Here is a 116,133-nt window from a genome sequence, read left to right on the forward strand (position 1 = left end):
ACAAGGCTTTTAAAGGTAATTTGTTTTTGGTTTCAAACTATGCTCCATAATTTTAAATGCTCTATGTACCTTTTTTCACTGTCTGGAGAGGACTCACTCAACTGATATCGTTCTACAAAATAAAGTGTTTTTTGTTTTTTTTTTAAATTAACTTTCCAAAATCTAAAAATGTAAATAAATTCTAGTTTAACTTCCGTAACTTTCAAAACTAAATGTTTGATTTAGTTCACATTTGTCAAATTTATTTCTGTGACATTTGAGCCCAAACCCAGCGCCGTTTTACATTGAGTTTTGCTCTTTGCTCTTTGTTGAGTTTGCATCGACTCTCTCCAGGTACTCCAGCTTCCCCTTGCTGTCAAAAAACATTAATATAAAGCACTTAGGTACTTATGCATGAACAGTGTCAGTCTGTCTGGGGTGTACATTATTTTATGTATAATTCATATTTTAAAGCTGAATACTCAATAAATACATTTTGGTATTAATATTTCATCATGGGATACTTTTTTTTTCTCCAGAGTGTATAAATGATCTCTGCTGCCCTTCTGATAATGTAATAAAACTGCATCGTTAAGAAACACATGCTGCTGTAAGTTCCCTTTAGTAAAAAAAAAAAAAAAAAGAAAAAGAAAGAAAAAACATATCTTTTTGCTCCTTAAAGGATGATGTGACGCCGGTCGTTTACCATTTAGATTCAAATGTCTCTAGGGACATCTACCGGAGGAGCCGGGTACTGCAGCTCTTTATGTCTAATGGTTTTAATGAAACAACTTTAGGACCTTTTCATGCATTTCGTTAAGTGTTGTAAAACTGGTCGGTCTGCAATTTAAGCAATGTATTTTTTTTTTACTTTGCATCTTATATTGGATAGAAAAATAACAAAAGGAACTGACGATTTTTAGCCTTAAGCGTGAAGCACTCAGAGGTGCTGTTTTGATTTGATACCTTTGGATACATATCATTCCAGATCAGGTTCTGTTCATTAAAAATAATAAAATAAAAATAGAACACAAACCAGAGAAGGCTATTACTTTTACGCATTTTGTACTGCACAAATATTTTTTTATTTCAGTTTATCAAACATATTTTAAACATTTTAATTTTAAAATCCCACAAAGAAAACCTGAGCAAATTATTTCATGAATCAAGAGAAAAGGAGTAAAGGAACATGCATCTCCGAGGATCTCTGAGGTTGACCAAGAGGCTGAGAACTGATGGATGACACCAAAGGAGAACACAAAACACACCAGTGAAACTACAGCTACGGAAAATGACTCACGGAGTAACAACTCCAAATAATATGTTCCACTGAAAGTGTTTAAGCAATAATAAACATTTTAAGTAATCAAATTAATTTGACTGTAATGCTTTACATGCGAGTGGACTTGGTTTAGTTTTGCTTAAAGGAACCTCTACTGTTTTCTGATGGCTACAATGTTTGTGTCTGTGTTGTATTTTAGTGATGTCTTGAACTGCTTTCATCTTGACCTAAACGCAATAAACAATAAAGGTGATTAACTAATCTTAGCCCTTCAGTTCATAGCAATCAGACGGAAACTGATTATTGATCCATTAGCCGCTATTACAAGTAATCACCTAAACTCTCTAAAAGAGCTCCTTAAAGTTGTGCTGAAACTTTTTCAGGCTTTCCAGCTGTGTCGAAAATATGTCTGACGTGCAGACATTTCAGGACCATGGTCAGCTTCAGTTCAGAACCAAGGCCAGTACCGGGACTACAATTAGTTCGTGATCAGAACCATATTTCGGAAAGAGTGCAGTCAGAACCACGAGGCTGGCAGAGGAGCGACGGTAGAGAAAGTTATTATAACTGCTGCTATTCAACGAGTTACCGTGAATGTCCCACAAAAAGAAAAAAAAACACACAGAAATAGATTAGTGCATAATATTACACACTTAAATATTTAACCTTACTACTGATTGTACAGTTCTAACAGTAAAGGCTAATTCTGATTACAAATGTTGAAAACTAAGAGGTTATCTAACCATACTGTGGCAAACATGTTTATATGTCTTCGTTCCAAAGCAATCATGTCATTTGAGCGTTTTTTAAGGCTCCATCATGCCGTTGATGTGTATTTCTACAGCAGGGGTCATTCATATGCATTTATTTCATATTGGTCCACTCTGCTGCTGCGCGCTCCCCCGCTTCACAGAGATGCTGCTGCTGCTCTGTGCCGCGCATCTCCGCACGGAGCTGCCGGAGGAAAACTAAAGAAAAGGAGGCATTCTGGTAGATTTCATCACAGCAGTGTGTGAAGACTTTTATTTCTCTGGAAGTGTTTTGGTTTTTCACTCCTGGACGAAAGCGCCAGCGAAACGCCGTTACAAGAGACTTATTTCGGAGTTTGTTGTTCGTGCGCTTTTGCGTTATCAGCTGTTTAATGGGTGCCGATTTAGAGAACTGGTGAAGGGGGGTTGCATGTTTTGAAAGAAACTTGCCGTTCACAAGCTGCTGAGTGCAAAGGAGCTTCGGCACTGCGGAACGGCGGCTGCTGCAGAAGTGGAGCGCGATTTTCTGACCGTTGCAGTTTTTTTCTTCTTGGATCTTATTGGGTTTTATTGTGGAGATTTTCCAACTCATCCGACGCAGCTTCCTATTGTTACCTTTTATCGCGGGGACCATGTTGTTGAAGGAGTACCGCATCTGCATGCCTCTGACAGTGGAGGAGGTAGGTGAAGTTTCCATTCATTCTCGCTGTTGTGCATCCTGCTCTTTCTGCTGGGTTTCACTGTTTCACTGCATATCTGTGCTTAAAAACCACGCAGCTGCAGACCTGTTCCCTGGTGGGCAGTTCTATCTGTTGTACTGTATGGTTGTAAAGTTGCCAGCTATGCGTTTTTTCCCGTATTTTGCAGCAGAGTAGTTACAATAGAGTTGCAGTCAGGTTGTAGTCGCGGGGTGGCGCTATTGCTGCTTTTCAGTTTATAATTCAGCATTTGAATAAGCTGTTATCTATCTATCTATCTATCTATCTATCTATCTATCTATCTAATCACACCTGTGTGAAACAACAAACAATACCTCGCTCAGGTCTCAGGAAGTCATCTGTATTAATCTGCTGCTATTACTAAACTGAGGTGTTGCCCTGTGTCATCAGCTCTCTCACTCTGATATAACGCAACCCTCAACGTGCCTCTCCAGGTTGTTTGACCTCCATTTGCACCTTGATTCACGTGACTTGAGCAGCGAGTGTGATGCTGAGTGGCGTCAGGTTAGAAATGGCTGAGTGACCATTTCTAGTCTCACGTCGCTAATGGCCTCCTTTAAGACTCGGTACCTGACCCGGCCTTGTTACAGCCGTTAATGTTTCAATGTAATTTAATGTGATTTTATACGATAAACCAACGAAAAGTAGGAAAAACAGTTAAAGTTTTTACAAAAGTCAAAATTGTGAAGACAGCGAGGCTGGACCACTCTCTTGTAGAGCTGGATGTAATTATATTGTCCAACCACATTTTTAGTGTTTTGAAGATTGCCCTGCATTTGTCCCATCTATCCCCCCATCAGCTTTGACCATCTTCCCTGTACATCTTGAACAAAAGCATCCCCACATCATGACGGTGCCACCATCTTATTTTTTACAAAAAAGATGGTGAATCGAGTGGGGGGGGGGTTTCTATCAGAAATGTACATTTTCGTTTCATTTGATGGGAGTTCCTTTTCCCACATTTGGTGTGTGCTTTTAGGTGCCTTGTAAACTAAAAATTCTGATTTGTGGGATGCAAGACTAATAGTTGCCCTGCAGACATGTCATTGACAGCTGTGGCTCCACTGATTGTTTCTCTAATTATGAGCTCCTCTCATGGCTATTTCTAAGTATGCTTGAAGTTTTGACATGTTGTTTATATTTTCAGATAATGAACTGGACAGTGCTCTGTGAGATATTGGAATATTGTTTTATGGCCCAACTCTTTTCTTGTTATTGTTTGCTTTTGTCTTCATCTGTCTGCTGTTTTTCTTGGTTTTTACCAAAATTCGAGTGCCTTCATAGACCAGCTGTGTTTATACTGACAATAAGTTACACAGAGATGTGGTCTGTATTAGGTACTGCTGGCAATTGGTAAGACTGGGTTTTATTTAGGGGTTTCAGAGTCAAAAGGGAATACTGCTAATGTGTGTCATACTTTTCATATTTCATAAGCAAAAAAGAAAAAATCCCTTCCTAAGATTTGTCTTGTTTTAGACAATAAAATTTGATAAAAACGCAACAAGGTTCACGGTTGTAAGAGCCGAAGTGTTTTTAGAGCTTAAATTTATGGCCACTGTGTTTCTTCCGTCGGGATGCAAGCAGGCTTTATGTATGAAATCAATGATTTAGAAAGTAAAATTAAAGCATACACCTGGTCATATTAGGATAATCTATAGTGAGTATTTCCTTCCACATCTCCTGTTATACTTTCTAATGATTTATAATTATAATAATAAAGTACTTTGGAATATTTTGGGAGTTTTTTGATAAGATTGACTGCAGATGGTTAAGTCCAACTTAACAGATGGCAAAATTAAGGAGCGTTAATGAAAATTTGATGCAAAGGTTTGCAAAGTTTAGCATGTCATCCATCACCCTGACAGAGCAGGTAAAACAAGGGAAGATAAAACTAGATTGATCCCTAGATGCTTTTAACTAGACAGTTTACCAGCTTCCTCTAAAACTCTATTGATCCCTGGTCCCTTTTTTTGTGTTTTCTAGGAGCTTCATGTTTCTAATTACCAGCATGCTCCTTCATCACCTCTTGTCTTGAGGCAGATTGTGTCCCGTCTTCGCTCCACTAGTGATGAAACACACAGCAACACTCCACAGCCTGACGAAAACAGTTACATCTGTTGTTGTAATGACCATAATGCTGGTCAAATGAATCTATTAATCTGTCAGTGACTTGGCAAATGAACATTTATGATCTATTAACAGCAGACACGCCGCTGCTTGCAGAAACAGACGAGCGAACAGTCGTTGTCCCGTCACACAAACACACTCACGCTCGCGGAGTGTGCACCTTTGGGGATTTGTATCAACTCTTAACACACAAGGAAACTGCTAAGCTATAAAGAGACTTCTGTGTGTTTTTCTAAGTCGCTTTAAATGTATACCTTGAGGGCAAATAGATTAATGTATAGGTCCTTCGCAATTTAATCAGAAGAAATGGTTTATCATTGTAGAGTCACCTTGATTGGTTCAAATTACATAAAGCACAGCTTGGTGCTGATGCAGAAATTGAATAGACGACAAAACACATCACCACAATCGCCAGAGGCTGTATTTTTTTTTCCAATTCCTGATAAGTTCATTTAAGGTTTCGGTGTTTTTCTAATGCTGCTTTCCTTGCTTACACAATGCATTCTTAAGATTCACCAACCAGATTCTCCTCCAGAGGCCCCTTTTTCAAAAACCTCTAACAAAAACATGACAAGACAGCAAAAGAGCTTCACCTGCTGCAGATATCAATAGTCTTCATCATTAAACTGCCAGAGGCGGTGAAAGTGAAGTGCTGCAGAGAAAAACGAAAGGAAAAAAAACACAGCAGAAAACTCCTGTCGTGACACCCAGAGCTGAATTCTGTAGCCCAGATGTTTCCTTTTGATTGTGCCAATGGTTTGGAAATTTATGAGGCCACTTCATGGGGTTATACATTACCTCACTCTGTCAGCAGAAAATGAATTATGAGTGTTTTATGTTGAACGGTCACAAAGTACACCGTAAGCTCTTCCTTGGCTAGCTCTCCGTTTGATACTGGTAATAGCAGATGTTACCTCATTAAAACTGCTGATACTGATCGTGATCACTAGTTGACACCGAGTCACTCTTTTGATTTTGAATTCTTCCCATGCTGTCCTTATATGATTTTGTTTTACTTTTTCAATTGTTTTTAATTTGTAGTTTGTAATTCTTTCAATCTGAGTTCCAGTTGCCAGAGCTACAGCATGTGACTATAGCGCCGCTAAAGACGATCCTTGTTACTCCACAAAAAAGATTGTGTCCAGTTTTCAAAATGAAATTATATAGTCTCTTCAGACTCAGGCTTCCTACACAATCTAGAATAGACTTTGATTAGTTTTAATCATTTCCTAATATGAATAAGTATGGAGAAAGCAATTAAGAGTATGGAAAAAGGTTTGTATTTTCAGCCTAAACTCTCTATTCAACTCTAAATGTTGATCTTTTACTCTGTCCCTCCTTTCTTTCTTCCCTGCATACTTTCCTGTGACCTCCCACATCCCTGTATTGTCCTTTCAGCCTTTTTCCTAATTTTCTTCTTAATTCACTTTTGTTTCATTTGTGTCCCCTTTCTTATTTCCCTGCTCCAGTCTTTACTTCCCCTCTTCTCTTCTTCATTTCGGGTGATATGCTTCCCTTTTTATGGTCTTCCTTGATACCTCCAAGCATTTGTTGTGGCCTAAACTTATGTCTTTTGAAGAAGAGAAGAAAAGTAGATAGCTCTGTCCTTTAGCACTCATAACCCTGAGAAACAGAAACATTACACATTAAAATCTATCAACACAGACACATCTAAGAAAATAAAAATGTTTTTATTTATGTTTGTTTTTAAAATCATTGTGTTACAAAAAAACCTATTTGTTAAAAATTGATATTTTACTCTACTGATTAAATGTGAGAAATTAGTGACAAATTAAAGGTTGGATTTTTTTTTTTTTACTTTTCATTTCAATGGAAGATAAAGCTATGGGGACAAATACAGTAAATGTTGAGGGTGCTGCATTGGATAATGTCACAACATCAATGCTGAATATAGCATTGCACCAAAATGTAACTTATAATAGGTTTCTCATCATGGTGCATCAGCTTTATGAAACAGCAGTGGGTCTTATAATAACAGCAACAAGAAAAAAACGTATACATGAATGGAGAGAAAATGCAAACACAAAGTTAAACAGCCTAATGTTGTACTATAGAAGATGTTTATTTAAAGGTCAAGCAAGACGTTTGAGTAAATTTATATTTTTATCAACAATAAAACATGAGATTGACATATTTGACCAAAAAAAAGAAAGCAATGTGATAAGATAACAAAGTTTAGCAGCTAAAGACAAGACAAGAAGACACTCTCTGAGAGGAAGCAGTATTGGTGTTATATATTCAGCAAGAATAGGAGGGGGGTGGAGTAGTAAAACAGTCCCATGCAGAGTTCAAATTGTTACCTTCTAGAGACTCTCTTAAATTGTCTAGCTTGAGGTCATTACATGCACACAGTACAGAGAAACGTTATAAATAGTCGTTTGGTCTAACCTTCTTACAGATTTTGGCATTGCTTCAGAGTTTCTAGTTAAACTAAACCAGCTTAAATTTAGTTCTGATAAAACGTTCCAATTTTCATAAAGTGCTTTACACAAATTTCTCTGTAGGCACTGAGGCTTATTAAATGCTTATATAATGTGTTCTTAATCGTCTTGAAAAAGGTGGATTGTTTGATGTTTCTTGCTCTCGCTTGCTCAGATTTTTGCGTTGAAGCAGCAGCCAGTTTCTGGCCCCGTGAGACAGACTGAGGGAGTCCCCGGTGTGAGGATAATTGAAATGCTGGTGTTGTCCTCAAATTGTGCTTCAACACTTCGCCTCAGTTTATGGTGACTCTATTGAAGGTAATTTTCTGCACATTTCCTGAGAAGATATCTTGCTGAGAAGATTTCTTTCACAGTTCTCTCTCATATAAAACCTGATTTCGGTCCTTCCTTGTATAAAATTGCCAAAACTGTGTTTGGTCACTGCTGGCCTCACTAATCTCTATGGTAAGAGCTGCCATTTAGAGCGTCTTCTCTGAAATGACACTAATGTTGCACTTTGTCTCTGGTCCAATGGATGCTGCACATAGGCTCCTGCCCCCTACATCCATCCAAGGATCAGGTACAGACAACAAATGGAAGACATTAACATTGATCAAATACACACATATATATTAATGGTTAATATCTACATTTGTAAGGTATGCAAATATATTTTGTTTTATCACCGCTACTCTCCTGTTAAACATTTCTAATGGATAGATTATTTTTTAAAAATCATCAGTGAAAAGATGTTCCATATTTTATTGCCATCTGCAGTATGGCCTTGTCGGCAAATGGAATAAAAAGGCTATAAAAGGCTTTAATGTGTTATAGTGAATTAGAAGATATCTCATAAGAGGGTTAGTGATGACAAGCATTAATAGTTATTGGTTATTTTTTTATATTTCCTTTTCAGTGCTTTTTGCTTCCCATAAATTTTTCAGCAGTTTGCATTTTGACAATCTGTTGACCTCCATGCAGGATTCATTTTTAATAAAATGAATTAATTGTTATAATTATGTCAGCAAATAAGACACAATGGGGAAAGTATACATGTTTGAAATGTGCAGAGAAAAAAAAGAGTGGGTTGCCGTGGTAACATCCTAAGAAACAGTGACAATGTAAAAAGGCGTACAGGACAAGCAAGTCAGAAATGACTTTCCTTTGCAGCAACATTTATTATCTGGCAGACACAGAGGGTCAAAATGTTTCTATTTATAGTCGGCACTAAATTAAGAGCTGTCAGGCTATGTAGTTTGTCAGGTGGAGCACTGACAAGTAAGATGAATAATCAGGACTTAGTGAGAGTCCATGATTGTGTTTGCATAGTGTATGTGTATGTGGCTGGGACTGAAGGAAACTGTTGTTGACAGGAATTCTGCGCTCTGAGTGCATGCTTATTAATTTATGGGCATGCAGTCAAGAGAAGGCAGATGCCAAGTGCGAGGTGAGGTAGGAAAAATAACAAAGAAACATTTATTGTTAGGGACAAAATGACAGAGACAAGGAGAGAACAAACCCAACGAACTCCAGCTGGTTCATAAACTAAATTCAAGTCGTACTGATTTTCACTGAGTAAAAACACAAAAGAATTAGTAATATTTTAGTTGGTCTAGAGTTGAATTACCAAACATTGCTGTGCTAAGGTTTTGCAATAAAAAAATAAACATCTAATTGACCTGTTGGGATAGTGAAGGACAGAGTGAGAGCTTGATGCGTTTTTCTATAATCTACTGAAAGTTTACACCAAGAAAAATTAGCTTAATCTGTACCAGCGAAAGGTTGCTCAGAACTATTTCAGACATATTTTATAAGACGCGTTTAGGCTGCTTTCACAGCTTTCACAGCCTAAATCAGTGGAAATAGTATATGATATAAAATATTAACACAGTAGTACTAGTAATATTATTTTGAAAATATCGCCATACTTAATCTAAAATTTATTAAAAATTTAACTGAGCAGGTTAATGTAAGGTGTTGATATAAAAGTGGAATAGAGAGAATTGATCTGGATCTATATTTGATTCTTTAACCTTTTGGTTTGTTGTCTTATTAAAAACCGAGCTTTTTTTATTTAATGTTTTTATTGCTATTATTTTACTTCTTGAGACTTCAAAAACTACATGTACATTTTTTTTATTATTATTTTTTTTTACCTGAGAAAATACCAACACACCTGACATCACCTGTCCCTATACTTGTATTAGATAAAAATGGAAACCTACATAGGACTCTATGAATCCTCCATCGGTTAGCTCCCTAAATGAGTGTCGTTCCAATCTTCCTAAACTGCATTTACTGTTAACATTCTGTCCAACCAGGAGGAGACAATGGCTGCTGAGAATAGAAGCTGTGCCGATACACTCGGTCCGCCGTCAGAGTTACGGGACAGGAGTAAGAAGAGGCGAGCAGCTGGACATGCAGGACCATAATGTGATCACAGAGTATCAGGATGATTTGTGTACACTGCTGATGGATTAAGTCTGTGATCAGAGCGTCCATAAGATAACGTGGTCACCTGCATTAGTCATTTGCTATTTTCTAAATTAAATGCACTCTCGGGAGGAAGATGATAAAAATAAACTATGGTGACATTTATAAACTATAAATGTCACTGCACCAAATATTTCTTCAACATAGCATTTTGAAATGTATTTTTCACTCAGTATAGCTATATGTTTTGTGTTTGCCTTGTTCATTCGCGCTGCTGACGTAGTGAAACTATTTGTTTATAAAAAGTAAAATACCAGCACATTTTCTTCTTCTGAGCATGCTGTATACTATTATGCAAAACATGTTTGCATATAGTACGTCAATATTCTATTGATCGAATCCATAAACTGTTTTTTTTACTCTTTACAATGACACAATGAGAGAGAAAGGATCATATGGCCTACTCCATTAGCTAGGAGAGGAAACTTCGCACAGAGGTGCCTCAACACTTATCATAAGGTTTTCTGTAGTTCAAAAGAAACTAAGTTATTAAAGCAGGAGAAAACCTTATCCTGTGTTATTTGCATAAGTTTTCCAGGAACTGTACAGAATCATATTCAGAGCTGAATAACAAATGAGGCATAGCAAAAAAAAAAAAAAAAACAGTTCTCATGCTAATTTTAGCCTAGGACCAAAAGAAACTGTGGCATATGAAGCTTCATTGAATTTGAATACTTTAATAAAAGTATTTGACTGTGACTATGTATTGTATAAGCCTGTTTCAAAGACAGAAAATCTCTTAATAATGATGTCGGTACGTTTTATTTTTCTTCTCCACACTCACTTCTCATACACAAATTAAACTGTTTTAAAAATTTCAATCAGTTTAAATATGTCAAAATTTGTTCAAACATAGTAAATGAAATTTAGAACAAACATTTGAAACGTCTATTATTGTTTTGTCCTTTAAATTAGCAGGTGTAATTTTTATGTTTTCCATGACCCTTTTTTTGTTTTTCTGCCTATTCTCGCCGATCAGTTTTGCTTCCTGAGCCAGATGTAGGCTTGTTAATTTTTTAACTTCATTAAAGTCCGGTATGCAACATGGGGAAATCTCCCCCTTCTCATAGTGCACTCTGTTGTAAGAACATGGCATCTTTTTTCCTTGTTTTCTTGACAGAATACATTTTTTTATGTAAAGATTGTGTAAATTCTTTTATTCATTGGCAATGATAGTTTTACTACATTAGCCTCTTAATACATGAAAACAATTAGGGCAAATGAAACCTTCGGTTTAAAAATAAAAAACCTTTGATAAAGGTAAATGGTTCTTGTATGATGAGAAATGGGATTCATCTTAACTCTTAGAGTTAAGATGAATCCCATGAAATAGCAGGAAAAGTGCTATTTCCTGCACTTTCAAAGTGCAGGAAATAGCTGACACTTCTGAAAGGCACAGTAATCATTGTCTGAATTCAAACTAATGCAGACTCTAATCTCTAACGCTCTTATTCTGAGGGGGTGGGCAGCGCATTTGTGTGGCGCTAATTAATTTCCTTCCTCAAATTAAAGCAAGCGATGCGACCGATTCAGTCGATGAGCAACATAATTATCATTTGATCCTTTGAAAGGCTTTCAAAGAGCATCTAGGTGACACCTCTGACACAAAACCAGCCAGCTTCTCCAAAATAATAATTAGCTCAACGCAATTAAATTCCCTAACTTTCAGCTCTCACTTTACAGATGTCATGTATGAAACCAAACAACCTTGGTCTCAATGAGCTGTGGCACACTCAGTTTATTGACTACGACATAGACATGCACTATGATACAAATTGATGTTTGAACTCATCCAAATATTTGTATGGCATATCAGGTGAATGTGTCTTTGGTAGCCATGGGAACATTTGAAGCACACAGGTAAAGAGAAATCTCTTTGATGGTGAAAATCACTGCATGTGTGCATTGAGCTCACATTGGTTAAGGTTTGTGTGTAGCACAGAACTGATGATACAATTTTGTAATTCAAATTAAAGTGGTTTTATTTTTGATCAATTATGATATGTTTAGTTAGTCCTGAAAATCTGCTGAGCAGCTGTTGAATCTGGGGCAGCGCCTCTGTCGCTAGAAAGTTCACATTTGGCAGAGAAACCTCGTGGAAAACACCATATGCTCCACGTTCGTGTGCTGACGGCGACTTTGTAAGTCCTGCCATGTGTTTGTGTGGAGCTGTGTGTCTGAAAATCATACAGAGCCAATGATAAAATGCACTTTTCCCTGTTTCTACTTCTTCGTAAACCAATATTGGTATTAATGCAGAATAAGAACCATTTTATCCAGTTGTTCTTTTTTTTGTTTTTAAGATATGTTTCCACATCAAGAACCAGATTTACAGATTCATTCTGTGGTTTTCTGAAAAAAAAAGTGTTTAGATTTGTGGTCATTATTTCACCGCATAATGCACCATACAAAGCGGTATATAAGATTTATTCCCTTTGTGTTAGCTATGGCATTTTATAGAAAGAAATATTTTTTATTGTTCGTCTTTTTAGAACAAAGTGAAACCAAAACGTTACTAGAAACACACACCACAGCTGCTCAAGAAAAGAAAAATAAAAACAACAGGCTTGTGTATTATTCATAGTGTTATTTCTCTAAATAAGATAATTGGTATGTAATACCAATCATCTTATGATGATTGGTATTAAATACCAATATATATATATATATATATATATGTATATATATATATATATATATATATATATATATACAGTACAGACCAAAAGTTTGGACACACAGTTGTGTCCAAACTTTTGGTCTGTACTGTATATATAGATATTAAATACCAATTATCTTATTATATATTATCTTATTATCCAATTATCTTATTATATATATATATATATATATATATATATATATATATATATATATATATATATATATATATATATATATATATATATATATATATATATGGGGGTGTGGGCGTGTGTGGGGGGGTGTATTTGTGTGTATTGTATGTGTATATACAATACACATCATTGTTATATACTGTAACAACAAATTGGAAAACATGGTGAAGATTTCTATGAAGCACCTTGCTGTGAGCTCCTCTTTTCATGGATCTCTGCAACTATGAATATTACTGATTCATAAGAAGAAATATGTTTCTATTCCACTACATAGTAAAAAAAAAAAAACATTTTTTCTTCTGTACACAGGTTAGTAACGCTTTTGTTTTCAAACGGTAGCTGTGATAAAGATGCTTTACTTAGAAAAGCTGATGCTCTTTCAGTATAAGTGCATTTCTTGCTTGGTATTTCTGGTAACATAACTGCAGGTGTCAAGAGGAATTAATTATCTCTTTTTCTCACCTCCTGCCATTAACATGTTCAGTTGTTGATTTAGCAGCATGTAAATCTTGTGGGGGGTTTTTGTTATGACAAAAGAGTTTATGTTTCTGTGTTATCGTAAACTAAAATGATCCATGAAACAGAGTCACCTTGCTTCTCACTCCCTGTGTGCTGCAGTTTCACACACAAACATAATGTGCTCTCCTCATAAAATATCAGCAGCTGACTGCTTGTGAGTGAACGTAAGAGAGAAAGCGAGTGAGAGGGGGCAGTAAAACCATCCTGCAGCTGTTGTGACATTAGCTCACTGTACACTACAAACTGTTCCTGAGCATGTGTCTCCTCTATCTAGCCTTTAAAAATATATTTCTGCAGTTACTACTGGAAGCACTGGGAGAAAGCAGAGGAGCTCCATGTATTCACAGATTATATGTAATAGACAACAGGGCAGCCTCTATGTGGCTTTTCCAGGCACATAGTGCCATTTTATAGCACAATCAAGTAACTGTGTTGTTTAGTTGTTTAATTGTATATATATAATACGACTTTAAAAAAATGTGATTTTGTAATTTAACATGAAAGAATCAAAGCAACATGATGATATAACATGATGTAAAACTCAAAAAAGTTGATTTTACGTAATTCCCTCCCCCCCCACTCCATCCCCCCTTAGGTGAAATCAAAATCTTTTAAACATATAAAAGGAACTAAAGGTCTAGAGAGGAAAACAGAGTATAAGGTGAATCAAAATCTACAAATACATTACAAATACATTAAGTACTAGATGCAAGAAGTAGGAATATTAAATGTAATGAAAAAGCTAAATATGAAAGAGAGACAAAGCAAGAAATAAATCAAAAGGTCTTAAATCCTGTGAGAAAATGAAGCTGCACTGCAAGGTTGAACAGCTAATTTCTATCAAAACATATGTTGGACTCATGATGTTGGACTAAATAATTCAGTTTAATCTAGTTTATTGATTTCATATAAAATCCCCCAAAATACCATCTTAATGCACTTTACAAAAAAAACAAACAAAACATTTCAAATTCTGTTATAAGTCAGGTACTTGTATGAAAATTTCCAAATTTATGAAAACTTGAGGCTAAAAGAATTTCTTTGTCAACATGAAACTTAATTTATATTTTAATAATCAGTGTAGGGGCTTCATGAATTACCCAGAAATACAGTTGGAACAACTATAACAGTACTCTCAACAACTGACGCAGCTTCCTCCTCAGCCAAAAGTGTTTAGTTTGCACTCAGGAATGAGGAATCTCTTGTCTGCAGGAACCTGAGTCCGTCTGGTGAAATCACGTTTTCACTGCATGTTTAGAGCAAAGCGATTGAGTCAATATGGGACGCCACTGGAGATTAAACAATCTGTGCTCCGTACTTCTCCTACTTTTCTTTGGAGCAAGTTTCGTCTGTGCTGCAGGTAAGTAACAAGCATAGAGCTGCTTGACTTATTTACCTATTGTTATATGTTAATTTTGACTGTTTAACTCTTTTTGTTGCAGGAGGTCATCAACTTTGTTTTACCTATGGATGCTTTGACTCAAATGACACACAGCTCTATGTCACATTGGACGACAATGAATTGTATTATGTAGACTTTAAAAACCACACCAGTGTCTGAGACAACAAAATATCAAGAACTATACAATCTAAATATGCATACAAGTATGGAGAAATATGCCAAGGTGTGTGTATAAAAGATATACAACGATGGAAACCGGACCCAGACGTTAGAAGGACTAGAGGTAGGTAAACCTCAGCTTTAATTATTCAGCAGTCATAAATCAAGCATGTAAGAAATAACTTCCCAATTTATTTTTTTAGATCCACCAGAAGTGATTATTTACACCAAAGATGAAGTGATTGAAGATGTAGAGAACAGTCTTGTGTGTTTTGCCAACAACTTTTTCCCACCTGCAATCAACATCAGGTGGACCAAGAATGACAAACAGGTGGCAGTGGAAGATCCCTTCGTCAAAACTATTTCCAACTCTGAAGGGACGTTTCATGTCTTCTCCTACCTGAACTTTGTTCCAAAGCAAGGAGACATTTACAGCGGCACTGTGGAACATGAAGCCCTGCAGGAACCTAAGACCAGGTTTTGGGGTGAGAAAGTCTTTTTTTTCTGTAGCTTCAAAACTTAAATTGTCTCTACTTGTGTTTTAGTTTGAATTTCAAATATTTTTTCCCCTGTTCTCTTTTTCTTTAGATGTTGAAACGGAAGAGATGAGTATGGGTCCAACCATTTTCTGTGCACTTGGCCTGACTCTTGGGCTTCTTGGAGTCGGTGCAGGAACTTTCTTGTTAGTGAAAGGAAACCAGTATTGTAACGCCCCAGAATTTGCTGCCTAATGCATAGCATAATAGAGTAGCTTCCCTTTTGACTTTGTTTACGTGTAACAAAATGTAGGTACTGTCAGGCTTTGCAAAAAGGTTTTTCATCCAGGATTCCTCTTTTTTAAAATCACTTGGGACCTTTAACTGTTAGCAACTAATGTTTTCTGAGACATTCTTTATTCATATGAAAATAGGAGTTATCCAATATTCAAGTTTTTTTTTTTTTTTTCATTTTTATAGCTTTAGGTAGTGATGGTGAGATGAAGCCTCATGAGGCATTGAACCACTTGAGCCAACTGGTTCGAGAAAGGGTTCATTTCTTGAGGCTTCATGTGCACACGAAACCACCTACTGGCCAGGTGTATAATCACAGCCAGCTGTATCTTAACACGTGTGATGCATTGAATTTTTGTCTATTATGGCTCTTGGGAATGACTTCACAAAAGGTGTAGGACGAAATCATTTGTCTACATAAATTATGTATACACATATGTGTATAATAAAATATTGTTTGAATGTATTCTCTGTGTGTAATTATTCCCAAAATAGTAGTGTCATGTGATATGGCATGTTGTGTAATGTTTTTCTGTGACTCTAGAAAAATGGCATGGGCTTAATCAGGCAGAGGACAGTGAAAGTGCTTGTAGAACTAGGGAGGGGGTAGTGAATAGGCTAATGCTTGTGTAACTTGGATGATTTCATGCATTTTTATTAAGAAACAACAATTTCTCCACAGTTTTTGGTTTCACACGATTTCTCTTTTTTGACACTACATGGATGAGGTGTTATTATTGTACCCCAACTCCTTGGAGCACAATAAACACCTCACCTTTACAGAAAATAAGAAACAGTGAAAAATACAGTTCTTCATAAGCAAACCTAATGCATCTGCAAATGTTCAGTTCACCTTACCTTGTTAGGGCTTATCAAATCGAAATGTTCCCACATAGGGGAAATCCTCCTCTTTCTCGCTGGCTCCATCCTACTCCTATCCTGTCCTCGCGCTCCTAAATCTCCTATCTATCTATCTCTCTCCTAAACTCTCCAAACACCGAATTAACTGTCTCAAACTAAATAACCACTATCCAAACTCTGCTATCAAAACTCTATCCACTCTCTCAACTGACCGCAACTCGCCTACAACAACCCACATTTTGAATGGAGCCTGTGGGGTTTTTAAAGCTGTCAAACCCCGCGCCAACATCTGAGCCACTTCCCGAAGCAGTCACGTGGTACAGCCAGGCAGCGAGGCTTCGGACGTCATCGTTTTCGGCTCCTCCCCTAAATGAAGCAAGCCTCGATACGCGCTTTACGGAAACGCCCCCTCCATTACTCGACACACGCCTCGAAGCCTCGGCACATCACGTAACATCACTAGCTTTAGGTTGAAAATGAAATTCGTTCAGTAAGTGTTTGTATGTACTGTAAAACATTAATGTGTGTGGAAAGTGTTTTTAAACTGAGTGGCCAATATGCTAAAGTTGTTCCTTTGATGCATTAAATTCAGTTTTCAGTGTGGAACCACTTTTGTAAATGTTACCACACCTGAGTTATTTGGGATTAAACTAATACAATAGTTTTTCTAAATCTTCACTGCCTAATGAAAACATAATGCAAACTCTTGAGCTTTTATTTAATAAAATCTATCACTTTGACGGCTAACACAAACAAGTCATACTGAAAACCTGAAAAGCTTTAACTAAAAGGAGAAATACTAAGGGTAAGGATGAACTAATACAAGAAAAAATAAAACATAACTAGATTACCGGAACATCTGACAGAACAACATGGCAACCCAGGATTCGTTGTACTTTGAAAGAGTATATGATTTGCAGAAACAAGTGAGCCGGTGGTAAAATGGGATGGTAGCTGGTGACATTTTGAGAGTCTGGAAATAACCAGGGATTTTTTGTTAAAACTCAAAAAGTGATTTTTAGAAAAAAAACAGGAATGGAGTGAGGCCCAGTTCATTACATAAAACAACAGAAATGAATCTGTTGAAGTTGCTATGGCCCAATGAATGCCTCAGAGGCATGTGATGTTATTTATGAAAGCATTTAATCTAGTAAATGATTTTTCGTTTTCTGTATTCATTTTTGTATTGGATTGGTGGTTCAGAAAGAAAAACAACCTTTTAACTTTAGGTAAAGGAAATAGGAGAAGAATATGAGGAATCACTTTTAATGCTATAATTGTACGATCCTTTTATGTGTTTGCTCCGATTCATAAGTTATAAATGAAGACCTTTCCTCAGTTTAGGAGATCAGCAGAGAGAATATTTATTGAGTGCCTGTTGTGTAAGATAAAATGTTTTTTTTTTATTTTTAGAATCACCATGTTAGAATGTAACATTCATGTTGAGTTATTCTGACTTTCAGAAATTGTCTTAATAAACAAATAGCCTTTATGTTTTCTGAATTCAGTGATGACTTCTAAGTGAAAACAGTGATACCTTTTTTGCCATTCGGATCTGTTCCTGTATGCTTCACACAGATATTAAATCCCTGCATTTTTATTGGTTTGTTTCTGATTGAATGGACTCATTTTGGTAAATTGATAAAGCTTTTATTGGGTAATAAACATTCTCACACTAATGAAAAAGAAATATTTAGTTCAAGAATATCACATTTACTCCCCCTGATACAATTTCTATCTTAGATCTTAAAAGTGTGTGTGCTGATCCTTCTAATTTCTTGCCAACATTGTGTTAGGTTTGGTGAAGCTTAATTATCTTTTTCCTAGCAGATAAGCCTTATTTCATATTGCTGGAGGGTGACATGTAGCTGTATACAAGTATAGAATCAAACAAAGTCAAGTGACACATATAATAAATGGCAGCCAAGAAAAGGAACAGATATAAAGGAAGTAGGGTGTGAAACAGGAAGTTTGATTCCAAACCATAAATAGAGGAACTCGAGGTACATATGATACAATTGTTATCTGTACCGTGATTAGTGCATCAAACCTGGAACATCTGGCCTGAGATGTCACAATGCAACTATTAGAGACTTCCTCAATATAGTGCTTGCATCATAGTACTTGTAGTACGTATATGGCTGGTGTTTTTTTATGAAGCACATGACTATAACTGGTATCAGCACAACTGTCAGGAGATGCAGGATTCAAGAAGAGATTAAACACCAAAAAAGCTAACTAAGTAGTTTCATACTAAAGATTCAATAAAGGAAGCAGGACTTAAAACAGAAAAGAAATGGAAGTAAACTAAAACCGAGATAAGACTAGCTGAAGCAGAAAACACAAGACATTAGCAAACTTACTAGGTATGATATTAGCATGTTTCACTTCACAAAGTGATTTTAATAGACTGAGGTGAAATTCAAAATATTAGGAAGGCATTTTTGATGAAACTAAAATTGGATATCCACTAAAAGTGTTGTTTTCTCAAACTGTCTGATTAGGAGTTGTTATAACCATATATGCAGCTTTTATTGTCTGGAATGTAAAACAAAGTTACAATTTACATATATATAGATATAGATATAGATATCTATATAGATATAATATAGATATATACAGTACAGACCAAAAGTTTGGACACACCTTCTAATTCAATGGGTTTTCTTTATTTTCATGACTATTTATAAGGCAAGAAATCCCACTTATTAACCTGACAGGGCACACCTATGAAGTGAAAACCATTTCAGGTGACTACCTCTTGAAGCTCATCAAGAAAATGCAGAGTGTGTGCAAAGCAGTAATCACAGCAAAAGGTTGCTACTTTGAAGAAACTAGAATATAAGGGGTATTTTCAGTTGTTTTACAATTTTTTGTTTAGTGCATATTTCCACACGTGTTATTCATAGTTTTGATGCCTTCAGTGTGAATCTACAATGTCAATAGTCATGAAAATAAAGGAAACTCATTGAATTAAAAGGTGTGTCCAAACTTTTGGTCTGTACTGTATGTGTGTGCGTGGGGGTGGGCGTGTAGGTGTGTGTGTGTTTTTCGTTTATGTGTGTATGTGGTATAAGTGTGGCATATGTTGTTTGTGTATAGGGCATAACTACATTTACTTCCTCTTAGCTGTGAATCAAATAACCTTTGCACACCAGTGAAGGTCTGCACCTGTCGCGTGTTACTGCTGAGGAAACATGAATGCTTACAATTTTCTTTTAACCTTGTTTGTATCGCTTGGAAATCCAGGTGAGTTTGAATAATTTAACCTTTCACTTTTTATTTAGAGGTTGTTTGGAATAGTTAATTTAAACAAATGAAAAATTATTTCTCTTATTTTTCAGCAGTTTTTTCAGATGAAGATTTTTACCAAGTCAAAGCATGTTGTTCATTCAATGGTCCAAACTTTGACAAGATTGAATACATACTTACAGCCAGTTTTAACAAGCAAAAGATGTTGGAGTACAACAGTACAAGAGGAAACTGGATTGGATTCACAGATTATTCAATTGTGGCTTCAACGTTCTGGAACAAAGACCCTTTGGACCGCCTTGAAAGAGCAATGGAAATTAAACTAATGTGTTTCGATAACCGAGCATTCATACAAACCATCAGTAAGAGCAATTCTTTTTAACAATATGAAGCTTGTTTTTAGTTTTACTTTATATGCCAATATAGGGCTGAGACTGTGATGTTATGCATTCTCATTTAATGACGATATACAGAAGAACTTTTTGTACTTTAACAAATATGTTTATATTTCTACATGACATCAAGTTAAAAAAATATATATTTTAATTTTTACTAAGGATTCATTTACTTTTGTGTCAATTTCTGTGTAGATTTATAAGAAAATGTTTCTATGTTCACAAACACTTGTCTATGATATCATGCACCACATTGAACACTATAGAAAAATGAAAGTTAAGGCCTAATGTGAAAGAAATCATAAATAATAACCCATTTTTTCTAGGAAACCTGTCAACAACGCCCACCATGAGGATAAAATCAGTGAAACAGCCAGATGGTGAACATCCAGCCATGCTTGTGTGCAGTGCCTATAACTTTTACCCAAAGCAAATCCAAATAACCTGGCTGCGAAATGACCAAGAAGTGACTGAAGGGGTCAGTAACACCGATGTCATCCCAGATGGAGAATTGTACTACCAGTTTCATTCTTACCTTGAGTACACACCAACTTCAGGAGAAAGAATCAGCTGCATGGTTGAACACGTCACCCTGTGGGAGCCAAGAATCATTGTTTGGAGTAAGTTTGTTATTGACATGCAGATACTTGACATGGAAATAATTCACAATATGAATGTTTACCCTATTTGGGTTTTATTTCCCTGTTTCAGACAACTCCCTTCCTGAAGGAGAAAAAACTAAGATTGTTGTTGGACTGTGCGGACTGATAATTGGTTTGGTTATCTTTATCTCTGGATTTATTTACCACAAGAAAAAGTATGCTATATATAACTCTGTCCACCAAGGTGAGGAAATGTAAAAATGTCAGAAAATATAAACTTCATAAAAACCTAAAATGGTACGGTACTTCTTCCTTTAACAGAATGAGTTCTGTTTCCTGTGGAGGTCATTCCTGGATTGCCTTTTAGTAGAACTAACAAAAACAAATTAAAAACACCCTCAGGTCCTCCAAGATGCTCTACTTATAGAACCTGAGAATGTATCTAAGCCTTTGTAGTTCAATTTTAATTCTAGGGAATAGTGTGCAATTTTTTCATTTCTTATAGTCACTGGCAGACATTTGTCATTTGTGTGGTGCTTTTATGACTTTTTTATAGCTAGACATGATTAAGATATATTTTGTTTTGTTTGTTTTTTCTGGATGACTTATTGAACGGCACTGTAGCACAATTTGCACCACTATTGCCTTGCAGGAAAAAGGTGCTTGATTCAATTCCTGCATGAAGTTTACTGGTTCTCACTTTCATGCTCCAGCTTTCTCTTTCACTCCAAAAACTGTGGAAGATGATTTGCTCTCTAAATTGTCCATAGGTATGACAATTCACCCAGCAACCAATGGTCATAGTCACCCCATAGCTGGAGCCCTACATGGATAAAATGGATGGATGGAAACATCTAGTATAGTAATCAATACATCACCACTGTTAGAAGCTGTGCTTCTAAAAACTGCTTTCAAGTCCACAATGTAAAAAATGTGAAGAAATTGTTCACTTGTTTAATCCCACAATAAATTATTGTGAAGAAAAGACTGTATGGCCAATGATCTAAACAACACTGTGATGCTTTGATGATCTGAGATATTGAGACAAGAATGACTCAGAAAACAAAATTCCAGACAAATCTATTTTAAACAAATCATTAAATGTGATCTACAAATCAGGAATGACTTAAATACATACCTTAAATAAAGTATAATACACTATAGTCAAGAAAAACTTTGTATAAGCTTGTCAGACTACAAAAGCAAGTGTATTTTATCAAATCATGTTGACCTTATAGAATAATCAGACGAGGTAAGACCAGGTTTTGGGGGGTTATTTATCACTGCATCGGATCAGAACCACACAGGGAGACCAACTCCAGAATAAATCAAAAGGTTTGACTGACACAGTTTGGGTTAGGTTTGCTGTATCAGAAATTTTTCATGTAATGTTGAGTTATAGGATGACCAAAAGACAAGACAATGGCAGTTCTACAACAAAGTGGATTAATTAAAGCTGCAGTATGTATTTTTTACAAAAAAAAAAATTTTTTTTTTTGCATATTGTTAAAACTGTGACCTTGTGATAAGAGTATAATATAAGACAAATAATCTGTGAAAAGATTGAGCTAGTCCTCGTTCTCCTAAACACAACCAATCAGAGCCAGGAGGAGGATCTTAGCAATGCCACGACAGGGAAGTCCAATTTCCTGTAAACTTCATGGCCTTAAATTGGCGTACGAGATGTCATATGACAAATGTTAACATTTGGGTAAAACTTAAAACTTCAACACAGTTCATGCCTCTGGCAAGCAATCACTTCTCATCAGCCCAGATCCCAGCCTGTCTGTACGAAGGGGACCATTTAAAACCAGGCTAAGAGAACCACAGAAATCAGAAAATGGGAAACACAAAACAGAACATAACACGAGAATGATCCACGAATAACAGGAACCAGGCAGAGAGCAGATTGTTTTTTAGCATTAAAAATAAACGGTGTGTAGAGTAAAACATTAGATGAACACAACAAACAGAATTAGAACTTAAATATATAAAAGTAGCTACAGTACAGGATACAAAAACTATGAATATTAAAACTAACAAAGGAACGAAAAGCAACAAATGAATCAAAATGTTTTAAAGCTTGTGACAAAATAGAGCTGCACCGATAGGTTTCAACACCTAATATCTATCAATAAATATACTTAACACCCTAAATACTTTATGTGCAAATGTTGGGCTAAAAATGTATCTTAATCTAGTTTATACAAATAGTACTAATTCTCCAAAAAAATACTTTGTCAAAATACTTTACATTCCATTCGTACTGACGGAATAATAGTCAGCTACATACAAAGAATTTCAAACTTCATAAAACTTGAGGCTAAAACAATTTCAATATCAACAAGAAATCTAATTTATATTTTAATAATCAGTTCATTTTAGCTGTTAAACTTACCCAGAAATACAAACAGTTTCATTTGGAACAATTACATTACTCTTGACATTTTGCAGTACAGTTCAAAGGGATTTTTGTTGACCCAGCTTTCTCCTCAGCCAAAGGATTTTAGTTTGCCCTTAGGAATGAGGAAGTTCAGACCTGCAGGAACCGGAGTCCGTCTGGTGAAATCACGTTTTCACTGCATGTTTAGAGCAAAGCCAGTGAGAGTCACGATGGGACGCCAGCGGAGATCAAACAATCTGTGCTTCGTACTTCTCCTACTTTTCTTTGGAGCACGTTTCGTCTGTGCTGCAGGTAAGTAACCAGCATAGAGCTGCTTGACCTGCTCTACAAAAAAGTTTTGTTGTTTTTACAAAAAGCACTGGCTGCTGTGGTTGCTAGAAGAATTCAGTAAATTAAAAAAAAATACATTAAACATAAAGTAAACATGTAAACAGTTTTACTGAGCAAACAGTAATTGCAAAGGTGTTGGACTGTAAAATAATTGTTGAGAAAAGTGTGACTATAAATGGTCATTTTGGTAATAAATATAGTAAATATAACAACGTATTATGATGTATTATTTTGATAATGCTGTTATTTTATATTTTCTTCCAGTACGCTTTACAACTAGTTCTTGTTTGTTGTACATTAATTTTAATTTAGGCTTACTGAAGATAACCAATAAAACAGTTAAATGCCAGGATAATGTTTTTTTTTATTATTTTCTGTAAACAGAATTGAAATTTACTTTAAATGTTTTTCTTTTTAGTAATTATTATACTTTCAAATAACATCTATAAACAAAAAATTTCCAAAAAACATTTAGCACTTACATGTAATGATAAAAAACCAAGGGAAGCCACATATTAAGGCTAAAATATGTAGAGAAGAACATCGTTTTTTGTCTTGATTTCACCAAATTTTACTACCTTTCTTTACAGTGTGTTTACCTTCTTTGTGTTAATTTTCACTGTTGATCTCCTTTATTACAGGGAGTCACCAATTTTGTTTTACCTATGGTTGCTTTGACTCAAGTGACACCGAGCTCTATGTGACATTAGACGATGATAAATTGTATTATGCAGATTTTAAAAACAATGCTAGCGTCTGGGATAGCAAAATAGAAACTATGAAATATAAATATACATACACTACAAGTAAATATGCAGCAATATACCGAACCATGTGTAAGAAAGATATACATCGATGGAAACCGGACCCAGACGTTAGAAGGACTAAAGGTAGGTAAACCTCAGCTTTAATTTGTTACTATTGAAAAAAGTTTCTCCAGAATCATTAAACAAGCTTAATAACTTCCCAATTTATCTTTCTTAGACCCACCAGACGTGATGATGTACTCCAAAGATGAAGTGATTGAAGATGTAGAGAACACCCTTGTGTGTTTTGCCAACAACTTTTTCCCACCTGCAATCAACATCAGGTGGACCAGGAATGACAAACAGGTGGCAGTGGAAGATCCCTTCGTCAAAACTATTTCCAACTCTGAAGGGGCGTTTCATGTCTTCTCCTACCTGAACTTTGTTCCAAAGCAAGGAGACATTTACAGCTGCACTGTGGAACATGAAGCCCTGGAGGAGCCTAAGACCAGGTTTTGGGGTGAGAAAATCTTTTTTTCTGTAGCTTCAAAACTTAAATTGTCTCTACTTGTGTTTCAAATACTTTTCCTCTGTTCTCTTTTTCTTTAGACGTTGAAACAGAGAAGATGAGTATGGGTCCATCCGTCTTCTGTGCACTTGGCCTGACTCTTGGGCTTCTTGGAATTGCTGCAGGAACTTTCTTGTTTGTGAAAGGAAACCAGTATTGTTACAACGCAGACATTGTTGGTTAATGCATAACATAAAAGAGTAGCTTCCCTTTTGGCTTTATTTGCATGGAATAATCTTTATGTACTTTTAGGCTTTGTATACAGGCATTTTGCCTATGCTATGTTGGTGTATCAACAGCAGGCTTGTAAATGTTCAGGTTAGCTTAAATTACTACTAGAAAAATGACACTTCAATTTAAATGTCTTTCCTCAACACTACAGTGATTTTGTGTTGTGTCTGTATTTGTCTGATCAGTTGCAGCTTCCTGTCAGTAACTGTTATTGAACAAGGATATCATTAAAAATTAAAAATTCCTCTTTTCTACATGTGGTTTGACTGCTGTATTCCTTAAATGTTTTTATCACAAAGCTCATTTCATTCAGCTGTGCCGACAGAGAGGAAGAATCAAGACATATAGGAGAAATAAATCAATAACTATGTATATTGATATAGACAAATGATCAATATCAATAGATAAGACATCGGGTAGAATTTTCAATAACTTCACTGAACTCCAATCCAGAACTGTACAGCATTCTGGGGGATGTAGTCAGAGGAAAGACTTAGCCGCTCAACCTAAGGTTGGTGGCATTCACTAACTCACTTACTGTTTGGTTACCTAGCAACAACCTGTTGAGTAACTTAACTAGGTTACACCCCTGAATCTAATAGCAGCTAAAAAAAATAATAAACAATGGTGTTTTGTTAAGAACAGAGTAAATTCTGGATGAAACAGGAAAGGTCACCTTACCAGTTTGGCAGTATTTTTTTTTTTTGTATTCATAAAAAAGAAAAATGTGTTTTGATGTGTATGCTGGAATTCCCCAGAAATATTTTCACCAAACACCTGGTGAGTGACAAATGCAAAACCCTTCCTGTTGGCTGGCACAACGAGATTTATATCTAAGGGCTGTCACAAAGTGATAAAAAGATGTGGAAACAATGAGAGTTTTGATGAGTTTTAGAACATGTTCATATTTAAAGGGCATAACCTTACATCAGTGCTGTGTGAAGAGTAAGCTTTTGTTCAATAAAATCCATCATTTTGATGCCTAATCCAGGCAGGTCAGACTGAATACCTGCAGGTTATCATATCAAACCAGAGGGATGGAAAGGGTAAAGCAAACTGAAACGTGAAAACACTACACTTTCTGATATCTGACAAATTATCCTTATAACCTGGAATTCTTTGTACTAATAGAGATGTTCAGGAAATGGAAGCAGGTGAGCTAATCACCTGGGGCAGGTGCTAAAATGGGAAGGTAATTGGTCACAGACTGCTTTAAGGTGGCATAAAGCTGTGGTCAAGTAAAGGATCTGATAAAATCAAGTAAAACATACAATATATGTTGAAACAAGAACTCAAAACTACAAATAGAGGAACCTGAAGTATGTTTCAATTGTTCTCATACTTTTTTGAGTATATAGTTACATTAAAACATTGGACCTCAGATGTGGGAATGAGGTCACACCAACTAAACTACTGTAGATGCTTCCTCATTGTGGCAGTTAAAGAGGCAGCATTATGTATAATCAGCATTTATTTAGCTTTATGTCGTGTCATAATGTTATTCCCTCATCAAAAACATACTTGGAGTGTTGCCTTGATTCGTTCATGCATGTTTAAGAAATCCCTTAATCTCCAGTGGTAACAATTCAACAGTGTGAAACATTTGGGTGTGCCTTCGAGACACAACTTCTCCTCAGAGCTTCTGCCTCACAGAACAGCCCTTCCTCAACACTCCCCCCAGCTCAGCTCCTTCAGACTAGTCAGCACAAATTAGCAGACACCTTGTAGAATTTGCACATCTGCTGAGCTGATTATACAAGCTGCTTCTCAGTGCAAAGCTGGTAAAAGGGTTAATATACACTGCCTGGCCAAAAAAAAAGTCGCCACCTGGATTTAACTAAGCAAATAGGTACAAGCCTCCTATTGGATAAATACTGCATAGGCGATTATCTTTCAGCTGGCAACAAGTTATTTAACCCCAGCTGATGCAATGAGTAACTCCTCATTTCTTAAACAACCATGGCAAAAGCCACATCCTGTGGTCGTGGAAAAGACATTAGTCTGTTTAAGAAGGGTCAAATCATTGGCATGCATCAAGCAGAGAAAACATCTAAGGAGATTGCAGAAACTACTAGAATTGGGTTAAGAACTGTCCAACGCATCATTAAAAACTGGAAGGATGGTGGGGAACCATCGTCTTCCAGGACGAAATGTGGTCGGAAAAAAGTCCTGAATGATCGTGATCGGTGATTACTTAAACGTTTGGTCAAATCAAATCGAAGAAAAACAACAGCAGAACTCAGGAGTATGTTTAATTGTGAACGCAAAAACATTTCCACACGCACAATGCGAAGGGAACTCAAGGGGTTGGGATTGAACAGCTGTGTAGCCGTAAGAAAACCTCTAATCAGTAAGGCTAACCAGAAAAAAAGGCTTCAGTTTGCTAGGGAGCATAAAGATTGGACTCTGGAGGAATGGAAGAGGGTCATGTGGTCCGATGAGTCCAGTTTCATTCTTACCTTGAGTACACACCAACTTCAGGAGAAAGAATCAGCTGCATGGTTGAACACGTCACCCTGTGGGAGCCAAGAATCATTGTTTGGAGTAAGTTTGTTATTGTCATGCAGATACTTGACATGGAAATAATTCACAATATGAATGTTTACCCTATTTGGGTTTTTTCCCCTGTTTCAGACAACTCCCTTCCTGAAGGAGAAAAAACTAAGATTGTTGTTGGACTGTGTGGACTGATAATTGGTTTGGTTATCTTTATCTCTGGATTTATTTACCACAAGAAAAAGTCTGCTGTATATAACTCTGTCCACCAAGGTGAGGAAATGTAAAAATGTCAGAAAATATAAACTTCATAAAAAACCTAACATGGTACGGTACTTCTATTATTAATGAAATTTGTCTTTCCTTTAACAGAATGAGTTCTGTTTCCTGTGGAGGTCATTCCTGGATTGCCTTTTAGTAGAACTAACAAAAACAAATTAAAAACACCCTCAGGTCCTCCAAGATGCTCTACTTATAGAACCTGAGAATGTATCTAAGCCTTTGTAGTTCAATTTTAATTCTAGGGAATAGTGTGCAATTTTTTCATTTCTTATAGTCACTGGCAGACATTTGTCATTTGTGTGGTGCTTTTATGACTTTTTTATAGCTAGACATGATTAAGATATATTTTGTTTTGTTTGTTTTTTCTGGATGACTTATTGAACGGCACTGTAGCACAATTTGCACCACTATTGCCTTGCAGGAAAAAGGTGCTTGATTCAATTCCTGCATGAAGTTTACTGGTTCTCACTTTCATGCTCCAGCTTTCTCTTTCACTCCAAAAACTGTGGAAGATGATTTGCTCTCTAAATTGTCCATAGGTATGACAATTCACCCAGCAACCAATGGTCATAGTCACCCCATAGCTGGAGCCCTACATGGATAAAATGGATGGATGGAAACATCTAGTATAGTAATCAATACATCACCACTGTTAGAAGCTGTGCTTCTAAAAACTGCTTTCAAGCCAACAATGTAAAAAATGTGAAGAAATTGTTCACTTGTTTATTCTCATAATAAATTATTGTGCAGAAAAGACTGTATGGCCAATGATCTAAACAACACTGTGATGCTTTGATGATCTGAGATATTGAGACAAGAATGACTCAGAAAACAAAATTCCAGACAAATCTATTTTAAACAAATCATTAAATATGATCTACAAATCAGGAATGACTTAAATACATACAGTGGCTTAAATAAAGTATAATACACTATAGTCAAGAAAAACTTTGTATAAGCTTGTCAGACTACAAAAGCAAGTGTATTTTATCAAATCATGTGGACCTTATAAAATAATCAGACGAGGTAAGACCAGGTTTTGGGGGGTTATTTGTCACTGCATCGGATCAGAACCACACAGGGAGACCAACTCCAGAATAAATCAATAGGTTTGACTGACACAGTTTGGGTTAGGTTTGCTGTATCAGAAATTTTTCATGTAATGTTGAGTTATAGGATGACCAAAAGACAAGACAATGGCAGTTCTACAACAAAGTGGATTAATTAAAGCTGCAGTATGTATTTTTTACAAAAAAAATAATTTTTTTTTTTGCATATTGTTAAAACTGTGACCTTGTGATAAGAGTATAATATAAGACAAATAATCTGTGAAAAGATTGAGCTAGTCCTCGTTCTCCTAAACACAACCAATCAGAGCCAGGAGGAGGATCTTAGCAATGCCACGACAGGGAAGTCCAATTTCCTGTAAACTTCATGGCCTTAAATTGGCGTACGAGATGTCATATGACAAATGTTAACAGTTGGGTAAAACTTAAAACTTCAACACAGTTCATGCCTCTGGCAAGCAATCACTTCTCATCAGCCCAGATCCCAGCCTGTCTGTACGAAGGGGACCATTTAAAACCAGGCTAAGAGAACCACAGAAATCAGAAAATGGGAAACACAAAACAGAACATAACACGAGAATGATCCACGAATAACAGGAACCAGGCAGAGAGCAGATTGTTTTTTAGCATTAAAAATAAACGGCGTGTATTGAAAAACATTCGATGAACACAACAAACAGAATTAGTACTTAAATATATAAAAGTAGCTACAGTACAGGATACAAAAACTATGACTATTAAAAGTAACGAAGGAACGAAAAGCAACAAATGAATCAAAATGTTTTAAAGCTTGTGACAAAATAGAGCTGCACCGATAGGTTTCAACACCTAATATCTATCAATAAATATACTTAACACCCTAAATACTTTATGTGCAAATGTTGGGCTAAAAATGTATCTTAATCTAGTTTATACAAATAGTACTAATTCTCCAAAAAATACTTTGTCAAAATACTTTACATTCCATTCATACTGACAGAATAATAGTCAGCTACATACAAAGAATTTCAATATCAACAAGAAATCTAATTTATATTTTAATAATCAGTTCATTTTAGCTGTTAAACTTACCCAGAAATACAAACAGTTTCATTTGGAACAATTACATTACTCTTGACATTTTGCAGTACAGTTCAACAGGATTTTTGTCGACCCAGCTTTCTCCTCAGCCAAAGGATTTTAGTTTGCCCTTAGGAATGAGGAAGTTCAGACCTGCAGGAACCGGAGTCCGTCTGGTGAAATCACGTTTTCACTGCATGTTTAGAGCAAAGCCAGTGAGAGTCACGATGGGACGCCAGCAGAGATCAAACAATCTGTGCTTCGTACTTCTCCTACTTTTCTTTGGAGCACGTTTCATCTGTGCTGCAGGTAAGTAACCAGCATAGAGCTGCTTGACCTGCTCTACAAAAAAGTTTTGTTGTTTTTACAAAAAGCACTGGCTGCTGTGGTTGCTAGAAGAATTCAGTAAGTAAAAAAAAATACATTAAACTTAAAGTAAACATGTAAACAGTTTTACTGAGCAAACAGTAATTGCAAAGGTGTTGGACTGTAAAATAATTGTTGAGAAAAGTGTGACTATAAATGGTCATTTTGGTAATAAATATAGTAAATATAACAACGTATTATGATGTATTATTTTGATAATGCTGTTATTTTATATTTTCTTCCAGTACGCTTTACAACTAGTTCTTGTTTGTTGTACATTAATTTTAATTTAGGCTTACTGAAGATAACCAATAAAACAGTTAAATGCCAGGATAATGTTTTTTTTATTATTTTCTGTAAACAGAATTGAAATTTACTTTAAATGTTTTTTGTTTTAGTAATTATTATACTTTCAAATAACATCTATAAACAAAAAATTTCCAAAAAACATTTATCACATACATGTAATGATAAAAAACCAAGGGAAGCCACATATTAAGGCTAAAATATGTAGAGAAGAACATCGTTTTTTGTCTTGATTTCACCAAATTTTACTACCTTTCTTTACAGTGTGTTTACCTTCTTTGTGTTAATTTTCACTGTTGATCTTCTTTATTACAGAGAGTCACCAACTTTGTTTTACCTATGGTTGCTTTGACTCAAGTGACACCGAGCTCTATGTGACATTAGACGATGATAAATTGTATTATGCAGATTTTAAAAACAATGCTAGCGTCTGGGATAGCAAAATAGAAACTATGAAATATAAATATACATACACTACAAGTGAATATGCAGCAATATGCCGAACCGTGTGTAAGAAAGATATACATCGATGGAAACCGGACCCAGACGTTAGAAGGACTAAAGGTAGGTAAACCTCAGCTTTAATTTGTTACTATTGAAAAAAGTTTCTCCAGAATCATTAAACAAGCTTAATAACTTCCCAATTTATCTTTCTTAGACCCACCAGACGTGATGATGTACTCCAAAGATGACGTGATTGAAGATGTAGAGAACACCCTTGTGTGTTTTGCCAACAACTTTTTCCCACCCTCAATCAACATCAGGTGGACCAGGAATGACAAACAGGTGGCAGTGGAAGATCCCTTCGTCAAAACTATTTCCAACTCTGAAGGGGCGTTTCATGTCTTCTCCTACCTGAACTTTGTTCCAAAGCAAGGAGACATTTACAGCTGCACTGTGGAACATGAAGCCCTGGAGGAACCTAAGACCAGGTTTTGGGGTGAGAAAATCTTTTTTTCTGTAGCTTCAAAACTTAAATTGTCTCTACTTGTGTTTCAAATATTTTTCCTCTGTTCTCTTTTTCTTTAGACGTTGAAACAGAGAAGATGAGTATGGGTCCATCCGTCTTCTGTGCACTTGGCCTGACTCTTGGGCTTCTTGGAATTGCTGCAGGAACTTTCTTGTTTGTGAAAGGAAACCAGTATTGTTACAACGCAGACATTGTTGGTTAATGCATAACATAAAAGAGTAGCTTCCCTTTTAGCTTTATTTGCATGGAATAATCTTTATGTACTTTTAAGCTTTGTATACAGGCATTTTGCCTATGCTATGTTGGTGTATCAACAGCAGGCTTGTAAATGTTCAGGTTAGCTTAAATTACTACTAGAAAAATGACACTTCAATTTAAATGTCTTTCCTCAACACTACAGTGCGGTTGTGTTGTGTCTGTATTTGTCTGGTCAGTTGCAGCTTCCTGTCAGTAACTGTTATTGAACAAGGATATCATTAAAAATTAAAAATTCCTGTTTTCTACATGTGGTTTGACTGCTGTATTCCTTAAATGTTTTTATCACAAAGCTCATTTCATTCAGCTGTGCCGACAGAGAGAAAGAATCAAGACATATAGGAGAAATAAATCAATAACTATGTATATTGATATAGACAAATGATCAATATCAATAGATAAGACATCGGGTAGAATTTTCAATAGTTTCACTGAACTCCAATCCAGAACTGTACAGCATTCTGGGGGATGTAGTCAGAGGAAAGACTTAGCCGCTCAACCTAAGGTTGGTGGCATTCACTAACTCACTTACTGTTTGGTTACCTAGCAACAACCTGTTGAGTAATTTAACTAGGTTACACCCCTGAATCTAATAGCAGCTAAAAAAAATAATAAACAATGGTGTTTTGTTAAGAACAGAGTAAACTCTGGATGAAACAGGAAAGGTCACCTTACCAGTTTGGCAGCATTTTTTTTTTGTATTCATAAAAAAGAAAAATGTGTTTTGATGTGTATGCTGGAATTCCCCAGAAATATTTTCACCAAACACCTGGTGAGTGACAAATGCAAAACCCTTCCTGTTGGCTGGCACAACGAGATTTATATCTATGGGGTTTTCACGAAGTGATAAAAAGATGCGGAAATAATGAGAGTTTTGATGAGTTTTAGAACATGTTCATATTTAAAGGGCATAACCTTACATCAGTGCTGTGTGAAGAGTAAGCTTTTGTTCAATAAAATCCATCATTTTGATGCCTAATCCAGGCAGGTCAGACTGATATAGATGGTCAGGTTATCATATCAAACCAGAGGGATGGAAAGGGTAAAGCAAACTGAAACGTGAAAACACTACACTTTCTGATATCCGACAAATTATCCTTATAACCTGGAATTCTTTGTACTAATAGAGATGATCAGGAAATGGAAGCAGGTGAGCTAATCACCTGGGGCAGGTGCTAAAATGGGAAGGTAATTGGTCACAGACTGCTTTAAGGTGGCATAGAGCTGTGGTCAAGTAAAGGATCTGATAAAATCAAGTAAAACATACAATATATGTTGAAACAGGAACTCAAAACTACAAATAGAGGAACCCGATGTATGTTTCAATTGTTCTCATACTTTTTTGAGTATATAGTTACATTAAAACATTGGACCTCAGATGTGGGAATGAGGTCACACCAACTAAACTAGATGCTTCCTCATTGTGGCAGTTAAAGAGGCAGCATTATGTATAATCAGCATTTTTTAGCTTTATGTCGTGTCATAATGTTATTCCCTCATCAAAAACATACTTGGAGTGTTGCCTTGATTCTTTCATGCATGTTTAAGAAATCCCTTAATCTTCAGTGGTAACAATTCAACAGTGTGAAACATTTGGGTGTGCCTTCGAGACACAACTTCTCCTCAGAGCTTCTGCCTCACAGAACAGCCCTTCCTCAACACTCCCCCCACTCAGCTCCTTCAGACTAGTTAGCACAAATTAGCAGACACCTTGTAGAATTTGCACATCTGCTGAGCTGATTATACAAGCTGCTTCTCAGTGCAAAACTGGTAAAAGGGTTAATATAGGAGCAAAGCTATTAATATTTTCTGGAGGCGTTGCTTCAGAAAGAGTGTTTTTAAACTGATAGAGGCCCAAATTCAAGATGTCAACTTATAGAGTCGAATTTCTTTTAAGTCTAATGTGATTTATATAACCTTTCTATAAAAACTGATGTTAACATAGAGATACTTGATTGTGCTACAAGATATAAAATGCGGCTGGAAAACACATAACACTGCCGCTTTACTGAATAAACTAAATACTACAAGCAATACCATCCATCTATTTTCTTCCATTTATCCGGGGTTGGGTCGCGGGCGTAGCAGCTTAAGAAGGGAGGCCCAGACTTCCCTCTCCCCAGCCACTTGTCCCAAATCTTCCGGGGGAATCCCGAGGCGCTCCCAGGCCAGCCGAGAAACATAGTCCCTCCAGCGTGTCCTGGGTCTTCCCCGGGGCCTCCTCCCGATGGGAGGCGTCCAGGAGGCATCCTGACCAGATGCCCGAGCCACCTCAACTGGCTCCTCTCATTGTGAAGGAGCAGCGGCTCTACTCTGAGTCCCTCCGGGATGACCAAGCTTCTCACAATATATCTAAGGGAGAGTCCAGACAATCTACAGAGAAAACCCACTTCGGCCGCTTGTATCCGCGATCTCATTCTTTCGGTCATGACCCAAAGCTCATGACTATAGATGAGGGTGGGAACGTAGATCGACTGCAATACCAGTTAATATAAACATATTTCTTTCCATTTTATGAATTCAAAAACTGTAGCTACAATGACTGATTTATTGAAACACCATTTATGAAATTAAAGGGAATAAAGGGTAGATTACTGTGACTTACACATGTAGCAACCATACAGACTTTGTTTGGTGAGGAATGACTTTCCCTCTTGCAGTTCTAATCTCAATGTCCAGAAGATTTTATGTTTTCCAACTCAAAACTTTAAACTTTTCAGTACAAATGGAGCACACTGTAGGACTTTACATAGCTTAAACATTAGCTGCACATAGGCATCTTTATGGACACTGCTGACTGTTAAATTATACCATGTATCACATCAGTGGAAATATTGTATGTGACTGGTGTTTTTATGATGCATATGACTGCGACTGTTGTGAGCAAAAAGATAAAGAGGATTCAAGAAGAGTTTTAAACATCAAAAACAGCTGACTAAGTAGTTTCATACGATTCAATAGAGAAAGCAGGACTTAAAACAGAAAAGGAATGGAAGCAAATGAAAAGGAAGACAAGACCAACTGATGCACAAAACAGAAACAAAACATCAACAAACTCACTAGTTACAACATTAGCAAGCTTCACTGCACAAAGTGATTTTAATAGACTGAGGTGAAATTCTAAATATTAGAAAGGCATTTTAATTAAAGTAACATTGCTTGTTTATTAAAATGATTTTTGTTGAAATAATCTGATATGACCATTGCTGGAGCTTTTATTGTTTTGAAGATACAACAACAACAGGTATGTGGGATTTTTTTTGTTGTTTTTTTTTTTTGCTGGTATGTGGCATAACTTCATTTACTTCCTCCTAGCTGTGAAGCACACCAGTGCTTCACAAAGTTTGAGTAAACATGAACGCTTACAGTTTTCTTTTTACTTTGTTCTTGTCTCTTGAAAGTCAAGGTAAGTTTAATACTTTTTATTTTTATTTAGGTTTTAGTTAGCTGTTTTGGGGTGGGGAACAATTAATTTAAAATTCACTGATTTCTCTCATTTCTCTGCAGTTTTTTCAGAAGACGATTTTTACCAAGTCAAAGCATGTTGTTCATTCACTGGTCCAAACTTTGACAAGATTGAATACATACTTACATCCAGTTTTAACAAGCAAAAGATGATGGAGTACAACAGTACAAGAGGAAACTGGATTGGATTCACAGATTTTTCAATTGTGGCTTCACATTACTGGAACTTAGACCCTTTGGACCGCCTTGAAAGAGCAATGGAAATTAAACTAATGTGTTACGAGAACATCAAATATATTCAAACCATCGGTAAGAACATTTCTTTTTAACAATATGAACACAGTTGTCATATTACTTGATATGACAACTGGAACTGAGACTATGATGTTATACATGCTCATTTGGCGACAAACACATAACATAACTTTCAAAGGTGCTGTTATATTTTTACATTTTACTTTTCCAATTAGAGTCATCAACTTTTGTGTTAATTTCTGTGTAGGTGCATTAGAACATGTTCATGTTTTTGTTCACATTTACTTGTTCATGATATCATGCAATGGACAATATAAAAAAAATAAAAGTTAAGACCCAATCAAAAATTAGACGATACGTCTCAAGGGGTTATTCTTGAAACAAATATAAAAATAATGAGAAAAAAAATCATAAATAATAATTAATTTTTTCTAGGAAACCTGTCAACAACGCCCACCATGAGGATAAAATCAGTGAAACAGCCCGATGGTCGACATCCAGCCATGCTTGTGTGCAGTGCCTATAACTTTTACCCAAAGCAAATCCAAATAACCTGGCTGCGAAATGACCAAGAAGTGACCGAAGGGGTCAGTAACACCGATGTCATCCCAGATGGAGAATTGTACTACCAGTTTCATTCTTACCTTGAGTACACACCAACTTCAGGAGAAAGAATCAGCTGCATGGTTGAACACGTCACCCTGTGGGAGCCAAGAATCATTGTTTGGAGTAAGTTTGTTATTGTCATGCAGATACTTGACATGGAAATAATTCACAATATGAATGTTTACCCTGTTTTTCCCCCTGTTTCAGACAACTCCCTTCCTGAAGGAGAAAAAACTAAGATTGTTGTTGGACTGTGTGGATTGATCTTTGGTTTGGTTATCTTTCTTTCTGGATTTATTTACTACAAGAAAAAATGTGCTGTATATAACTCTGTCTACTACAGTGAGGAGATGTAATCATCTAAGAAAATGTAAACTACATGAAAATCTCCTGCTTCCTTCCTCCGATAACAAATATGACTACAGGAAGTTAATTGCTCTCTCTGAATTGTCATTAGGTATAAGTATGTGTTCATGGTTGCTTTACCAGTGTGCTTTGGTGTTATTGACTGCTGACCTGTCCATCACAGGTGCCTCTCAGTAGCAATAGCCACCCCATCACTGGGACTCTGCATGGAAATTTGGGGATGGTTAACTTACAATTATCTAAAAAAGTAAGAAAAAATTCTTCATGTGTCCTTACCGTAATTATAAAGGAAGCTCTGTAATAAGTACAATTGTGAGCATGCAATAAATAGTAGAAATTTCTTCATTTTGTATTCAATAAAAGGTGTTATATGAGTTTATTGTGTATGCTGGCATTCCTCAGAAACATTTTCACCAGTTATATCCATGAGATTTTTCAAGTTCAAGTTTCAGCATTTGTCCATCAGTTTTGCAATTCATCACTTTATTTTGTTCCTAGAACCAAGGCGAACTAAGCTCTTGTGTAATGATTAAAAGATGGAGAAACAATGAGGGTTTGACATGTTCACATTTTAAAGGACAGAACCTTGCATCAATGCTGGGTAAAAGGTTACAGTAAGCTTTTATTCAATAAACTCTATCACTAAAATGCCTAACACAGGCAGGTCAACCTGACAGGCTTTCATATCAAACTAGAGGGACAGAAAGAGTAAAGAAAAACTATATCAGATAAAGTTAAAACAACACTGAATAAGTTTTATTTCGAACAAATCAATAAAAAAAATATTGTAAAATAAACATACACCAATCCAAAGAAAAATATTTTGTTCAGGAAAGTACAGCTGAAAAACAGATATTAATATACACCGAATAAAAAGACATACACATTTTTTCTGTCTGAAGTTAAATCTGACCAAACTTTTCTTGTTTTAATTACCGTAGAAATACCCAAAATTATTTCTCTTTGCCAAATGCCAGAAAACGTAACGAGGACATCTTTTAGAGATTTTTTTGTAACTTTCCTGCAACTGCACAAGTCGGGTTCATCCCTGGGAACAATATACTGATGGTTGAAGATCCACGTTCATCTGTTCAAACAATTATATGGAAGTACAGACATAATAGGAATGTCCAGCCATCATACCACTCAGGAAGGACTCAGGTTTCTACCATACAATGAAATACATTGAGGTTTGGCTTTAATACAGCAAAAGTTCAAGGGATACTAATACTTTTGCAAGGCATGGCATGTGTTAAACGTCTCTTGAGGATTGTCAACAAACTTATTGCCAACACAGGTAAACTGATACTTCCTCCTGGCCAGCATAAGTATCAACCAGGTTTTCAAGCCAAGTTCCAGTTTCTTAAGTCATGTGAGCTGCCTATTACTGAGTTCCCATTTGAAAAATGAGCTGAAGTCAATAATATGATAACAAATGTGAAAAAAGTAACCACGATACAGCAGTATCACCAAGTTTCTCCATTAATCCAAATAAGGTATAAAAGCCTTTTCACCAAATATTACCAGCAACCATATTTTGCATGTTTCTTCTATCCACCCTATATTGATTATGCTATTTTCCTCCCCAGGTTAAAGCCTTTAGGAATCCCCCAGCTGCCCCAATTATTGTTATAGTTGGGGGCAATGGTGGCAGGAGTTTGTCCTCTAATCAGTCGGTTGCTGGTACGAACCCCTAGCTCCATTGTTGTGTCCTTGTGCAAGACACTGTACCCACCTTGCCTCCTGGTGATGATCAGAAGTTCCATTGGCACTGGTGCATGACAGCCTCGATTCTGTCAGACTGCCCCAAGGGCAACTGTGGCTGCACTCCAGTAGTTGTCACCATTGACATATGACTGTGCACATGAATGGGAATGACTGATTTTCTTGTAAAGCATCTCCCAATGTCCTAGTAAAGCACAACGTAAGTCTGATTTCATTTCAATTACCAAACCACTGCTACTTCTAGTTAAAGAAATTTGCATTTGAAAACAAAAATAAGTAGTAAACAATTGACCCTAAAAAGCTCTTGGCTTAATTCTGACATTTTGAATAGGGCTGGGATTCTGGGGCATAATACAAGCTTGATGTTAGTCTGCTTTGACCATTTCAGTTTTGATGTGTGTTGGGATCATTGTCAGTGGAGATTGGTCAGGATGTTCAAAAACAAGTCGGGAGCCACCAAAGCTCAAGACCATCATAAACTATAAGCTACAGTAACACCGCTGCCTTTGTTAAGTAAACTTAACATTAACATGGATCGACAGGGAGTCCAGGTTAGACTTTCCCACCTAAGAACTCAGTACTAACTATGATGCTTGGTGATGGCAGCATCATGCTGAGGGTATATCTCACTACCTCCAGAACTTGTTCATTGCAAGGTATACTGAATATAAAAGAATTGCCTCAACAATACGCGTCCTTGCTTTGAAAGAACAGTCCGATGACATAGTTCAGATCCTAACTGGATAACGAACCAAAAACAGACATTAAACTAGTTTTGCAATTGACAGCTGGTATTAGGTTTCAATCTGCAAACAATGTTTAAAAACTGACTCACAAGTACTTCTAACTACATTGTTTGCCATTCTGCCTGAATTATCCCTGAGTATAGTTGTTTTTATGCTCTTCTTGTTTAAGCGCTAAAAAATGTTACTTGGAAAGACAGAATAAAAAGAAAGCAGGGTTTGCCAGAAATGTGAGAATTTTATCACAATCAGTAACATTCTAGACAGAACGACTGCACGCAAATATTTTACAGACCATTGTTTCTTTCAAAAGAGCTTTCCATCCAGCAAAGATGAAAGTACCTACTGTTTTCCCATTGAGCCAAACAGGTGATTTTGTAAAGGATCGGCAGTTTTGGTTGAGAGATTAAGCTAAGTAACGCTGATATCCATCAGCACCTCCTCAATTCATTCCTCTGTTTCAAACAACATAAAAACAGACAGATGTAACGATAGCGTGACAGGCAGTTTAAAAAAAAACAAAAACATTTTTTTGTTTAGCTCAGACTGAGTGAGCGTGTAGAGAAGTGCGCTTTGCTCTGTTTATGTATAAAATATGAGATGATGCAAATTGAACTCCAAAATACTCCAGACTGAAACAGCGGTGGGGTGAACAGGTTATGTAACAGAGTGGGAGGTTTGAGAAGCAGCTGAATGTACATGGCAAAAATATCACCTGATTCCCACCCAAAACAATGATTGAATATATATTTGAGACAGAACTGTATTTAATTTATTAGTACATTGTTTTAATGTATTTGGCTTAATATTTGACGGAGTTTGAAATGAGAAGTAAATCATTTTTCCTCATCTTTTTTGAAATGCTGCCGTTGGGTATCAAATGTTGTTGCAGTCATTGTGTAAAATGTTGCAGGCATATCAGGATTCTTACTGTACAACACTGTAGTCAGATACAACCCTGTATGCAGCTGAATAACTAAAATGACGCTGCTGCTGAACATTATGGTCTAGAAATATGATTTTTGTTTGTGTGTGCACTAACCTTTCCAGAAAAGAAAAAGAAAACAGTATTTATTTTAGCCTTGCTTAGCACTGTTCATTCATTCAGGTTTATGTTTACACATTTTCCTCTTGACAAGAAGAGAAAAATGTTCCTCTTGTTAAGAATGTGTTAACCCTAAGGCTTATAGGATTTTGATTGTGGTTCCCCCCCTGCAGAGCTAAGCTCAACTTGGCTTTGGTACATTCTCACATACCAGACGTATTCTTTGTCTTCTCAAAACAGGAAGTTATTTGCAAATTCACCAATCTTCTTGTACTCTCAGGTTTGTTGGTGCCCCCTGAAAAGACAGTGAGCACAAACATGCAATCAATGTACAAGCTTTGTAAAATTCATTCTTGTGGTTTTGCACAAAAATAGACCAGAATTATTGGTTGTGGGCATGTTTTCCAGCCGGTGCGAGCAAGTGAAAACAGTGTAACAACATGCTGAGATTTTCTCTCTCTCCATCATGGTAGTGTTATGCAACGCTGCTTTTGATAATCAGTTTGTCTTGTTCCTGGAAGACGAATGTGAAGAGATATCATTATGAGAAAAGTCAAGTAAGGGGAAATACTGTACATCTGATTTACTTTCAAATAAAAGCTTTACCTTCACCCCAGTAGTGCTTGATGACTATACTTTAAGAGAACTTTCACAGAATCAAAATAATCTGATTATACAACAGTATCAGTCAGGAGAAGAGTACGAAAAATGTGCAGAAATATAGCTGCCATGGCAAAAAGACATTCATCAATAATGCAAAAACTCAGTAAGCTAATAATAATAATGTTTGAATACATTTTTGTGCTGATTATATGGTCCTCTGTGCTAAGTTTTAGCATTCAGAGTGTGCAGCACTATCATCTATATTATAATTCTTTAAAATATTTGCTTAATCTGATATGAGATCAACACAGATGGTTGTAAATTGAAAAACTGAAGAGGGAAAGACTCTCGAAGTGAATGTCATTGGAGAAAAAGAGGAAGGAGACACTGATATGAATCTAGGAGAAAATAAATGAGAAGAGAAGCATTAGTAAAGGGCAGCTGTCTTCAATCAACTCCTGTTATGTAATGTCCCAACAGTCTGCCAGTTTCCTGAATATCTTCCTTTGAAAAACACTTTCCTCATTTTCGTACTCCCTTTAACTAAAACCAAATCTCTCCCGTCTATGTCTCCCCTTGATTTTCTTATCTCCTTTTTACGTATGCATAAACACAGCACTCCCTTTGGCCCCTCAGCGTGCCGTCAGGCAGGAAATAAAGATGATGCACCCAGAGGTGATGGATGTGTAGTGAGTGATCATAGCTTTATATAAGCTCTAATTCAGTGACCCCAGAAGCTGCATAGATCCAGAATTGGAGGACTGGGGAATAAAATATGAGTAGAGTGGAAGGCATGACTGGAGGAGGCTTTCTCACACCTGCAGCACTAGATACACCACAGCAGGATGTTGGAAAAAGGTCGTCTGTTCTGCTTTTGTTTTCATTTCTGAAAGTTGATCATTTATAATTCTAATGATGTTCTACCCTGTTAGGTTAATACCAAATAAAATACAGAAAAAAATAATCTTTTTGTAGCAGCAACATTTTAATAGTAAAAAAGTGTAGAGAACACATGACTCAGTCTTGAAATGTAAATAAAGCATTCATGTCCAGTGCTTTGCACTACTCAGACTGATGCTTTTTCACATTTTGTCACATTGTAGCCTCAACACATGTCATTTGGATGTGGTGTGAGATTCTAGCCCAAAATAGAGCACAACATTTAAGTTGGAGGAAAATTACACAAGTATCTTCTTTACAAAATAGTTCAAGCTCAATTAGATTGGATGAAGAGTTACTGGAAAATTAAATGTTCTCGTCTTGGCACAGGTTCATGTCTGTACTTTAACAACATCTCTGAATGCTTGGATCAAAACCATTTCATTGCAGCTTTTCATGCATTTTTAGAAACTTTGTCTTGTTGAAAGGGGAACCTCTGCCCCAATCCAAATCCCTAACAGGTAGTACTCAGTTACTGCCCTATACATTTAGCTTAGCTGTTTCTCCATCACTGACTCACAGTCATCTCCTTTCAGAAGCAAAGCATTTTTCACTGGATGATGCTTGCTTCTTACTTTGTGTTGGTCAATAAAATAAAATACGTTTGCGGGGCTATGAAGAAACTTGCAGCCAGCATAAACCTCCAAATCACATAAACCTAAATAGTTTTCTTAAAACAATGTTAACAAGTGTTCTTGAGTGACGCTGCGAACATTGCAAGTCAGCCGGTCGACCTGTATCGCACATAATCCATTTGTGTTAAGCTACTGCACCATATTGCTGCCTTGGACCAGCTGTCATCCTCTGCATCCTGTCACGATCCCTTGGTCACCTTCTACAGCGAGTGAATTTATCAAAGCTTCACAGGGAATTAACGCTCACCTTGACTTTATGCTGGTTCAGCAAGCATGGAGTAAAATACAGTCTGTGTGGGGCGTTTGCCCTCAGCAGCATTCCCACGTTTCTGCTGATCCAGCAAAGAGTAAAATGTGTGTGTACTCTTGCACTTTATTCGTCGTGGGGGGAAAACCCAATACTAGAGTTTATTGTAGGATAATAGCTGAGTCTGTGCACACTCTTTGTATGACAGATGCTTGAGAAGTACCAGCATCTGCCAGAGAGCTAAATCTGTCTTAATGAGCTCTGCAGGCTTCCCATCACACATTATATCTCTGGTGTCCGGTTTTAAATTGAGGTGAATCTTGAGGTCAGGATGTATTCTATTCTGAATCAATTAAAACATGAATACTATTTTAAAACTATATGAACTTCTCTGCTTTGCTGTTGGCACCCAGGTTTATGTAAAGCAATATAAATTCCTTTTGTTCGATTTTCTTTTTCAAAATATATCTGTGTATCCGTGGAAATGGAAAAGTTTTCATAGAAATTCTATAACTGCACCGCTTAAGATAATTTCTTGGAGTACGTTTGTTACTTTCATTCAGATTTATTCTTTTAAAAACTTACTGTTTTTGTCTCCAGCTGAAACAGCTTTTTTGGATGAGTAATTTCTGGATTTGGAAGGATTGTTGCCGACTTAGACATTTGTTATGATGCCAAACCATAATAATAACCTTAACATCTCAAAATCTCAAATAATACCTCGTCTAAAACCTATATCCCAGATGAGTTTAGAAGGAGGCGTCATGGATGCAGAGCAGGAGTAAATAGGGGAGGGAGGAGAAGGAAGTTCAGGTCAAAGTTCAAAGCAAGATCTTCAGCAAACAATTTGGATGAACTTTAATCGCTAACAAATTAAGAACTGGCTGTAAGGTCATGTCAACGACATTTTTCTGCTGACTTTTCTGACTATGCAAAATAAAGAAGTGTGATCTCTACGTCCCTGATAATACTGTTGGTACTACGGGGACCGATAATTGTGTCACCTGGGATTGTGTTGAAAATAATTTCCCAACATATTACATTAATTTCTTTAGCAGTGCCGTGTTACTGTATTAAAATGTTTTGGGTTTTTTTTATTTTTATCAGTGGTGCCAATACAATACTCCCCAAAAAATGCTAATTTATTTTTGAGTCCTGTAAGTTGCCTGTTTAATTCCCTCTGTAGATTTTACTCTTTGGCGAATGGAAGATGAATTGTAATGAAGCTCAACGGCTATATAAACGTATCTCAACATGAGCACGCTCATTTATCCACACAATGCTGAGCTCTCAGGACTGTAATTATTCTGTCCATGCACGAATTTTAATTACATCTTATCACTGGGCCCACTATTGTCTCGCGTTCATTGCTGTAAGTGTGTGTGCTCCTTAGGATTCTGGTTATCTTCTCACAGTAACAAATCTCTTGGCTGAAGCACATTTACCAGTTTCCCACCACCAGCTGCTGTGTTAGAAAAGGAGACAGAAAGGCAGAGAGACACGCAGAGTTTGGGTTTTTACATGATCTGTTTGATATTTTTCTCTGAAACATGCACTTGGTGTCGCATCATAAAAAACACATTCACCAACTTGCAAGAATTTTATTTTAGAAGCAAGATTCCTGAATGTAATCTGGTGTCTTTTTGCTTTGCTTTGCTTCCAGAGATGCCTGAATCCCGTTTGTTGAATGCTTTACTTAATATCGCTATGTCTTTTTCCGTAGCTTTCTTTTGAAATTAACTTTACTTGAACTCATGTTCTTTCAATGTGGTGTGAAAAATAAAAAGATTCATTATACAAAATCAGACAGGTTAAAATATCAGCATGTTTGTCTTTCAGTTAGAAGACACAAGGCAACATGGAAATTAAGGACAAAAGTCAATCATGATTTTGACTGCATTTGATTCCTCCTTTTGGTTTCATTCATTTACATGGTCCTTCAGTTGATGTACTTTCACTAGGAAGGTCTGTGAGAATTGGCACAATTCCCTACCACAGTTCTAATGAATTCATGCTGTGAAGGAAAGAGAGTGACTGAATTGCTGTAACAGACCAAACATGGTGAGCTCAGAGCACAAATTGAACATGAACGAGAGAAGAAGAGAAAAAAAAAATGTAAAAAAAAAACAAAAAAAACAGGCAGACAGATTTAGTGACATGTGGGATTGTAGAAGATCAATTACACCTGAACATAGAACAAAAATATGTTTTCATCTCGTCAGCCCTTGATCCTACCCAGCGAAAGTAGGCGAAAGAGAAATAATAACCGATTATTCATGGCCACTCTGTCTTGAGTCAAGGCCGCTTCTCCTATTTTGTCATTTGATGGAGATTTCCAAAGACAACAATGAAAAGTGTTTCTCATTCATCAGCTGCAGCTTTTAGGTAAACAACAGACGGAGCCAAAGTACAATGGCAGGTAGGGAGACTGGCACAATAGCTGGCCTGTTTATACAAAATGTCCAAAAACCTGAATTAATGAAGGGCGACAGAAAGAGGATGGTGCTTCATGTTAATTCTCTCCGGTTTGCCATCAGATTGATCAGGGCACTGCTTAGTGGTCCTCCCGAGTGGCCACTTTGCCTCAGTGATTTCCATCCAGTGTGGAGATTCATGTGCACTCTCTATGCAAGCTGATGTCACTTAAGAAGTGCATCTCCCATTTTTTTCACTTGTCTGTTCCTCGCTATCATAGTGGATTAAAAAGGGCGGACAAAAGAATGCACTGGCTTTGCTGTAGTTTGCTTTGAATCCACAGATTTGTTTGTACTTGCGAAGCTCAGATTTAAAGAGGAAATCTTCTTGCTGTGAAGCATCTAAATGATGTTTTTGCACATAGTGGCAGATTTTATAATGTGCTCCTCAACACCCTTCGAGTAGTTTGATCATAAGGTTGGTCATCTGGCCTCACACAGGGATACCTGTACAGTGTCATAAAACAGCAGGGGATAGGTCCTGCATGCTTGAGACTGATGTTTTTGTTGCCCTCCTGACCCAAAACTTATCAGGATCAGAGCTGTCCTCTTTAACATGAATCAGACGCAAAAGGCAAATGGCAAGACCGTATGTGCTGAGCTCTACAAAATCTTTGATGCATAACAATCGCTTGACTCAGTCTTGATAAAATAATGTTTCTTTTTTTCATGCCTTTGGTATTTAATCTATTCAGTGGTGGTTTCTGATATGGGCTATATGGGCACTTGCCCAGGATGGCATTAAAAAAGAACTAGAAGACAAAATGTGTCTTCTTTGTCAGCTGTGCCCTGAACAAGTTTGCTACCACTTGTATACATGTGTAGTGAAAAAAAGTTTCCCTTGTGTAACATATATGGATATTAAAATGACTAATTATGAGTGCATTAATAAAGAAATCAGATCTCAAAATTCATGGTTTGGCAGCTGGAGGGAGCTGTCATTTGTAAAAACTCACAAACAACCAAGTAGTGCAAAATTAGTGAAGTGTATTAAATAATATTTACAACAATGTATACAGACAGGTACTTCAAAAAGCCCATGAAATCCCAAAAATGTTTTTTTTCCTTTATCCAAGGTAACATTTAACAGTTCAGCTCCTTGATGGAGGTGAGAGGGATGATGGAAAAGTATCAATATATAATTCAGTAGAGTCCAGAGTGAGAATGAAAGTGTGGTTGTGGGCTTGAATACCTCCTACCAGACTGGAAGGAGTTGAAGGGATGTGACGTTTCTCTTGTTTCGGTGTATGGTTAGCTCGCCAGTCTGGTCCCCTTGGCAACGAACAGAATCAGAACAGAATCCACGATCTGGAACAGGGAACCTGGCTTGTGTAAAACAGACCTGATAATCAATAACCCTGGGTTTTATCAATATCAAAAATCATTCTATAAATATAGTCTACACATGTAGTTGTCTTTTCTTTTTTTTATCACTATAGTAAATAAGTTTATATTATAAAGATAATAAAACTCATGGGAGTACTCCATTATTCATTAATATTACATTTCTTAATATTTCATGCTAGCACACTATTGAAATAGTATTTCATCATTTAAAATACTTTTCAGTTTAAATGCCTCGATAAAATTAGTTTGCAGTGACAAACAGAGCCCAAACAATAACATGGAGGCTAGCGCTAGCATGCTAGCTCCCAAACAAACACTCACTAGTTCCCACTTGTCAAAACGCGTGATCACTGATCAGTAGACGATTTTGTTCTCACAATCATACATATAAACGTTAAGAGGCATATCAGTGAGAGACAGAAATATGAGCAGTTGATCAAGGCTTACAAAGGCCTTGAAGCCTACCTGCGGCAACTACGGACAGCGTCTCCCACCTAGCCCGGTGAGCAGCAGCTGTATGGCTAGTCACGTGACACTAAAATCACGCGAGAACTGACACACTGAATGGCGTTTGTTCTTGTGTGGTTTAGTTTTGTGCTTAAAAGAAATTAAGGAAAGGAGGACTTTTTTTAAAATAAATCTTTAAATTAATAAAATAAATAAAAGTGAATCTAAGAGAAATGGAAAAAAAATACCATGGTTACACTTGCTTGCTGCTAAGTAGCTACTAGAAGATTCAGCTATACTTGCTTTCTGCTGGAGACCTCATTTTAATTTGTTGAGAGTTAGTAGAAGATGGCTTACCGAGGGCTCCATTCCTGCAAGAAATATTTTAAAAACAATGTTGTCATTTAGGCTGTCATGATAAATTATTAGTAAACAGTGGTAAACCTGTGTATCTCAAGAACCCAGAGCTATGATAGGTGTTTTTAGGAGCATAGAAATCATAGAAATTAATCCGGTTTTAGTGAGAGTCTTCCTCTTTACTTAGAGTAGTGCTTGGTTATTTTACGGTGCTTTATGATATTTATTAGGAAGAGAACATATCCCTTCACTATTTTGCTTCACATGTGTATAAAAGATATTTACGTGTTTATATTTGTGGAGTACCACATAAACATTCGTTATTTTTGGTTAAATAAATTCCTGATTGATCAACCAGTAATGAGTTCCCTCCTCTATTACACCTGACTGGTGACAGTGTTGTGACAGTCATATTTCTGCCAGATTCCAACAGCTGTGCAGTCGGAAACACCACCATCAACATCCCTGCTGGGACTTTTTTTTATCACACCTCATTAAATTCCTCTCATGGTCAACAGACAGAAAAAACTAGCATTGCACAACAAGTTACACTTCAAGCGTGTTGCCCGTTTTAAAGTAGCTCTGCTCTATTCCACTACACTATCATATTTCTGTGCTGTCCATTCCTGGGACAGAGTCCTTGTCTTTTTTTTTTCCACTAGCTTAACACAGCTATGCTTGGTTGGGGCCTACACGGTTGAGTGTGTGTGTCAGCTGAGTCCTACATGACCCCTTAGCATTTCAGCACAGCAACATAAATCACTGGGCTGTATCTGTTTCCTAGGCACGGAAATAGGTCTACAAGCAGTTGGAAATCTCTGTCATGGAGCATCCCTTCTCCACTGTCTGTCGTTCTCCGTATGTATGGAAAATAGTTGCCATGTGACACCCAAGTCCCGCCTGTCAAAGCAGCTCAAAGTGACATTGTGACAGAGCCAAGTGTGTCAGTCAGAGCTGAGTGAAGGATTGTGGGTGTTGACTGATTTATCACGGGGAGGCCGTGGGAGAGGGTCACCGAACCTGTTGCTTCTGTTTTTGTTGTTGTCCTGTTTGATCGGGATTGTTACTATGGTGCAGACAGCCTCAAACAGGACTACCTTTGTTACTTAATCCTGATAATCCTTCTGCTGCAGTGAAGAACACGAGCAGTAAAAATGTTGTTTTCACTTTAATCATTTTTAGTGGCCTGCTTCATTCTCGCTTTATTATCCAGATGCATGGCCTACTTTTGTTCCAGTACAAGCACTGGCTGTTCAGATTGACCAACATAAATGTCTAATTATCTTTATTAAATTCAACAATTTAACCTCAAGCTTGTCTGCTCTCTCTTGTCGTTCAGTACCGTATCGGCCAGCTGTACATGATCAGCAAACACAGCCATGAACAGAGTGAACGTGGAGAAGGTGTGGAAGTGGTGCAGAACGAGCCCTACGAGGATCCAGAGCATGGATCAGGCCAGTTTACAGAAAAACGGATCTACCTCAATAAGTGAGTATTATTCCTGTGGTCATGTCAAAATGCAACTGAAAGACCTAAGACCTTTATGGTTTTTCTTTTTAGTTGTTTTTTTTTTGTAATAGTGCATTTAGGGATATACTTGTGTTATTATAAATGGATCGATTATTAACTTTCAGATGCACACACTCTACAGATATTTTAGTTTTTCCTTTTTCTATTTGGCTTTCCTCTTCCTTTATTTATGCACACTGGAATCATGTTTGAGTTTGGTGGAATAAATTACTTACAGTAAACTATTTTGTAGAAGAAATTACATGCAGGACTTTATATGGCAGTAACAAAAAAAGAAACATTATCCTCAAAAGAAATAAGAAATACCTAACAGCTAGCTGGGGATATATATCTGAGAAACATGTCAATTTACTCTAATAAAATGGCATATTCCAATACTAATGCAGAGTTTCGAAGCTGCCAATGATGAATTAAAGAATGTGGGTTTCTATTTCATCAATTCTGTCAAACTCATTTTTGAGAAATTATTCTGTTTAATATGCGATTATCCAATAAACTATGTCAACTGACCTGTTCAACAAATCTGTTCATAAATAAAATTGCAGAGTTTAAATTATTTTATTTTTTATTGATAGAACTAATTTATACAAGCACCAAATAGTATAAATTTGGTGCTACACATCGGCTTTACATGTTGGACTAAGCATTCTAGTCATGTTTCAGTAATGAACGAAGCGAAAATGTAATCTGATAAAAAATGTTCATCATCCTTCTGCATATTTTTCCGCTGAAGTGTTTGACCCTCTGACAGATTGGATAAGCATGAAATTGAGGATCTGATTGTCTCTAACTGAATTGGCTGCTGTGTGTAATTTCATTCTAATTTATGAATTGACTTTGAAAATCAAATTTTATCACTGGCTTCAAAGACGTTTTTATTTATTTTTTTCCTTTCTCTCATAAACAGAGCGAGAAAATATAGGATTTTTTTTTTATATAAGAAATATGAACACTTAGACTTTTATCGAGACGACTGATGGGAAGAATCTCACCGAAAGCAAACTCTCTGGTTTCATTTTTCCAAGCTATAAAGTTAAAGATATAGAGGTAAATGGATGAGCTGGGGGAGAACTCAAACAGATAGAAGGGGCTTGGGTTTATCAAAGACGGTTTTCGAATACAATAGGTTCTGTACTTTTCTGAGTTTTAATATGTCAGGCACTATTTTGTTCAGATTTTGACCCGTTACATTGTGCAACCTGCCCATTCAGAGAAGGTACTAAATCCCAACACTAAACCTTAAATCTATCAGTCATGGTAATGTAATTTGAAACGACTGATTTCCATCAGTCAGGGCAACTCAGGCCCAGCTGTGCTGCTTTGTTGCGGGGATGATTTAGATGTTGAGCACTGAACCGAGGTAGGACATGGGTGGCAGTTTAATCCTGCTGAGGACGTTGACAATCAACATACTGTAAATTGCACAATGAGGTCAAAGTAATTTTAGCCACTGAGTTGTTTCCGCTCTCTCTCAGAGCGCATTTTTAACCGCTAAATGGGCATCGAACGTATTTATAATAAATATTCTGAGGGGCCTGAAGACAAAGCTGTTGCATCGAATGTATTAAATAGTATTTTTATGTAATTTATTTGTAGTGGATATGCTGATTTTAATAGCATAATCTTTCACATATAGAAAGAAATATTTTTATACCCTTTACACATTTAGTTAACTTACAACAAGCTTCAAATTATAAACTTGTCATAGTTTCAGTGTGATTCCTGCTATCCTGTGAATGTCTCAGAGATTTCTTAGACAACATAACTGAACCTAACCAAACACAACCTCACTAAGACCAAGGAACAAAGCAAATAGGTCATGGAGAAAGAAATGGGAATGTTTAAAGATCAATAAGCTTATTAAACAAAATCCCAACCTATAACCATTTCTTAGATAACTGTTCATCTCCACTAAAGCATGGTTTTGGCAGAATCATGCTGAGGGGATTATTTTCTTCAGCTAGAAGCTGTTAAGCTGGTTAGAGGTTGCAAAAGGCTTAAGAATGAGGTGGAGAATTACCTTCCAGCAGGAAAATGACCTGAAGCACACATCCAGGTTAGATCAGAGCCTCTTTATTTGTTGGCCAGTCAAATTCCAGACTTAACTAAATGAGAATCAGACGTACTTGAAAATGGTTGTGCTAAATGTTAGGCTCTAATCTGACTGAGATTCAACTATTTTGCAAAGAAAAAAAAAACAAATGTTATATGGTAATGAGCACTTTTGCAAGTCACTGTGTACCGCAGGAGATGTTTTGTAATTAACTGGACATATTTATTTTTTTCAGATTAATATGTTGTGTTGCTTTAAAACAACACAAGGATTCAAGAACTCTCATTAAATCTACATCAGTACATGTTGTGTTTTATTTACTCTAAAGAAATTTCTATGTGATTTTGAAAGTTTGCTTTGGGGCGTCATAATCCTGAATCTTTCAGCCCTCCAGACCTGGATTCCTCTTTACAGCCAATATTTTAGTGTATCCACAGACAGTGATGGTGTTATCTGTAAGTGTCATCTTCACACCAAATTATGGTGTATTTTAGAGCTAAATGGTGCAAGTGGCTCACAGTCTATGGAGACATTTAACTTTAGTTCTGGGCATTTTTTATTCCTCTTTCTAGCTCTACTGGTGCAACAGGAGTTTGAATGATTCATGTTCCCTTCACTCTGTTTGCTTTTGCTTCTTTGCACACTATACATAATTTTTTATTTTATTTTTTTACCCCTCCAGGGGGTCTTTTGTGGGCTCTAGTGTCCCTTATATGACAGTAGGCTGACAGGAAAGGGGGAAAGAGAGGGGGGAAGACATGCAGCAAATATCGTCGGGTCTGGGAGTCGAACCCGCGATAGCCGTGTCGAGGACTCAAGGCCTCCAAACATGGGTCGTGCTAACCGCTACGCCACCATGGCACGCCAACTATACATAATTTTAATTTCTTTGGGAATTCATAAGAGAGAAAATGTTTTATGACACCAGTGAAAAGGGGGTTTAAAGGTTAATTGTCATTTCTTTTTATTGAGTTATAAATAATGAGAAATGACATAACGTAAGGCTTTAGATGGCTTACACTTGCCTTAATGTAAGGAATTTGCTTTTAGCTTTATTCTGGACTTATGGTTTTGCACTTTTGCAAAATTTTGTCCATTTGTTTCAGCGCTGATAAAAAAAAAAATCCAAGGTGAGGACAGTCTGTTAAACAAACACCTGATTCCAGTCACTCCCAGAGGACACTGGCAGAAAGAGAGGAGCAATGCCACGAGACAGGTGAAGTGGTTATAAATGACAAGTGAGTGCGCCTCAGGGACAAATGAACTGTCATTCACAGTCCTAGAAGAGAAGAAGACTACATGTTGGTGTGAGTATGCAGTAAGTCTGCTTGTCTCTGTGTGGAGACACAGAGGGAGATGAGGTCAGCGTAAGTGATGGATAATTTGAGCAATCACCGTCGGACACCAAGAAGGCCTCTCTCCGCCCACAAACCACCTGTTACTGTGTTATAGCTGCAGTCTGTGCATGTGAATGTACGTGTGTGGCACTTGTAAATAAAGCAGTGTGAGGACACGGGACATGTGACCGGCCTGCTATGTTTGTATAGTACACCCTGGCTGTATGACAGAGAAGAGGAGCCAGAGGAAACCACCAGTCTTACGTCCCTGTGGTCTCAATGGTCTCATAAAACCCTGGTTAGCTTAGCACACACGGTTTCTTGTAAAAGTCATTTCTTTTTCCTTTGAGAGTTCCCAAATTCTGTCACATTTAGGAAACCAAACACTGTAATGTGTTTATTTTGAAATTTTATTAGTAGTAGTATTTTGTAACTGCTGGTTATATATTTTACAAATCAGCTCTTATTCTCAAGTCCCCATTTAAAGTTTACCACAAGAAGTTTGGGTGTGAATAGAAGAGGCTTTGGTCAAATGAGACCAAACCTTTGGCTACTTTTTGACCTACATGCAAAATGTTGTCTGTAGCAGAACATGTTCATGGTCTAGATAACCTCAAAATCCAAAACTAAAGCCAAAGAATGTTTTATGAGATGTAAAAACTGATGTACACAGATGCTCTCCATCCAGTGTGACTGAGCTCAGCTTCTTTTGCAAAGTAGGATAGGCAATATACAGAGAAACCAAGTGTGCCGTATACTTTTCAGTTTTCTGTGTGCAGAAAAGATAATAATGTATTGATTTTCTTGCACTTCACAATTAAGCACTACTTTTGGTTTGTCTAAAATGCAACAAGGAAGTCTGAAAATATTTAAGGGATATGAATACTTTCATAAGAGACTGTGTTACAGGAAGATACCAGTGATGTATGTAAGTGCTATAGTAATCAGCTTTAATATTATAACAAGTGAAACCTGGTCTTGTTAATCAAATGGATGCATCCGAAGCTGGATATTGATGTTCAGGACAAATGTAATCTGAGTTTAACTGCTTCTGATCAGACTCGATTATAACTTTTTGTCCTGTTTCCCAAATCTGTGGCCTGTCACTTCTTCCCTTTTTCGTTTATAGAATCCATTTTTGAAGAGAAATGGCTGCTCCTCTGTATTTTTCTTCTTATTAACCCTCCATGCCTCTCTCTATATCTATCTCAGTGCAAGTGCAGTGAAAGTCCCCAGCAGGGTTTGGTGTAATCCCTGTGATCAGCTTTCCCAGGGGCCATCATGCCCTCATTGTATGGTCTCCATTATGGCTCCACGCAGCAGGATGTTTGTTATTGCTAGTTATGGTTGATAGACCAAAAGAAAAGAGTTGAGAAACTTGAAGTGAAGACTAATTTCAACCTGCTACAATTAAGTTGCTTGTCTCACGAATTTATTTTCTTAGCTTGTCAACCTAAACTCTCTTCTTTCTATGTGTTTTAGCAAGCTGCCCAGCTGGGCCAGGGCGGTGGTTCCTAAAATTTTCTATGTCACAGAGAAGGCCTGGAACTACTACCCATACACCATCACAGGTAATCATTTTACTGAAAATCTCTCCTCTTTCATCTACGGACATTTTTCCAACCCTTATTGTGTCAGAGTTACATAATCAGAAATCACAGTCAGTTTAAAATGACACATAAACTGTTTGCCATTTAAATCCCATTTTTTCAATGCATTAAACATCAGAACCTGAGTTTTGTATGGCTCTTTTCTATATTTTAATATAACATAGACAGTACACATGCATGAAAATTTACATGATGGATCAAATTATAGTCTTTAGCTAATTTTCATTCATTACCTCTTCTCGCTAGTTTAATGTTATTCATGAAAGTTCACATGAAAACATAACAAACATTAAGTAACTCATATGTGCATTTATGATACTACTACTATAAATTGTCCATTATTAAGTACATTGTGCCTGTCAATATTACAAGCACTGGAAGTTAGGAAGTTCAAAACACAATATCATAATTATGTAACTACTAATTATATGTAAACAACAATGTTTAACAATGTTTTGAAGTTTTTCTTGAATACAGACAAACCTTCAGTCTCTGATGGTGGTCAGTGACAGAATCACCTTTTCTTCTTGATCTAGTACATTGGATTATTCATGGTGGAGTGAGATCATGCAATATTTTAACATCAAGCAGCAAATTTTAACATTTTTATGATGTTTAAATGTAATATTTTGCCTTTGGGCAGCAAACCCTGATAATGATACGGCAGTTCTTGAGACGACAAAGATTTTTTGTGAAGATGTTCAATAGGTTTTTGTACTGTTGAGCCTGATAATGGCATAATCTTCACATTTCTATGTATTTGTGCCGACATCTATGTATTTGTGCCGACAAATACATAGAAATTGATGTTTGAAAAGAGTTATATTAGCCCAAGTAATGAACTTTGTTGGACGCCTACTGGAGTTCAGTTTTGATTGGCATTGGCAAGAAGGGGAGAAGCTGAAATTAACTTTTCAGTATAAAATATAATTTCTTGCAGAAACTGTACATGGCAGTTTGTGTTGCACTTACAAAAGCTAGAAACTATAACAATAGAGGTGTTAGCTACATAAGAACTCTTCATACCATGCATGCTTTTACTGAGACTAAAATGTTATTTCTGAGGCCTAATGGTACATGCGGTTTCATTTCTTTGTTCCCATCTCTTTCTTTCTTCTCACCTCTTATTCCTATCCATTACACTGATGTCCTCTGGTCAGAGTACACAGTGAGTATTTTCACTTTCTGCACAGTGTACACACACGCACATTATGATCCAAGGCACTTTGATCTAACATCTGACATGTAAGTTGAAAGACAGCAAAACATGTCCTTTAGAACATGCTATAAGTGATACTTTTTTTGAATTCACTTTTTTGTTCCATTATCTATATTTTCAATTTCTTCTTCTTCTCACATTGATGCTTATTACAGAATGGCAGATCAGAAAGTTTTTAAATAATATTTTATTAAATAATTTCTTAAATTACACAATTACTGTATCATATTAATCACACAACTGGGTATATTCAATGTAAATGACTGTTAGGTTATATTATGAAAACTCTAAACCTATTTCTGTAGTGGTTACTGCTGAAACATTACATCTTAGTCTGATATTGCCAAAGCACATCATCAGAGTTAAATTTGCCGTGGAGTTCAACAAATATTTTTACATTTGTTATGGTAGAGGATAATTTGCCTGGCGTTACCCCCAAACAACCAATTCAAATTTAAATGTTGTCCAGTGAAGGTTTGGTCATCTTTAATAAAGGAAAGTCTCAGACACAGATATCTAAAGTCCCAGGTCATTGTGTTTTATGTGATTATGTCCAAAAAAGATGAATTACTTATTTTCTGATAAAAGACATCATGGTGCAAAACAATGTCTTACCATCTGAGACTTTTTTTTTTTTTGCTCCCTCCAGTGCTCCTTCCTGCCCAAGTTTTCCATCCACATAGAGAGCAAATATGAGGATAACAAAGGAAACAATGATAATGTAAGTACAGCTCAATATCTCAAGCGCTTTGCGAAGAACTGTGCGCGCATCTCGATTTCTCAATTGGGTTTAGATTGCCGCAGTTTCTATTCCTCTGTTGTCTGTTTTATTGCTTCATTATTTTATCAGACTCCATCTTCACCACCTTCATGCTTCGAGACCTCGCCATCAAGTTAAATGAATTGCTTTTGTCTGAGGATTACTGAATCATTGTGACTGTGAGGTATAAAGAGAAAGGAGACTTGGTCTGCTGTATTCATATTCCAGCAGGATTTTCAGATTGTAGAAATTGTTCAGTACTTTTCAAATGAATTGCAAACACATCAATGTTTTATACAAACTTCATAAGTGATGTTGCTGAAAGACTAAAAATTGTTTTAAATCCCACAGTCCTAATTCTGCTGGAAAAAAATTTAACCCTTTAGATTTTACTGCAAAAAATGTTTTTGCAGTTTTGAAATTGGAACCTAAAAGCAGAATCTACTCAAAATTATATGTTATTTTACGGTTCCACATCCCAGAATTGAAACTGTATCTGTTTATAGTTGCAGAAAACATTTAATATGAGTGTTAATTGTACAGAAAAAAAACATCCAGTAACTGAAAGAACAAGCTCGTTAAACAGAGAATGCAACTGTCACTCCTAATGTAAAGTTTAATTGAGTCAAAATTGTTTAATCTTGCTTGTCATGTTTTATCATTACATATCGAAGAAAGAGAAAGGGATTTGTTGCATGTGAACAACAAGCCTTAACTTTGTTCATTAAAACAAAACAATCAGTAAGTATGCATTTTGTTGATAAGGAAACCATTAGGACACCCTGCCCCCTAACATCTAGTAAATATTTAAATTCTACACTCATTTTTCTGTAAAACATGAATCCAAAATTCCAATTATTTGTCTACATTATCTCTTCAAAACTTCATCCTGAACCTTTCTGGTTTTATTAGAACCTAAAAAATTCCTCCTTGGTCCCCTCTCATTGGAGTAAAAGAAAATATCTTATCTGTTTATGACTGTAGAGACATCTACTTTAATATCAATAGTGGCGGAAATTTGATAGATCCCATTGTAGGGTTTTTGGAGATTATATTTAGCGTCTTAAGAGTCTGCTTCTAGAGTGAATTTTCTTGAACGCCCAGATCTACATTGCTGTCAGTTGTTATTAATATCTTCCACTTGTTGGTTATTCCCCATGCAGTTGAACACCTGTATCTGATTTTAAATTCTTTTGAGACGTCAAAAGCTGCCGTCTTCCCTCTGGAGGCTTCAAAATGAAGAAGCTCAATAGATCTCCTGGTGGTCATTTTCACATCAACTGTCAGGAGTCCACAAAGATAAATGTTTGAGGTTTTAGCAAATGTTTAAACTCAAAATGTTGAACAGCAATGACAATACTCAAGTGCACCCGACATGGCACATCTGGGTGGGATTTTAGGTATTTTAGGTATGAATAAATGACTGAATTTATTCCTGAACTTTTTTATCTTCATGGTTACATGGTTATATTACTTACATTTTTTATATTGTGTTAATTAATAATAAATATCCAATTATATGTCCAAATATAACAGCTGATTTTTTTTTAAAGTGTGTTAAAAATAGAGATTTTAAACTTTTTAATGCCAAATGAATAGTACATAGACAATAATTTTGAAGAACTTCTTTAAGAAAGACATGTTTCATGTCTTCTGCAACATGAAACTGTGTCCTCGCATTCCAGTTTGTAAAGCTTTTCATCACATCTGAACGCATCCTTCTTTGTTTGTGCCTGTCCTTCAGAGCCACTTGATGTTTTGATTGGCAAAAAGAACAAGTCCGAGTTACGCAATATTGCCTCATTATGCTTAAGGAAAAAGCAAATGTCTGCAGCTCCCCTCGGTGGCACATGACGAGAGGTGCACCCAAATTCTGCTGGTGTCACAGATGGTCATTATTTCACATTTGAAGCTGACTAGAGCAAATGGGGCAGTAGACTTGTTCAGTGGAGGGGCTTTCTCCTTACGCTCCAGACTTGACGCCTCACTGCCTCCACCATTTGTCCTCTTGCTTCTCTTCTTTCTTTTCCAGTCACCATCATTGTTTTTCAGTAATCTATCCATTCATCTTTCTGATTTTTTTTCCCTTTTTGTAGCACCAGTATATGAGACTAAAGGGAGTTTATTCACAGCTTAGTGACACTAAAGTATGAAGCTGTTCGGATAAGACAAGATAATCGTTCTTGTGTTAATTACTAAGATTAAGTCACTGAACATAAGGTTCAACTCACATCTTAAGAAGAACCAGTCACATGACACAAACAACACAGCCCAGTGCTTTGCTTCAACTGCTAACAACAAATGTGTGTGTTTTGCTGTCCCTCAGATCTTTGGAAGTGAGCCCAGAGAGGAGGAAACAGAAGTGTGTTTTGTGGACATTGCCTATGATGAGATCCCTGAGCGCCACTACAAAGAGTCAGAGGTGAGGAAAGAGAGGTTCCTGAATTAAAGACGTGAATCCGTGTTTTTAAAAAAGGGGGTGAAGAAAGATCAAAGGATTCAGAGTAAAATACAAAGACTAGAAATGTAGTGGAGGGATAACAGATGAGATTTTTATTATTCAGTTATTTTGATCACCAGCTGGTCCTCTGCCTCATCTGAATGATAGAAGAAACACAAGCGAACGTATACAGATGGGGGCAGGTGTATTAACTGCAGTGATTTTACATTTGCTTGCACGTGTGCTGGCCAACCTACCGCTGCGTGACGATTATAAGAGGAGTTATTAATAACCATAAGGCGTCATGACCCTGCAGCCGTGGAGTTTTATTATTGACACCTTCACTACACACCTCCCACTGGGATGTATGCTGTTCTGCTTTTACACTTGGAAACTTAGACTAGCTCAGAGGTTATGTCCGGAGTTAAATAGAGATATTGGAAGTTACATGTAAATATTTGATTCAAACACAGATTTAAAAATGAATAATGTCTTTGATTCTTTTTCAAGACAAACACAGCATCATTATTGCCAATTAATTAAAGATGGGGAAAAAAAACAAAGCATGGCAGTGTCTCCCCCCATTAGGCTCCTTCAGCAATTAGCAGCAATTAGCAAACACCTGGTGGAGCTGCACATGTGCTGAGCTCTTTATAGAAATACTTCTCAGTGCTGCGCTGGTAAAAACATTGTCTGAGGGTTAATAGAAGAGCGATGTGATCAGTTCACAAAGGCAGAGTCTTGGAAAGAGCCACAAGCCCAATTTTAAGGTGTTAAATTATGAAGTCAAATTTATTTTAAGTCATAATTGATAACATGATTGGGCTATAAAATGGATCTTATACCTAATTCTCCCCCTTTAAAGAGTTGAGCATCGTTATTGGGGAAGAATAAGAACTTTAAATTTTTTTCTTCCATACAGATCAAGCATTTACTAGCATTTTCTATTTTTCCTTAACATTCTTCAGTCTTTCTTCAGTGAATCTGATGACACATTTTATGCAAAGAGAAATGCAACAGGCTTCATCCACCTCCTCTACTATGGAACTCCCTGCAGGGACAAAAAGTTTCGTCTCCCACCCGCACACATTCTGTCTCAGTCAAACACGTAACCCTCAACACAAATGAGGCCACAACATAATTAGTCCACAGGGGGGAGTGATTAATGTGCATAAAGCTTGTGATGAAGGACTCCGTCTGTGAATCTTGGCGGTTCTCTATATGATTCCTGTAATGAATGCAGGTGTTCCTGTCCTGTAGGGGGGAAGGGAGCGCGTGAAATAGATAAACACGGCCAAACAACATGGCCTACCAATTTGGCTATTTGTGGTACATCTTTTGAGAAATATGACAATAACTTGAGAAGGGTTCATTTTTCTCTACATCAGCTGCCTCGTTCTTTTGCAGGACCTTCGACAGTTTAAGTCAAAGAAGACAGACAGGGGCAATCTGCAGGAAGGATGGATCGACACCCAGGACCCCATCATGTGCTCGTACAAACTGGTTACAGTTAGGTTTGAAGTGTGGGGACTGCAAACACGCGTGGAGCAGTTTGTGCACAAGGTCAGTGTGAAAAACGACCTGTATTGGATTTTGTTTTTTGCAACCTCACTTCATTTTTTTCAGACTTTTTGACACTCGCAGATCACTATCAGTGCCCAAGGCCTTCAATTTTCTATTGTGGAAACATATAACACATGGTAGTTAACAAAATCTGCTGTTTTCTTATCACTCTATTTCAGTGTCTGCCCTGGTCACCCCACACTGTCAGACCTCCCAGCAACATTTAATCCTAATATCTGCTCTTTCCCAGAGGCATTTCTCACAGCTCTTAGCAGCATTTGTCCTTGGGTCAGACTGCTTCCTATTTGGCCCTTGCCTGAGGCTCCCTTTGACACACATAGGTACACACGGTCAGGGCTATTACTCACAGGGTAGCGCTCAGAGTGACTCATATAAATCATTTACTCCTGTGGAGGAAAACAAGCATTAGCAACTTCAACATGTTTTCAGACTCTCACCTTCAGGGTTAAGTTAATATGATTCACATCCGCTCACCTTGAACTGCCTCCCCCTCAGCTTCGGCTGTGATTTCACCTTTTTGTTTACTGACTTTCTTCAGGTGATACGAGATGTCCTGCTTCTAGGACACAGGCAGGCCTTTGCGTGGGTGGATGAGTGGATTGGTAAGTTTGTTACAGATGGCACCAATAAAAATAAGAATGCTCTGATTAGTTTTTGTCTGTGAGTCGAGCGTTTTGGAATTTATAATGAAGCCAAGTTTTGAATTTTTTTTAAATTATTTTAATAAAACTAACAGACTTCATTGGATAAGAACAATGAGGATGAAAACACAACTTTGATCAAACTTTGGACTGACTGTAAAATATGTTTTGCAAAAGTATTCATACAGTTTGTAATTGGTAATTAAATTGTTGCACATTTGTTAATTCTTCTTAGCGAAACGGCTTAAGCTCAGTCAGATTACTTAGTAAACATCTGTTTTCAGGATTTATCGGAGACTCAACCGGTTTATCCTTTGCTCAGGCTGAGATATTCTAACACTCAAAAATGCTTTCATGTAAATAATCAGAAAGCTTTGATTGTAGTCCTGGCTATTTACCAATGCCCAAATCTTTAGTCTTTTGAAGCCTCTAGCAGGTTTTTTGTCCAGCATCTCCCTGTGTTTAGCTCTACATATCTTTCAAACAACTGTGATCAACTCCTATGTCCCTGCTGAAGAACCTTCCCATCAGAATGATGCTGCCAGCACCATGTTTCATCATGGGGATGGCTCAGTCTTTCCCATCCAGGACTGGATGGGAAAGACTGCATGTGTGTACCAAAAGGCTGAATTTTGGTCCCATCTGACCAGAGAAACCTTCCCAAGGTTTGCTGTTAAATGTCTTATGCCGCACCGGTACATGGGCCTTCTTAGGGCTTCAGAGGTCATATCTATTTTTCCAACACTTCCATGGAGATCATCTTATTAGATTGCAGAACTATTTGCGGTTGTGTCAACAGATTCTCCCACCTGAGCTGAGGATATCTGCAGTTCCTCCAATGTTACCTTGGGACCCCTGGGCTCCTTGCGTTTGTTCATCACTTAAAATCTTGATTAAAAACACTGACTTTTGACAAAGTGTTATAAAAAATGTGAAGGAAATTAAATATTAGACTTTAGAGCTAATGGGACTATAAACATCCAATTATCAAAACTTGGAGTCCTTTTGCATCCTTCAGCTAGTGTGTTTTTGATCTCACTCTAAGTCTAAGACAATGGAGAGTTTACAATTAAATTTTGACCCTTCTGTGCCATGCAATGATTTTAGCTCCTCTGGTCAAAGTATTTATCCTACAAAGCAACTGTCACCAGATCTGTAAAAGATTTCAAATAAAAATTTAACAGGATATGTTTCCTTGAAATGTATTAATGTTTAACAGATGCTAGAGTTTGTAGGGTTTTTACAATCATAGTTATAGGAGGTCCTTGGCCTGTGTTGCACTAATACCTCTGTTCAAGATTGTTTTTTGTTTTTTTTAATAAAGTTCAAGTTTGTACAGCAAAAAGGCCATAGTACAACCTAATACTTGTACATCTTGTGTAATTTTGTTTTCTTTCTGTAATATAAGGGTTAGTCTTTCCACCTCCTGCTCTGCTGCAACCAAATGCAATGATTGAAATAATGTGTTCTGCCCTTTACAATAGAAACCTTCCTTAAATAATACAGAAGTTTGAGAAAAAACAACCTTCCTGAGATAAAATTTTACACCTTTTTACATTCACCATTTTCTCATTGTTGCCAATTAACCTGAGAAAAACTGATTCTAACAGGATAATTGTACCTCAGTTTAGTCTTCATGTTTCACAGAGGTGATTTTTGTGCTGGTTTTGCAGCTCGCCCTTATTTCATAAGTTAAAACCAATTTATTTACTAATTTCAGATCAGATCAAGACTACATTCTGTAATCTCACAGTTTTAATGGAGTTCATTTTTTTTTTACAATTTTTACATCACCTCCTTAGCTAAGATTGTAGACTATAGTATCTATTACTACACTTCTGCTGATGACAAGCAACTCTATATTTTTGATGTCACATAACCACAGCGTGCCCATGATAAAAATGTCTGGATGGGACAGTCAACATTGTTTTTAGGCCCATAAATGTATGATTAGAGATTAGACAAATTAGATCTATTGGTACCTAGAAAAAGTACCTAGAATGCTAGGAACTAAACTAAGTTTAGTCAACCACATACTGTATAGTAAACCACCCTGTTATTCTCCTACAACATTCATTTCAAAACGGCAAAACTGGTAATTTTTCTAAATAGGTTATACCCGTCTACCATTACATCGTTATTGGAAAAAGTTTCCAACAAAGTTTCACTTAAAACAAAGTACCCAGATACGCACAATGTCAATTTTGCCAACCAGAATACAGACGTTCAAATAACAAAATCCCAGGCCTTTTCGGTATTTAAAGCTTTCAGAGTGTCATATTGCATAGTTTTCTCTGGGCCTGAATTTGGGTGGACATTGTCACACTGTTTGTGTTCATTTCTCTATTCCATCAGACATGACCATGGAGGAGGTGAGGGAGTATGAGCGTGCCACGCAGGAAGCTACTAATCTGAAAATTGGGACCTTTCCTCCAACCATCTCTATCTCAGAGACCCCTCTGGCGTCCAGCACCCGCAGCGGCCCCAACAGCGCCCCGACCACTCCCCTTTCCACCGAAGCTCCGGACTTCCTGTCTGTGCCCAAGGAGCGACCCAGAAAAAAGTCCGCTCCAGAGACCTTGACCCTGCCCGATCCAGGCCGCAGGGATTCACTCTTCAAGCTGCCAAGTTTTTTCTCCTGGAACTCCAGTCCACAACCCGAATGAGAACTGAGCCTTGCTGTCGACCTGCGGATCAGTAGAGGATGCTTGCTTTGCACATCCAACATTGCTCCCCCCTGCTCCTGGCCAGTTTAAGTGATGGAGGCTTTTCACAGTTCTGGTCATCCTTGACCCCTCAGTAGTGTTCCTGGTGTTACAGCAAAGTCAGCAGCTCCCACACTGCCTTTACAGGTAGACAGTCTGCCCTCTCCCAAAGCCTCTGAGGTGCAAAAGCAAAGTTTGTTCAGCAAAGAACACAACAAAGAATCTCAGTCATTTCTTGGTTTTAGCAGAACATCCATCCCAGACATCCAAGCTCAGGGTGTCTTGATTTACAATTTCATTCAGCACAAAATTAGATTTTTGCTTTTTCACCTTCAAACATCTGGATCTTTGTCAGCCGGAGGTTGTTGTTCATTCTTTGTATTTATGTAGTGAAAGAGGTTTTGACGGATTGTGTTGCATAATGTGACAGTTAAATATAAAGAGTTTTACACTCAAGTGTACAATAATCGAGTAAGCGTGTATATACGACATGAACATGATTTAATCAACACAATGTCAGCACTTAAAAAGATTTAAACTCCAGTGATGAAGCTGCTATAATTTCTGTTGTGTACATTACAGACTGTTTTGTCTGTATGTGTTTATATTATCTCTGCCATATTACTGTCTCCTGGTGGTATAACTTGACATTAAGCTGCTTTTAAAATATTTGTCAATTGATCGTTATGTCTTTTTGCTGTCATACTTGATGTGTTTTACCCAAGGTTTTATCGAGTGATCATGTGGTGTTCAGCTGCTATATTCATTTTGTTCATTTTCAAGTAAAGTTTTGTATGCAGAAGGTCAAATTAAATTATATTCGAAGCTACTAGAGTCATAACTGTGGAGTCTTTATTAATATGATTGAATACCTTAGAGCAAATATGTTTATGTCCTTCAAATTTTTCATATTTTCATCATTACAGTGATAAACTTTATCAAGATTATATAAGATCAGTGAAAAGTAATTGTGCAGAAGAAAAATTTAACATTTCTATATTAACAGAGCATGAATTTTAATCCTTGCCATGTACAAGTGGTATATGTTTACAGTTTGTTTGAATAGAAACACTTGTTAAAACAATGTTTCTCTTCAACTGACCAAAAGTAACTCAACAAAAAATAACAGTGTGGTTGTACATTTTATTGACAAAGAAATGAAGACCATATAAACACATGAAACACAAGCATTAATGAAGCAAATGGTCAGTAAGTTTAACTCAAGGCGAGACATTTAAACAAGTTATAAACTTTAAGGTTCCATTTGGTTTTACCCACTAAATAAAGTGAATATCAAAATAAATATCATGTGTCCAAGAATATACAAGGTAACAGCCGTAAAACTGAGCAGAAAATGTGCAAAGTTCAGTTTAAACTTTCACCATTATGTTTATCTGCCAAGACAAATCCACCACATTTGATAAATCCCTTTAACTGTGTTCTTGTGTACTTTCAATCTGTCGTCTTCAAGTGCAGACATCTCTCTGAACCATTTTGAGCAAAGAACAGAAACACCCACAAGACGAAAGGATAAAACAGGATCCAGAACAAGTGTGACATAGTGATACGATACAAAACAAAAGACAGAAGAAGAATTAGGACCAGAGTCTGAGAAGCAAGCAGAGCAGCAGCATTTATTTGGTGGGGAGGAAATCTTATGTTAAGAAATCGTTCTCTTAATTAATGAGAATTTCTCGTTAGTTCACAATAACGTTCTAAATTTCATGGAGCATAAATATGATGAGACTGAAGATGGTAAAGGATCAGTGATCCTCTTGGTCTGTTTCAAGGACCATGAGTTTTTTCAGTCTAAATTGTGTGCCCTCTCTAGGAGGCCACACAATTCACACAAATCAAACCATCAAGAATGCACAAGATGGTTTAAGGCCGATAACAAGCACTTAATGCATTTGGACAGCCAACATGGCCATCAAAGTGGATAAGTGGTGGCATCAGAAGAGACTCACTGAAAGTGGCAAGTGAGGGTTACCAGACAGAAAGTGCCTTGCACACACACTTTAGCCCCCATTTGATAGGGACTGAGTCATATTTTAGGCTTACATAAGACAGCATTTTGCAGTTTCCTGATATGAGAGACATCTGAGATGCCAGATAATTGCTGAAGATTAACTAACCTCACATATACCGTCAAACCTAATCTATGGCTGAAGATGCACACTGATGTGTGTAGCAGCCAGTCACTGGGTCTGGTGAACGGTGCTCACTGTTTGGCCGATCGACACATTTTTTGACTCATATTTCCTTCTGCTGTCCATTCTGGACAAGCCAGGTCCCTGCAGAATTACCAATTGCTGGTCAGCATGTGTGAAAAAACGACTTAACTTTCTACCTAGTCTTTGGTCAGTAATTGAATTTTCAAGAAAAGTGATGGTCGTGACACCATGACATTCATGACCAACTTTACCTGATTTGATTAGTCGACCTAGTGGACCTAGAGAGGTTTCAGTTGCTTTGTCGCTGATATGGTTTGAAAACTGTTTTGTCACCACCAGATGACAATCTATCAATAGAATTTTATTATTTAACACTGAAACAAAATTGACATTGTCGTGCGCAAGATTCAAGCAAGATACAAACACCTCAACAAAAATATAATGCTTACAAAATAAAAGTAAATGATACAGCAACATATAATTTCATGTAGTCATTTATCCACGTAACATTTGTAAACACCATAGAAACCCAAATAAACCAGTTTCCCAGCTGAGTGACGTGTTCAGTGCAACAAGGCATTAGTGCGTTTATAATGTGCGTGATTGCCTCATTTCCTATGTTGTTTTTCTTTATGCATCATCTCTCCTTTTGGCCTTCCCGTTTCTCCCTAATGTTGCACAAGACGTTGAGGAAGAACTCATACCAGAAGAAGGTGAAGCCTGTGGACAGAGCGGCCTTCAGAAGACTGGGAGAGAGGCCTTTGAAGCAGCCTCGGATACCTTCCTCTTTGACTATTTGAACCGCACAGTCTATCAGGCCTGTGTAGGACCGCACCTGTACGGCAGAAACAGACAATAATACCGACACATCAGGTGAAAGTCATTTGCCTCAACGCTTTTGGTTCATCACCGGGAGCCTACCTGTCCAAAGTGAGCGCGGGCTTTCTCAAAGCCCCCCACCTGCAGCCTCTTTTTGAACAAATCAAAGGGGTATGTGAGGGTTTTACTGATTATTCCTGCTCCACTGCCACAGATCAGGCTACTCATGTTTCCTGTATAGGAAAGGACACACAAAAATGGTCTGTATGTGTGTGCAGAGCTAAAAAGCTATAAATAACATGGCTTAGTAGAGTCTGACATTGGTTTCTGAAAGGATTAAAGGGGTTGCTCAGTAATGATTATATGAAATTACACACAGGTTGTGATTTTGATGCCAAACCTTAGAAATTATAAAGAAAAATAAGATTCAGAATTGACCTGAAAAAAAACAACATCAACTAAATTCAAATGTAGTTTGATTAAATTTGAGGAGGTCATTAAAAATACAGCTAAGGTAAGCAGTTACTACACTCACTTACAGTTCCCTGTTTTGTCTATCAGTACCTGTTCATCTCAGTAAAGTAGAAAATCACATATAATTTGTTACTCAATAAATTCACTGAGAGGTTTTTATCACTGAAAAAATCTGAAATACTAAATGTTAGAATGAGCTAGCTGTATGATAAGAATGTTTCTTCATTACAGAAAGACTTTTTTTTTTTTCTTCTCAAAAATTTCCTCAGCACTTAAATACTTTTATTGATCTAAAATCTTAGTGGTTTTTCTCAGGCCAACAAACCGTGTCTTTACTGACCTCCTGAGTCTCTGGATTTAGGTGGAGGAGCCAACAGCTGCTTAAAGACATTGTAGAAGAAGAACTGCAGCCCAGCATAAGGAAACACTGCAACCAGGGTAGGAGACAGGCCGCGGTAAAACGCCACTGGTCCCTCAGAGCGCCACATTGTGGACACGGCATACCGCAAGTTACTGTAAACCTGAGGAGACAGGAAAGGGATTTGAATTGTAGTCTTCTAATGCAACGTCTAGTTCGAATTTCCTAAACACCTGACCAAAATGAGCTAAAATGAGCACAGACTAAATAACAAAGGAGAAGCTAACTGATGAATAAACATTATTATTAAGCTTTTGCTTCTTTCCTTTTTTACCAGTTTAGTTTTTCGTCCAGATAGTGATCTGGAGATGATAAGTAAAATACAAAAAGGATAATCTCGTCAAAAAGAGCTTAGAGTAGCTCCTTCTGTTCTTCTATATTAGTAAAAAAAAAGCCATATTGGCAAACTGTCGCATTTAAAGCTTTAATGTACTTTTTCCTATGAATATGTTCATTCCTAACTTCAATATATACTGCAATATTTAACAAAACCAAAATAAAGCTCCACAAACAGTTTGGAACAACTGTCAAGTATGGTGGTGGAGGAGTAAAAATATGGGCTCATTATGTAGCTACAAGACCTGCAGTCAATAATTAACTCCACTATGTGAGGGCATGCAACTGAGTGGTAAGTCTGGGAAGAAGCTAGCTAATAATATGACACTCTGACACCCACAGATGTGTTAAGGACCATATGTTATTTTAGTATGACACTTAGTTTTTTTTTTAACTAAATGAGTGTGAATCTAACTTTTGCCATTAATATAATGCATTACATAACTACTCCTCTAAAAGATACGCTGATTAAATCAAAAATGTTATTAGCTGACAGCTGCAGTAAAAAGTAGAGTAATGTTCTACCTTGGGTTCTCCCTGAGCTGCGAAGCGTGTCCTCAGTGTGTCCAGAGGCTGACAGGCCACCGTAGCAGAGCAGGCTGCCAAGCCGCCACAGAAAAAATGAACTCCTGAAGTCTGGCTGTCGTATGGCGTCGACTTGTGAGCCATCTTGGTCAGAAACTCAAAACTGACAAACTGCAAGTGACAAAGGCACGACCAGCTAATATTTTTTGTCCTGGAAAATGTTTATCTCATTAGTGTTGACACACAGTTCCACATTTGTAATATTTACCTGGACGGCCCCAAAGCACATAGAGAGGAGCTGCGCTGGAATGTGACCTTTCCAGAAAGCAGTGAGACCCTCCTCAGAGTAAATACTTCGGGATGCCTGAAATATTCCCCAATATTTTCCTTCGGGCCTTCGTGAAGACACACGCTCGATCTGCAGCTGAGGGGACAGAAGCTGCTGATCAAGCATGTGATGTACACTACATGATTAGATTTTCTCAAACTAAATTAGATGATGATGATGCACATATTTTAGATCCTTGACATAATTCCACTGTGGAAGAAAAACAATAGACTCATCATGATCACAATCCCATGTGAATACAGCTTTAATATGATTTAATCGAAATTTCAACTGGCTGCATCTTTAACATTCCTCCTATGCCACCACCTGGTGCAGCAGTCATATTACACAAACCAGTAGATTGAAATTATTACCTGAAAACGGATTTTAATAACATCAAATGGGCTGATAAGTGCTCTGGTAACCATCCCACCAGCTGAACCAGCCAGGGCTGCCTCCTCTGGGGCAGGAGATCCACTCTTAGCCTTGGGATCATATCCCACCATGTCTATACAACCCTCTTATCAACACTGGGGAGAGGCAAAAGATATATATATATTTAATTTGGGCACAGTTTTGTTCAATCTATAATCTGACGTAATTTTGTTGTGCAAAAGATTAATAGTAACAATCTCATTTAAAATTTCACAATATAAAAATCATCGACAACATGTGGAGAGCAAAGAGGGGAAACTTGGGTCGAGCTAAGTTAGGCTAACAACACAAGCAGCTGTTCAGGTTTCAAACAGAGAGGCGTACAGGTTTTACCTTACACTGAAAATCCTTCATTAATGTAACAGCAGACACACAGCACCGCAAATTCAAAACGAAAAGACAACAGTTGCACTCGGGTAACTACAAACTATTCATGACGCTTCCGTTTAGTAAAACAGCGCATGCGCCATATTTCAAAGCTGAAATATAACGACAAGATGATGTTCGCTCGTACTGAAACAAACGGCCGTCTCTGCATTTCAGGTTTTCAGATATAACAAAACAACCTATTTCAGGCTTGGTTTCGTGGTTTATTTTGATGGAAGAAACAGTAACCATGGATAAGTATTAATATTATTATTATTATTAAATATTTATGTTTACTTCACAGGTACCAGTCTTGAAAAACAATTCATTTATTAAATAAAAATAAATAAAACTAAAATTTCTTTGAGTTTTTTTTTTTTTTTTACAATACAGTTTTTAATTTAGATTTTTAACATTTTAATGTACAAGATAGTGCCTCATTGACGTATTGTTTCTTCCGGAAGTCGACGCACGCGAACTCCTTTATGTCTGCAGAAAGTCGGGATTCATCTTGAAGGTACTAGTGGATCTTCGAAGAGCCGTGTGGATAGAAGTCTTCGTTCCTTGATTCAGGTGGTAAGATCAGTCTAAATGCGTTAAATATGTACATTTTATCTCAAACTCTGCAATGTGAAGCTATGAAATTCTATAGCTGGTAAATATATAAATTTATGTAGCACCTCGATAGAGTTCAGGTTTTTGCGTTTGAATACTTTGTGGTGGTTTCGTTGAGATTTGAGTCTGATTTCCTTACTTATCGTTAGCAAGGCTCAGCTCATCGAAAGCACATACTAAGGTTATCAAAGTGTGCATCCTTTAGAAAACAGCCATTTTTATTCATTTGAGAAAAGTCTATTAGCATCATGCAAAGCAATACCTGGCGCTAACGTATAACTTTAGACGTGGCAGCTCAGATAACATCGTCTTATACCAGGTTTTTGGCTAGCTTTTCAAAAATAAAGACCTTTGACATGTTTCCTTGTTGAATATATATTCAGACATGTTTCAGCTGACCAGATCTAGCCTAAACCCTTTCTGTCCCGCAGTGAATGAGCTGAGTGGAGCAGCCAATTTGATGACTCCACAGGATTTAGTGTTTTGTTGTCCCGGCTTCTCTGTCTTTGAAAGAGTCGCGTTGTGCTCTGGGAAAGACCTGCTGCAGTGACCCTGTCTGATCTTTACAGAGTGAGAGGTCCCTGGTGTAATCGTGTACTTTTTACCATTTATAATGGAAAACTGCAGCGAGGACTATAGGATCCAGTCATTTGACGTGGATACACAGAAACTTCTAAAAACAGCCTTGAAAGGTCAGTTATTACCTCACTGAGTGATAATAAAACATTTTAAAAAGCCTACATCTATGTGGACAAAAAAAAAAAAAAAATCAGTTGTCAGAAATTACTCTTTGACTTCTGCGTGCATATTCTAAAAGCTCTCTTGTTTCTTTCAGATCCAAGTTCTGTGAACCTGGAGAAGGTCTCCAACATCCTTGTGGACCAGTCGCTGAAGGACCCCTTGTTCAGCAAAGAGGCTGGCCGTATTTGCTACACGATTGTGCAGGTCAGAACCGACGGCTCTTTGGTTTATTTCGCATGTCGTTCTTTTTCAGAATATTTGTAATAAGTGTAAAAACACTCCATGTTTTTGCCTTCCACTTTTAAAATTACAGACACATTTGTTGCTCTGTCAAAACAAATCTAGGTAGCATTTGTTTTGTGGTATATTTTCACTTAATTCCTTATTCCAGGCTGAGGCCAAGCAAGACAATGGAGCCGTGTTTCGGAGGCACCTGCTGAACCGCCTGCAGCAGGAGTTCAAGGAGCGTGAGGAGACGAGGAAACGCTCGCTGCAGGGCTGGGTGTGCTACGTCACGTTCATCTGCAACATCTTTGACTACCTCAAGGTATGAGCAGCTGGCATTTTGTACTTTTTTTACTGTGATATTTAGCAAAATTTTCCAAAATATGCCAGATTAAAGATGCTTGTGTTAAACATTCCACTGCGTTACATAGGAGTTGCCTTGTGAAACTTCACATTGAACAGTAACTTGACATATGTACCGTCCTTCATAAAGACCACGTTGATATGCTTCGTAATATATTGGTTGACTGTTTCAGGTGAACAACATGCCAATGGTGGCCCTGGTCCTGCCTGTGTACGACTGTCTAATGAGGCTGGCCCAACCAGACGCTCTGCTGAACGAGGAAGAGGTGAGGTCACCATCGTGTGTTTAAACCTAACATAGAGTAGAAATATTCTCTTTATGTTCTAGAAGTAGTTCCTCACCATCCCCAGAATCTCCCAATTTTTTAGGCTGTAAGATCAAGATCCTTTGAGTTGTGGAGTAGATCCTTCCTTGTTTTATGCAATTGGGGGGAACATCTTCTTCCTTCTGCAGGTGGACTGCCTGGTGCTGCAGCTGCATCGCATCGGGGAGCAGCTGGAGAAGGTGAACAGCCAGCGGATGGACGAGCTGTTCTTCCTGCTGAGGGACGGCTTTCTCCTGCAGGAGGGTCTGACCTCCATGGCTCGCCTCCTGCTGCTGGAGGTCCTGGAGTTCAGGGCCGGAGGCTGGATGCTCAGCAGCACCGCCCACAAGTATTATTACAGCGAAATCGCCGACTGAGACGGGCGACTTGCGCACCGTGGACGCTTTCCGTTGGTCACCACCGATTACCACACCAGCAGCTTCACGATAGAAGGCGATATCTTCCTGGTAATCAGAGGCGGGAGGGAGGAACGAGGATTTTTGCTGCGTCATTTCCTGCTCTTGATCAAGGCTTGGAATGTGACGGATGTGGAATGTGCAATAGTTTGAAGTTTTTAGTTCTTAAGGTTTCTGCCACATTCAGACACACTTTGATTCAAAACCGAGAAGTTCTGACATTTTTTTTTAAAATCTTTTTTTGCATTCCTGTTTTGTAGGAACAGTTTACCAAGTTTTTGGTGTTAAAAACAAGACATTCCAGTCAGATTCGGACTGATTTAATTTTATGCTATTGTTGGTATTGTGTTGGAATATTTGCAGGGGACGTTAAGACATTTTCTGTGTGAAGTTTAGGAGTTTCTAAAAGACTTGAGTTGCTGTTAAGCAGCAGGATTCTTGTTACCGTTTAATGCGAGGCCGGTTTGTCACTTGAAGCACCGTCTTTATTCAGGGATTTTTATTTCTTGTCACAGCTTCAGTTGGAAGACCAAAAGATCAGATCCCTCACTTTTAAAACTTTTTTTTATATATGTGTATATATAAAATACAGATTTTAATGTTTTGGATCAAAAGATTAGCTTTGTGTTGAAGTAGTGCCAACATTCTCTGGGCATCAACATTTTCCTAATATCCGAGAGTTTTCTCTTTAATCGTAGGAAGTTGGGCTCTCAAAGTGGCATCCCTTTAAATCGGAGATGAACCAATCAGGCTTTTACAGGCCAATACCGATTTCCACATTTGATCTGATCTCTTTCTTGTTGCTTAGAACTATTTCACTTAAAAACTTAATCAATTTGGCTTACATTCTGCAGTTATTGCCAGAATATTAGCTTTGTAGGAAGAAAAGGTGCTGCGGATGTAGTTTCAATTTAAACAGAAAGTGAATATTGTATCTAATGTATCAAATTAGACACCTGTTACTTTTATCTCAGTCTGTTGAGTTCAAAGCAAAGGGGATCAATTGAAATACAGTTTTGGGGTGTGTTTGGAGAACAAAAACGCGCTTAAGGTTCACCTCCGGGTCTTTGGAAATCGGCTGATTAGTGCCTCTTTTGATCCACTTATCAGGAGATTGTTTTACCAGCAGAACATGGCTTTAAAGGTGAATAAGCTAAAAAAAAAAATAATAATAATAATAATAAATGACGGCAAATTTTTGTAATATTTGACCAAGTTCAGTGGGTTTTGACCCATGTTGATTTATTTTAAGGTTGAAAACAGTTCGATCCGTAGCTCTGAACCTACATTTTCTAATAGAGGTTAAACGACTCTAGCTTATCCGGCTTCAGGGTCATAATAACCTGATTTGTTTTTGTATTAAACTTTAGAAATTATTGGTGTATTTGGTAAAAGCCAGCCTGAATGTTCAGAACTCATGGAAAATCATTTAAACACAGGACAGGCCACAGACCTGACAGCAGTTGATTTTGGTATTTTCCTACAAAGTGGCAATACTTTTACATTTCTCTGTTCTGTTTTTCTACTCGTGTTGCATATTAAACATATTTGTTTTAAATAAATCCTTACACTTCGGTCCCATTTGTTGTCAAACAACTCAGCAGAGGTTTGACTCGCGATTCAGTTCCTTTTCTACAAAAACCCATCGGTGAGTCGTTCTCTGGTCTCCTGGTTACTGTCCCTTCTCGAGAAATATTCACTATCTACAACAGGAGTTTTCATCGCATGTTGAGTCCAGCACAGCTTTCAGTCTACCACCAGCGGTAGTGGGCGTAGGCTCTGTTGGCCTCGGCCATCTTGTGCAGCTCGTGCTTCTTCTTGATGACGTTGCCCTCCTTTTCGAAAGCGGCGAGCAGCTCCTGGGAGAGCTTTTCGTACATGTGCGTGCGCCTGTGTTTGTTTTCCCTGCACTCGGTGATCATCCACTTCATCGCCAGGAAGCGCTGGCGTTGGCCCGTAAGCGGGATGGGCACCTACACGGGATTGAGATGTGAGATTTATATGAGGATTAAACCTCAAAAACAAGAGATGCAACACTGTTTCACATGATTTATGGGGGAAGGGGTTTCTTCTCTCATCATTGGGTTCCTACACAATTATGCCTTTATGCTCATATTAAAATGTAAATATCAAAGTTAAATAAAATAAGCTTAGAAGAATAAAACAGGGAAGGAAATGAAGGAGGACACGGAAGTATGGAAAACAGCTTTACTTTGCCTTCTCACTGACCTGATAGTATTTTCCACCTTTCTGAATGCTGGCCAGTGTAACGACAGGCTTACAGTTCTCCAAGGCCTGGTGAAAAATGACGTAGGGATTACATTCAATCCCATCCTTTTGCCCATCTGTAGCTTTGTGGTATTTCTCCACCTGCTTCCTCTTTATATTTTCCAGCGTCTGAGAAAAGCAAAAAAGAAAGAGGTGTTAATTATTGCTTTGCCTGAAAACCAACAAGAGGTTATTCTGAAAAGCGTTTAATTTACCTGCATCATAATCTCTCTGGCCAAAGTCTTCTGTCCGTGTTTCATCATCATGTTGATGAATTTACTGAGAAGCGGACAGAGAAACGATTGGTTGACATGAACTTTAAATACAGCTGCGATTTTGTTCCTGAGGCTGTAAATCACCTGAGGACGGGGTCGTTGAAAACGGAGCTCGTCGTTGAATTGGTAGCAGCTTTGATGGGTCGGAGCATTTTCAGCTCGCGCTCCTCCTTCTCCTCGGCACTCAGCTCGCTCTCTGGGCGGCTGTAGGCCTCCTTCCTGACCTCTGGCTCCAGATAGTAAGGGTTGTATCTGCTCCATCTCACCAAGAGCACTCTGCCCACGAAGAAAACAAGGAAGCACTGTTATTGTTGTGTTTAAATGATAGCAAGAGGACCAAAAACTGAAAAATATGTACTGTCGATTAAAGTATTTTCACACATTACAATTAGTTTTTATAATTGGGTAATAACCGGTTGAAATTTATTCCTCCCATCCCTGTAAGAGAAGAGTCTGTGTATAGTAAAAATTTAATATTTTATCAAAACTTGTTGAATACTCTAAACTCTTCTGTACAGAGCAGTAAAGGTCCATTTCAAACAAATATGACATAAACTTTCTTCACTAACCTTTGACTTGCTCAAGTAACACCTCAACTTACCCACAGTGGGACAATAAATTATATTTCTATTTTATTCTGAAGGGCTACGTACATGAGAAGCCATTATATGCACTAATACTTCTATTTAAAATAGTTAAAAGAATCGACATTGCATCATTGTTCAAAATAATATACAAACGGTATGTAATCTGAGTATTGTCGTCGAACTAGCCTGACAGAACACATGCTCTGTAACAGATACACCGGTGTTTATTTGGACTCTGTTATCGCTTATTATATTATATTAGCAAGCAAAACATGTTTAAACATTTTTTGAAGTATCGGCTTAACCTTCCATGGTTTTCCATAAATTATACATACAGGATTTGAACTATGCACAGAAATTGTGCAAGACGTAAGTAAGGCTTTAATACCGAAAAAAAAACTCTTGGTTTAACAAAGCGTTAGCTACTTTCACAGCAGATCCCAGATTAAATATTTTTAAAAACCCAGCACAAGAGCCGGCATGGATTCGATTAATATTTGCTTATATGACCTTTCGACGTCCAAAAAGTTAGATTTACCTCGGTGTCCAAGGTTTTAGTAATCCTGAGATGGAGGCAGCCATCTTGAAAATGTGACTGTCTTCTTCTTGTTTAATGCCAGTAAGATGGTGATATTTTAGCCCATTACCGCCACCAAGTGGACTGGAGTGAGGAGACAAATACTAACGTGCCACTAAAAACTTTTTAAAAAGTAAATATTTTGTTAATTTAGTGATGTATTTCGAGTATCTCAATAAAACTGAACTTTTTTTAAATTAAAGATTCTATCTGTTCTGTTGTATCTTTCTGCCCTATAAGTTCTGCTTCTGTTTCCTTCTATGGACACTGTATTTGGTTTGAAATACAAAACTCACTCCACTGTTTCATCTGATAGTATGGTTCCCCAAATTAAACCATGCACTATTGAATTCTTTGTAACCAAATCATAATTTAAATACATTTCTTCTTGATCCTACTTTTCTTTGATAATTGTAATGGCACCTACCAGTTTAATCCTTCTAAAGCTGCCATCTTTCTTTCATCTATTTAATTTCTCTTACTCTTACCATACACACAATTTTGACAAAAAAAATGTAAAAATTGAAAGCATTAAATATGGGGAAAAAATGGCTGCACATGGCTTTATGTTGCTCCTTCAAAACTAAAAACTAAAATAAAACAAACATGCTGAAATAATCAGCAGTAAATGTAAATCCTTTAAACAATTTGTAAAACACAAAATGTTTTCTCAGTAATAAAGTTTGCATATTTTGTTTATTCGTCCCTGCTTAGGAAAAGCCTCCCCATAGCATGATGCTGCAACCACCATGGAATTGCTTTGCCAAATGAAATCCAAATTCTTATGACATAATTAGCTTCTCATTTCTAATAAATGTGATTTGTTCAGTGACAAAATATGAATGAAAAACAAAACAGATGTTGATGTCCAGCATGAAAAGTATTTTATTATCAAAAATCACATTTGGATTCCTTGATTTTTATATACAATACAAAAAGAAAAGCAAAAGAAGAGCTTTGTTTTAAATATCGATCCTCCCTCATGTCTCCACGGTTCCTTCTTTGATGATAGCCATGGCCAGATTCCTGGCCAGAGAGAGTCTCAGAAGCTCCACTTTGGTCTGCTCCACATCTTCCTCCTGAAAACACAGATGTGTTTTTTTTAAACATCCAGCAGACATTACTTCTTAGACTCTAAAACAGCAGGAGATGGGAGCTTTAAGCTCTCCAAACATTTTAGGACTAGTGTGCATCTTTATTGTTAGAGAAACTATCATTTGTGTAAACGTGATGATGAAAAGCCATCTCTCTTTGTCATACAAGCAGAGCAAAAAGTGTACCTGCATTGGTCTCTCTCCACCAGAAGCTGCGGTGTCTAGTGAGGAGGTCAGTTCCTCTAAACAGTACATCAACTCGTAGGTTTGGTCAGCAGAGAAGATCACCTGAAAAGAAGAAATCAAGGTTATCCAATACTGTTATCAGGAAAGACACTAAAACTCTTATTTTAATTTCTCCACATCAATCAATAAGTCAACAATTTAATCTACAAAATGATAGGAAATAAAAATCTATGAGGTTAAAAAGTCTGATTCATGCAGCAAGTATTAGTCCACTTACTAAGACTTAATGTCATAAGTAGCAAACGAAGGTAAAGCTGTAATGTAGCAAGATGCATGTATGACTTACTTAAAAAATATTGTGTGGCTTTAAGAAAATAATAAATAGTAATATTGAATATATTAGCTGAACAAAACTGCTGTTGCCAAATATGTGTTTCCAGTTCTCAGAAGTGGAATTTTTTATTTGCACTTCCTTATTATACCAAACTAAGTATATTTGTTACATCTCTATATATTTTGACTGTATTTTGCCCTTGTTATGATTTATAAGACAGAAAAAAAGAAGAAAAAAAAAATCCAGCTCAGAACCAAACTTAATATCTGATACTACATCTCTACTGGAGCAGCTCCTTGCATTCTGAACCATAGATCTAGAGTGTGCAGACAGCCAGCATGCTGACTGACCTCCTTCTGCTCCAGCAGCGGCAGAGCGTCGGTCAGCAGAGTCATCCAGAAGCTTCGGGGAGCAATCTTCGCCGTCATGAGCGAGAGCAGCAGCTTTGCAGCCTCCTTGAAGCGTTTCTCCCCGTACAGTTTGTGGAACTCCCTGTACTTCCCTGGTGAAAGAAAAATCAGCAGTTTAACATCTATTATGTGATTATTTTTTTTTCTGTGCTGTTGCGATTCTCTCTCAACATCAACACATGGGTAAACTTTGTGTTTGAATGGAAATCCAGGGAGATGTTTTATATTAAGTACCTTCTATACAAAGTTATAAAATAAGTTTTGAGATTTTAGAAAATCCATGTTTCGGCAGAAGGGTTTATTCATAAATGGTGCCTGTCAGGCTCAGTAATAGTGAACGCCACAGAACATTAGACACAACACATCTCCGATTTGATCGTCAATAGAAGTTTCTTTGTGCGTCTCATGTGACCGCGGAAAGAAGTGGGAATCTGTCCGAGACCAGAACTACTCACTGAATGTCCTGTCACAGTGTAGTGTGAAAACTGAACTTGTGAGTGACACATGTGCCTCAAAAAGGGGGAGATGTTTGATGAATAAAGGTGTTGGTTTGAGTGTTCATACCGAGGAATGTGAGCCTGTCGCTGAGTAGCATTGCTGGACCCAAATTATCAATCAGATCCAAATCAGAAAAAGTCCCTTTGGCACAGTAATCCTGTAGGAACCTAAAGAAACAACATTGTCAGCTGTGAAGATTTTTGAAAGTCGTTACAATCCAAAAACAAAAAATTTATTGTAATCAATGCTTAAAGCAGGAACCTCTCAGAAATGAGGGTGGCAAAGGCGGCATCTTTGGCCCTGATGCTCCAGGACAGAGCGGAGCCCAGTCTGTTGTTCCTCAAAGCTCTCATAGCCATGATCTTACAGATACTCCGCACTGAAAGAAACAAAAGGGAGCATCAAGACTGAACGATACCTGAAAATAAATGACAACTTCCTGTTTTTATTTGAGCTAGAGGTGCATACAGTTGTACAAAGGAAAGGCAAAATGTTACCTTGCTCTGACATCTGCCTCTCCTCACAAATTCGGAGCACTTTGAGTGCTTTCCGTTCCGTGTCTAAAGGCACGCGCTCAATCTGCAGCTCGAGGCAAGCTCGCCCCAACTCCGGACAGTGGTCGAAGTAATCCACAGCGCACTGCCAAAGACTTTCAGGGTAGAGATAGACATTTGAAATATATCAAAAAACATTTTATTTATGTCTTATGTGAAGAACGGAGTTAGGAAAGAAGGAAATGAGAGCAAAGACGGAAGGAAATAAACAATGGGAGAGAGAGAGAGCAAAAGGAAGAAGTGTATGAACTTTAAGGTTGAGTCTAAACATACCTGTGATGAGTGAATAAACCTGAGGCATACTCTAACAGGAGGAACTCCCTCATATTGGACCCAAAGCTGAACACAAACAGCAGCACATCCTAACATTAGTCCAATAATGTGTGTAAACTTGTCATCTCCGAAACAATTTCACATCATAAAGCATCCATACTTTAGATTATGAGACTGGAGGAGTTTGCAATGATCCAGCAGGTCTGTCAAATGAGCCACAAACCACCAGTTGTTGAGAACAATGCTGAGGAAAGAAGAAGTTAAAAAAAAGTCAAACTTCTGAACGGTTTGGTTAAGTTCTGTAAATCAATATGATGTTATTCTCTCACCTGCAGTCCTTGATGACCAGATAAATGTCAAACTCAAAGGCGGCCAGTAGGATGCTGTCTAGAGGCTCCTGGACGCTCCTCGAGTCCAGGAACATCGTCAGGCACGACTGCAGCGACCGCAAACACACAAGTACCATGAAACAACCACACAGCGGCAGGAAGAAACCGTGCCAAGCTGCATACAACAGCCTGTACCTGTGCATAGTAATGCAAGTCAGTCGGTTTCACTGTGGGGTGACTGTAGAGCAGCCGAGTCACAAGAAAGTGATACCAGGTGCTGAGCAGCTCCTTCTGCTCCAACAGAGTGTCTTCATCACCCACCAGGATCTAAGAAGGTGACAAATCGTTAAGAAAAAGGATGAAAAATGTATTTAAAGTTTGATAAATGGAGGAAACAAAGAACTTAGGAGCACAGATGTGCATATTGTTAAACTATCTGAATACATCATCTCAAAAACAGCCTATAATCTAATTTCTGAGAGTATTTTAACAACTATTACTGAGGGATCTGAGTAAAAAGGCCCAATGTGTGCACTCTGACCTTACAGATGAGCTCCAGGTGGCGGTTGCTGGCAAACGTGTTGTCCTTGAGGTAGCGATCCACCTCCTCATGCCAGTTCCTCCACTTCACATCAAACTCTGTTAGTGTCTGCGTGCCGCCAGGCTGAAGGCAATATTACAGAAAATGAATTGGTTTATGCAATGGCATCTGTTTTACTGATAGAAAGAAGTGAAAATTAATAATAAGCTCCTTGTATTTCTGCACCAACAGGAATTTTGCTGAAGAATACAATTGAGTTTTATTTACACCACCCTGTTCAGGTTCATAAAGAACTGAAAGACTGGGATGTTATTAACCAAAAAGCAGGAAACACAAAGAACAGGATGAAGGTTCATTGGAGGGCAAACACAAAAACAGACAACACACACATATTCACTCCTCACACTTAAACTCCTCACTGGGAAAGTGGGACAATTCCTAGTGTTATACTCAACATACAATATCATATTGTACTTACGTTGTAAAAAGGCATTTTGCTGAGTAAGCTATCCATCAGCTTGTACATGTTCCTAGAGGCTGGCTGTAGTGTGGCCTGCTTCACCAGCATCTGCCTGGCTTCTTCCAACCTGCCCTGCAGAACATAACTCACCACCTGCACACACAGCATGTGAAAATTGCAATTTGACTCAGCCGTTTTTTTTTTTAGAAAAGAGAAAAATAAGTTTGCTAGCTACATAAAAAGAAAATCACCACATCTTGAAGCAATAAGCAAAATCAGACCTGGTAGAGTTTGTTCTGTACGTACCACATCCCAGTAGTTGTGGTGCTCTGCAGGACTGTCGCTCTGCAGCACATCCTTGGCCTTCTCGTCAACATCAGCCTTGTGTAACCTCACCCAGTCCAAAAGATGAAGCAAGAGAGAGCCAGCTGGGAATGAGCGAACAGTGCAGCGTTGCTATAATTTCAAAATCTCTAAATTGGAACATGTTATTTTACAACAACAACAAAAAAAGGAGATTAGAAATAGAAATTAGACCCACCAGGAGCAGCGTCGATAAAAAGCACTTCACACAGATTCCAGATCAGTTCAATGGCCAAAAGAATAGAAACCTGTGATAAGAATGGCAAAAAAGCAGAGGTTAGACAAATGAAATCAAAAACATCAACACCTGAGAGGTGGTAATATGAGGTTTTGTTAGACGTCTGTCTAACAAAACAAATCAAATTTCCTGCTTTTGATCAGTTAGGATTACCTGTCATTTCTATTTGCAAAATGCCAGAACATGATAACACATCAATTTGTGTCTCAAACATTTTAAAACTCCTTCTACAATCTTCTCACAATAGTTTGCTTGAATTCTGATCCATTCCTCCAGAGCTGATGTAATTGGGGCAGGTTTATAAGCCGCCTTTATCACACAAACCTTTTTACATCGGCACCAAAAACACCCACTCAACATGATGCTGCCACCACCATACTTCACAGTATTTGAAGTAAAAAATGTTTATTTGCAAAACTAAAACCTGTCTTTTTTTAAAGAGAAAATGAACTTTTGAACAACCCATAATGCAACCACCCAGTATATATTAAGGCTACAAATGCAGCTGATACATGCCTGATTTCCATATTGTGTGCCTTTTTCTGTATCTCTTGTAGAAACTGCAAAAAAAAATAAAAAATAGAAAGAAAAAATCCAGTTAGTGAGCCTCAGGAAAATACGCACTACAGGCAAAACTGTTTTAAAAATATATTTACAATATCTTACCTGCAACTTGCTGAAGCTCCTCCATACACGCCCGAATCACAGATCTGTAGTTTCTACTGATGCTGACGAATCTATAGAACATGACAGATGGGCTTCATACTTTAGATTGCACATCATACAATTACTTATATTTTTTGACTCTTTCTACATTGAGAGAGGACTAAATAAAAATGTTTTAAAAAAAATCTATATGGTACTTACTGGGGTCTTTTGCTCTTGCTGGGGAGGTCATCGTTGATTGTCTGCAATCCAACGAAGATGTGATGCGACTCATTAAACAGTTTGCGTAAAATAGGAGAATTTATGTCCTCATCTTTCCTGACTTTGTGGATGAAGGAGCCACCCGGGCCTGACAGTGTATAACCTGAAGGACAGGATCCAAAGAGGTAAAAAGACAAGCAAGAGTGTGAAAACCTACAGAGAAGTGTGGCTTTACAGTGCCTTGCAAAATTAGTGATACCCCTTTAAGTTTTACACATTTTCACAAGGTACAATCACAAATGTTCATGTATGTTATATGACATAGTAACACAAAATTAGTGCATAGTTGTAAATGAAAAGCACAAATGAAAAGGTTTTCAGCGTCCCTTGCAAACAAAAATATGAAAAGTGTAGCATGGATTTGCATTCAGGCCCTTAAATCTGATACCCTTAAATAAACTGGAATAAAGTGCTTTTAGAGACATATCCCCCATAAGTTTTCAGATGCAGATGCAGATGTGGTTAAAAGGGAATATACAAAGTACTAACTTGGTGGAATAAAAACGCAGCCTATACCTTTACAATTTTATCCTTTTAACTTTCTTTTCCACGTTTCTGTACAACTTTGAATTGGTCAATTACATAAAATCCAAACAATTATTTTTTACGTGGTAATATGCAAAACGAAAATAAAAAAATCAAAGTGGTGTATAACACTTTTTTAAGAGGACAATATATAAACTTACCTGACGGTTTAAAATGTGTTTCATAAACAAGGATATCTCCAGGACCCCAGGCAAATCCCATATGCTTCCCATGTCTGATTCCTGGTATATTCTGTATTTAAGCAACATATAAATATTAGAACTGTACAGAATCAAGAAGTAAGCCTTTAGATGCCAAATGTTTTCCCAGTAAAACATTAAAACACAACAGCATTCAAAAAAGGATTTTGCACTAGTTCTTTGTAACATATATTAACTTGTTAAACTTATTTCTTAGAACAACAATTAGCCCTTAAGAGTTTGCCAGCATTTTTCAAAACTTTGAACTGCTTATTGCACTCTTGTGATTGATATTTAGCTTCCCAATGTTTTCAATTAACAAAGCAAATAAGTATTTACTCTGAATACACGTTGCACTCAGAAAGCACAGATTAGTTATGTTAACAGCCATTGCCATTCATATTTACGGTCTGAAAGCAAAACAGAGTATCGATATCTAGCTAGCTTGTTAGCACTAAAATGCTATCTGGCTGAAATGAGTAGGAAAAAACTAACCTACAAAGATAACTTACAGTGACCGTCGGCTCGACGTCTACTTCCTCCATCAGGGAACAGTGCCTCCGATCTGTTACGTGTCTAAATTGCGAATAATTCAGCTATATACATGCTACTAAACACATGTGAAGTGTTGTCCCTTTTCCGCGCCTCTCGTTAATAAAAGCCGCTGGTGCGCATGCGCCAAGGCTGCCTTTCTCATGCCTGATTTTTCCTATCGATCGTGTCCTCAGGGATGGTTATTTATTTATTTATTTTTTTTATCCCGCAAAGCAGCAACGCAGATAATCGTGATACTAAAGTTCCAAAGAGTCTGGACCAACTTCAAGATAGGATATAAAAAGCTTAATGTATGTTAAGTTATTAATAAGCGAACAAATTTGCGACAGATGTGGAAATATAAGAGTGTTGCTTTAAGTTGATCATTCAGATCTTGTTTAGAAGGTGGAACAAAATGGCCATTTGAACACAGTGTGAAAATAAGAATAACATCATGTTGCTTTTCCCTTCACATTTATGACACTGTCTAATGATCTGGACTGGGTACTACAACACATATGTGTGACTAGCAGCGTGATGAAACATATTTTGTGGCAAATCTGTGCATATAAACTGAGAAAGCGAAATTAAGCGGGGGGAAAACATCATTGTGCGCGTGCACGCGAAGCAGAACCTCTGTAACGCGCATGTGGGACTCTCCCGCCCATGTCCATGACTGCGCTTCACACCTCGTGACTACCCTTAGCCACTAAACGCAGGGTGAGGTGAACGCGCACTGACACAAGGTCGCGCACGTCGGTCAGACTTATTTAAACGGGCACGAGTACGTGCGCGTACCCGTATTCTTTGTGTGGCAGCGTAGAGAAGCGCCAAAAGAGTGACCATGGCTGATGAAAAACCAAAGGTGAGTCTTTCTGCTGTTTTACCGAAAATTACAGCGTATTTTACCAGCGGTGTGATTTAAAACCTTAAAGAAAAACGCTACAGTTCGGCACTTTCCATTCGGGCTGTTTGGAAAGTTGCATCCTGAATTTGAACTATCAGCAATACCTACTTTGATAGACCGGAAGGTATGGGAGCGCGCATCATTCACGCGCGCATATCGGGTTTTTGTTTTTTTTCCTGCTTTATCACTCAGTGTGGACCAAATTGTATCATCCTCCTTACGGCCAGGTAGCTTGTGTGCCCGGTAGCTTGTAAATGCAAAGTAGTTTGTTTCTACTCTCAACAGAAAGGAAGGAATAATGATATGACATTATATGATATGATATAATATGATAGTACAACTGCTGCATTTGTGAGTGACATAGTCGACACCTACGGTTGTTTATAAACACTACAATATACTGTAGATACAAGTTGAGTTTATCAACACATGGTAATTTTGTTTTACATTCTGTTATTACACAAACTTTATTTTACCAAACAGCAAAATATACAACTTGATTCATAAAAATAGATCTCTGCATTTCTGTGGGCTTTTGGCCCAAATGAATAATGATTTTACTTCTGTTTTTGTAATTGTTTACAGTGCCTTGAAAAAGTATTCATGTCCATTTGTATTGTTTTATAGAGTAAGGTTACCTTCAGAAGTCAGCTAATTTGTACAGTCTACCTTAGTGTCATTTATTCTCAGAGTAAATATTGCTTCTCTGTAAAGCCTTAGGTTTGATAGAGAACAGTTGTGAATATTTATGAAGACTAGGGCTGAACAACATTAGGAAAATGTTAGGATATATGATATTATAACCTATATTTTCTTTGCTAAGCTGTTTCTTTGCTCTCATCACAAGTGCCCCTCCATTCTCCCTAAGTTTTCTGATCTGATCTCTATCATTTGCTGGCGTAAAGAATGGCTTAAGTCAACCCAGATGACCAAATGTTGCATGTAAGCAGTCTTGTGGAGTTCCCATACTGCAAATATGAATATGTTAAAAATTACTATTTGATATATTGTGTAGCTTTAGAAAAGACCAGGAGACACACAAGTCATTTTCAAATTAGGATTGTGGAGAAGCAGAAAATATAATCCCTAGTCCAACAAGACCAAACAGCTAAAACTAAAACAGAATGGTTTAGCAAAGCATTTCGATATATTAGACTGACCCAGTCAGATTCTACACCTAAAGAGATCTTTAGCAACAGTCGAAAGCTGATGTAAACATATGCTCTCCATCCATACTTATAGACCTGGAGCTATTTTGCTAAGAAGCAAAGCAAATATTTAGTCTCTGGAAGTGTAAAGCTGGGAAGTTCATACCCCAAAAGACTTGTAACTGCATCAAAAGATGGTTTTAAACATTTCAACTCAAAAAGAGCTGAATAATATACTCCACACTTTTAGACTCATTTAAAAACTAACATTTAAAACCTTGTATAATTAACCTTCCCACTGTAAACATGAGTGGGAGGTTAATGGTGCACCTGCTCTGTCTTATTAAACCGCAATACACAACTTTTACTAACAATGCCTCTCAATTCCTATGTCTCACCTCTTTTTTTCTGCCCTTTTACGCAGGAGGGCGTCAAGACAGAAAACAACGAACACATAAACCTGAAGGTAGCTGGACAGGATGGATCTGTCGTCCAATTCAAGATCAAAAGACACACACCGCTCATCAAACTCATGAAGGCTTACTGTGAGAGACAGGTGGGCAAATAGCCTCTCGGATGCAATAAACTGTGCAGTTGCTTTTTATTACCAGCAATTCTCAACCAAAAACATGCAATCATACGATCGTTTACATTTTTACCCAGAGACTATTTACAGATCTTTTGTATTGCATACATGTATATTTAATACTGAGGATTATCATTTGCTTGCCACATCTAGAGATAGAATATCAAACTACTGGATGTCATTTAATGTTAACATTAACAAAGATTCATAGAAGTATTCTGGTTTGTTGTGTCGATGCTGAAGCCTGTGAGGTGCTATTGATTTATTTAACTTCACCTGGACTTTTTCCAGTATATTAAAGCATTTGTCATGAATGAAATCACAATGGAGAAATGTTGGCACAGTAAAGTGATTATCGTCTGACTGACAGCCAGCATCATCAGGTTGTAAGTGTTGTGCATTGTTGTACAGAAACCACATCTCTAAGTTAAAGGATAAACATAGGGACTTGTTTCTGTTTTAGAACACCACCACAAAAATATGTTCTTGTCAAACTTGTTTCAGAAACTAAACAGTTTTGTTATGATTTTTAACCTTTGCACAACACACAAGGCACTTATTCACTATGAGGTAAAGGTTCTAATTTGAAATGCTCATTTTTGTCACAATAATCATGTTAAAATATATTCATAAGAACTTCAAATGAAGGTTTCCATTGACTTTAACTGACTTTAATTTAATTTTAATTGACTTTAGAATGAGGAACCATTAAGATTTGAAGGCCATCTTATAGCAACCTATGGTCATATCTGATGCAGTTTACTTTGGCTCAAATACAGAAAATTAAACCCATAAAATTGACCCATATTTTTTATATAAATAGTAAACCATTAGTGTCATGCTTTATGTCTCTCCTTGTGTAGACCTGAAAAGGTGCAATCTAACATCTGACCTGCCTCTTGATTTTTTTGAACTTTTAAGACCCCATGTCAACCTAGTATTTTCTGTCAGTATTTGAAAAACATTTTTGTCATCCAGCTTAGTTTTAAATCTCAAGTCTGAGTAGATTTGTTTTTATTTATCCCTTTTTCACCATTTTAGTCCTGGATTATTTTGCTTTTATAAAACCAATGTCAGATTCTTAATTCATGGGGTTAAAATGATGTTGGTCGACCTTTGCAGCTATAACAGCTTCAACTCTTCAGCTTCATTCTCCACATAAATTCAATCCAAAGGTGTTCTGTTGAGGTGAAGCCAGAACTCTGTGGAGGCCAGTCAAGTTTCCTCCACACCAAACTTCCTCCTCCATATCTTTATGGACCTTTCTTTATTCACTGCATTTCAGCCATGTTGGAAAAGGAAGGGGCCATCCCCAGACTGTACTCAAATAGTACGGTGCATGAAATTGTTCAAAATATATCTGCGTGGTGAAGAGTTAAGAGTTTCCTTGACTGCAAGTCAGGTGCCAAGTAAAAATGTAACCCTACAGCAGTTACATTTTTATCTGACCTGCTACCCAGTGAGTTGTCACACTCTAGAAAGTAACGGTGGTGTCCTAATCCAAACCTGCCCACTGTTTGTTTTCATATCACTAATTAGAAGTTAGTAGTATTTGAGCCTAATGAATAAAAGAACTTGTTTCAACTGCAGTTGTCATGCCTTAAACTTGACACAAACAATTCAAAGCATCAGCGGAGACATAACATAAGGGGAAGGGAGTTGTCTTTGTTGCAAAGAAGTATAAACATTTTTTAATAAAAGACCATAAAGAGTCCTTTGTCATTGAACCAGGTTAACTACCTTAAATGTGTGCAAAAGGGGATTTTTAACTGCTACCTCCCATTACTATTATGTTTCACAGAATTGTATTGTACTTGCTGAGCTGATATGAATTGTTCTGCTTTGCAGAGCTTTGTGTCGTTTGCCTCCACAGAGACGGTGGAGGCAGTGTTTTCTATGGTTGTTACTGTGTAGCTGTGAAATCTTTGTGAATATGGAGCTAATACTACTGAAGCAAAATCATGCAAATGTGTTGTTTGACGCAAACCCCACCCACTAGCAGCACATTTATTACATTGTTGTGTGTTTATCGTAGTAAAACATCTTTCTGCCCTTTAAAGGTCTTTGATTAATGTCTGCTTTTACGCCAACTTAAGCTGTTGTATGTATATAGGATGCAACTTAAGCAGGACCTGCTAATGAGGAATTGCAATGTGAACAAGTTTTTTATGCCTTCCCAGGGACTGTCGATGAGGCAAATCAGGTTCAGATTTGACGGACAGCCAATAAATGAGACAGACACACCAGCACAGGTAAGTCTGAATGACAACCAGAATAACTCAACCATCTGGAGCATTTATTGAATAAAGAAAGAACTGTGTAGTGAGCTTGAAGGGAGTCTTTTTGCAGCGATATACAAGTTATTACACTTTGAAGAATAAAAAAAAAAATCAACACTTCTCTGCTCTGTCACGTTGTGGGGAATAAAGACCAAATATTTCTTGCTAACCAAAACACAGGCTTTTTAAAATAAATGACCTGTTATTTTTTGTTTGTTTGTTTTCAACCATGTTCAAATTTATAATTTAGTTTTGCTTCTAGTTTGTGAATCTCTTTAGAGTTTATATTATGCTTAATAATATAGATATTATTATTGACAAGTCATGAAGAATTATTACGTTGTTTTTATTACATTTCCTATTAAGAGTATATTATTGTACTCTTGATTTCCATCCTAGGATTAAAGTAACCCAAATACACTCACAAAAAAACTAAACAATAAATAAATATTCACAAATCTAATTGCTAGACATGTCTTTGGGTTGCAACCTGCCCTTCATTCTCTCTTTGTTCAGGTCATGGGGTTGACATGATGAGCCTTAACACCTCAGGCAGTGGGAATGCACCAAACTCACTCTCAGTTGGTCTGTTATGTTGAATATGTCTCTGCAGACAGATGCCAGTTACACTCAAGGCAGTTTGTGGTGGAGGTCGTCATAAATCATTATTGTAAGGTTTTGCAAAGGGAGGCAAGTCTGTCATTGCAGGGTGTTGTCACGAATGGCCAATGCAGCTTGCTGCTTCAGTGGCCAGCATTGCTGTTTGATGTCTGCAGACCAAAGAATTGATGTTGTGTAGGGCAAAGGGTCACCCTGAGGCCACACACTACATAAATGCAACCCTTTGACATTTGGCTTTTGCTCTCAGGTCCTGTACCTTAGCACGGTTTAGACACAGTGCCTTTGAAATCACTTGAAGCTTTTCATATCTTGTCACCATAATATTCCCAAACATTATATGTTCTATTTAGATTTTATGTGCTAAATAAACACAGACTACAACACAGTTGTGAAGTAGAATAAAAAGGATACCTTTTTTTTTTTTATTTGGCCCTCTTTACTTTGGTAACCCTCCACTGAGTCTAGTGCAACCAATGGTCTTCAAGGTATTAAGGGTGTAATTTTATTTTCAATATAGATCCAGCTATTTTGTGATGGTCTCAAAGGTTTGTTAGAGAAGATTGGAGAATAACCAGCATTACAAAGACCAAGGAACACATTAGATAGGCCAGGGAGAGGGCTTAGAGAGAAAGCAGGGTTAGGTGATCAAACAATTTCCCAGAGCACTATTTAATTCATCATCTGTAATTGAAAACAATATGGCACAAGTGCAAACCTGGCTGCCCACTGAAATTGATAGGCTGGGCAAGGGGAGAACTAATTAAGGAAGCATAAAACATACCTACAATAACCCTGGAGGAGTTAAAGAGAATAATCCACTACTTGTCCTTCTTATGTAATTGTGCAAAAACGTTTTCAAAAATATGGGAACCAGGTTACAGCTCATGTATGAGAATATGTTGATAGGACAACTACTCGTCACACACTCCACAAATCTGACCTTAATGGAAGACTTTCATTGTGAAAAGAAAACCATAGAAGCTGACAAGAGCTGATGTGATGGAGCTAAAAATAAGACAATCATGGAAGAAAACTTGTTAGAGGCTCCAAAATGTTGACTTTACAGCTAGAAAATGACTCGTACAACCCAGAGCTACAATAGACTATTTTAGATCAAAACATCCTCGTGTTATGACCTAGTCAGAGTCCAGACCCAAATCCAACTAAAAATCAGTGCTAAGACCTCTGCTTTGTGTTTATCTGTTGGATAAAATCCTAATAAAATAGAGGTGTCACATGTGAAATTCATGTGACACACGTTTAAATGCTTTTCTTCACAGTTGGAAATGGAAGATGAGGACACAATCGACGTGTTCCAACAACAGACAGGAGGTCTGATCTAATCAACCACAGCTGCCACCTTTTCGCTTCCAACATGACCGACTTCCCTGGCCCGTTCACACCCAGCGGCTAGCTCTTTGCAACTCGTCTAACAGTCTCAACTTAATTCTTTCAGAAGAGGTTTTAATTTTTCTGCTTCACAAAACTGCTGTAAAGAATTTCTATTCATGCCCCCCTGTTACTGTTTTTGTCTGTACATAAATTACACCCTGAACACATTGTCTTCTTTTTTTTTATTTTATTTTACTTCATGCTGTATTGTGGTAAATTTGTTGGAGTCCCATCCCAGTTTGAAGGGTTTGTTCTGCAGAGCTGCAGAACTCAGAAAGATATCCAGGGCAGGTAAAAATGAAAGTCATCTGAACTGATTAAATACTTTTGTGCTAGGCTTGGTAATTGTCTAGCAAATCTGTTCTTAAGCTATTCAGTTTTGGGACCGGCTGTCACTTGGTGAGCAGTGCACCCACTTTGGGAACATGACTTGGTTGCTGTTTAACTCTGTAATCAGATATAAAAAATATTATATACTTTTTATATTGAACTGGATGTTAAGAATACTCATTTTACTTCACCACTTCAAACTTTGGGAAGGTTGAAGGGATGTTTCAGTTAAATATACAGCTGTATTGTTTATTAAAATGCCTGTTAAAATAAAGTTGTCTTTTTTTTCTCCCCCCTGAAGGTTTACTTATTTGAATACATTTTAAAATCTAAGAATGACATTTCTATCCAGAATTTAATTAATGTTTGTATGTACAACAATTTATGGGATTAAACAGACAAACCTGGAGTTAAATATATTTAGGGTTGCCTTTAGAGTTATGGTTGAGGGAAATACATATTTTAGTATATTCTTGACTAAAACAACTTCATGGAAGTACATTCAAATGTATCATATTCTGCAATGACATTGACATGGCACAATGTTTACTCTAGGGGTATGGGGGGGGGCACAACCCCTATATGCATTGTGTGTTCTTTCACCACACCCACAGTTAATTTCAAGAACCCCGTTCTCTTTTGGGGCACGATTTGGAGTCTAACATAGATTATTTTTGACAATCCATTGAACTGCATAGATTTAATCTTTCCAAAATAAAGTTTTTCGAAGTTTCAAATGGTCAACTCAGCTTGAAAAACTCTGTTTTTATGCAGTACATGCTTTGCAAAGAATTACTAATAGCATAAATACACACCCTAAAGACAGCCCAAGTACCACCAACTGGCACTTGTACCAGAGTTTGAGAAACGTGGATATAGAATATGGCCTGAGGGATGTGGGCTGCCTGGTCACTGACGCTTGCCACCATCAACAGCTTTGACCGTTGCACCTCTTATCCAATGAGAGTGAAGTACTGGGCTTTCACATCCAATCAGAGCGCGGAATTTGACTGGTGGGCTGGTTCTAAACGCCTGGCACCGCAGAAACGGCGGATCTGCTAGTCGTATGTTTTTTCAGTCTCGGGTGGAGTCTACATCCCTTCGCTTCTCTGCGGGCAACGAGGAGGATTTCTTCTTTTTTTTTTTATTAGTTTGACTACTGCTTATAAGCCGCCAAGACATTGAAGCAGCTCCTCGAAGATGACGACGACCACCACGTTTCAAGGGTTAGACCCCGGTTCTAAAAGCAGTTCCAGGTAAAAAAAAAAAAAAAAAAAATGACATAAAACAAAAAAGGGGCAGTTGAATATCTTCCATGGAGGAACAAAAGGAGTGGGATGTGGGGAGAAACCGTTCGGCTAGCAGACGCCTCTTTTCTGGCTTCGTTTAAAGGGCAGCCCGCTAATGGTGGTGGTGAAGGATATAACTGGATTGAGCTAAACTGTCACATAGACTTGCTAATTGAGTTAATCTTATTGGGTCGCAGAAGCACCATACCCTTTAGCCACCATAAGTTAGTTTGGTTAGCCTGCTGTGTAGGCGTTGGGCATGAGAGCTGGACTAAAGAAAAAGAAAGAAAAGCGAGATTTTTCGCTTTCGTTTGAAGAAGTGGACAAACCTTTTTTAAAATCTGTTTGTTTTGAAGTTTCAGCTAAAATTTCTCTAATTCCTAAATGTGTTGCTGTTTGAAACTACAGTGTTTTTTTGCCTTTTGTATTTTTTTCACATTCTTAATGGTGTATTTTGACTGCTAAAGTCGGAGCATGTGACTGACTAGACTTTTTGTCTGCATATCTTTGTCTTTGATGTGATCTAAGTGGAAGAAAAATACATAATTTATTCTTGATAGCTATTTTTTCTAAATCCTTGTTTATGAATGTGTGCTTTTTTGTGAAAAAAGTAAAGTTTTCTCTTTTAGAAAAGAAACACCTCATCCTTAAAGCATGCAGGCATTCCTTTCCTGTAAGTGATGCATGTCTGGATGCATTCCTCCCCCTCTGCAGTAAAAAGAGTTGCTACCTTTCTTTACTTTTCTATGGCTTCAGGGTCCATATATTTATCTTAATTTTGTCAATAATTTTGAGAGTATACTTGTCTGGGGGTGGGCTCTGAGACTGCAAGCTGCTTTTGGGTGCTGCAGGGACTTGGGTGGGGGCTAACTAAGCCTGTAAATCTTATCTTAGCTCTTTGCTTTTGGTCTCTAAAGCCCCTTTTTTTTTTTTTTTTACAATCCACTGGTCATTTCTGTGGCTGTGTGTCCAAAATAAGACCCACAGGGCAGTGAGTTTAACAAAGAGGAGATATCTAATCTTTGTAGGCCATCAAAGACCCTCCTACCCCTACCTTATCAGAGATACAATCTTTAGCTGTGGAGTTCCTGCATTTGCTCACGAAATTGCCCTCTTGCTCCCAAGCAGTTGATTATTTTATTGATATTATTTGCAGTTTGGGTCTAGGGTGGGGTCATCTGCCATGCTGCTAACAGCTTTCCCCCCTCTCATCACAATCCATGTGGAAACCATGAGCTCATCCTCTTTTGGCCTGGAGGTAAAGTCTGGTTTAGGCATTATTGTCACAGCCGTGTGTGTGAGGGACGAAAAAAAAAAGGGGAAAAAAAAATTCAGTGAGGAGTGGCGTGCAGCCATGACTCTAGTTGATCTCCTTTGTATGGTTTGAGGAGGTGAGGTGTTTGTTGGGTTCCCATCTGCCTGCTTGGCCTTTTGGACAGCTGCTCTGTGTGTCAGCTGGTGGCTTCAGGGACTTTAAGGAGAGGAGAGTTTGCTTAAAAAAACGAGGGAGGGGTCCGACATGGGCTGTGCAAGCAGATTGGTATCTCTCATCCACCCCAACTGTCACAGTAAACTTTGAAGGCGTCTCTGAAAAGTGACCATTGCTTTTTCTCATGTGTTGAACTCATAGATTTCCTATAATTCCTCAACCTTCAACTATTGCCTTTTGTTCTTGGGTTTTGATCCAACAGAAACACAAAATTTGGGTAAATCTCTTTTTAATAACGATGAACTACACATTTTGTGTCAGTGCAAAGGAATCTGTAGTAAGATGAGGCTACTGCTAGCTTGCTAAGTCTGCGATTAAAGGCAAGCGGAGTCAGCTGCAGGGCAGAGATTGTGACTGACTGAGCGGCTGACAGCCGCGGCTTAAACTCATTGGTTGCTCTCTGTGTTTGGTATTCTTATGAAAGGGTATGGGGGGAGTCTGAGCATCCTCCATGTTTTATTTGTTTATTGAGTCATTGATTTTTGCACAGCTGGTTTTTTGTTTGAGATGTTACGGCCTTCCGTCAGACTATTTTTACAGTCTGTTTTTAATTCCCAAGGGTACTACGACCGCCCGGTGGGGAGTCCAACTTCTCTCTCGGCTCAGATGAAAACTCAACCCCCCAACGCAAGAACAAGATGGCCTCTAGCATCTTTGCAGAACCCGATGACCCCCATGCTCATCGAAGAAACAATCCACCAAGTAAGTTGATCAACCATCGCTCTAGTTTTGCATGCATCTTAAACAAAGATGTAGGAGCAAATACAGTGTCTTACAAAAGTGTTCATAGCCGTTGAAATGAATATTTTTGTCAAATTATAACCACGAACTACAATGTATTTGACATGATAGATCAACACAAAGTAGTGCATTATTGTGAAGTGAAAAGAACTGACACCAAAGTATATCCACAAATAAAATCTGGAAAATGTGTCATGTATGTTTTCAGACCCTTTGAGTCATTTTTCTTTTTTTTAGTAGAACCACCAATAGATACAATTACAGCTGCAGATAAATATTTGGTATGTCTTTGCATGTAGAGACTCAAATATTTACACATTCTTCTTAGCAAAACAAACTCAGGGAGATAGGATGAACAGAGTTTGTGAACATCAATTAAGTCTAGACTTCAACATTTTGACTCATTTCATTATGAATTGTTTTCCTGCTGGAAGGTAAACCTGAAGTCCCTTGTTGCCTTGAACGGATTAGCCCATATCTCCAGCTGTCTTCCCCTCTACCTTTGACTTGCTTCCCTGTACCTGCTGAAGAAAATCATCCCCACAGCATGATCTCCCCACCACCATGTTTCACTGATGTGTTCAGGGTGATCTATTGTGTTAGTTTTAACACTTCAACATTTTGCATGTTGGTGAAAACATGCAGTTTTGGTCTCCCACATTTGCATTGTCTGTTACACGGCTTGTGGCAAGTTTGAAACGGGTCTTCTTATGTCTCTTTTCTCTTGCCACTATTTAATAAAGGCAAAATTTGCACAATATAGAACTAATGGCTCTCATATCTATTGGTTCTTTCACTTGAGCTATGGACCTCTGCAGCTCCACCAGCATTACCATGCTTCTCTTGGCTGCTCCTCTAAATATTTGCACTGAGTCGTAGCCTGGGATGTTGGCTTAAGTAGATGATCCTGTGTAAATTTGTTTGTTCCATGTTTTTTTTTTGTGTGTGTGTGTGTGGTGATTGATTGAACAGTGCTTTGAGACATTCAAAGATCAGCTGTTATAACCTAACTCTGCTACACATGTCTCTACAGATTTCTCCCTGACCTGTAAGCTGTACTCTTCAGTTTTTATGAAGCTGTTTGTTGACTGTTCTCTAGAAAACCTCTAAGACTGTTAAACAAATCATACAGAGATTAAATGGCGGATAGTTTAAGTCTGTTTGTTTATCTAGTGACTTCTAAAAGTTGCCAGACTTTATTTTGGGGCACTAGAGTAAAATTATCTGAATATTAATGCACCAGATTTTTATTTTGTTAAAAAAATAAATTAATTAAATTTGGTATCATTTACCTTCCAATTTATTGTTGTGCACTTCTTTGTGTTGGTCTATCCCATAAAATTCAAGTAAAATGCATCAAGTTTTGGCTGTAAAAAAGTCAAGGGGAAAATATAGTTTTGCTAGGTACTGTAAGACGCAGACTGAAGGCTCATTTTGCTCATCAGAGGGAGTTTCCCACATTTGTTGCAGCCGAAGGGCCCTGGAGTGCTGGCACCAGGGTAATTTGAAGCTAGGCTTTGTTAAATAAAGACTGTAGATCAGAGCCTGCAGTGGAAAGACAGGAAAACTGTATCACTTGGTGAAAAGCATGGCCTTGCACATGGAGAAGGGAAGTGAATGCAGCAGAGGGTAATAAGGCAGCAAAGGGCGCCGAGAACGCTCAAGGTCACTGCAAACGTTCAGCCACGGAGGCTTAAATGTGATTTGACGTTTATGCCTTTGAGAGTGGTTTGAAAGCCTGGAAAGTTTCCGTCATTATTCACTGTTCAGCATGCGAAGGTTTCCGTGCTTTTTTCCAGATAATGGTTGTTTGAGGGAGAGAAAGAAAATTTCAGTCTTGACAAAAGTGAAATTTCCAGAATTTTCTGGGCACAAACAAAGAGTCTGACCTAAAATCGCTCCTTTTCGTCTTAGACAGCTTGCAGCTGATTACAGTAAAGCCTTTTCCTGCCTGCATTGTTTCACTTGGGGCCGTGTCAAGTTTAGAAGAGCTCCTCAGACTTGCCCCACTTTAGCGCACACAACTGGAAGAAGGAGAGGAGCAGGAGGAGGAGGATGTTGATTTTATTCGGGGGTTATGGTAACTTACTGCTCGGTTTACAAGCACCGTTCTCAGTCTGCGAGGCTTCTGTGTGAACGCTCATTTATCTGGCGTGCAGCGCTGTGTGGATTCCATGGTAAATAATCAAATGTGCGTTTTATAAGGCCTGGATATGTCTCCGCCATCTGGAGCCATATTACAGCCAGTCAGGAAGAAGCTGCAGAAGTGCTCCAATCTTTTTCAGCAATGAGGGGGGGAAAAGCCATCCAGTTTGTTTTTAAAATACTCCACAAGAAGCTTTCTATTGGTTTATTGATTAAATGCAAGTTATGGAGCAGGAGTGTCACTTACCCCAGCACTTATAATTGGTAATTAATTTCCCATAACTTCCTGTGTCTTAAATTGAATGATAAAGGGAAAGAAGGAAGAGGAAGTCATTTAATGAGAGTTGCATAGGTTTGATGGTTCACTTCTACCTAAGCGACTCTTCGTGTTCGGCACGGTAATGGTTAGTATTTTAGCGTTTTATAACTCCAGAGCTGGTTGGTATGTTTAAGAGCCCTCAGCTTCTGCCCACATGATGAGCGCACTCTTAATAAGAGAGGAAACAAAGACGAGCAGCAACCACACAATTGCCTTTCCTGTCTCCCTGCTTTCATGCGTTTATGCCTCGGACCCATGAGATCCATAAAGTTAAGCAGGATGCTCTGTTTCGTATAATCCATCAATCTCTTCAGTTTAATCCTCTCATGCTTCACATTTGTTGCCCAACGGGCAGTAAACTGATCGGGCTCAGAAATATTGAGTTATGAACGAGCCCCTTGTCGGGGTATATACTCTTTGTGATGATGCACTTTACTCCATTAACAACAGCAGCGGCGGCCTCTTGTCTGGCTCTCCGGCAGCCGACGTTTCTCGTCATCACAAAGACAGCTTGTCCCCTCCCCAGACCTATGGATGATAGTGGTGGCCTTATGTGGCCTCGGGTAGCACCGCCTGTCGCTCCACAGCGGGCCAATACGGGGGTTTTAACGCCCTCTTTGCAGGCACTACACGAGGTTATGTGGGTCTTGGCGCTCGGGTTGTCTGTCTGGACGCCTTCCACTGCATTTCAGATTTGGTGATGTTTCCTTGTCGGTTCCCAGCGATTTCCAGCGTGAGGTATTTCAGTCGGATGCTCTTGTAAAGCTGATGTTTTTCCGTCAAAGCTGAGTTGATGAGACTTGCTGAGGGACGTGCAGCCTTGTGAGCTGGACATGTCTAGTCCTGGTTTGGCTTTGTTGCTAATTGGATTAGTCGCATATGGTATGAATCTGCTGCTTTAAAGCCGTATTTGTGTTTCCTGTCTAGCTTCATCAGAAGTGCTAATCTGGATGTTTCCCTCACAGTTTTAAGTCGTGTTTTTTTTTTTTTTTCTTCTTTCAACATCCAGCTGGGGCTCCTACTGGAACCCTGTGCGGGGAGCCCTCAGCCCCCCTTAGGAGGGTCCAGCAGCCTCTCCTCTTCCCCAAGAACCCTCAGCCAGAGCTGACCACCATCCACAACTCTGGAGCCGCCATGATCTGGAACCAGAGACGAGAGGTACCCGTCTTCCAGCGATTATTCTCTGTTTCCACAACAGAGCAGGAGCCTATTTGGGCCCGGGGATCACAGATAAAAATCTATTTCAGTGGAAAATGTAGTCGGAACGGGTGGCTTAATTTGTCTTTTTGAAACTAATCCACGTTTTCAGATAAATATGCGCTGACATTTGTAATCCCAGCAGAGGTTTGGTTTTTCACACAGAGTCCTCGCTGTCAGACATGGAAAGAATTTCTTAATAGAGCAGTCCGAGTGAAGACATACTGAAACAAAATCCCTCCAAGAAAATAAAATAAAACGGTGACAAAATTCAGAACGTCTTGCAAAAGTATTCATAGTCCTAGAATTTTTTTCACACTTATTTTATTTAAAAGGAAAATGCACATTAATCAGTCGGTCATGTAAATATGCCAAACTTAACCCATTGTGTTCATAGGTTCTTTGTCATGTTATAAGCAGCTTGAACGTTTATGGAGATTTTGCATGATAAACCAGGAGAAAGTGGAGCTTGATTGTGAAGTGGAAGAAAAAGGATACATGGTTTTTATTGTTTGTTGTATTCTGGCTTCCTGAGTTGTTACTTTTACTGTAGCAGCAATGAACTCTGTTAATTTTTGGAGATTTGTGCTACATGCAAGTTTGCAGCCTCTGCATCTTATTACAGTCATTCGTAGAGTCAACATCTGACAAAATTACTGGTCGATTTGCTTCAAACCAGATGAAAACATGCCTAATTTACATTTCCTTTTTCTCTTCTTTGCTTAAAATTCTCATAAAAGTTGGACAGAAACATAGCTATAGAGACATACAACCATGCAATCACAAACTCCCACCTAGGGACAATTTAGAGAGACAGAGGGAAGTAGCAAGAGCACCAGGCAAAGGGAGAACATGCAGAAAGAGTTCAGGCTGGGATTCAAACTCGGGACCGTCTTACTGTAAGGCAACATTGCTACCAACTGCTCCACTATTTAGCTACATTATCATTATATTATAGTTAAATCATTTCAGAATAAGGAGCAAGACACCAAGACACGATCAATTCACAAACCATCAGCTTCCAGTTAATGTTGGGTTTAAACAAACTAAACAAAACAGAGCATATTGTCATGTATTGATAACCAGTTTGATACTATTGTCCCTTCTTTTTCTGACATTTTAGGGTGAGAACGGCCAGGAACAAGCAAACGATGGTAAGTACCCTGACTTCCTCAGCTGTTTTTACAAAAACAAATCCTTTAAGTGTCTGTCACAGGATGATTGTGACTAAACAGCAGGGCATGACTTGGATTACTCAGTGAAAGGCTCCATGGTGTACGAAAACAGACCAGGTAATTCTACTCTTCCTGCCCCTTCAATATCAGCTTGTGGAGAGTTGTCTCGTCTTTACTAGGGGGAAAAAAACAAAACAAAAACAGGATTCAACTTCTCCCTTTCTGAGTCAACAACACATGATCTCTTTGATGTGGTTTGTTCCTGTCATGATGGCACGGCAATCTGGAGTCAAGCAGCTGTTTTTTGATGGCAGGCTTCACTTAGTATGAAAAGCTTTTCATTAATCACCAGGTGCAAGATTTGAACTGAGTGGCTGGCTCCTCCGATAATAACAGGGGTCTGCAGCCTGGTTTGAATGAAAATATTGAAACTAAAGCTACTTTTGTTGCCTTTATGTGAAGCATTTCCTCTGCGTTTATGTTGGCAGCGAATTTCAGTTTCTGAACACAATCCAACTCCTGTTTTGGTGGTTGAACCGTATGCTAGCAGGAAGCGATGACTCAGAGCAGACAAGACGGACACGTTTAGAAAGGTCAAATATCAGAACATCTGCGTCCGCACTCACCGCGCAGTGCAGTCCCGCTGTCTGTGGCGAAGGGCCCCTTAACTGAGAACGAATACAGTTGTCACAGCTGCTTCTATTGCCCTTCCCCTGTCGGGCCTCGAGTCTGTTCTGCTTTTCAGATCGATAAAAGTGATGACAAATGGTGTTTACTAGGTGTGGACTGTTATAGGAATCTCATGGTATAATAGGATAAATAGAAATTTCACACATACTTACTCAGAAATGCAGAACAGAAACTAATTGCTTTTAGTTTAATCAGAAAAGCAACCATAACTCATAGTAGTGCATAAATTAAAGATGGATTCAGCACAATAAAGTCATCTATACCAGAAATCAGATTTGTTTAATAGATTTTAATTAAATAATTGGGAGTGAATACCTGCTAAATTTAGTAGTAAATGAATTAAGCATTTTTATTGTGCATTTTATTTATATTGATAAGCTAAGCGGTCTGTTGCTTAAGACCGGCCGCTGATGTAGCTTCAGATTAGCATTACTTTGACACGGAGCTTCTTCAGTTTCCACACTGGTAGTCTTTCTCTTTCAAAACTGGAAATATCTCCAACAATTTAGTTGGAAAGTCTTTTGTTCATTTGTTTTGTAAACATGAGAATATTAATGTTAGCCTTCTTTCTGCTAGCTTACCAGCAGAGTGCTACAACTGGGTAAAGAGAGGCTCTCCAACCTGTCAGCTAATCTGCATTGCTGACTCTGGTGTCTTTCTTCATCCCCTTGACATTTTATCCTTCCACTCAACCTTCCATTAACATACTTGAATACAGTCTCTAATTATTCAACTACTTTTGAAGTGACCATAAGTATATTATTAATTTTTCTGTAAACTGTCAATAACTCAAGACACTAATTGTATCCACCATAACACAGCATTTCTGTATCAACCTAAAAGCCATTCAAATTGATTAAAAAATGCTTAAAATATGTCACTGTGTGCAAGAAATCTAAAGAATAAGCTTCACTTTTAGAATTTAATTGTTGCAATCCATCAACTTTTTGATAATATTCTAATTTAGCAAGGTGTGCCTGTACTTTTACACCATGCTTGGTGCCTACTGTGGAAAAGCAGCAGCACTTCAGATAAAAAAAGGATCTCACGGCCTCAACATGGTTTGCATGTATGCTTAGGCAAAGCTGCTCACACACAAACACTCTTATTTATGCTTATTTCTGGGTCAGCTCTGTTGTTGACCAACCAGCTGGCCTCCAGAGTCACACTCTAAACAAAAATAAGTTTGATTATTCGCAAATAACTAATCCTATTGTTTTGTGTTTTTGATTGAACTCTTCAGTTTCAGATAAATCAACCATCAATGCTCCTTTTGTTTTTCAGAAATTTTCTGTCTGTTGCTTCATGTTAACACCTTTTGATTTTTGAACATTTAATGTGCATTGATGACCATGAATTGACCCTAAATGTCAGCTTCTGGTTAGTCGGTACTGATCTATTCATATCAGCTGCCCATTACAAAACCAGTACATCCTTCTGCCACAATGCAGCAGCAGTGGTAGACCAGCTGTGGTTTCATATGAATGTCTGGAGCACATCTTCAGCCGCTGATCTAAATTATATCTGCTGTAATCCAATTAGCAGTCTGTGGTCAGATTCAGTTAAACTTAAGCACCCTGTGGTTTCTTATTGTTGCCGTATCTGTAGAGAGCCCTGAATATGTGGAGGGGGAGCTGGAGGAGCCCGAGCAGAAGGAGACGTCACAGGCCCCTGACCCGTCGGGAGGCTCCAACGCTGCCGCAGGCGGCCGGAGAAACCCTCCTGGTGGCAAATCCAGCCTCATCCTGGGTTGAGACAACTCCTTTTTCTTTGTTTTCTTTTTTTATATATATATTTTTTTTCATTCAATCACTCTTGTTTTAAATTTTTTGAAGATAAAAACACCCCCCACCACTGTCTTCCTCCTCATCAACATGTCACTGTCTCTTCTTGTCCTCCTCCTTCCCGTGCCGTCACGTCCATGGACTCTCATGTCCTCTCACTCCACCCTCAAACCTTTTGTTTGATCCTTTTTTTCTATTGAAAGAAGAAAACTGTTGACAAAAGCACTTTATGTATCTCCCACACCCCTCCCATTTCAGCCCATCCTGTAGTGCATCGCGCCTGCTGGGAAAGGCATGACATGATTTTAGCTTGTCCCTCATTCCTTCCTCTGTTGTAAATGGTAAAACAAACAAAAAAAAAACCTAAAAAAGATTTGATGTGTGGATTTCTAAACACAATAAAGATTCATATGAAATTGCATTTGCTGGGTTTCCTTCTTTCTAACTTGGTATGAGGAAAAACTGTAGGAACTGTTTCCAGACGAAATGTCGTTGCTGATCACCCAGTCTAGACGTGGTGTATGCAAGACGACTGTTAATTCTCTCCTCTTCAGTTTCCATCTGCATAAATGTCCAGAAGCAAAGAGCCTCTTAATATTTATGTGTGCTGAAATGAAGCCTTGTGGCGGCAGCTGTGGAGAGAGAAGACAGGCTCCAGTCTGGAAATCTGCCCAGCTGAAGTAACAAGAATGACTGCTGCAGTGACCTGTGTCAAAATGAGAAAAAGAAATATTTTTATGACCTCACAAGCTGGATATTTGGCTTCCAGAGCGTTTCTGTGTCAAGATGAGTGTTGCCTTTTGATAAGCCTGAAGGTTGGGGGGGGTTTTAAACAAAACGTGGAAAATGATTCCTTATTTGGTTTTGGGCTCAAGGTAAATATCAGTAGGAACACAAAGGTTGAAATCATACTTTTGTCAAAAAAAAAAAGTATTTTCCCCATTTTCTGCTCATTTTTTTTATTATAAAAAAATAAACGTAAATGATGCTTAGCTTGACTGATTGCACAACCACTTAACTCTTAAGTTCTTGCTTTTAGATTACGTTTATCACCTAGATGGAGGTGTATTGTTTTTATAAGTCTGAGCTCCTTACTGTAAAGCGTATAGTCTCTGAGGCAGATCCTCCTCTTCAGATTACTCATGATGGAGCTTAACTGCAGAGCTGAAGATCTTAAAACCCTCTTTAGAAAAATGAACACAGCATCTCTCTTCTAAAGGACCCACTCGCCTGTATGTATATGTATACGTACTTAAAACATCAAACTTGATAGGAGACATGTTGGAAATAAAAGCTGAGGCATATAAAGAAGCTGCAGTGATCTGCAGCTCAGGAGAAAGAATATGTTAGCAAGAAAACTTTAATTGTTTAGTCCAAACAGATGTTCATTATGGGAGAGTTTTGTTTAAACCTTCACATAAGCCATGTGGGGGATACCTTTAATGAGTAAAAAAGGATACTGTTTCAATAAGAACTTTTTGTTGTTGATTTTTGGTCCATGAGGTGGGAAACCCTGAACACATAATCCCCAGTCATGGGCATTTTCTTGTTTAAGCAAGCTGAATACAGAGCATAAAACCAGTTGAGACTTAAGAGTTCTGGTATGGTCCTGTCAAAGTTCAGACTAAAATTCAATTCACAATCTGTGCAATGACTTAAATGAATGTTCACAAATGCTTTCTGTTCAGCCCCACTTGAGAATAAGCTACTTTTCCAGGATTGGGCAGCATGAACACATGTCCTAAAAGAACAAGAAGAAGAAGAAGTGATTCTACAAAATATTGACTCAGTAGCACTGAATACCAACATGATTTATCTTCTATGTTACAACTATGTGTCACTTTGTGTTGCTCTATCAAATACAATCCCACTAAAAGACATTGGGGTTTGTGGCTAATGACAAAGCAAGAAAAATATTCTAGGCTTTTAAATTACACGGTTGCTTTGTGTCTTACCTACTCGTCAGCTACAGCAACTCCTTCAGGCCCAACCCTTGAGCTGCTTAGTGCTGTGCAGCAGCAGTGTGTTTCAGCCATTTTTTTTTTTTTTTTTTGCCAGAAAAGGCATGCACGGGTCACTCAGATCAGGAAAAGAACTTCCTGCCCTGGAGAAAGGCCAGGATGTTTTATTGCACTCAATGAAAGCTTGTTTGCAGCCAGCGTTGTGTCAACAGGGAAAGTCCTGTGCCCTGAAGAGTTGGTCTAAATATCTGCTGCTGCTACAACCTTCTGATGCACATATGACCAAAACAGATAAACTAAAGCGACTTGAGATTTACTGACAGGGTTTTTTTTTTAAATGTTTTGTTCATTTTTACTATTTAGATGGCAAATTAAATTCAGTAATATGCAAAGTTACACATACTGCGGACATTTTGCATATATTTTACATTAAAAGTTCTTAAAGTGATTTTTTTAGTACTTATCTTAGTTTAAGACATTTTTGTTTGCAAAAGTAGTCTTAATTAACATGTTCACATTACATCAGCTAATAATGTCAAACTGCATTTTATTGGGATTTTATCTTAATGACTAAAGCAAAATAGCACATACTTGTAAAGTGGGAGGGGGAAAAAAAGGATTTTTACCAAACGTTTGTTGTGAATTTTAATTCAGACCCCTTCTACTATGTGATCCCTAAATTAAATCTAACTTACATTTGCAGTTTCGCTTGTGCGTTCCAAAATGGGTGTAAATACTTTCCGAATGCACTGTAACATTAAGCTTTGCTCTTTTGTTCTGGCCAGCAGCTAATCAGTTTGGAGCCAGACTCTGTTGTCTATCCGCTTTGATTATCCGACTAATCTTTCCGCAAAGATGGGAGATTATCATTTTCCTCCCCCCACCCCGGCACAACCTGAGTTATTTATCCGCTGCGTGTGTGTGACATGTGTTTAAGCAGCCTCGCTTGTTTGCTATTTAATTGATCGATGGTTCCATTAGTCCATGTGTAGTCCAGATGAGGCCAACCGGAGGTCTCCGAGGAGGAAGAGGAGGCGTGAGCACGGGAAGTCGAGTGGGGAAATGAGGTGAGTCATCTCTGAGTGATGTGCAAACAGTCTGTTAATCGATACCACCATTTAGTCATGTGCACTGACTCTGCAACTATTCAGTGGAGGAGGTTTATTCAGACGGCCTGCAGAATAACTGTTAGTCATAAAAAAAAACAAAAAAACAGTGAGATTCATCATTCTTGTCCTGCTTTTTGTTGATTTCCTGGCCTTTCTGTGAGCAAGACAGGAGTCATCCTGGTCTGGCAGACTCAGAACTGTACTGCCTCCCACATCGGGACGTAAAACAGAAAGCAGCGGCTGGTATATGAATGGGACTATTCCTGTAGCAACAAAGGGACATGAAAGCTCCTTGCACTATCCCCTGTGGCTTATATCCCACCTCCTAAACTGGAAGAGATTGGAGGAAGAGCACTAGTGGCGAAAAAAATGATGAGATAAACTGGGACCTTTTGTTTCTGCTTTTCCTCTGGGGGAAATGAGACCAAACAAGACACACATGCTACAGTCATTGACTGATTGATCCCTGAGGACAAAGAGAACCTTATAAACTATTGTTGTCTTCATGAAATTGTGTACCATTAAAATGATTTGTTCATGTTGCGTATTACTCTGTACGAATTGGGTTTCACAGCAGTATTATGTGCAGTAAGCACATAATTGTGTGTCTTTGTTTCTATCTGTGAGGAAGTAAAAAAATTATCTGATCATCATCACCATGCTAAACTTCATAAAACAATATTAACATTACATTATCTGTTTTTTCTGTATATTTGCTGTTTGTAATGCTTCACATTATTTTTGGTATTGTCCTAGGCTACAAATTTGGTTTATACTAAAGATCTTAGCATTAGACATTTTTTCTGTAGCTATTTTGTTGCTAGGTGTGGTTATTTATTTTATTTGTTATGGTAAATTCATACAATACATATATTTTCTTTAGCAGGATTTTAGCTTTATGTTGGTTTGCATTTTACATAACTATGTAAAATGCAGACCAACATAATGTGTGTGAGTACATGCTTCAAATTGTAATGTTAGACAAGAAGATGATTTTAAAAATGAGATCTCTACTTTGAAAGTCAGTGGCAGTACAAAGTAAAATATTTTCAATTTGTTTTGGCTTTGTGAATCTACATAATGAAGGAGTCAATGAGAGGTCAATGTAGAAGGGGTGACCTTTGGGTGTGAGACCATTTTCTTCTCTGCTACCACAAGAGGGCGGTAGAAACGCAGCAAAGCAACATCAGAGCTTCTCCACATCACACCTTTGATTGCAAACAGAGCCAGTTGGCTTGGTTGGATGGGGCCCCAACCACAGGTAGAGTATCCAAACATTGAACTCAAGCAAAAGTAGCACTACTTCAACAAATTTTTACTCAACTAAAAGTAAAAAGTAAACATCCAAGAGACAACTCAAGCATTTTCTGAGAATTGAAAATAAGTCTTGTACATTATCATGGAGGAATTTTAGCTTTACATCTTTCAGACATGGAGTTAAACTGATCTGCCTGTTTAACTTGATGTTGCAGCACCTCAGCTGGGTTTTTATCCAGACTTTGATTTTCCACTTCAAAACGTTTGAAGTGGTTAAGTCTAAAAGTCTTTGAGATCATCAATGTTTTGTTTCTTTGTTTTTAGAAAATGGGACATTTCTTTGTGTTCTTTTCAGTCATCGTTGGTTTTACACTTTTACACTGTCAAACACCACATGAATACCCTCTTCCCTCCAGTGTTTTTCTCATTGTTGAATCTTGAACACTGACCTTATTTAAAGCAAGTGAGGTCTGGAGTACTTTAGCTGCTATTCTGGGCTCTTTTGTGACCTCTTAAATGAGCCAGCAATGCTCTTTTGAAGTCATTGTAGTTGGCTCGCCACTCCCATGAAGCTTCAGCTTGTTCTATGATTTTGTTGTATCCATTTGTGGATGATGTCGTTCACTGGGACTCACTGGAACCCCAAAGCCTTAGAAATGGCTCTGTAACCCTTTGCAGAGTAATTGAAGTCAATGTCTGATTTTTATTTGTTATTTATTTTCGTGATGTGTTGCTTTTTCAGATCTGATGAACCCTACTTAATTGTATTTTAAATGTTCTATGATTTTGTTTTGGTTCTGCAAGTCATGCAGAAATAAGGCTTAAATATGGCTTGTAAAATTTTGTCAACTTCCAAAATAATGTGGGTACTCACAATTAACTTATAATTTAATAAAGCGGCTATTCACTTCTTTATTATTTAGCTTTTTTCCCCCTAAGTAAATGAAACCATACTTTGAAAGACCTTCTTAGGCGAATTTAGTCTTATAATGCAATTACTTTGATCTGAAAACATGTGACAACGTTTCATTTAGGTGTCTCAAGGAAAAAGAGATCTGAAAGAGCAAGAATACTTTTTCAGAGCTCTGTATTTGTGTTGCCAAAAATACGAGCAACCATGAGTTCCTGTTTGACTCTGTGGTTAAATTAGAGCACGTTTCTGATTCCAGCACAAGAATTTGAGTAGACTTTGTGAACAGCAGTTGTCACGATGTCTGATGCCTGGACGAGGATCTTCACCATCCTTTGTCTCTGTTGCGCAGCAGGTAAAGCTAAGACAGATGTGATAATGAACAATGACAAGCAGTTTAAAACTTACTGGAATATTTCGTCAATATTTTAAACTGTTTGATATAGGTATATGACGGAATAAATAGGATATGAAACAATGTTTTTGGTTTTGCTGTGTAGAGATGAAAGGAGTGGTTTGGAAAAAAGTTGGACAATCCCTTACAATCCAGTGCAGGACTGAGTCTGATCAAGATTTTCTGAATTTAAAAATGGAGACTGCCAATGAGGAAACTGACATGGTTGGTATAGACAAAGCCACAGAAAAAAGAATTGTCCTTCAAGGAATGACAGAAAGAGTTCAGACTTATGGAGCATTTCCCAATGTGGATATCATCATTAAAAACTTGAATGGAAATGACACAGGATCATACTGGTGTCTGTATTCAAGAACGAGCGAAACATTTAATCAACAAGTAACAAAAGGTGACGGATCTGTTCTGCTCTTTGTGACAGGTGAGAGTCTTTTTCTTTATTAAACCAGCTGCATCTAAGCTCAGTTATTACGTTCTGCTGGACATAACTTGCTTTGTTCAACAGCCTTAGAAAGACACTGCAAAAGTGGGCATTTAAAAAGGACTAGAAGGTTGAGGCTAAGCAAAAGTTTAAATAACTAATCAGAGAGAATTTTGTTTAAATAATTCTCACCCAAAGTGAATTAGTAAATAATTCACTTTGGGTGTTTAAATTTCACCCAAAGTGGTTTGGGTGAAATTTTGAATAGAAACATCAGACTGGCTGTGTGGTTGTGCTCTGTTTGTCTCAGATCTGGCTGCTAACTCTGTGGCTAACCCTTCAGACCAGATTTGTTTTTAACATAAAACACGCCGTGTTCCAAATTATTATGCAAGTGATATTTTCTCAGATTTTTCTTAAATGGTCAACGCAAACGATGGTCAGTATAATTTTCAAGTCATGAACTATTAGAATATAAATCAAATTTTACTGAACAAAGCTCCCCATGAGAACAGCATTTTTTTCAAAAATAGAAAACTCAAAATGCACTGCTCCAAATTATTATGCACAGCAGATTTTCTAAACATTTTATGGATTATAAAGAACTGCAGTCATTCTTTGAATGTGCAGCATTAAATGGTCACATGTACTAAAATCAAAAGTTATTTCCATCAAAAACATTTTAACAGACCGAGTTACATGTTAACATGTTACCCCTTCTTTGATATCACTTGCACAAATCTTGCATCCATTGAACTTGTGAGTTTGTGGAAAGTTTCTGCTTGAATTTCTTTGCAGGATGTTAGAAAACCTTCCCAGAGCTGCTGTTTTGATATGAACTGCATTCCACCCTCAGATCTTCTGCTTGAGGAAACTCCAAAGGTTCTCAATAGGGTTGAGGTCAGAGGAGGATGGTGACCACACCATGAGTTTCTCCCCTTTTATGCCCATTGCAGCCAATGACACAGTGGTATTCCTTGCAGCATGAGATGGTGCATTGTCATGCATGAAGATGATTTTGCTACAGAAGGTACAGCTCTTCTTTTTGAACCATGAAAGAAAGTGATCAGTCAGAAAGTCCATATACTTTGCTGAGGTAATTTTCACACCTTCATGGACTCTGAAGGAGCCGACCAATGATTCTCTCCCATTGATTTCGACCCAAAAAATGACTCCACCACCTCCTTGCTGACGTCACAGCTGTGTTGGGATGTGGTGGCCATCCACCACCAATCCACTACTGCGTCCATCTGGACCATCCAGGTTTGCACAGCAGTCATCAGTGAACAAGTCTGTTTGAAAATCAATCTTCATGTAGAGCTGGGCCCACTGCGACCATTTCTGCTTGTGAGCTCTGGTTAGGGGTGGCCGAATAGTAGGTTCATGCACCGCAAACCGCTGGAGGATCCTCCATCTTGAGGTTCCAGAGGCATCAGCAGCTTCAAATAACTGTTTGCTGCTTTGTAAGGGCATTTTAGCAGCTGCTCTCTTAGTCCTATGAATTTGTCTAACAGAAACCTTCCTCATTATGCCTTTATCTGTACAAACCCATCTTTGTTCTGAATCAGCCATAAATCTCTTCACAGTATGATAACGCTTCAGTTTTCATTAAATATCTAATGTTTTCATACCTTATCATATGGCACTACACTACCTGATGATTTTCGTCAGCAGAGAGATCCTTTCTCTTTCCCATATTGCTTGAAACCTGTGGCCTGCTTAATATTGTGGAACATCCTTCTTAAGTAGATTTTCTTTAATTGAGCTCACCAGACAAACTAATCAACCCAGTTCTCTGAAATTAATTATAGTGATTCAAAGAGCCCTGACACACAATACCATCTATACATTTAATAACACAACAAAAAAATGTAATCTTTATGAGACTTAAATCCAATTTGCATAATAATTTGGAACACGGTGTATATGCAAAAACTGATCAGGCGATTTAATTTTGAAAAATAAAACCACTCTATTGAGTGTAATTTTATTAAACAACCATGAACTACACTAATATGTTAAATGGATATCTAAAATGGGTAGCCTACTTACTCCTCCCCCTGTAGAGTTGAAAAGACTTGTTTGCCATGACATATTATGACAAATTTGTAATTTTGCTACAGACCTGCATTATGAGAGTTTAAGGGTAAGAGCTTACAAAGTCAGCATTTGCATGAGGTAAACGTTCAATTACTGGGTGCAGAAAGCTTCACTGTGAAAAGCACAGTTCACCACTATATGTGGCCAAAGACATGAGATTGTGTGTACCAGTTAGCTGTCACGTTCAGTGCACATTGTGGTTAAAAACAAAAGCACATTCAGACTGAGGTGTGAGAATTGGGTTGAATCATGTCAACAGTAATGGTCAGCATGTATTCTTCCTGGCTGAAGGTCTAAATCTTCCTGTGTCTCTGGTGCACAACAGGTAAGGCTGAAACAGAATTATGCACTATTATGGACAGAGGTATATATGTTTCAAAGCAACTATAATCGTTTAGCAACTTTTTTAGTTGCTATTTGACAATCCTGTATGATGTACTCTGTCTTTTATGTTCTTTTGCCTAGAAACAAAAGAGGTGATTTGGAGAGAGTCGGGACAATCCGTTACGATCCAGTGCAGAATTAATACTGATCAAGATTTTCTGGTATTGAAAATGGGCCTTAACGAGGAGACTGAGGTTGCCTTTATCAACAGAGCCTCTAGAAAAACACATTTTCATAAAGGAATCGCAGGAAGAGTTCAAACAAGTGGAACATTCCCAAGTGTGGATATTGTAATTAAAAACTTGAATGGAAGTGACTCAGGGCCATACTGGTGTGTGTATTCAAAACTAGATGACAACTACCATCCACTGGTAACAAAAGGTAATGGATCTGTTCTTCTAATGGTGACCGGTGAGTATGTTGTTCTACGAACTGAATTTTAACTCAACTAATATGTTCAGCTGGACAGTATTTTTGCTTTGTGCAGCAGATTTCTGCAATGTACAGCAACATCCATCAATATACACAGGATGTATTTATAAAGGTTTCTAAATAATGATGTGATTAAATTAAAAAAGTATAGTAAGTTTAACTTAAATTATAGATTTCTAAACTTAAGCAATTAACTTGACATGTAAAATATTTTAAATGAGAAGATTCTTTAAAATATAACATTTCAAAAATAAACATACAACATCCTGCATGAAAAATAACAATAACTTTATGCTCGTAATTTCAAGGATATACTCATGAATCAACAACAACCATTACGGGAGAGGCAAAATGTGATGCATCAAGTCTTTCTTTGGTTGTGGTTTATGTTCGCATCATCGTCATTGTTCTGATTGGCCTCATGCTAGGTTTTAGCATTTTGATCATGCACAAGGTATGTTCATGTTTTTTCTTTTCTTTTTTGAGAGAATGTGCCTTTGGTTGCATCTCTACAGGTATGCACCACATGTAATTGAATACAGTTAGAGTCAGATGATTTATTCCTTAAATTCTGCAAATGTTTCTAATTAGATAGTTCTAATTCAGATCAACCTAATGCATCAGCGAAAACTGTGATTATTTTTGACATCTCATTCCTTTGTCATCATTAAGGTTCTTTAAAAATACTTTCTCATTCTTTATTCACAATTACATCCTACAGTCAGCAGGTGGCAGCAGGATCCCTGTTCCACCTCATGTATGTTTTTTTTTTGTCTCATTCAGTCTTTTTTTGGTTTTTGTTTTGCAGAGTTGCAACAAACAACCACTTGAATCGTTGTGATGATTTTAATGAAAAAAGAAAAACATACAAGTCTGGAGACATGAAACACAGGATATCAAGTGTGGACAAAAAACAAACAATGAGCAAAAGAATGGAGAAAAAGGTGATGGAGCCAAATGGAAATTAGACATTGAAACAAAACTAAAATTCAAAATATAAATACTGAGATGTAAAGTGACACAAGAAACAGACAGACCAATCAGGGGAAACACAGACTGAGAGTAAAAGGATCTGGAAACCAAAGTGCAAAATTTCACAAATCTGACATGACAATCACATTTAAAGGAATGAATTACAAATATGCAAGAAACACAACACAAAAATAAAAAACTAAGCATAAAGGAATGAACTAATCTGGCAACACCTTAAAAGTAATGATAAACACAGAGAAATGAACAGAATGGCCAGACTTTTGAACACAAATGACCCACAGGAGAAAATTATTATTTTAAAAAATTTTTTTTACACTCAATTATTATATTTACACAGACAAAAGATAAAACTCAAACACAACATGATATTCTTTTGATCTGTTTTGGTTGCAACAAAGAGATTACCCACATTATTTTACTCCGACATGGGGACAGGGGATAATCTTTGACCACAGCAAAACAAGAAGACTATGAAAGGACTGACGTATACATTTATGTGGGTATCATGCTGATCCCCACACGATGCCGCCCTGGGTGGTTACCCATTACGCCCATATTGAAAACCGCTAACTTTAAGTCTTCCACTTGTTTAAGTTCTGTTTAGAGTTGCAATACTTAGCCTCTTTACTTTTCTTTGTGGATCTTAGTTCCTGTCAAAAGTTTGGTTTCTTGCTCGCTTCGTGTCCTGTTTATATTGTATAACTTGTTTCTGAGTTTTGTCATTTCTCTGTATTTTCAGTCATTCTTTTGTTGGGCTGTTAGCTGTAATCCTTGGTTCCAGTGTTTATTTTGTGTCTATTTCTCTTCAGCTCTCCTGAATTCCCCACAGTATTGTCTTTCTTCTGGTTTGTCTTTGCTCAACTCATTACTACACTTGTTTATTTTTAACCAGTAATAAAAATGTTTTATCTAATGATCTAAGCAATAATAAAATTGTTAGATATGACAACAGCAGCAGCATGATCCTGCTGTTGTACTTGTCATTTCACTGTTATTTGTAATTCCTGTCTCTAGTTTGTTTATGCCTCCTGCATTTTGGGTTTTGCTGCTTCCAGTTTCATTTTTTGCATTAAACCTTTTTACTCAGAGCTCATCTCGCCTCCTGCATATAGACTCTCTCATCACACCACTTACTGTCAACAGTTCAGCTATTGTATATATTTGTAGATAATTTCCTTCGGTACTTATTCTGTGATCCAGTTGTAACTATGCTATGGTTTTACTTTTCATTCATAAATGTTTTGCACATGTTTTTTTTATTTTATTGTTTTTCATGAAATTTAGGCTGTTTGAGGTCTGTATAAAGCACAATTGTTGTTCTGTAATGACTTAATTCACAGTTCCAACATGGCGTTTGATGATGTAGACCTATTAAAACTTGGTATTTTGGTGAGAAATAACTTTTTTTGTTTGTTTCTTTTTCTGAGAAGGATGTCAAAGCCTTAAATATCTGCAATCGATGCAGATTTGCTGAGCTGCCACAAGAGGGCAGTATTAATGCAGCAAAGCACAGGGCTTCCAATTTCTGGTAACTCCACACATTTGACGTTCTTCCGCAAGAATAAAAAGAAAATTAAACGAGAAAAGCGAATCATGATCCCACTGTAAGAATTTTAAAAAAGGATAATAATCTGATCAAATTAATCAGTCTAACATCATTTTAAAAAAGTTTAAGGAAAAGCAGATTTTGGACCTTATTTATTTGATCATCTGCATTTCTGTTAAAGTTTATTTAAAAGCATAAACTTATCAAAGGTGTAGAAACTGCTTACAAATGTATCTTTGATATGATATCCATTCAAAAATTATGTACACACACATTGCAGATCCTAACTGGTCATGATAGGATAGGATAGAATAGAATAGAATAGAATAGAATTACTTTATTCATCCCAGCAGGGAAATTGTTTCGCAGTTACAGCAGCATAGAGACAAGACACACACAAGAAATTGTGTGCAGATGTAGAGGGGTGAAAAACAAGTTAGTAAACAAAACCAAGAAGCAAGAAAATAGGCACCCCAACATAATTTTTCATTTTGAATCTTTAATTTCTGATCGTAATACGTTCTGTAGTGTTATTTCAGTTAGTCCGTGCAATTCTACACATGGCCGCTAGGGGCGCTGACGCGTTAGTGACCAAGGAAAGATTGAGCACACCAGAAGAATAAATCTTCGTGTTGAAGTTAAAAAGAGCTCAACCTGTGTGTCTCGTCTTTCTCATACTACAGGTCAGTAGAAATATGGTTTTATGTACATATATCAGTACTCTTGAAGAGTCGAAAAGGTTCTTACATCGAATGTCAACTAATGTGTCACGTAGTTCGTTTTGTGATTGTTATTGTGTACAAAAACGGGACTTGTTCTGAATCCTAATTGGAACTAATGCTAGCGGACTTCTACAGGTATGTGAGCTACCGGAGGAGCTAGCTGAAGAACTGTGGAGTTCTTTTGAACTTGTGTTTTGCACTTTTTGAGACAGTTCTCACTCAAAGGACAATATTTTCGTTTCTTTATTTTATTTTATTTGATGCTTCTTCATGGGTTTGTTGAAAAAAAACAACAGATAAGCCATATATTTAGGGTATTGGATTTAAAGCACTAACTACAAAGTTAATATGGTTTAGAGAAGTAAAAGCCATTTGTGAATTAATTTTGTCATTTTATGGAATTCATAATGCTAAATGGAGCATGTTAAAAGAATGATTGTTTGGTTTAAAGGAATATTACATCCATTTCTGATGTAATGAAGCTAATGATTCTCTGCTGAAGTATGTGATACCTGAAATATGTTGTCTATGAAGTGTGTTTATAACACAGAAGAAGAATAAATCTTCCCGTTGAAGTTAAAAAGAGCTCAACGTGTGTGTCTCGTCTTTCTCATACTACAGCATCACACGTTGAGGGAAGATCATCAGCAACATTACCCTCAGCCATCCGAGGTTGCAGGGTAACACAGACTTAAAGTTTCATTGTTTCTTAAACCCTCTTTAGAAGAAAAATAAGGCAGAAAATTATGCAACTTTACAAGTAGGAACTTCAACATGCACTTACGGTTAAGAGTTTTAAGTTTTTTTTATTCCAATTCAAGATGTTTGAGTTCACTCGTTGGTTTGTAATGGTCCAAAGACAAGTGTTGAGCTCTCAGAGGTAAACAACTTCTGTTCTGCAGCAATGGAGGTTGATCAAGGATTGAAAGCTGGTGCAACTCTTTCCTACAGGTCTTCCAATTTTTCTGGGATACTTACAATCAGATCTGTCTTCATAAAATCAGTGTTGGAACGCATTGTTGTACTATACCCACATGAACATCAGATAACTGCATTACACAAAGTAGTGTACCGCTACAAAGATGGTAAAAAAAAAGTTCTAAATAATGGAAGAGAGACGGACCATCACAAAACTCAAAACTATAAGCCTTTAATTGGGAAATTGCACTTAAAGCAAAGGTGTCAGTGAATACAGTTTATTTCTCCATCAAAAGGCACTCAGAAACTGTGACAGTCTGACAGGAAGAGGTCTGGCAGACTAAAAATCACTCATAAATCATTTCTGAGAATTAGCAGCTATCGTGACAAGCAGCTCACAGTACATCAGATTTCAAGCTGCAGGTTTGACAGCACGAGTTGCTGAGAGAAAGTCCTTTCTAAGATGTCAAAATAAGATATAAAGGTTTGTCTGTGCCACGAAACACAGTCATTGGACAATTGAAGAGAGGTAGGCATTATAGACTGAGGAATCCAAATTTTAAATCTTTGGTTTATCCCGCAGGATCTCTGTCGAGTAGTTTGGTTCCACAGTGTGTAGAATGGAGAAGGAAGCCTGACGGTATGGGATTTCTTTTTTTGTTGTTGCTATATCCAGGGTTGGTGAATTGTACGTAGTTAGAGGCATCTTGAACCAAAACTGCCACCACAGCATTCTGCAGCACCGTACAATACCTTCCAACATGGGTCTATTTGGTCAGTGATTCATCTATCAACTAGATGAAAACAACTAGATGTTACGTTTTAAGACATGGACTAAAATCCCATTGGGGATGAACTGGTCAGAAGAGTGAAAACAAAGCAACCTACAAATGCAACACATTTATGGGAACCTTTACAAAAGATATGGGAAGAACTTTCTGAACAGTATTTGATATCTATTGTAGAACGAATGCCACAAGTGTGTTCAGCTGTCACATCTGCCAAAGGTGGTTACTTTGATTAGTCAAACGTTTAAGTAAATACATTTTGGTCTACAAATGGATTCCATGATTTCCTTTTTAGCTCCAATTACTTATTTGTACTGTGCTTTCATTTCAGAGAGCAGTGAGACATTACACTGCATAGTTTTCAATAAGAACTTGAAAAACTCTAAAACTTTAAACCAATACTGTATTTTGTTGGAGGTTTTTTAGAAGAATTGGAGAAGTTTGAGCTTGTTTGTAACATTGTTCATCATTTAAATTATCTCACTGCATGAGATTGTCTTCCAAGATTGTTTTTTTTTGTTGTTGTTGTTTTGAGACTTCTGAGCTTTTTATCAAGATATTAATTAATATTTCCATCATTACAGGCTGGGACTCATCATGTTTTAGACTTCAGTTTTAAAGATTTGTCACAATATTCTTTTACTCTGAATTCTGGGAGCTCTGCTGCTGTCTTCCTGTTGAACCCGAAGACAGACTTTGATGTAATCAACCATGATACCACAACTGGAATCATGTGTTGGCCTTCAGAGTCTGTTCTTCTCTGGTGTCGGTCCTCCTTATCTGGACGGACTTTTTATGAGAACGAGTGTCCTGTCAGCTCAAAAATAGCTTCTCTTAGTGACAATGTACCTCTAGGCATAATTTTGAGACAATACCATACTGAGCTTTGGCTAATTTTCCCCCTGGTATAACTTTTCACTATTGTTATTCGTTGAGGGCTGGTGAGCTGGAACTTTGAGAGACGTCTCTGCTTTGACACACCTGAGTCCAATAATGAGATCATTAGGAGGATTCTAGCAAACTCGACACTTCCAAAAGTTACAGGACACGAGTCCTTAAAACCTGGGTTTGAAGACCACCAAGAAATTGTGGAGGCTTATCAGGTTTTTGACATAGTCACTAAAATTAATAGTCAAATTTCCAATGTCAATGGCAGTTTTGTGAAACGATATCGAATCTGGTTTTTTGTTGTTGTTTTTCTTTTGGGGGGGATTTAAAAACAAAAGGTTTAGTGCAAGACAAATGGGCAAGAACAGCCTTGTTATTTCCTCCAAAAGCAGGTGAGTGCAGTAGTCTAGCCCAGCTTGTTGTGAGACAACTAGATGAGGCAAAGCATGTCTTTCAACGTGTTTTTCATTTGTTCATTACTTGCAGACAATGGACAACTGCACCTCTCTGTATTTTCGTTTGGACCAGTTCTATGTTGCTCTAAAATGCAGCTGCTTGTCTGGTACAAAACAGAAGGACCATGTAACCCCAGTGTTGGACTCTCTACACTGACCTGCAGGATCCAGTTTAAAATGTCAGTTTTTCCTATTAAATCATTAAATGCTA

General features: G+C 37.6%; 11 protein-coding genes across 19 annotated transcripts; 8 read left to right on the plus strand and 3 right to left on the minus strand.

Moving 5' to 3' along the window:
• Positions 1-2,160: 2,160 nt before the first annotated feature.
• On the plus strand, positions 2,161-63,655 carry LOC116735401 (cytoplasmic phosphatidylinositol transfer protein 1-like). The gene is made up of 9 exons (XM_032587275.1): positions 2,161-2,690; positions 48,282-48,430; positions 53,345-53,433; positions 54,633-54,640; positions 55,341-55,412; positions 57,778-57,873; positions 59,299-59,454; positions 60,014-60,077; positions 62,472-63,655. The coding sequence occupies exons 1-9, from the start codon at positions 2,643-2,645 to the stop codon at positions 62,780-62,782; spliced, it is 993 nt and encodes a 330-aa protein (XP_032443166.1). The 5' UTR covers positions 2,161-2,642; the 3' UTR covers positions 62,783-63,655.
• Positions 14,363-22,565, plus strand: LOC116735406 (HLA class II histocompatibility antigen, DQ beta 1 chain-like). 4 transcript variants are annotated; one of them, XM_032587284.1, is made up of 5 exons: positions 14,363-14,527; positions 19,707-19,973; positions 20,333-20,626; positions 20,718-20,852; positions 20,930-22,565. In XM_032587284.1, exons 1-5 carry the CDS (start codon positions 14,446-14,448, stop codon positions 20,932-20,934), a joined length of 783 nt encoding a protein of 260 aa, XP_032443175.1. In that variant the 5' UTR covers positions 14,363-14,445; the 3' UTR covers positions 20,935-22,565. The 4 variants fall into 4 exon arrangements, with proteins under 4 accessions (XP_032443175.1, XP_032443174.1, XP_032443176.1 ...); XM_032587283.1 differs by lacking the exon at positions 20,930-22,565 and having other exon boundaries at positions 14,431-14,527; positions 20,718-20,903; XM_032587285.1 differs by lacking the exons at positions 14,363-14,527; positions 20,930-22,565 and adding an exon at positions 19,451-19,608 and having other exon boundaries at positions 19,704-19,973; positions 20,718-20,903.
• On the plus strand, positions 23,117-24,994 carry LOC116735405 (H-2 class II histocompatibility antigen, A-S alpha chain-like). The gene is made up of 4 exons (XM_032587281.1): positions 23,117-23,303; positions 23,984-24,232; positions 24,327-24,608; positions 24,698-24,994. Exons 1-4 carry the CDS (start codon positions 23,132-23,134, stop codon positions 24,838-24,840), a joined length of 846 nt encoding a protein of 281 aa, XP_032443172.1. The 5' UTR covers positions 23,117-23,131; the 3' UTR covers positions 24,841-24,994.
• Positions 29,451-36,754, plus strand: LOC116735403 (H-2 class II histocompatibility antigen, A-Q alpha chain-like). 3 transcript variants are annotated; one of them, XM_032587278.1, is made up of 4 exons: positions 29,451-30,100; positions 35,196-35,462; positions 35,844-36,137; positions 36,222-36,754. In XM_032587278.1, the coding sequence occupies exons 1-4, from the start codon at positions 29,929-29,931 to the stop codon at positions 36,368-36,370; spliced, it is 882 nt and encodes a 293-aa protein (XP_032443169.1). In that variant the 5' UTR covers positions 29,451-29,928; the 3' UTR covers positions 36,371-36,754. The 3 variants fall into 3 exon arrangements, with proteins under 3 accessions (XP_032443169.1, XP_032443170.1, XP_032443171.1); XM_032587279.1 differs by lacking the exons at positions 35,196-35,462; positions 35,844-36,137; positions 36,222-36,754 and adding exons at positions 30,779-31,027; positions 31,122-31,403; positions 31,493-31,938 and having other exon boundaries at positions 29,780-30,100; XM_032587280.1 differs by lacking the exon at positions 29,451-30,100 and adding an exon at positions 34,976-35,094.
• Positions 63,656-63,944: 289 nt separating the features above from the next.
• On the minus strand, positions 63,945-68,806 carry slc25a19 (solute carrier family 25 member 19). Of its 2 annotated transcripts, none has more exons than XM_032587277.1 (7): positions 68,669-68,806; positions 68,270-68,425; positions 67,836-67,991; positions 67,568-67,738; positions 66,629-66,809; positions 65,917-66,047; positions 63,945-65,830 (listed from the first exon to the last, which is right to left on the minus strand). In XM_032587277.1, exons 2-7 carry the CDS (start codon positions 68,399-68,401, stop codon positions 65,633-65,635), a joined length of 969 nt encoding a protein of 322 aa, XP_032443168.1. In that variant the 5' UTR covers positions 68,402-68,425; positions 68,669-68,806; the 3' UTR covers positions 63,945-65,632. The 2 variants fall into 2 exon arrangements, with proteins under 2 accessions (XP_032443168.1, XP_032443167.1); XM_032587276.1 differs by having other exon boundaries at positions 68,664-68,806.
• Positions 68,807-69,171: 365 nt separating this feature from the next.
• Positions 69,172-72,923, plus strand: mif4gdb (MIF4G domain containing b). Of its 3 annotated transcripts, none has more exons than XM_032586860.1 (6): positions 69,172-69,272; positions 69,881-70,003; positions 70,147-70,256; positions 70,444-70,599; positions 70,814-70,906; positions 71,095-72,923. In XM_032586860.1, the coding sequence occupies exons 2-6, from the start codon at positions 69,925-69,927 to the stop codon at positions 71,320-71,322; spliced, it is 666 nt and encodes a 221-aa protein (XP_032442751.1). In that variant the 5' UTR covers positions 69,172-69,272; positions 69,881-69,924; the 3' UTR covers positions 71,323-72,923. The 3 variants fall into 3 exon arrangements, with proteins under 3 accessions (XP_032442751.1, XP_032442752.1, XP_032442754.1); XM_032586861.1 differs by having other exon boundaries at positions 69,190-69,269; XM_032586863.1 differs by lacking the exon at positions 69,172-69,272 and having other exon boundaries at positions 69,281-70,003.
• Positions 72,574-75,139, minus strand: mrps7 (mitochondrial ribosomal protein S7). The gene is made up of 5 exons (XM_032586859.1): positions 75,030-75,139; positions 73,989-74,180; positions 73,845-73,908; positions 73,591-73,758; positions 72,574-73,334 (listed from the first exon to the last, which is right to left on the minus strand). The coding sequence occupies exons 1-5, from the start codon at positions 75,071-75,073 to the stop codon at positions 73,113-73,115; spliced, it is 690 nt and encodes a 229-aa protein (XP_032442750.1). The 5' UTR covers positions 75,074-75,139; the 3' UTR covers positions 72,574-73,112.
• Positions 75,140-75,929: 790 nt separating this feature from the next.
• On the minus strand, positions 75,930-82,672 carry nup85 (nucleoporin 85). Its single transcript, XM_032586858.1, has 19 exons — positions 82,513-82,672; positions 81,962-82,052; positions 81,216-81,378; positions 81,015-81,085; positions 80,865-80,908; positions 80,289-80,358; positions 80,054-80,175; positions 79,766-79,900; positions 79,288-79,410; positions 78,942-79,073; positions 78,747-78,853; positions 78,578-78,661; positions 78,418-78,483; positions 78,088-78,239; positions 77,852-77,969; positions 77,657-77,757; positions 77,033-77,184; positions 76,349-76,450; positions 75,930-76,147 (listed from the first exon to the last, which is right to left on the minus strand). The coding sequence occupies exons 1-19, from the start codon at positions 82,543-82,545 to the stop codon at positions 76,049-76,051; spliced, it is 1,965 nt and encodes a 654-aa protein (XP_032442749.1). The 5' UTR covers positions 82,546-82,672; the 3' UTR covers positions 75,930-76,048.
• Positions 82,673-83,284: 612 nt separating this feature from the next.
• LOC116735186 (small ubiquitin-related modifier 2) lies at positions 83,285-90,092 on the plus strand. Its single transcript, XM_032586865.1, has 4 exons — positions 83,285-83,399; positions 85,014-85,145; positions 87,356-87,427; positions 89,356-90,092. Exons 1-4 carry the CDS (start codon positions 83,379-83,381, stop codon positions 89,416-89,418), a joined length of 288 nt encoding a protein of 95 aa, XP_032442756.1. The 5' UTR covers positions 83,285-83,378; the 3' UTR covers positions 89,419-90,092.
• Positions 90,093-90,849: 757 nt separating this feature from the next.
• On the plus strand, positions 90,850-101,047 carry LOC116735185 (jupiter microtubule associated homolog 1). Its single transcript, XM_032586864.1, has 5 exons — positions 90,850-91,053; positions 93,135-93,277; positions 96,790-96,938; positions 98,101-98,131; positions 100,451-101,047. Exons 1-5 carry the CDS (start codon positions 90,998-91,000, stop codon positions 100,594-100,596), a joined length of 525 nt encoding a protein of 174 aa, XP_032442755.1. The 5' UTR covers positions 90,850-90,997; the 3' UTR covers positions 100,597-101,047.
• A 5,093-nt stretch (positions 101,048-106,140) lies between these two features.
• LOC116735046 (uncharacterized) lies at positions 106,141-112,448 on the plus strand. Its single transcript, XM_032586636.1, has 5 exons — positions 106,141-106,218; positions 106,364-106,696; positions 109,262-109,591; positions 109,921-110,066; positions 110,421-112,448. Exons 1-5 carry the CDS (start codon positions 106,164-106,166, stop codon positions 110,451-110,453), a joined length of 897 nt encoding a protein of 298 aa, XP_032442527.1. The 5' UTR covers positions 106,141-106,163; the 3' UTR covers positions 110,454-112,448.
• Positions 112,449-116,133: the final 3,685 nt, after the last annotated feature.

Source organism: Xiphophorus hellerii, chromosome 16 (assembly GCF_003331165.1).
Source record: "Xiphophorus hellerii strain 12219 chromosome 16, Xiphophorus_hellerii-4.1, whole genome shotgun sequence".
In the NCBI taxonomy this organism is placed as follows: domain Eukaryota; kingdom Metazoa; phylum Chordata; class Actinopteri; order Cyprinodontiformes; family Poeciliidae; genus Xiphophorus; species Xiphophorus hellerii.

Coding starts and splice junctions, on each gene's coding strand:
- LOC116735401 (XM_032587275.1), top strand. CDS start 2,643: ATGTTGTTGAAGGAGTACCGCATCTGCATGCCTCTGACAGTGGAGGAG. Junction 2,691..48,281: donor TGCCTCTGACAGTGGAGGAG/GTAGGTGAAGTT, acceptor CTTGTCGTTCAG/TACCGTATCGGCCAGCTGTA. Junction 48,431..53,344: donor AAACGGATCTACCTCAATAA/GTGAGTATTATT, acceptor TATGTGTTTTAG/CAAGCTGCCCAGCTGGGCCA.
- LOC116735406 (XM_032587283.1), top strand. CDS start 14,446: ATGGGACGCCACTGGAGATTAAACAATCTGTGCTCCGTACTTCTCCTA. Junction 19,974..20,332: donor AGCATTCATACAAACCATCA/GTAAGAGCAATT, acceptor CATTTTTTCTAG/GAAACCTGTCAACAACGCCC. Junction 20,627..20,717: donor GCCAAGAATCATTGTTTGGA/GTAAGTTTGTTA, acceptor TCCCTGTTTCAG/ACAACTCCCTTCCTGAAGGA.
- LOC116735405 (XM_032587281.1), top strand. CDS start 23,132: ATGAGGAAGTTCAGACCTGCAGGAACCGGAGTCCGTCTGGTGAAATCA. Junction 23,304..23,983: donor ACGTTTCGTCTGTGCTGCAG/GTAAGTAACCAG, acceptor CCTTTATTACAG/GGAGTCACCAATTTTGTTTT. Junction 24,233..24,326: donor AGACGTTAGAAGGACTAAAG/GTAGGTAAACCT, acceptor TATCTTTCTTAG/ACCCACCAGACGTGATGATG.
- LOC116735403 (XM_032587278.1), top strand. CDS start 29,929: ATGAGGAAGTTCAGACCTGCAGGAACCGGAGTCCGTCTGGTGAAATCA. Junction 35,463..35,843: donor CAAATATATTCAAACCATCG/GTAAGAACATTT, acceptor AATTTTTTCTAG/GAAACCTGTCAACAACGCCC. Junction 36,138..36,221: donor GCCAAGAATCATTGTTTGGA/GTAAGTTTGTTA, acceptor CCCCTGTTTCAG/ACAACTCCCTTCCTGAAGGA.
- slc25a19 (XM_032587277.1), bottom strand. CDS start 68,401: ATGGTGGGATATGATCCCAAGGCTAAGAGTGGATCTCCTGCCCCAGAG. Junction 67,992..68,269: donor TTATTAAAATCCGTTTTCAG/GTAATAATTTCA, acceptor CTGTCCCCTCAG/CTGCAGATCGAGCGTGTGTC. Junction 65,831..65,916: donor CCCGCGCTCACTTTGGACAG/GTAGGCTCCCGG, acceptor TCTGCCGTACAG/GTGCGGTCCTACACAGGCCT.
- mif4gdb (XM_032586860.1), top strand. CDS start 69,925: ATGGAAAACTGCAGCGAGGACTATAGGATCCAGTCATTTGACGTGGAT. Junction 70,004..70,146: donor TCTAAAAACAGCCTTGAAAG/GTCAGTTATTAC, acceptor TGTTTCTTTCAG/ATCCAAGTTCTGTGAACCTG. Junction 70,257..70,443: donor TTTGCTACACGATTGTGCAG/GTCAGAACCGAC, acceptor TCCTTATTCCAG/GCTGAGGCCAAGCAAGACAA.
- mrps7 (XM_032586859.1), bottom strand. CDS start 75,073: ATGGCTGCCTCCATCTCAGGATTACTAAAACCTTGGACACCGAG. Junction 73,909..73,988: donor TTCAACGACCCCGTCCTCAG/GTGATTTACAGC, acceptor TCCGCTTCTCAG/TAAATTCATCAACATGATGA. Junction 73,335..73,590: donor AAGGTGGAAAATACTATCAG/GTCAGTGAGAAG, acceptor AATCCCGTGTAG/GTGCCCATCCCGCTTACGGG.
- nup85 (XM_032586858.1), bottom strand. CDS start 82,545: ATGGAGGAAGTAGACGTCGAGCCGACGGTCACT. Junction 78,484..78,577: donor CTCCAGTCTCATAATCTAAA/GTATGGATGCTT, acceptor GTTTGTGTTCAG/CTTTGGGTCCAATATGAGGG. Junction 77,758..77,851: donor GCCACCCTCATTTCTGAGAG/GTTCCTGCTTTA, acceptor TTGTTTCTTTAG/GTTCCTACAGGATTACTGTG.
- LOC116735186 (XM_032586865.1), top strand. CDS start 83,379: ATGGCTGATGAAAAACCAAAG. Junction 85,146..87,355: donor AGGCTTACTGTGAGAGACAG/GTGGGCAAATAG, acceptor ATGCCTTCCCAG/GGACTGTCGATGAGGCAAAT. Junction 87,428..89,355: donor AGACAGACACACCAGCACAG/GTAAGTCTGAAT, acceptor TTTTCTTCACAG/TTGGAAATGGAAGATGAGGA.
- LOC116735185 (XM_032586864.1), top strand. CDS start 90,998: ATGACGACGACCACCACGTTTCAAGGGTTAGACCCCGGTTCTAAAAGC. Junction 93,278..96,789: donor TCGAAGAAACAATCCACCAA/GTAAGTTGATCA, acceptor TTCAACATCCAG/CTGGGGCTCCTACTGGAACC. Junction 98,132..100,450: donor CCAGGAACAAGCAAACGATG/GTAAGTACCCTG, acceptor CCGTATCTGTAG/AGAGCCCTGAATATGTGGAG.
- LOC116735046 (XM_032586636.1), top strand. CDS start 106,164: ATGTCTGATGCCTGGACGAGGATCTTCACCATCCTTTGTCTCTGTTGC. Junction 106,219..106,363: donor TTGTCTCTGTTGCGCAGCAG/GTAAAGCTAAGA, acceptor TTTGCTGTGTAG/AGATGAAAGGAGTGGTTTGG. Junction 106,697..109,261: donor TGTTCTGCTCTTTGTGACAG/GTGAGAGTCTTT, acceptor TCTTTTGCCTAG/AAACAAAAGAGGTGATTTGG.